The sequence below is a fragment of the Notamacropus eugenii genome, chromosome 3 (assembly GCF_028372415.1).
Source record: "Notamacropus eugenii isolate mMacEug1 chromosome 3, mMacEug1.pri_v2, whole genome shotgun sequence".
Classification (NCBI taxonomy): Eukaryota; Metazoa; Chordata; class Mammalia; order Diprotodontia; family Macropodidae; genus Notamacropus; species Notamacropus eugenii.
The window spans coordinates 191,784,435-191,922,805 of record NC_092874.1 but is presented as its reverse complement, the minus strand read 5'-3'; the positions used below and the strand labels follow the sequence as shown (position 1 = coordinate 191,922,805).

Below are 138,371 nucleotides of genomic sequence, written 5' to 3'. Positions count from 1 at the left end.
GAAGCGAATTACTCCACCCCAAACCCACAGTTCTATCAGGTGCAACACAAATGGTCCTATTACAAAAGCCTCATACTCTCCAATCGGTTGTTCCACGCAGCATTTATTAGTAATAATTTACAAAGTCCTGAAAAGTCATATTCAAATTAACTGCTGGCAAACAATGTACTTAAGCCACGTCATCAGAGTAAGGAGGCCTAACTCTGCCTCAGTTTCTTCATCCGTAAAATTAGCTAGAAAAGGAAATGCCAAAGGACTCTAGTATGCTTGCCAAGATTTGATGCCTGAGAAGCATCTCAACAATTAGAATGAGAGAACTGCTATCTATTCCATACTGCAATTTTCTCCCGCACTTCCAACCCCAGCATAACCTCGGATAGGAACAGAAAGGCTGGCTGACTTTTAATCTTGGATTATGGCCAATGGAAAGACATCCCACCTAGCACTGGAGAGGTCATCCTGGGCATTATTAGTCATCTCCATCTAAGCGCTCTAACTGATGAGAAGCGTTTTCTGACATCAGTTCTGCCCTCTGGCCAAAAAAGCAAATCTCATCCCTCTTCCACATTAGGGTTCTTAAAATACAATAAGTATAAGGTAAGGGGAATTTGGGTTCCTTCCTCCACCTTCCATGTCTTGGAATAGGTTTTAACAAAGTGTTAACTTCCAGTTACTTTATTACAAAATAAGAATACCTCTGAAACAGTCAGAAGAGGAAAGGCTATTTGATGAGCTGAATACTGGCCATGACTCCTGGAAGTTAAACCCTGGAGACTACAGTTTGACAGTTCAGCAGTTAATCAGTTCAGTCCAGGAGACAGGGATGGAAGAAGTATTCTACCCCTTAGAAGAATCACTCTTGGAGGGGTGGAAGAGATTTCTCTCCATCATCCATGGCATCTAGCAGCAGAGTTACTTGTTCAGAAATCAATAACCCCTTTAGCAACTGGAGAAGTAATCCTAGAGGCTTTGAAGCATGGTTGAGGGAGAAGAGACATACATTCATTAGACAGGCTACAGATACAGAGAGATGGTAACTCAAGTAGTTTTGAGGAGAATGACCTCTGATAGCAGAAAAGAGAACCAGTTATAGACTGGAATGAACTAGCACTGGTAATTTCAGAGTCAAGCTGTGGAAAGGAATAGATGCTGAGAGCCCAGCTGAGAGAGACAAATTTAGCAGTCCTCAGGAGGGTTTAGTGAAACCCCCACAAATAGGGAATGGGTATCAGGTCACAGTAATATTGGATTTGTAAGTTTCATTGGCTACTCATGTTCTCTACTTGTGGATTCTAAATCAGAACCCAGTCTTCCCATGGAAACCGTGAATTTGTGAGAGGTTTATGGGGGGAAATTCTGATAGCTACTGTGTCTACTATTGCTATAATCTTAGCGCCTTTGTTTTGAGTGAATTGCATCTCTTGACTGCTTAAAGGGAAGCACACCAGTAAGGGCTCTTGAGCAACAGTTTTAGTATAGATCCAGGGCTATCCCTAGGTACGAGGGTAGGGAATCTGCACCCTTGAGGCCACAGGTGTTCTGTGAGGTTTGGAGACAGTGAAAGGGCTGTACTTGAGGACCTAGAGGACTACATGTGGCCTCAAGGCCACAGGTTCCCCACACTTTCTCCTAGAACCTAGGAGTAGTAGTTGTCTCTCTTGACCAAAAGCAGTTAGATGTCTTAGTGGACGGAGCATTGGGTGGAGAGTCAGGAAAATATGAGTTTAAATTCAGCCTCAGACACTTACTAGCTGTGTGACCCTGGGCAAGTCACTTAACCCTATTTGCCTCAGTTTCCTCATCTGTGAAATGAGCTGGAGAAGGAAATGGTAAACGACTCCAGTATCTTTGCCAAGAAAACCCAAATGGGGTCATGGAGAGTCAGGCACAACTGAACTTCTAACTAAACTGCTAATTTTTGACTAACCCCAGGAGTATGGATATGAGTTTGAAGAGTTAGCCTGGAGTACTGCAAAGCCATCCATTGTCCTGGCATCTTCAAGTGTCTAGGCTAAACATACCCAGTTCCTTCAACCCATGCCCACATGACTTGGATTCAAGGTTCTTCACTTTTTCTGTCATCCTCCTTCAGTATAGGGTGGGCTATGTGCCTAGGCACATCCTAATTTCTCTCTCTCCTCCCACCTCTCAAAAGTAGCTTTTCATTTTAATTTAGTCATCATGATGGAATCCTAATAAAGCTGCCCCCAGTCCCAATATTCTAACTTCCTTATAGTTCCCACTTAACAGTAGACTCACTACCCCTTCCTAGCTACTTCCCCCCGCCCGCTCAATATCCTGACTTCTTCATATAGGCCTCATTGCTCACTAGAACAACAGGTGTGTCCATGAACTCATATTTCTCACAGAACAGCAGATATGTCCACATGATGGGATCCCAGCCACTGCCTCTAACTAGCCACTGCCCTCAGACCCATTCCTCATATTTCTCACAGAAACAGCAGGTGTGTCCATGCACTCAACCACAATCACATCCATCTAGTCTCAGACAGGACCACAATATTCTGCCAATTGGAAAGCAGCACCATCAGAATGCCCGAGCAGGATGTGGACCCCAAAACAATAGAAGGAACTTTCCCTAAGTAGGCACCTGCTCAGTAATAGTAAAGCACTAACTTAAAACTTATGACGTGGAGAGGCTTATTATAGTATCATTATCATACGTAGGTTCCCCCCAATGGGTTTTTTTGTATGCATTGTGGGTAATCATATGCACAGTTCCACTGTGGCTGGGACCCCTCCCCTATTACCTAATACCTTACCAACCCCCTAGGAGAAGAAACTGAGGTTGGTGACCTTGCACAACCCTCCCTCACTCAAATCAAAGTCAACTGCCAGTCATGTCATCATCTTGATGTCATGGTCCTCTTTGAGAACCAAGGACAAATACAACAACACAACCAAACCCCTCCTGCCTTTTTAATATTCATAATTTCTGTTCTGTAACTACATCTTTAATTGTAGTTTAGTTGTAAAAATCCTTGCTATCTCTGAAGTTGCTGGTTCCTCTTGGAACTTAGTCTGCTTCACGAGAGCGTCAATCTCAATTAATGCTTATATTTGTATTAGAGGTGATCTGACTCTGAATTCTTTGAGATGGTTCCACCACAAAACTGCAATAGTTTTTGACCTCCCTGGGTGGATGGAGTTGAAACCTTAACAATGATACACTTTTAGTTTCAAATGGTTAGTCAATATTCAAAGACTACTTTGTACCAGATGCTATGCTGAGTGGGGGGTCTTACTAAAAGAAACAAATGATGGTGCCTGCCCTCAAGGAGTTCACAATCCACTGGGGGAAACAACAAGCAAACAAAAAGGTAGAAATAAGATCTGTACAGGATAATTAGGAAATAATTAAAAGAGGGGGAGGCACTAGAATTAAGAGGGGTTAGGAAAGTTTCCTTATAGAAGATGGGATGTTAGTTGGGACTTAAAAGAAGCCAGGGAAGCCAGTAGTCACAGCTGAGGAGGGAGAGCATTCCAGGCATGGGGAACTACCAGAGAAAATGGAGTGGCTTGTTCCTGGAACAGTCAGGAGGCCAGTGTCACTGGATTGAAGAATACGTGTTAGAGAGTAAAGTGTAAGAAGACGGGAAAGGTAAAAGAGGCTCTGAATGCCAAGAAGAGGGTTTTGTATTTGGTCCTGGAGGCCATAGGGAACCAGTGAAGTTTACTGAGTGGAGGGTGACCTGGTCAGACCTGCACTTTGGAAAGATCACTTTAGTGGCTGAATGGAGGATGAATTGGAACCTGAGGCAGGCAGATCCACCAGAAGGAAATAGTCCAGATGTGAGATGATGAAGGTCTGCACCAGGGTGGTAGCAGTGCTCAGAGAAGGGAGCATATTTGAGTCAATAGGCCTTAATAGCAGATTAGATATGAGAGGGTGAGAGATAATGAAGAGGATAATACCTAGGTTGTAAGTCTGAGAAACTGGGAGGATGATTTTACCTGCTACATTAATATGGAACAAATATAGATCGTTACATTATACATAAGTATTAAACTTAATTTCCTTAAACCTGAGTTCCTTTAGTTTGCTAAATAAAAATAATACACTTCATGAATAAGTATTCAATAGCTTTTTACCTTTAAAGTTAAAAAAAAAACTTTCTGGGTATATCCCTTAAGGAAATGTGCTACATATTCCTATGGGAACACAGTTTTCAGTTTCCCAAGAAATATTAAGAAATAGTCCTCTCTAAACTCTTGGGGATATTGTGGGAGTACACCAAGGAAGTCCCTTAAAGTGAGTGATAGACCCAGGACAAAAAGACCTTTCTTAGGGAAATGGATTAAGGGTGATAACCCAGACTCTTAATTCAGGTCTAGATAAGAATTTGGCGTTTCTCATGGGATTGATCCTAAGGAAGTTGGTATTCTCTCTGCCTCTGATTCAGCTAGATTTTCTATTTAACTCTCTTGGAAGAGCCCCATTGATTCCTCAGTGGCAGTGGCCCAGGAGAAATGGGATCACATTTTAACCTAGACTGTATCTTTTTTCTTGTTAAAGATTCTAATGGTGCCTGGAATCACCTTGGGTCAGTCATGTGAGAGGTCACAGGGGACTATGCTGGTTTAGACATCTTTTTCTTTAAACTAAAAATGACTTGGATGTAATGTTAAATAAAATTGCTTCTCACAAATTTTACTCTAAATAGAGTAGTACTGTGTTAGTATCAATATTTTTCTTCAATACATCTATCCTCTTTTTAAAAGCATGGGTCCTAGAATTGAATATCTACTCCAAATGTGGGCTGAACCAGTTCAGAGTAGGTCAGAGTGTTGTTCAGTCATTTCAGTCATGTCCAACTGTTCATGACCCCATTTGGGGTTTTCTTGGCAAAGATACTGGAGGGGTTTCCCATTTCCTTCTCCAATTCATTTTACAGATGAGGAAACTGAGACAAATAGGGTTAAGTAGTTGCCCAGGGTCTCACAGCTACTAAGTGTCTGAGACTGAACTCGGGAAGATGAGTTTTCCTGACTTCGGTTCTGTCTTCTCTTTATCCACTGTGCCTCCTGGCTGCCCCTAAGTCAGAGTAGTGACCTCTTTATTTTTTTTAAATTTAATTAATTTATTTGGTTTCAGTTTTCAACAATCACTTTCATAGGTTTTAAATTTTTTCCCCTCCTTCCCTGCTTCCTCCCTGAGATGGCATGCAATCTTATATGGGTTCTACATGGTGACCTCTTTATTACTGGTAGCTAATTAACTCGGTTGAAGATTACATTAGCTTTTTTTGCTGTCACATTGTATCACACTATTAATTCTTTGAGCTTTCTATCCAACAAATCCTCTAGATCTTCTTCACACAAACTATTATCTAATCATGACCCTCAATCATCCTGTATTTTGTATCATGAACCTAGAGCTGGAAAGGACTTAAAGTCCATATATAGTCCAATTCCTTCATTTTCTACATAAGGAAACTGAGGCACAGGGAGGTTCAGTGATTTGCCTAAAGTCACATGCTTAATCAACCTCTGAGATGGGATATGAACTCAAGTTTATTGACTCCCAAGTCAATATTCTTTCCTCTATACCATGCTGACTTGTGAAATTGAATTTTTGAATCCAACTGTAATTTATCCTAATTGACTTTTATCTTATTAGAGTTAACTCAATGCTATAGCTTATAAGGGTGTTTTTGGATTGTCATTGTCATAGAGTACATTAACCACTCCTCTTAGCCTTGTGTCAATTACAAATTGATATTGACACTATGTTTTTATCCCAGTAATTAACAAAAAAAAAATTAAGTTGCATAGATTCTTGGGGCATTTTTTTTGGAGACATCCTGCTCAACTGATATTGAATGAGTACTCTTTGAATCTGGGCTTTTGATCAGTTTTAAATAATTTTATTATCATCTATTCCACATTTTTCTTTGTTTCCCACAAGAAGAATATGAGATACTTCATCAAAAGTAAATGATATATTTTAGTAGCTATTTAAAAAGGAAATAAGATTAGTCTGTCATGTCAAAAAAGCAGGAAAAATAAAGTGAAAGAATTATGCTTCAATCTGCACTCAGACCCCATCAATTGTCTTTCTGGAGGTAGATGACATTTTTCATCATAAGTTCTTTGAAATTGTCTTGCATCATTACAATGATCAGAATAGCCAAATTACTCACATTTGACCATCGAACATTCTACTATGGACAATGTTCTCCTGGTTCTGCCCACCTCACTCTGCATCAGATTATATAAGTCTAATCAGGTTTTTCTGAAACCATTCTGTTCATCATTGTTTATAGCACAGCATTACCCCATCACTATCCTATAAGTAGTGCTTATTCTAATCTCCATTTTAAAGAACAGGAAATTGAAAATGACATTGATGGAGGAGACGTTAAAAGAGCAACTCCTTGCAATGAGTTCAAGTTAGCTAAGTGAGATTACATAAAAGACAGGAGAGCTGACTGAGATTCTGTCACTGGTAACTGAAAAAACAAGAAATGTGTCATTAATGCACAAATATCTCAGTTTTCAAAAAAAAGGGAAGAGAGTAGAGTCCAAGTTTTTTGTCATCACAAATAGTTCTGTTAGGAGTCTTTTTGTATAGATTATTGATTTGTTTGTGGATTGTTTTTCCCTGTTTTTCCCCCTGAAAATATCTCTTTATAGTAATGAGAACCCTGAATTAAAGAATACAGTATACACAAATTTGTGCCTTATTACACAAGAAGTGTATCCTCAAACCAGTGGTGGGTGAATGAGTGGGGAGCAGCTCTGAAGTTTCTTTTAATATTTCACAGACTTTTTCAGAAAGGACCCTGAATCCTGGCTTGGTAGTGAAGTTGACTCCCTGGGAATGTATTTAAAACAAGCTGTTCATTCTGTATGTTTTCATAGTGTTATAAATCTCCAAGAGCAGAATTGAAAGAAAATCTGGAGATTTCTCTCTGTCTGTCCCCTAGATGCTACCACCATTTGTGATGATTTTCTACCTTTTGTTTTAAATTTTTGTAATGTACCTTTGTTCTCTCTTCTTTTTGGTTTAATTGCCTATTATTGATTTTAGTTATTGATTATTGATTTTATTAGTCTGGACTAGAGGCTTCAGTCTCACAGAGCCAGAGGCCCCCAGGCAAGCATGATTTCTAATGTACTATTTCCATTTGGCAACAGAAGCCTGCTGTAGAAGCTCTACCCATCTTGCCAGAGAGACTGTGTTATATCACCCAACCCATAATAGGGTAACTCTGGACAAAGTCATACGTTCAGTAGCACCTAGGGCCAGGTAAGAGACCAGCAACTGCTTTTCAAAAACAATGTAATGAGATGCTGCTCTGGAGAAGTGGGGTTTCAGATCCTAACAGTAGCTTGTTCTGGCCACCACTTGGTGCCTGCCAAAGGCTTCACTTAGTCTGATCTTTATGGACATAGACCTCCAGAAACATGAGTCATAGTGTCATAAGGACCCACAGAGAGAGAGTGCCAAATAGCCAGAGTGCTGGCTGGCACATCTCCTGAGGTTATAGTTGATTCTGGGTACCAAACCGAAAAAGATAGATGTGAGGGTGATTCAGTAAATAGAAACCATCAGGATATGCACGTGGGAAATGTGGGTTCTTTAAAACCTACAGAGTCTAACAAGTATCTGGGCTTCTAGATCATGGGGAAGTGTGTCAATAGTTCTGAGAAGGTTGATTCTGGATTTTCTTCCGGTTGATTTCCCCCCATAGAGACCATCACCTAATCTTAGGTCCTCTTGCCACTGTGGCATCATCTGGCCAGGTCAACATTATATCAACAGTGTGGTGGATCTCACCTGAATGCCCTCAGGAGGGGAGACCTTTTTCAAGTCCCTACCTACTACAAAGTGGCAGCATGAGGAAAAATTCAGGTGACCCTAGGAAAGAATAATGAAGGTTAAACTATTTCTGACTAGTCTTAGCCATAGGAAAAGAGATGGAAAAAAAAAACTTGGCAAGTTTGATAACCACATACCACTTACCCTGGGCCTAGGCTGCAGGGTCTACAACACTGACATGATCAGGAATAGTTGTAGAGATAGGTATGAAGACTTTGTTTATCTCTCTGTAGTCTACTAAAAGCTGCCAGGTGCCACCTGCCTTGCTCACAGGTAAGCCAGGGCTGTTTAAGAGGAGACAGTATAATGAAGCTTCCTTCATTGCTAGAGAAAAAATACTTTTCAGTCTCTCCAGGAACTTGATATTTCATGGTATTAACTATATGATAAGAGCTTCCATTTGACCCTACCCACAGTAACACACTTAAAGGTTGCTGAAAAGGCCCCCATAACTGAGCCCATAATACTCCTTCCCTCCATAGACTACCTGCCCAGTGTAGCTTCGCCCTAATGAGTCAGATTGGACAGAGGGTGAAGGGCCCCCCTTAATGTCCTGGTGCTGAACTTTCCTGTACAATTTTACAAGCACTCTTACAGGCTAGCTATCAATGAATTTCTTATCAACCCCATGTTTCAGGAGCTATACCCAAAGCTCCCTCCTGGGGATGGTGTCATCCTCTTTTGCCCAACGGCTCTGAGACTCTTCCTTTCATTCCCAGAATGCCTATTCCCATTGCATGCTCCCCCAGGGCAGGGAGTCGCCCTTCTTCTCTGAGGGACAATAGGATAAGCTTGGAACTTATTTATCAAATTGAGAGTTCCTCAGTCCCCACCCCAAGTCCACTCTCCTCATGACTCTTTGGCAAGAGTCATTAACTCCATTAGATGCTTCTCAACTTTCATAGCAAAGTCACTGAAAGAAGAGATCTCTATCTCTCTGTCTCTCTCTTTTTGGGTCTATGTTTCTTTCACTATATGACTATTATGGAAATGTTTTGTATGACTTCACATGTATAACCTATATTGAATTATTTGCCTTCTCAATGAGGGAGGGATAAGGAGGGAGGGAGGGAGAGAATTTGGAACTCAAAGGTTTAAAAATGAATGTTAAAAAATTGTTTTTACATGTAACTGGGGAAAAGTAAAATAATAAAGAAAAAAGAAAAAAAAGACCTCTTGTCTCTAGCTGCTGAATGACAGGGTCCACTTTACTTTGAGCCTTATGCTGGCATTCCAGTTTTTACAGAATGGTTAACAGTGACCAAGAGATGATGGACTTGGCACTTTTATTACACTCCTGGGCAGCCCCTCCAGCACTCACTGAGCTCATCACACTGCCTGAGAGGTAACCTGTTCCTTGTCCCAGAGAGTGGACCTCCCCACTCCCCAAACATGATCAGGAAGGTTTTTGTTTCTTCCTATGATCTCCCCATCTACCTCCATCTGCGTTTACAGATCTCTTCCTCCAACTCAGTCACAGTATGACCCATGAGGCCATCTAATTTTGTCCCCATTGGTCAAAACTGCACCAAATAGGAGACAGGACTCTAACCCTAGTAAGTTCGATTTGGTGATAAGATGAGGCCCTCTTCGGTCATTGAACATTTACACAAGGATGTGTACTTTGTCCTAACACAGCAAGGATATATGAGGATACAGTGGCACTTAGATTCTCTAGATAGGTTCCCTTCCCCCTTCCCTTTCCTCCATTTGGAAGCTGTGTGTGTCTGGTCAGTAGATCATCAGTGTCATATGTACCCACCAGAAGGTGGCTGGGAATTTTTATGCCACTAAATGACCAGGAATCTGAAACTAATCAGATATCAGGGATGGCTTTGTCTTCTTTTAGGTAAATTCTCCTAATGTTGTGGATGGGAAGAAAGAAATTCTCAGGGAAACTGATCTTTACCACAACCTTGAACGTGAAGTAGCTCTTCCAGGGGTGTCTGTGTTTGAGGCTGGAGGAGCACCACAGGTGTAGATATATATAACTATATACAAAATATATAATGTGAGTGTCTAGATATAACAGATGAGTTTTTTAGTCAGAGGTTGGGAGTGATACAAATGGACAATTAGGCCACACTTAAACTCAGGAAAGTAGGGATTTCTAAGAGGCATGGGTGAAGAGGGAGTGTGTTACAGGTATGGGCCACACAACCTATGAGGAAAAAACATGGAAATGGGAAATGGGATGTTATATGAAAGGATAGCATGAGGACTATTTTGACGGGATTTTGTAGCACTTAAAGAAGAGCACTGTATGATAAGTCTGGAAAGACTGGATTTCAGGTTTGTGTAAGGCCCTACATACCAAAGAGATGAGTCTGTATCTGACCCTAGAGTCAATATAGTGACATGAAAATTCCCCAAGCAGTGGGTGACCATGCCTCAGGAAAATCATTCTGCCAGTTATGGATAGAGGATGAGACTACAGAGAGGAGAGACCTGAGGCAAAGAAATGTCTACAAATGTCCAGCTCATCCAGCTCAGAATGTCCAATAGGAAACTCATAGTGATGTGAGATCAGAACTCAGGCAGATTTTGGGGTCTTCTTCATAGAGATATTTAAATCAACGGTATCTACCTAAAGAGGAATACAGAGAGATAAGAGGAGTCAGGAAAGAGCCTTGGGATACAGGAGAGTCATGATTTGGGTTCTGAATGATGAGTCAACAGAGGAGATTAGGAGAGATCAGTTAGGCAGGAGGAGAACCAAGAGAGAAAACTAGAGAAGAGAGTGTATTCAAGAGAAGGGGATGATTAATACTATTGAACATTATGGAGAGCTCAAGAAGAATGAGAATTGAGAAAACCATTAGCAGATCTGGCAACCAACTGATAAATTTGGAGAGAATTTCTTCAGTGGAGTGATATAGCACCAGGGGCCTCTTATTAGCTGTGTGGGCTGCCAAAAAAGCTACCCCAGATATGTGGTACTCTTCGAACCAGCAAGGAGGAGAGAATCCCATGCCAAGGGGTTTTGGGTCTCAGGTTACAGAAGAATGATCCTGGGAGGCCTCTTTCAAGACATTTAATCAAACAGCATAACAAAAATGACAAAAGATTCCCCAATGTGCATATGTTCATGTACATATGGAAGATCCTCTCTCACTAGTTATTCCAAGCATTGGGGGAAGATCATGCATGCAAAGAACATAAATAATTGAGGAAAAGCATGGATCGTGCACATGGAAGAAACATTAGATTCTGGGGGTAGAGAGTACATACATAGCACATGTATGACGAAGAAGCACATAAAACCAAAACAGCTCATAATTCTAATACTGAGGAGTAGCCACCATCCTCTGGTAACATTATCACCCTACTCTATGCTCTCTTGTAGAGGTCACTTCCTTGCTTTTGCTGAGAGTTCCATTGTGTCTGCTGGTTTGGTGATTACAGAGCCTCTCTCTTCTAACACCTGCTGGGGCTTCAGCTCATCGAGAACATCTTCTGGGTTCGCTAAAGTGGAATCTAGAGAAAGTTGGACCCTCTTTGGTCCTCAGGCTACAATCAAGTCTTTTCTTAAAAGAAAAAAAATCCCTTTGTCTCATTGGTTTATAGGCTCATAGATTCAGAGTTAGAAGGGAACACAGACGTCAATCTTCTCATTTTATAGATGAAGAAATTTGAGGACTAAAGAAGTAAAATAACTTGTCCAAGGTCAAACTGGTAGTAAGTGGCAGAGTGGGAACCAGACCTAGGTCCCATCATTCCAGACTGAACATTCTTTCTCCCATGGAGTGCTGTCTCTAATTTGGTACTAATTTCAAGAGCGTGGTCCCAGAATTCTCTGATTAGGTTATTCCTTATAATTCCCATTATATTTTTGATTGTGTGCATGGGTTCCCAAAACCTATTCTGGGAATCCTACTTCCATAAAATTCCATAGGAAGTAAGTGGAGACTGAAGAATTAAGTCTTATTTCATTAGGGTATTAAACAGAAGCTACATTGAGAAGGTAAGTTCACTTCCCTACCTTTGCCATTCATCTCTCATTGCCAGACTTTGGTGATATATTTTTTGGCCAGTACAAAACCTTATTGATTTCACCTATATTTATTCCATTACAACCTCTAGTTTTCTTAGACATTGAAATACCTAAGGAAAGAAGATAGGAAAATTATGGAATGTTCTTTTTAAAGAAAATCTATGTTTACTTAATATTGTATTTTTCCCAATTACATGTAAAAACCATTTTCAGCATTCATTTAAAAAAATGAGGTCCAAATTTTCTCCCTCCTTCCCCACTCCACCTCATTGAGAAGGCAAGCAATTTGATATGTTATACATGTGCAGTCAGTCATGCAAAACATTTCTATATTAGTCATGTTGTGAAAGAAAAAACAGACCTCCCCCCCAAAACCCCCAAGAAAAATAAAGTAAAAAAGTATGCTTCTATCTATATTCAGGCTCTATCAGCTCTTTTTCTGAAGGTGGATAGCATCTTTCATGACAACTCCTCTGGAATTGTCTTGGATCATTGTATTACTGAGAAAATCTAAGTCATTCATAGTTGATCATCATACAATATTGCTGTTACTATGTGCAACATTCTCCTGATCCTGCTCACTTCACTTTTTATCAGTTCATATGGGTCTTTCCAAGCTTTTCTGAGAGCATCTTGCCCATCATTTCTTATAGCACAATAGTACTTCATCACAATCATATACCACAGCTTATTCAGTCATTCCCTAGTTGATGGGCATCCCCTCAATTTCCAATTCTTTGCTACCACATAAAGAGCTGCTAGAAATATTTTTGTACATATGGGTCCTTTTTCTTTTAATTAAAAAAAATCTCTTTGGGATACAGATCTAGTAGTACTTTTGCTAGGTCATAGGGTATGCACAGTTTGATAACCTTTGGGGCACAGTTCCAAACTGTTGTCCAGAATGGTTGAATTAGTTCACAACTTTACCAATAGTGCATTAGTGTCTCAATTTTGCATATCCCCTCCCATACTTGTCATTTTCCTTTTCTGTCATGTTAGCCAATCTGATAGGTACAGGGTAGTACCTCTGAGTTATTTTAATTTGCATTTCCCTAATCAATAGTGATTTAGAGCATCTATTTATTTGTTTGCTTGTTTCCATTTTCAATAGTCACTTCCATAAGTCTTAAATTTTCTCCCCTTTCCTCCCCTCTCCCTCCCGAGGTGGCATGCAGTCTTATATGGGTTCTACACATACATTCTTGTTAAACACATTTTCACATTAAGTCATGTTGCATAGAAGAATTCAAACAAATGGGAGAAACCATAACAAAAACCAAACCAAACCAAAACATAACACAAGAGAAAATAGTCTGCTTCATTCTGAGTTCCAACTCTATAGTTCTTTCTCTGGATGTGGATGGCATTTTGCATCAAGTCCTTTGGGAATGTTTTAGGTCCTTGTAGTCCTCGCACAGTATGGCTATTACTGAGTATAATGTTCTTCTGCTTCTGCTCATTTCACTCAGCATCAGTTCACATAAATCTTTCCAGGTTTTTCTGAAGTCTGCCTGTTCACCATTTCTTTTAACATAATAGTATTCCATTATATTCATATACCACAACTTGTTCAGCCATTCCCTAACTGATGGGCATTCCCTTGATTTCTAGTTCTTGGCCACCACAAAAAGAACTGCTATAAATATTTTTTGTACATGTGGGACCTTTTCCCATTTTTATGCTCTCTTTGGGATATAGACTTAGAAGGGATATTGTCGAGTCAAAGGGTATGCTCATTTTTATAGCCTTTTTGGCATAGTTCCAAATTACTCTCCAGAATGGTTGGATTAGTAGAGCATTTTTTATATGACTTTAGATAGCTTTGATTTCTTCATCTGAAAACTGTCTGTTCATATCCTTTGACCATTTATCAATTGGGGGAAGGTCTCTTATTTTTATAAATTTGATTGAGTTCTCTATATATTTATGAAATGCCTTTATTAGTGAAACTTACTGTAAATTTTTTTCACATGTTTACTAACTGTATTTCCCTCTATCCTATTTTCCCCTTGTTTATCCAAAACTCTGTCCTCAAAAATATTTTGCTTCTGATTACTGCTTTCCCCAATCTGTACCCCCTTCTATCAGCCCCACCCCTTTTCTTATCCCCTTTCCCTCTTATTAGATAGATAGATCTCTATATTCAACGGGATGTGTATCTTATTCCCTCTTTGAGTCAATTCTGATGAGGGTTAGGTTCAAGTGCTCCCCAAATCTCCCATCTTCCCCTTCACTGTACAAGTTTTTTCACACCTCTTGCATGTGAGATAATTTACCTCATTCCACTGCTCCCTTTTCCTTTCTCCCAGTGCATTCCTCTTTCCCAACACTTAATTTTATTTTTTAGAACTGTGCAGCTATTATGATAAAAGGGATATATGTAGAGGGAACGGGCATAAAGTAAATGATGTCATGTCAAAAATATGATTTAAGTATGAGAAGGGAATGTAATAGGAGGTGTGGAAAGGGGGAAGCAGAAAATGGCAAATTATATCACAGGAAGAAGTACAAAACTGTAGTAGAGGGAAGGAGGGGAGGGAGATGAGCATTGTTTGAGAGGTACTCTCAACTGATTTGTTCAAAGGAGGGAACAATAATCTTAAGTAGATAAGCCTAACTAGCTCTATAGGTAGTAGGAGGGGAAGGGGGAAGAAAGGGGAGGGTGGCTAAAAGGGAGGAAAGAAGCAATAAGAGTAAAGGGGACTAAAAGGGAAGGGGGTCAAAAGAAGGAGGGGAAAGCTGCAGGAGGAGGGGGAGAAAAGTGAATACTATTGAGGAGGGGAAGGGAGATGGGAGAGCTAAAAGCACAAATGGTGGGAAAGAGGTTGGAGGGAAATACACAGATTGTAATCATAACTGTGAATGTGAATGGAATGAACTCTCCCATAAAACGGAGATGGATAGCAGAATGGATTAAAAGCCATAATCCAACAATATGCTGCTTACAAGAAACACATTTGAAATGGGGGGATACACATAGGATAAAGGTCAAAAGATGGAGCAGAATATATTGTGCTTCAGCTCATGTAAGAAAGGCAGGAGTAGCAATCCTAATCTCAGACAAAGCAAAAGCAGAAATAGATCTAATCAAAAGGGATAAGGATGGAAACTATATCCTGCTAAAAGGCACCATAGACAATGAAGCAATATCATTACTAAACATGTATGCTCCAAGTGGTATAGCATCCAGATTCTTAGAGGAGAGGTTGGGGGAGTTGAAGGAAGAAATTGATAGCAAAACTATACTAGTGGGGGACCTCAACCTCCCCCTCTCTGAACTCGATAAATCCAACCTCAAAATAAACAAGAAAGAGGTTAAGGAGGTAAATAAAACTCTGGATAAGGTAGATATGATAGATCTTTGGAGAAAATTAAATGGGAATAGAAAGGAATATACTTTTTTCTCAGCGGTACATGGAACATTTACAAAAATTGACCATGTACTAGGACATAAAAATCTCACAATCCAGTGCAGAAAGGTAGAGATAATCAATGCATCCTTTTCAGATCATAATGCATTAAAAATTACATGTAATAAAAGGCCATGGAAAGAGAAACCAAAAATCAATTGGAAACTAAATAATCTAATCCTAAAGAAGGGTTGGGTTAAAGAAGAAATCATAGAAACAATCAACAATTTCATTCGAGAGAATGACAATAGTGAGACAACATACCAAAACTTATGGGATACTGCAAAAGCAGTTATTAGGGGAAGTTTTATATCTCTGAATGCTTACATAAATAAAATAGAGAAAGAGGAGATCAATGACTTAGGCTTGCAGTTGAAAAAGCTAGAAAAAGAACAAATTGAAAATCCCCAAGTAAATACCAAATTAGAAATACTGAAAACCAAAGGAGAGATTAATAAAATTGAAATTAAGAAAACTATTGAATTAATAAATAAAACCAATAGTTGGTTTTATGAAAAAACTAATAAAATTGATAAACCTTTGGTCAATCTGATTAAAAAAAAGAAAGAAGAAAACCAAATTACTAATATTAAAAATGAAAGGGGTGAACTCACCTCCAATGAGGAGGAAATTAAAACAATAATTAGAAACTACTTTGCCCAACTTTATGCCCACAAATTCGATAATCTAAACGAGATGGATGAATATTTTAAAAAATACAAATTGCCCAGATTAACAGAAGAGGAAGTTGAATACTTAAACAACCCCATCTCAGAAAAAGAAATTGAACAAGCCATCAATGAACTCCCTAGGAAAAAATCTCCAGGGCCAGATGGATTCACAAGTGAATTCTATCAAACATTTAAAGAACAGTTAATTCCAATACTACATACACTATTCTTGAAAATCGGGGAAGAAGGAGTCCTCCCAAATTCTTTCTATGATACAAATATGGTTTTGATACCCAAACCAGGAAGAGACAAAACAGAGAAAGAAAATTATAGACCAATTTCCCTAATGAATATAGATGCAAAAATTTTAAATAAGATTCTAGCAAAATGAATACAGCATCTTATCACGAGATTAATACATTATGATCAGGTAGGATTCATACCAGGACTACAGGGCTGGTTCAATATTAGGAAAACTATTAGCATTATCGATCACATCAACAACAAAGCTAACAAAAACCACATGATTATCTCAATAGATGCAGAAAAAGCTTTTGACAAAATACAACATCCATTCCTACTAAAAACATTGGAGAATGTAGGAATAAAGGGAACTTTCATAAAATAATAAGCAGTATCTATCTAAAACCTTCAGCAAGCATTATATGCAATGGGGATAAGCTAGATGCATTCCCAATAAGATCAGGGGTGAAACAAGGTTGTCCATTATCACCACTATTATTTAATATGGTACTAGAAATGTTAGCTGTAGCAATTAGACAAGATAAAGATATCCAAGGAATTAAAGTAGCCAAAGAAGAAACTAAGTTATCACTCTTTGCAGATGATATGATGATTTACCTAGAGAATCCCAGAGATTCAAGTAAAAAATTACTAGAATTAATAAACAACTTTGGCAAAGTTGCAGGGTACAAAATAAACCCATACAAATCTTCTGCATTCCTATATATTAGCAACAAAGTCCAACAGCAAGAGATAGAAAGAGAAATCCCATTTAAAGTTAGGGTAGACAGTATAAAATACTTAGGAGTCTACCTGCCAAAACAAACCCAGGGATTATATGAACACAATTACAAGACACTTTTTGCACAAATAAAGTCAGATTTAAGTAAGTGGAAAAACATTAGTTGCTCATGGGTAGGCCGGGCTAATATAATAAAAATGACAATTCTACCCAAATTAATATACTTATTTAGTGCCATACCAATTAAACTATCAGACAATTACTTTTTAGAGTTGGACAAAATAATATCAAAATTCATTTGGAAAAACAAAAGGTCCAGAATATCAAAGGGACTAATGAAAAGAAATGCTTGGGAAGGTGGCCTAGTGCTACCAGACCTCAAACTGTACTATAAAGCAGCAATTATCAAAACCACTTGTTATTGGCTAAGAAACAGAGAGGTAGACAAGTGGAATAGACTTGGCACTCAAGATGCAGTAGGCAAGGAATATAGCAACCTTCTGTTTGATAAACCCAAGGACCCCAGCTTCTGGGATAAGAACTCATTGTTTGACAAAAATTGCTGGGAAAACTGGATAACAGTGTGGCGGAAATTAGGCATAGACCCATACCTGACACCGTACACAAGAATAAAGTCCAAATGGGTACATGATTTAGGTATAAAGACTGATACCATGAATAAACTGGAGAAGCAAGGAATAGTGTATTTATCAGATCTATGGAGAAGGGAAGAATTCTTTACTAAAGGAGAGATAGAATGCATTATGAAATGCAAAATGGATAACTTTGATTACATTAAACTGAGAAGTTTTTGCACAACCAAACCCAATGCAACCAAAATCCGGAGGGATGTAGTAAATTGGGAAAGAATTTTTACAGCTAAGCTCGGGGATAAATGCCTCATTTCTAGAATATATAGAGAACTGATCCAAATGTATAATCATACAAGTCATTCCCCAATTGATAAATGGTCAAAGGATATGAACAGGCAATTTTCAGAGGAAGAAATTAAAGCTATCTATAATCATATGAAAAAATGCTCTAAATCACTATTGGTTAGAGAGATGCAAATCAAAACAACTCTGAGATACCACATCACACCTATAAGATTGGCAAACATGACAGAACAAGAAAATGATAAATGCTGGAGAGGATGTGGGAAAGTTGGAACACTAATTCATTGTTGGTGGAGCTGCGAGCGCATCCAACCATTCTGGAGAGCAATTTGGAACTATGCCCAAAGGGCTACAAAAATGTGCATACTCTTTGACCCAGCAATATCGCTACTAGGGCTATATCCCCAAGAGATCATAAAAATGGGAAAGGGTCCCACATGTACAAAAATATTTATAGCAGCACTCTATGTAGTTGCCAAAAACTGGAAGTCAAGGGGATGTCCATCAACTGGGGAATGGCTGAATAAATTATGGTATATGAATGTAATGGAGTACTATTTTGCCATAAGAAATGATGAACAAGAAGACTTCAGAGAGGCCTGGAAGGACTTATATGACCTGATGCTGAGTGAAAGGCGCAGAACCAGGAGAACTTTATACACAGCAACAACCACAGTGTGTGAGAGCTTTTTCTGGTAGACTTAGATTTTTGTAATAACACAAGAACTTCTTACCAAAAAAAAAAAAAAATCCCAATGTAGGATCTCAAGGCAAAATGCCTGCCACACTCAGAGAGAGAAATATGGAAGTCACTCACATATTGTAGCAGATCATGTTTGTGTATGTGTATGTGTTTGTGTATCATGTTCTGATTTGTTATACGATTTTTCATTTATCTTAGTCTGACTACATAGCATGACTATAGTGAAAATATACTCAATAGGAAAGTATATGTAGAATCTATACAGAATTGTATGCAGTTGTGGGGAGGGAGGGGGGTAGTGGGGAGTAGGTGGGGAGGGATAAAATCGCAATTGTATGGCAGTGATTGTTAAACATTACAAAATAAAAAAAAATAGTTTTATGATACTCATTTTGACATTCCTGTTTTCTGTGTTATCACAAGACTTAGAACTTACAAAGTAAAAGCTAGAAATCTATAACTAATATAATGGTTGAGTGTATTATTAGAATTATGACAACTGAGCTCAGTTTTAAATTTATTTTTAATAGCAAATGGTTTATGACTTTGATTTATTATATACTAATGCACATTCCTATGTCTGTGATGTCAACAATTCCAGTTTTGTGAAGAATTCTGTGAAATATTGTGATGGCTGTGCAAATATGCATGGATATAATGCTAATGAGATTAAAGATCTTTCCCATCTATTAGTGGACCTGTTTATTAAGGGGAGTTTGGTTAGGGGAGATTTGTAGGTAGGCCAATAACTTTTGTCAATGAGGCATTGGTTCTCAAGGGCTGTGATGCCCCCTGGCTCTGAAAAGTGTATACATATTCTGAGGTGAGGTTTTGTTTACTCATTGGAAGGGCTTACTCATTGGAAGTGTTTGTCCAGAGTGACTCTGGACAGTTGCTAAGGAGTCCCTGCCCCTCTTTGAAGACCCAGATATCGGTGCTTCTCTCTCTGGTAACTATGTATGTATGTATGGTCAGACAGTTATCTGTCTGTTGATCTGTGATGTATGTATTGCTTGCAGTCAGACAGTTGGAAGCCCTGTCTGTTGATTTTGATTTCTCTGTATTTTCTCTGAAGTTCAAGGTGCTGACTTTTCACCTGGAATTAAGTGAATGGTACATATGCTTGATTAAAGTGATTGTTGGCCCCTCAAAAGTTGCTTTCCTTTCAGAAAAGTAGATCTAAGAAACTGTACAGCAGGCCCTCCTGTGTATGTCGGGGCATACAATGGGCAAGAATGTGTTGTTTTTTCATTCGTTCCTTTCCTTGCTTAGTTATGGCCAAGGCACTTAGTAACCAGAAATCTCTAATAACAAATGTTTTTGACATGATGTACAATTATAACTGATGTTCATAATGACTACTCAAAGGTATGGTAAAATACAGAATGACCTCCTGAATAATCAATTGAGGATTAAATTATGTAGGATAGATTTAATATGAAATATATGTCTTTAAAGTCTAATTCTTTGAAAATGTTAATTTATTCAATTAAAGAAACTTTAAGTATCTACTATCTGAAGAGCATTGTGTTCAGCAGTAGCAATCTTGCTCTTCTTGTTTAGTTGTTTTTTCAGTCATATCTGACTCTTCATGGCCCCTTTGGGAGTTTTCTTGGCAAAGAGACTGGAGTAGTTTGATAGCAAGACAAAGTGAAGAAGTGATGGTTCCTGCCTGCAAGAGACTGATATTCTGCTGCACCACGATATGATATAGATAAGGAAATAAGTTGTTCTAAGGCAGGGTATGAAATGGGGCAAAGAGACATCCAGATGAAGTACTTTAGAAAAATTTGAGGAGAAGTAGGTCACTTTCATCAGGGGAGATGAGAGATGAAATTTTCTTGGAGGAGATGGCTTCTGAAGGATTTCAAAAAGTAGAGATGATAGAGGAGACAAATACCATTTGTAAATGCATGGAGGTGAAAGGGCATAGGTCTAGATCAGACAACAGTCAGTATTCCAATTTGGCCAGAACACAGAATCTGTGACTGGAAGTTAGGTAAAACAAAACTGGAAAAGCAGATTGAAGCCAGATTGTGGGAAGGCCCCAAAGGTCACATTAAGGGCTTTTGTATTTTATTCTGGAGGCAAAGGGAGCCACCAGAGTTTTTCAAACTGGATAATGATCTAATTAGACCCATATATTATAAAATTATTGTAGCAGCTATGTGAAAGGATAATTGGAAAGAGAGCAGAGGTAGAGCGACTCACTAGGATGCTATTGATGTAGTCTAGGTGAGAGGCGATGAGAATCAAAACTAGGATGATAGTGTGTGAGTGTGAAAAACAAGGAAGGATAAGAGAAATTGAAGGTATAATTGCCAGGACTTGGCCTTTGATTGGGGGTATGGGTGTAACGGAGAATGAAGAATCCAAGGGTACACTCACTTTTTGAACCTAGATTGGAAAGGATAGTGGAGAACAGAAATAAGAAATTTGAGAGGATGAGCAGATTTATTGGGGAAAAGAGTGGGTTCAGCTTTGAACATGTGCAGCTGACATGCTGATGTGATATCCAGGTGGAGATATTTAGCACACACTTGGAGGGTTGGGGTTGGATATGGTTTTAATCTGAATAGAAGTGAAAAAAAATGAAGCCCTGAGCCTAGATGGGATTGCCAGGGGAGAGAGCATAGAAAGAGAGCCTAGGACACAGATCCTTGGGGGACACCCTCCTATACAACATAGGGAGAGAACAATGAAGAGGGGAGATGAATGATCTGGGTAGATAAATGGTATATGTATATCCCCACCTCCACTAAAGTTTATTTATTTGCCTCACAAGGACATAAAGGGCAGGGACTATCTTTGACCTCTCTTTATGTCTTAGTCATCATTTTTATTGTTGTCAGAGTCATTCAGTTATGTTCAGCTTTTTGTGACCCCCTATAGCTGTTCATTAAGGTTTTCTTGGCAAAGATACTGGAGTCGTTTGCCATATTCTCCTCCAGATCGTTTTACAGAAGAAACTGAGGCAAACAGCATGATTTTGAATTCAGATCTTCCTGATTCCTAGTGCTCTACCCACTGAGCAACCAGCTAGCACTTAGTACAGTTCCTGTATTAAGTGGGTACTTCATACATTTTTAATGATTGATGGATGGATTGATTGACATACTGCGTTACTTGTCTGAGGTCCCAGCAAGTTCAGAGAGGTTCTTCACTAAGCAGGCCACAGGATGAATGATTTGCTAAGATGCTGAGATGGCGATCTACGTTAGTGGAGGATGTACCCATGTCAACAAAAATGACATTCTTGAAGTAAGAATACATTTTAGCTTTGAAAATTTTTTCAAAACAAGCTTAAACAATTTTTAAAGGTCTCTTTTTTTTCTAAACAACTTGCAGATACTAAAATTAACGCCTGAATATTTTGTAATTGTTACAACTTACTGTCATTGAAATAAATTGTTTTTCATTCAGTAGGTAAGGTTAATAAACAGTACATTTCTTAAGAATCTTTATCTTTAGGAGACAACTCTTAGTTAACCAAAATATCCAATTAACCAGAATATCCTATTCCCCAGTTCTTCTGAATAAACAGAACAGGAATTCACTATACAAAGAAAGATAGATGATTCACTTTGGTTATTGCTAGGTAGAATTGAGTTACATTTTTTTTTAAGGGAAAACAAACCATTCGGAATTCACAATTGATTTATTCATTGAACAACATTTATTTAGCATATACATGAGTATAAATTGACTTGCAGTTATTTTACCCAAATTATTTAATAGGCTCACTGTCTTATAGCTGAAAGAGACCTCAGAGGTCAATTGGTCCAATCCCTACATTTTACATGTAAGGAAACTGAGGTACAGTGAAGTCAAGTAACTCAATCACCATCATGCTTGCTGTCAAGTTGCAAAGCCAAGATTTGAATTTAGGTCCATTTGACTCCGATTCCAGTTCTCACTCCATAGTATCTTATACGGATATGTAACATCGAGTCTCTCAGTTGTTATCAGATAAGAAAAGCAATTGTAGGAAGATCATTTGAATAGTATTGAAATGTTTGCTATATGTCTACAAGAAATTCAGGCCTAAAACCTAGATACAAATGTCTTTTGTACAAAGGGTTAGTTTTTAGAGAGTGAATAATTGACTCTATCATCACTTTCAAAAAAGTGAAATATTATAGAATTTTAATCATACCATTATTAGTATTCTGGAAATCAAATAGCAAAAATGTTTTAGACACTTTTCATAAAATATTCATAATTCAATCAATGTGAATTCTTGCTTACCTTGCCATGCATCTCTATTTTGAGGTTTTCAAATAATTTTTTGCTTTCTAATCCTTATCGTATTCTGTGAAGTTGATAGTGACATATCACTGGTAAGCAACTTGGTTTGAAGGAAAAAGCAGGGAACTTGAAATACGGAGATCTAGGTTCAAATTCTGACTTTGACACTTAGTAGTTGTCAGTAAGCTACTGAACTTCAGGGAATCTGCTTACTTATCCGCAAGACAGGGATATTTTGGCTATTTAACTCCTGGTTTGTTCTGAGAAAGAGATATGAGTTGAAGCATTATGTAATTGCAAATTAGGAGCTCTATTTTACAGGTAGGTGATATGGAGACATATATTTAAACATCTCAGAATAAAATTTTGGTGTAATCTTTTTGGTTCAGTTCTCTCCCCCTCTCCGCATGTTGTATCAGTAAGTATCCCCACATACATAGGGGGACCTGCTACCACAGGTTCTTAGATCTGCTTTCATAAAAGGAAAGCAACTTTCAAGAGATTAACAATCTCTTTAATCAAGCACATGTAGCCTTCCTTTAACCAAGTACATATATCATTCCGTTATTTCAGGGAGTCAGCACCCTGAATTTCAAAGAAAATACAGAGAAAAAGATCAACAGATACAGCTTCCTCTGCCTGATTCAACAGAATTCAACAGACAATCGGACCCCAACTGCCTGATCATAGTTACCAGAGAGGGAAGCATGACATCCGGGTTCTCAAAGCCAGGGAGCTCCTTAGCTACTTTCCAGAGTCCTCCTCTGGCACTCAGACTTTCTTGCAAAAGCTAAGCCCCAAAGTAAAACCTTAACCTCAGAGTATTTATACCTTTTTTAGAGCCAGAAGGCATCCCAAACCTTGAGAACCAGTGCCTCACTAACAAAAACTGTGGGTGTTCCTACAAATCTTCCCTAATCAAACTTCCCTTAATGGACAGGCCCATTAATGGGTGGGGAAGATCTTTAATCATATTAACAAAACAAATACATATACTGTTTCTAGCTAAAGAAACTCTTGTTTCTGTACTTTACTCCTAGTAAAGACTCTTGATTGATAAAGGCAAGATTCAATCAGACACTTTATTATACTAAAAGAAAAACAGCAAAAAATCCTAATTTTACTTGCCATTAGTGTGTGTGCATGTGTATGTACACACATATACATATATACACATATATGCAGTTGTCTGAAACCATGATTATATGCAGTTTGATTTTTAAAAGAAATAGGTCTAGAATTTAACATGGGTACCAACATTATCCTGCTTGTCTATGTCTTCATTTCTCACCGATTGCAATTTGGACTTCACCACATGACCCAGAAAACTCTTCATCTTGGAAAATTATTTTAGCCTTGGGATTCACACCACAGAAGCCCTCTCAGCCCCTACAGCAACTCCTTCTGACTGGATGGCTCCCTTATTCGCATAGAAGATACTAAAAGTAGAAGGGACTCCTCTCATTTTACAGATGAGGAAACTGAGGTCAACAGAGGAAAAGTAATTTGTTCAAGTTATCTAATCAGTAAGTGGCAGAGGCAATGCTAAAATCCAAATCTTTTGACTCTTAAGTTCAAGGTTTTTTCATTATAACATGCCAAACTCACAACCCTATCAAGAGTACAGACTGATCCCTGATCAGAACATGAGCTCCTTGAGGTCAGGGATTATGTTAAACTATTTTTGTAATGTCTGCTCTTATGGGGCGGGGAGGGCAGGTAGAAGGACAACCCTATGCTGTGTGGTTTGCATTCAGAAGAAGAAATGATTTCTGCTTGGCTGTGAGAATGACATGTCAGTGCCATGTACACGATATAAGAGACTCTTCAGTTGGCTACAGACAAAATTGGAGAGAGAGGAGAGAAAGAGACAGACAGAAACAGAGACACAGAGACAGACAGAGGGACAGAGACAGACATAGAAGGAGAGACAGAGGCAAAGATAGAGACACAGAGACACACACAGAGAGGGAGAGACAGAGAGAGAAAGACAGACTGTGAGACAGAAAGAGATTGTGAAAGACAGACAGAAACAGAGAGACAGGGACAGAGACAGACAGAGGAGAGACAGAGATAGAAAGAGAGAGAGAGAGAGAGAGAGAGAGAGAGAGAATGCACAAACTTTTAAGTGGTGGGCTGGATGTTGGACCTGGTATGGACATGCTTGAGAAGCCAACCCCATCAGTTCCTTATCTTCAGGGCTTACAACTCTAGACACAGCTGAGAATGTGCCTCTCCTAGGTGAAATCAATCTCTCTTCAGCTCTCCAGATTCGAGCTGAGATGTCTTTGGCTCCCAGCTGAAGAACTCTTTTGCTTTATGTATTCTTTGGCATATTATAATCTTTAGAATGTCTCCAATATGTTGGCTATTTTTCTTGGATAGGTGGGTATACTCACCATTTGCTATGCATGATGGTCTTTTGTGTAACCATCATTTATTGGTGGTAAGGGGTTGAATTGGAGAATACAGTTTAAGTGCTACCATCACCCTTAAAAGTCATCAGGAAACAGCTTTCTTTCTGAAACCTGACTTGTACTCCTAGACTAGAGACATTTAAGAGATGGTATATAGATATAATGCTAACCTGACACTCCTCTTGCAGACTAAAGGAGAGCTTTCTCAGCATTGGTAATTCTAATTCTGTGCACCTCAACCTCCCCACACCCGCCCATCAGTAAGATAAGATCTGACATCTGTATCCCCAGTGCTTAGCTCAGGGTCTACCACATACTCACTCCTTAATAAATGCTTTTGATTGTAGATTGAGTTCCATGACCAGGGAATTCCCTATTTCATATTGGTCGTAAGGGTAATAGAAGTTTTTAAAGGTTCATTTCAAGCACTACCTCCTTCACAAAGGCTTTTCTGATTCTTTTCCTAACCCCAAGTTGTTAATGATACACCCCAACCTCCTCCTCTGAAATTACTTTATTTATGTGTGCCCTTGGTTTCCTCCCCTATAAAAAATAAGCTTCTTGAGGGAATAGACTGTTTTAATTTTTGTCTTTGTGTCTCTGGCGCCCAGCATGATTCCTAGCATATAGTAGATGGTTAATACATTTTTATCAAATTGAGTTATTCTTCCTTATAATTAGTTACAATTTCCCTGCTATCATGTTAGTCTGTGGTATATACTTCGATATTTTCACTTTGAATAACTTTGATAACTTCGAATACTTTGATAACTGATCTCAAAGAAGTAAAATGTGAAGAATGTTATATATTTTTAAAGTTGTTCCAACTTGGGAATAGCTATTTCTGTTATGGGGCAACTAAGTGGCGCAGTGGATAAGGTGATGGACCTGGAGTCAGGAAGATTCATGTTCCCTGAGACTCTTATTACCTGGGTAGGTCACTTAACCCTGTTTGCCTCAGTTTCCTCATCTGTCAAATGAGCTGGAGAAGTAAATGGGAAACCACTCCAGTATATTTGCCAATAAAATCCCCAACGGGATCACTAAGAGTCAAATGCAACTGAAAAATGTCTGAACAACCACCTCTGTTATCATTGGATTTTTGTTTACAGTTAGAAAACATGCTTTGAGTTTTCTTGGATCTTGTAAAACCTAAATTTTTTTTTCTTTCCAATGTCACCATTAGTGCATCAAAAAAAACATAGCAGCACACAAGATGTAGTTGGACATAAGAACATAAGACAATATCTGGCAAGAAGAAGGAAATATTTTTGAAGGAAGCTAGAAACGGTTGCCTCCCTGCCCATGGTGGGGGAGGGGGAAGAAGGGAGAGGAACACAATAAAATTTTACTGAAAACTATCAAAGACCTTCTTTTGTTTCTTTTCATACAGTTATGTATCCAATTGAATGTCTTCAGAGCTTCTGTACACTGAATTTTGTCATTGTCTCTAATATTTAAAATAGAAGTTTCCTGAACATTTAGCAAATTGTAACCTCATATTTTAAAAAAACTGCACTTATTTTTTTCTTGTTTGTCCAATGTTTACTAGTTACTTGTGGAAACAGAAGATAGTAGAAAAGCCCCCACTGGTGTATGCCACAGTGACTACAATAATGTCACCATACCGCCTCATGCTGTAGTCACTGAGTCAGACTCTCTTTTCAAAAGATTACAAATTATCTATGAAAATCTTTGCCTTAGGATAGAGCTTAGAGAAGTTGCTTACTTAAATAAATTCCAGAGAGATATCACTGACCTTTCCAGTTAAAGCTTTTAAAATTATTATTTTTTATTATAAATTTATTTTTATTATCAATATTATCATTATTGTTCTGGTTAAAGTTTACATTTATGCGTTAATCTGAGTCACTTGAAGTATTGAATGATAAAATCTCCTCTCTGTTCAAGTTAAATTCAACATTACTTGAATTCTAAATTTTTATAGGTGGAATAAATATACCCTTATACAGATACATATATAAATTAAGCTATTATTTTATATATTTTCTTATGAGGGCTTTTTTTCATCAGAAAATTACTTTAGGTAGATCCTTTGTTGGTATATTAAGGGAAGGCATGGATAAAAGTTGCCAAGGAAGGATAGTCATGCATTATTTTTCAGGAAATGACCATTTCTGTGACATGTCAGATCCGATGGTGTATTAAAATGTTTTTGTACTTTTGCATAAAGATACACACAAGGGAGAATTAATAACTAAGGTGAATTTACATTTATCACAGGCATCTCAGGTACTCATTATTATACACCTTCATTGCTGCATGTTTAAACATATAATACTTTTTTTTACATGTCTCTAACCAGAAAAAGAAGACCCCAAGAAATCATGCTGAAAGACTGAAGAATTAATTCTCTGATGCTAATAGTGTTGGAAGTCCTTCATTTCCACTGACGCATGTCTTAATAAATTGGGTGCCCTGACCTTCAGATCTGGTACATAAAACTTAGAAAACAGAATGTACAAATGTTGTTTCTATTTCTATAACGAACAGAACAGCTGGCATAAGAATGTGACACATGATCTTCCTAGAATATAAATGGTAGGTGGGTTCTAAAGGCACACATCTTTTGAGTTCTTTTGGCTCTGAATTTCCCTCCTTACTTCTGGTGAGCAAAGTACTCCTTCATTCATCCCTCTCAATACTTTCCCCAACTCCCTAACCTCCCAATTACTCTATCCTCTTCAGTCCCCAAATCTATGCTTATTCTCTGCCTTTGTCACACAAAGATGGCTACATTGTATTTTATTTTAATATTCATTTAAATTTTTTTTGAGTTCCAAATTTTCCCCCTCCAGTCCCTCCTCCACCCATTGAGAATACAAGCATTATGATGAGATAGTCACATTGTAGATCTCACCATCATCTACAAGTGTTCTACTTAATAAAAAACTCTGACATTCTTGTTGGCTGCCTTGGAAGGTCCCATTGGTTATAAAACAATTATTAGTGGGTACTCCATTTCCATCCTTTTTAAAAGAATCGATATATGTCATCTATGTAGCGCTATTATTAATGATATGTTTCAAATTCTAGAACTCATCTTGATGGGTTTGTATGTTTATTGCTGGACTAGATATTTCCTTGATATTCCTTCATGTGGTTCCTTCAGTCAAAAGATAAGTAAAGGTCTAAAGACCTTTATGAGAGAGTGGAATATCTATGCTTTGTGGCTCCCCATTTTCCTGCTAGCAAGAGTTATTTGGACAGTGCGGATTCAATGGAAAACCTCTCTAGTAGCTTCAAAGTATATTTGCCTTTGGGGGTGAGGGATAGTCTAAATTTCAAGTAGCATTGAGACTATGTAGGTATCTGGGAGAGAAACAATTAATTCTGAGGAGGTTTATTGACTACTGTGAATATGTTTTCTGTTTTCATGGGTTTCTATTATTTGTCTTCTGTATTTTCTGAGAAAGGGAGGAAGGAATAAAATGGCCCTATATATATTGGTAATTTTCATGCATCTATGGGAGCTAGAACCCCTAATTACTTATATTTTTGGAAATCTAAACATGAGATATATTTGAATATTTCTCAAAGTAGAAACACCAACTATATCTGGTTGGGAGGCAAATTAGTCTCTTTGGTCAAGACCTGAGACTAGACTAGTCCATGGAGCTTTGTGGAGACCCTGGTCCAAATATTTCATCTATAAAGTGCTTTATAAATTTTTAAAGCGTTGTGTAAATGTCAGTAATTATTATCTGCCCTTTGTTCTAATGCAATATCTTTGTTTTAGAATCTTTTCTGATTCTGAAATAGCAACTACATATAAATATATGCATTTGTTCTGTGTCTGTTAAAACTGTCAGGACTTCTTTGGGGGCTAATGTTCTAGGAGAATGTGAAGTTTCCAAATCATTGTTGTTTGTCCTTCATATTTGAAGGAAACTGGTGGTATCATGGATGACATCTTGACGTGTGTGTGAACTGGATTTAAGTGAGGCAGAGTTGCACAAAGTTGTCGGCCTTATTCTCTTCTCCTGAGTCATCAAGGTCCAGTGGCAGGACAAAAGTCAAGACCATTTTCGATGACCCAGAATGCAAAGTATGACCTTGACATCTTCCATGTCTGACCAAGCTCTAAGCACTCCACAGCACCTGCATTGGTCATCTTCATGATCATTGGAACAAACTGTTCTCATCCACCCATTCCATGGGGGGTGAGGGTGGGGGGGAAGTCTTCATATTCTTGGAGTAGATGCCCCCCACCCCCAACTCACCAACAGGTTTGAGGCCTGTCAGTTACATTCAATCTGGTTTAGTCTGGTTCACCTGGTTGTAGCCACTGTGCATGCTACAGCTTCTTGGAGCCACAGGTGAGAGTTGAGTGATGGTAGACACCAAAGGTGAATCAGCAGTCCTGAAAAAGGCTGAAAAGGGTAAGCCCTCATACCAGAGTGCCAGTCCTCCTGAACACTCCATGTACTCCAAGTTCTCAGGTCAACCAACATTGGCTCCTTTTATGTCTTTTTCCCAAATTATATTTTCTCAACATAGTTTTTGTTGTACTTCTTTGTATATTGGAAGACATGAATATCAAGACATAATATTTAGTTTATAGGATATTATCTAGGTAGGCTGCCTGGATTAACTTCATTCATTACTTCCAAACATAAAATGATTCTCTTTGCCTGGTGGATCAAATCTCAGATCCTCAATCTGGCATTTGAAGTTACCTTTCAACAAGCCCTGCCTTATCTATTATTCTAGGTTATCTTTTATAATCCCCAACCTGGGTCTTTTAAGTTTCTTTATGATTCCTCCCATAAGTAAGCCATGCTATATAACCCCTTTGCCTTTGTTCAGGCTGCTCACACACCTTGGAACACTCTTTCTCTTTCTCCCTATTAATTCAAATACTATGCTTCCCTCAAAGCTCATCTCTAAGATGAAGACATTCTAGACTAATTGTAGCCTGTAACATTCATTCACTTCTCAGTATTTCTTTTATTCTGAACTATGGCACTTGTAATGAATCATTCTCAAGTTGTTTCATGGATCTTCCTCTATTTGTCTTCCAAAATAAGATTTTTAACAGTAGCAACAATAATAACTAACATTTATATGGTCCCTACTATGTGCCAGACTAAGCACTTTTAATAAGTATTCTCTCATTTAATCCTCACAAAAACCCTGGGAGGTTGCACTTTATTTTCCCCATTTTACAGATAAGAAAACTGAAGCAGATAGAGATAGTGATTTGCCCAGAGTCACAGAACTACACTTATCCCTTCCACATTGCGACTTCCCCCACAGCAGGGCTTTGATGTATCTTGGGTCAGCATAAGAAATTAAATGGGAATTTTTGGGGAATTTTGTAGAAGCCACGACATAGGAAGAGAACGCACAGCCTGTGACCAAATACCCCAGATTTTACAACAAAGTACTGTAAACACCCATAAAAGAAAAAAATTCAGACTTCTTCCCTGGTACAAAGGGAGGGCCAAAAATTTTTTACTTGTATTTTCCAGATCATGGGGGTGCCAGGCTCCTAACCTCTGAAATGTGGAAGGGATAACTGCAAATGTTTGAGAGAGGTAGGATTTGAACTCAGGTCTTACTGACTTCAGGCCCAGTGTTCTATTCCCTGTTTCACCTAACTGCCTAATCGTTTTAATTATTCCCCAAGGTCAGTTATTCTTGTATACCCCACAGTGTACGGCTCTGGACATACAATTAATCCTTAATAAACTGTTGGTGTTTAAGTAAAGAAAAGAATAAGAACAATCTCAGCTATTGACCTATACACATATTTATTCAACAAGATTTTGTTTGTTTTTTTGTTTTTGCTAAACGACAACAACAATCTTTTCTGGGTTAGAAGAGGCTGAAAACCAAAGCTTCTAAGTCTTGTGCTTAGGTGTGGACCTTAAGCATTTCCTTGGTCTCCATCTGTGAAGAGAGGAGAGAAGTAAGAAAACCTTCCCTGAAGTTCCAGAGGAATTAGGTAACTTCCCCAGTTAGACTGGCCTGTCCTAGTAAGAGAAAGCCTTGAGCAGGCTATGGAGGGAAATGTGACTCAACAGAGGTAGTCACCACGTGGATAAATCACTAAAATCAGAGCTGCCTGGTCAGAGTTAGGGGCCCTTTCTCCAGCCAGCTTTATCTGGAAATATGCAATAATTGGTCAGTGTTAATAAAGATAAATATATATATTAAAAAAACATACATGTATAAATAAATAAAAATTTAAAATATATAAAGTTAAAATATTCAATTCAGAGGCCAAGAGATAAATCAGAAACATCTGGGTACATGTTCTTTAGCTTCTTACCTGTGCTGCAGGGGGCGTGGTACTCAGCAACACCCAATTCATCTGAAAGAAACAAAAATGGTGAGGGTCAAAGAGAGGAGTGCTGGGGACTGATGCACATATCTGAAATGCATTAGGTTTCTGTACGTAGTTTGCTTTGTGGTGGGAAAGAGGGATATCATATCAAAACTCCAAGAAAATTGACGTTGCCATATTAGAGAGGAAACAATGGTCTAGTAGCCATTAATCAATGGAAAAAATTAATAATACCTTCCTTTTCTTGGAAGCACCTTGAAACCTTGTTCTAAGTGTGGTTATTTAATTTAAATTTAAGCTACCTGGGAAGGATTCCATTTTCTTAATGAAGCAGCTGGCTGGTATGTGGAGAGAGCACTGGGTCTAGAGTCAAGAAAACCTGAATTCAAATTCTGCTTCAGATATTTACTGGCTACATGACCTTTGGCAAGTCACTTAACTTTGGTTTGTCTATTTCCTCAACTGTAAAATGGGGATAATAATAGCACCAATCTCTCAGGGTTCTTGTGAGGATCTAATGAGACATTATTTGAAGAGTTCACAGTGCCTGGCACATAGCAAACACTATAGAAATGCTAATTAATATTTCTATTATCTTTATGGCTATTATTATCCCATACAGAAACCTGCACCATAGCCAAATCGGCCTAAATGCTGTGCTCAGAACATGCCATCCCTTTGTTCAACCTTGTCTCTAGCCCTTCTATTTATCAAGATCAAATCTCTTCAAGCTGGAAGTTCACTTCACCCTTGGGCACTGAAGTACCCTCCTCTGATGCCACATCTGTTTATTGGCTGGTTCTTTCCAGAAACTTTGTTTTAAAGATGCCACCCGGGGTGGAAACTAGGCATAGACCAATGCCTGACACCGTACACAAGAATAAAATCCAAATGGGTACATGATCTAGATATAAAAATTGATACTATGGTCAAATTCGTGGAGCAAGGAATAGTATATTTATCAGATTTATGGAGAAGGAAAGAATTTTTTGACTAAAGAAGAGATAGAAAGCATTATGAAGTGCAAGATGGATAATTTTGTTTATATTAAACTGAAAAGTTTTTGCACAACCAAACCCAATGCAACCAAAATTCGGAGGGATGTAAAAAACTGGGAAAGAATTTTTACAGATAATCTCGGGGATAAAGACCTCATTTCTAGAATATACACAGAAATGAGTCAAATGTACAAAAATACAAGGTATTCCCCAATTGATAAATGGTCAGAGGATATGAACAGGCAATTTTCAGAGGAAGAAATTAAAGCTATCTATATTCATATGAAAAAATGCTCTAAATCACTTTTGATTAGAGAGATGCAAATCAAAACAACTCTGAGGTACCACATGACACCTATCAGATTGGCAAACATGACAGAACAGGAAGATGATAAATGTTGGAGAGGATATGGGAGAGTTGAAACACTTATACACTGTTGGTGGAGCTGTGAGCTGATCCAGCCATTCTGGAGAGCAATTTGGAACTATGCCCAAAGGGCCACAAAAATGTGTATACCCTTTGACCCATCAATATCACTTCTAGGACTGTATCCCCAAGAGATCATAAAAATAGGAAAGGGTCCCACATGTACAAAAACATTTATAGCAGCTCTCTTTGTAGTGGTCAAAAACTAGATATCAAGGGGATGCCCATCAATTGGGGAATGGCTGAATAAATTATGGTATATGAATATAATAGAATACTATTGTGCCATAAGAAATGATGAACAGGAAGACTTCAGAGAGGCCTGGAAAGACTTATATGATCTGATGCTGAGTGAAAGGAGCAGAACCAGGAGAACTTTGTGCACAGCAATGACTATAGTGGGCAAGAGTTTTTTCTGGTAGACTTGGAACTTCATTGCAATGCAAGGACTTAAAAAAAAATTCCCAATGGTCTTCTAAGGCAAAATGCCTTCCACATCCAGAGAAGAACTATGGAATTCATTCACAGAATGTAGCAGGTCATTTGTGTGTGTGTGTGTGTGTGTGTGCGTGTGTGTGTGTGTGTGTGTACGTATTGCATTTTGGTTTGTTAGATGATTTCTCTCACTCATTTTAATTCTTCAACATAGCATGACTATAGTGAAAATGTATTTAATAGGGAATGTATGTGTAGAACCTATACAAAATTGTATGCTGTCTTGGGGAAGGAGGGGGGAAGGATGGGAAAAAATCTAAGTTATATGGTAGTTATTGTAGAACACTGAAAATAAATAAAATTAATTAATAAAAAAAAACAAATTCCAAAAAAAATAAAATAAAGATGCCACCCAGTCAACCAAGTCTTTTTTCCTCTCTTAGGAGCATTCCTGACTCTCTGGACTTTCTATACAATGCCCCTACGTGGATAGTCCATTCTTTCCCCACCTCCATTTTTCAGCTTTCTTTTATGTGCCTGTATTGATAATGCATTTATCCCCACCCATTAATGGGCCTGCCAATTAAGAGGAGTTTGATTAGGGGGGATTTGTAGAAAGGCTCACACCTTTTGTTAATGAGGCACTGGTTCTCAAAGGCTGTGATGCCCTCTTTCTCTTAAAAATGTATAAATACTCTGAGGTGAGGTTTTACTTTGGGGCTCACTTATTGGAAGTATTTTTGGCCATATGAGACTCTGGGCAGCCATTAAGGAGCCCCCTGGCTTTGAAAACCCAGATGTTGGTGCTTCTCTCTCTGGTAACTAAGTATGTATGGTCAGTTATCTGTCTGTTGATCTGTCAGACAGTTGGAAGCACTGTTAATTTTGATTTCTCTGTATTTTCCCTGAAGTTCAGGGTGCTGACTTTTTCCCCTGAACTAGGTGAATGATATATGTGCTTGATTAAAGTGATTGTTGACCCCTCAAAAGTTGCTTTCTGTTTAGAAAAGCAGATCTAAGAACCTGTGATAGCAGGCCCCTCTGTGTATATCGAGGTCTTTACTATCACAGTGCCTGGCAAATAATAAGCACTTAATAAATGCTTCTTGACAAGACTTATGCCTAGGTTGAACTAAGTTCAGCTAAAATTAACTACAGTATATCCTAGTAATTAAGACTGCAATAGTAAGGGGAGGCAGGTTTAGGCTGGCACCTAGAATGAATGCTCAGGTCTGGTACAAAAGTGATAACAGAGTGGGGTTGTGCAAGTCCATGATCAGGTACACTTGGCATCTCAAGAGGCAGAGAAAATGGGAAATCCAAGGAGAGAGAAAGGTTGGATCTCAGAACTGAGCTAGGATATAGTCATTATGTTCTGCATGGCCCCAGAGAGCAGAAACACCAATGGGTGGAAATTACAGGTGAGAGGATTCTGGCTTGAATAGAAAATAATTTCAAACTATTGATGTTGGATAAAAAGGGAATAAGCTGACTCAGTAAGCAATGAGTTCTTTGTCACTGTAAATATTCAAGCAGAAGTTAGATGAACCTTGTCAGGGATATTCTGGAAATAAAGGAATCTTAATTTATGGCTGCATTATTGTCTTAATTTGTTGGTTACTTTTTCATGCCCACGTGACTAATTTTCATGTCTAGGTTGTAAGCTCCTTGAAGGTGGAAGTAGGTCTTACATTTCAATTCAACAAATATTTTTATCATCATCATCATCATCATCATCATCATCATCATCATCATCATCATCTCATTTTCATCTTTTCCAGCTATTAATAGTCTTGTGCTATTATAATTCCTTCATAGTCAATATTCTATGAACTGTTTTTTACATAGGTGACTAATGTAATTCCTTTTTGTAATTAAGTACAAATATTAAGATGTAAGCTTTGCCATCTTCCTGTTTTGTCATGTTAACCAATCTGACAGCTGTGATGTGGTACCTCAGAGTTGTTTTGATTTGCATCTCTCTACTCAATAGTGATTTAGAGCATTTTTTTCATATGACTATAGATACCTTTAATTTCTTCTTCTGAAAACTCCCTGTTCATATCCTTTAACTATTTATCAATTGGGGAATGACTTGTATTCTTGTACATTTGATTCAGTTCTCTATATATTTTAGAAATGATGCTTTTATCACAGATACTAGTTGCAAAAACTTTCCCACTTTTCTGCTTCCCTCCTAATCTTGGTTACATTGGGTTTGCTTGTGCAAAAATTTTTTTAATTTAATATAATCAAAATTATTCATTTTGTACTTCATAATGTTCTCTGTCTCTTGTTTGGTCAAAAATTTCTCCATTCTCCATAAATCTGACAAATACACTATTCCTTGCTTCCCTAATTTGTTTATAGTATCAATCTTTATACCTAGATCATGTATCCATTTGGACTTTATATTCTTGTGTACAGTGTCAGGCATTGGTCTATGCCCAGTTTCTGCCACACTGTTATCCAGTTTTCCCAACAATTTTTGTCAAACAGTGAGTTCTTATCCCAGAAGCTGGGGTCCTTGGGTTTATCAAACAGTGGATTGCTATATTCATTGACTACTGTGTCTTGAGTACCTAATCTATTCCACTGGTCTACCCCTCTGTTTCTTAGCCTGTACCAAGTGGTTCTGATGATTGCTGCTTTATAATACAATTTGAGATCTGGTAGGGCTAGGCCACTTTCCCTAGCATTGCTTTTCATTAATTCTTTTGACAACTCTGAGATGCCATATCACACCTATCAGATTGGCTAACATGACAAAACAGGAAAATGATAAATGTTGGAGAAGATGCGGGAGAGTTGGAACACTAATTCATTGTTGGTGGAGCTGTGAGTTGATCTAACCATTCTGGAGAGCAATTTGGAACTATGCCCAAAGGGCTACAAAAATGTGCATACCCTTTGACCCAGCAATATCACTTCTGGGACTGTATCCCAAAGAGATCATAAAAATGGGAAAGGGTCTCACATGTACAAAAATATTTATAGCAGCTCTCTTTGTGGTGGCCAAAAACTGGAAATCAAGGGGATGCCCATCAACTGGGGAATGGTGGAACAAGTTGTGGTATATGAATGTAATGGAATACTATTGTGCTATAAGAAATGATGAACAGGAAGACTTAAGAGAGGCCTGGAAGGACCTCTATGAACTGATTGATGCTGAGTGAAAGGAGCTTCATAACCAGGAGAACTTTGTACACTACAACAATCACAGGGTGTGAGGAATTTTTCTGGTAGACTTTGTACTTCATTGCAATGCAAGGACTTAAAAAAATCCCAATGGACTCTTGAGGCAAAATTCCTTCCACATCCAGAGAAAGAACTGTGGAATTGGATCACAGATGGAAACAGACCATTTTCTTTTGTATTATGTTTTGTTTTGTTTTATGGTTTCTCCCATTCATTTTAATTCTTCTATACAACATGTATTTAATAGGAATGTACATGTAGAACCTATATAAGATTGTATGCCGTCTCAGGGAGGGAGTAGGGAGGGAGAGAGAATTGAAGGGGAGGGAGGGAAAAATATCTAAGATATATGGAAGTGGTTGTAGAACACCAAAAATAAATAAAATAATTTAATTTTTTTAAAAAAGATGTAAGTTTTGCCCCCATAGGCTCAGGGAAAGTATCCCTGGCATAGCTACTGGTACAAGATCAGTGGCAAAAAGGACAATAGAGGTGTCAACCTGACTCTGTTCCATGTGGTTTTGATGATAGGACTGGTTTTTTTAAATGCAATTTTCCTCATACACAAAAAATTATTTTTCAAGAAGTGAGAGAGAAATATATTAGGAGGAGAAAGGGAGAAATTGAATGGGGCAAATTATCTCTCATAAAAGAGGCAAGCAAAAGACTCATTAGTGGAGGGATAAAGAGGGGAGGTGAGAGAAAAACATGAAGTCTACTCTCATCACATTCCACTAAAGGAAAGAATAAAATGCACACTCATTTTGGTAGGAAAACCTATCTCACAATACAGGAAAGTGGGGGACAAGGGGACAAGCAGAGTGGGGAGGATGATAGAAGGGAGGGCATGGGGAGGAGAATGCAATTCGAGGTCGACACTCATGGGGAGGGATAGGATCAAAAGAGAATAGAAGTAATGGGGGACAGGATAGGATGGAAGGAAATATAGTTAGTCCTATACAACACAACTATTATGGAAGTCATTTGCAAAACTACACAGATTTGGCCTATATTGAATTGTTTGCCTTCCAAAGGGAAGGGATGGAGAGGGAGGGAGGTAAAGAAGTTGGAACTCAAAGTGTTAGGATCAACTGTAATGTTCTTACCACTAGGAAATAAGAAATACAGGTAAAGGGGTAAAGAAAGCTATCTGGCCCTACAGGACAAAAGAGAAGACGGAGACAAGGGCAGGGAGGGATGATAGAAGAAAGAGTAGATTGGTCACAGGGGCAGTTAGAATGCTTGGGTTTGGGGGGGGAGGGGATAAAAGGGGAGAAAATTTGTAACCCAAAATTTTGTGAAAATGAATGTTAAAAATTAAATAAAAAAAAATTATTTTCCTATGATTTCCTCCAGCCTGATATATATCCTTTGAAAGTTTTTCATGCCATATAGTTAGAAGATTATGAATATTTGGGCTGGCAACATCTATTTAAAATATTGTTTTTAAGTTTTTAATGGATCAGTGTTAAGTCTGGGCAAAACAGTCCAGGCAACTGTTTGTTCTGATAATGGTCTGGTTGTAGGGCTGTTTATAGGCTGAGTTCCAAAGTATTGAGAGGTCAGTCTGTATTTGTACTGTGGGTTTTTGTCATCTACCAATCCATGAAAGATTATAGACTTCTGATGGATGATTTTAGCCACCAGGTCAGGCCTTGCTAGGTATTTTTAGTAGCTGTGAAACTTTTATCACCTGCAGCAATATGTTGCTGAATGGTTTCAGTCATATCCGACTCTCCATGACCCCATTTGGGATTTTCTTGGCAAAGATACTGGAGTGGTTTGCCATTTCCTTCTCTAGTTCATTTTACAAATGAGGAAACTGAGGCAAACAGAGTTAAGTGACTTGCCCAGGGTCATGCTGCTAGTAAGTGTCTGAGGACAGATTTGAATTTAGGAAGATGAGTCATCCTGACTCCAGGCCCCATACTCTAGGTACTATGGCGCCACCTAGCTGTCCTGGAATGTTCCATAGCCTCCTTTATCTCCTTGTATGCTCTACATTTCTCACTAAGTCTGAGCTCCTTCAAAATGAACTTTCAGGAGTTGCTGGTAGCAATGACTTGGTTTCAAATAGTCACATTAAACCCTCTATTTCTCCAGATAAGTCCACATGACTCAGCCATTTGTTCTACTTCAACATATTACTGGCTGAATTCCAAAAGTATTTCTGTAGGTTTGGGGCCTGTGAATCATGCTCTAAGAATATAAATTCTCTTTCTTCCTCTTTGTCAATGTGGAAGTGTTCTTCTTTCTATAGCTGCCTTATGGTGATGGGCCTGCTGTTTTGTTAGTACTGAGGGAGCTAAGTGGTGCAGCAGGTAAGAACACTGGGACTGGGGTCAGGAAGACCCGAGGTTAGGCTTGAGAGTAGAACTATGCTTAGATATATCTGTCTGGTTGTTCCCTAATCCTAGGGGTTAGGGATTGAGGCTGGAAGGAGGGAAACAAAAATTTATTAAGTGCATTTACTAACTAGGTACCAGGTGCTTTACAAATATTATCTCATCCCTGGAAGGCAAATGCTTTTATTATCTCCACTTTGTAGATGAGGAAACTGAGGCAGAGAAAGGTGAAGTGGATTGCCCACTGTCACACAGCTGGTAAATGTCTGAGGCCATATTTGAACTTAGAGCTTCCTAACTCCAGGCCCAGCATTCCAATCACCATGCCACCTAGCTCCCTGACCAGGACTGGGGAGATCCTTTACAAGACTATTGAAATGATCCAGGTGAGAGAGAGCTTTAACTAAGGTAACTGCCACATCAGTAGAGAAAAGACAATGCATGTGAGATATACTGCGGAGGAGGAATCAATAAGACTTGGCCATTTCTTAGATATGAAGGGAGGGGGAGTTAAGAATGATGCTTAGGTCGCCAATGTGGGTGACTGGAAAGACTACAAAGTTATTCCAATTTAAAAGACATTTATTAAGTTCCAGCTATATGTCAAGCAGTGTACTTGGGTAGAGTTTGGAATTCTCCCTACTGCCAATTCACTGCCCTCTTTCTTGCCTTGTGGAGAGAAAGACTTTTCCACTCCCAACCAACCCCATCCTTGCAAGCAGTACCACATCTTTGCACTTAACTATCTTGCGTTTTAACTATCTGGTCTAACTTCTCATATGAGCATATGTGATTTTGAATGCCTAAGATCTATAGAAACTAAGTGCATGATATGTAATATGCTGAATTTATGGCCTGCATTTAACATTATAGTGGTTTAAGATATACAAGGTTCTTTGTTTAGAACAACCCTATGGGGTTGGGAGTACAAGAAGTATTACTATTTTACAGCAGAGAAAATTACATCAGAAAAATCCAGTGACTTGCTCAAGGTCACTAGGAAGTGCCCAAGCCTGACTCCAAGTCTAGCTTCCTTTGCATGAGAATGCTGTCTCTTGGAATTTCTAGTAAAATCATAGGATTCCAGAACTTAGAGCTGGAGGGGACCTCAGAGGTCTCAAATCCAATGTTCTGAGGAAATTGGAGTCCAGAGAGTTGGAAAAAATGGGGAGAATAAAGATGAGCCAAGAAGAAACCAGGAAGTAGTGAGCAGAACCAGAACAATTTATACACCAAAAGTAATATTGTAAGGATGAACAACTTTGAAAGACTTGAGAGATCTGATCAGTGCAGTGACTGACCATGAGTCCAGGGGACTCGTGATTGAATATGCTACTCACCTCCTGACAGAGAACACAGACTGATGTAGACAGTCATCCATCCTCCTGATGGACTCACAGTAGAGATGGAAACATATTTTTTGGGACACAGCCAATGTGTAAATTTGTTTTGTTTAACTTGTTGTGTTTGTAACAGGGGTTTTGTTTTTCTTGTTCTCCCAATTTACGATGGAGGATAGGAAGAGGGGAGAGAGGGAAGAAGGAGAGAAGGCAGATTTTTGTTTGAAAAAAATAAAATAAAATTTAATTCAATAGGCAAAAAAAAAAAAAAGAAAGAAAAAGGAGTGACTGTGGAGGATCAAAGAGGTAGAAAGTTTAGTGTTTTTAGGTCACACTTACTTACCTGTTTCATAGTAATCATAGATTTTCACCACAGCTGGTTTTAGGTCTCTTACTGGAATATCTTGGATCACAGTGAAGGAAAAGGATAATGCTTGATTGGTCATCTAGAAGGGAAAACAGGCATAAGTAACAACCAGTGGAGACTTCCTTCCCCTGCTTTGGGCAAGATCATTCTTCCTCACTCTTCATCTTTTTGGTTGCCTTAACTTGTTTTACAGACAAAAGTGAGAATGAAGAAATGGTAGAGAGCAAAGAGCTACCAAGTTAGGGACCATTGTTGGGTGGAGAGTTCAACTTCAAACTGGTTGAGTATCCTTATATGATCCCACATAAGTGAAAGATAAAATGGGTGATAGAATAGAATTCTAAACTACTATACTTCTTGTAGGTTGTCCTTTTCAATAAATGAGAAATTCCCCAAACCATCTTCTATTGACTAAATAATGATAATAATCGCTAGCACCTATATATGTATGTGTATATATGTGTATGTGTGTGTGTGTAGACACATAGACTTATATACATCGTATCTAAGTGCTAGCGATTATTGTCATTATTTAGTCACAGAGGAGATGTTACAGGTATTGCCTTCAATTTTTTTCTTATTTCCCTAGAACATCTAGAATAGGGTTGATCCATAAACTCTGCTGACTTATTAACCTTACAATGTTCATCTGACAGCAAATCTTGGGATAAAAAAGTGAAAAAGGTCTATCACCTGAATGTTTCCAAATGTCATATATTTGGCATTGTATGAAACGAGACAATAAAGTGATGAGACTGATTTTTATGTTTAGCTTGTGAAATCTGCCTTGTTTGCTTTAAAGTCACATAAAACATCCAGACAGATAGAATGTTTGATTTTTTTCTATGTGAATGTTTTAGAATGGGGAACAAAGTCATACTGACTAACCCCTGTTTACTTCCCTCTTTACTTGGTGCCCTTAAAATGATTCATTTGGCTAAGCAGCCATTGGCCATTCTAGGAAGAGTACCCCAGGAAGAGCTATCACAGGAAAACCACATTTCCTAATTTTGATATAAACCATTTTTCCACAGACCTCAGAGAAGTTTGAAATGTTATAAAAGAGGGGGGAAATAGCCCAGTTTTAACATGGGTTACAGCAGGCCATTCTCATATTAAACTAGAACAGATTTGATGTTTCTTATTTAATGGGATTGTCCATCCTCGAGTAAGGGTGAAAGACTCTCACCTTTTCCACATAAAGCAAGACATGGTTGCTGCTCACTTCCGTCTTGCTCAGGTAACCAGATTTTACAAGCTGAGAAAAGTGAGAGACATCACAAACATTATTAAATACATGAAGTAAGTCCTTAGAGATCAGTGGGGCAAATAGGCAAAGAGTGAGAGCTGCATTCCTAAAACAGGATAGGGAGTCTCAAACGGGTTTTTAGGTAAGGACTGTACTGCAAAAAGAACCAAGATGAGAAAAGATAAAATATGCTTTTCTTTTCTTGTAAACCTCACTGTAATGAGCACAGTGCTGAACACAAACAGTCCTTGAATTGGCTTTTCTGGGCATAGAAGCAACATAGGTCTTGGATTGACAGTGATTTTCACTGGGTTTGGCCAAGGAGGTAGTTTTAGGATGGGTCCACAGATAGCCCTCCTATATAGGGTTTACTGTGCTCTTGATGTACATACCGCCTTCACAGATGGTTTTACAGGGATGAAACCTGACACCATCTTCACATCAATAATCACCATGTTGGAAGCAGGACGACTTCCGTGGTAACTATGGATGCATGGAAGAAAGAAATTAGAATCTACAAATATCTCCCAATCCCTTGGGGTCTAATTCAAATTCTGCTTCCTTCTGAAAGCTTTTCCAAACCACCCTCACACAACAAACTCTTCCTTTTCTGAATTAACAAAAGCTTATGGAAAGAAACACATCCCTTTCCCTCTCAGAAAATTTAAGTTGAAGACTATAAACTGTCATAGTGCAGACTAGGGGCAAAGACAGATTTAATGTAGTCTCATTCTACACAATCTGCACTGTTCACATTTGAGAATATACTGTTCTTCCAATATTTTATTCAATTTTATTCTGATTTACTATTTATTATATCATTATAATTATATTACACATGATCACATAATTATACAGCACATAATTATACAATCTGTATTTTATAATTATAATATCTTGTATTATTTACTGTAAGTTAATTATTTAATTCAATTTTATTTAATTCAAGAGCTTACTTTTTAGGTTTATTGAATTAAATCTCTTTGGCTTAATAAAGGGGTAGAGAACTACAGTTTTCTGAATCAAAAGGTGAAGACAGATGGTTTTACCTGGCATTGAATGAGATCTCGAAAGTTTTATGGGCTTTTGTAGAATCACAGGTTGGGGGAATGGTCTGTACTAACAGATGAAATGGAGATTCCTCTTTCTTCACATGGACGTTGTATTTCAGGGATGTCTGTAGAACATTCAGAACAGGGTCAGTTTCTCTGTATCCCCAGGATATTTATTTCATTATCACCTCCCATCAGCTCTCTTCATGATTTTCCTTCAGAGGAATGAGCATATCTCAAAGGTAAGGCTGACTCTCCCCACCCTACCATCAGGCATCTCACCTTAAGATACACACATCCTCCCCTTTTCACTGTTGCATTGTATTCTCCGGGGACCCCTGGCAATGAGACTTCCTGTAGGAGTAGGCGATTGGCAGAGTCCACTTGAAATTTTTTAGAAAAGCCTCCAGAAGATTGGATAGTCACCTCTGTAGCATTCCCATGCTTATTGTAAGTGGCTGCTCCATATTGGGACAGGGCTTGGAGTGCTACCACTGTGTCCTAGAAGAAATGAATGTGGGAGTCCTCAGTGAGGTAAACATTTGGAGGATGGGATACCAAAGCCCCATGTTGAATGCTGCCAGGATAACTTTAGGGTATCTGCACTACTTAAGCGTCTTCTAAAATACAGGCGTGTAGTCCACCTTTAGAATGAATGTCTCAGAGGATTTTTAAAAATTTATTTGCTTACTTATATTAAGCATTAAAAAAATATGAGAAAGGATATATCTTTTGGTAATCCCTATTTCTCCCCTTCTGCAATTTCACATCCACCTCTTCTCTCATACCCTTATAAATACCCATAAATACTTTGACTCTCTTTTATCCTACAGCTGACATTTTAAAAATCCATAAAATAAAAAAAGTGACCAGGAGGAGGCATAGAAGTAAACAGGATGTTTTTGGCATTTACTGTCATAAAGCTGATTTGTTTCAGGATTGGATTTGTGATTTCACTGGCATAGGGAACTCTTTGTGAGGGAACTCCTCCTACCAATGCAAATCAGTACCTGCGATTTATAGTCTAAGAGACTGACTTGGGTCACTGAAAAGTTCAATGACTTATCCAGAGTCACAGAGCCAACAGGCATCAGAGGTAAGATTTGACCAAGGTCTTCCTGCCTGTGAGAATGGTTCTCTACCCCTGCTGTCTTACTCCAAGTTAATATGTACATTTTACAGGCATATTGCAAATAATTTGGAATCTATGTAAAATATTTTAAATTATATTTATTTGACTTTTTGTTAATGGTTACTGAATTTAGAATAATAATTTTTAAAAAGATGTTGATGGATAAATTAAATGCTATGTCTCCTATTTAGGAGAGAGAACTATGGAATTCTGTCTATGGACCAAATTATAACTTATACTTCACCTAAAATTGTGTTTTTAAAAAACCAATGAATGATGATTGTACTTAGAGAAAACTTACAAGAAGAACAATGTGGATGCTTTTGTGGGGAGTTATGGGGTTGGAATTTGATGGATGGCACTGGTGTCAAACATAAGCTGAAATAGGTCCCTACTGACCTCATATTGGCTTAGAGAATCATCAATTAACATTATATGTGTTGTATTCTATTTTTACTTATTTTGTTAAACATTTCCTAATTATATTTTAATCTGGTTCAGGCTGGACTCAGGAGTTTTGCTGAGCCTATGGGCTATGAGTTGATATCTCTGATTCACTGTCTGTTCCAAACCCTCTCAGAGGAAGACTGGACCTCAATACCTCACGGGAAAAATTGAGGTCATTTACCCAGAGTCCTTCCTTTTCTCTTCTCCTCCTCTCACATCACTTAAGCATCTCCACTCACTCTCTCCTTCTTTACTCCTATCTCAGACAATAAAGCTGACCTCTCCCATCTTCTTGATCCCATTGACTCCCATCTTCTCTAGAAGATAGCAGATTGCCTTCACTATCATTCCCCGCCCCCCCTTCAATCTATCCTAATCTACTGGCTCCTTCCTTGCTGCCTCAAAACATGCTCTTATCTCCCTCATCCTTAAAAAAACCTCATTTACTTCTACCATCTCTGCCAGTTATTGTCCTATATGTCTCCTCCTCTTTGAGGCTCAACTCCTTCATTTCTTCTTTTCTTACTTTCTTTTAAACCCTCCTCAATCTGCCTTTAGATGTCATCATTTACCTGGAACTGCTCTCTCCAAAGTTACCAAGCGTCTTTTAATGGCCAAATCTAATAGTCTTTCCTCAATTAAGCTTTCTGTTTGACCTCTCTGTAGCACTGATCTCCTTCTCTTCCTTAATTACTTTCTCCACTCTCCTGATACTATAATCTGCTGGTTCTCCTATATGTCCAATAGATCTTTCTCAGTCTCCTTTGCCTGGGCCATCTTATTTATATTGTCTCACCTGATTATCTCACAAGCTCCCATAGGTACAATGATAATCTCTACATTGATGACTCTCAGGTCCACCTGAACTATTCCATTGCCAGCTGGATATCTCACATTGTATGTCCCGTAGGCATCTCAAACTCAACAAGTCCAAAAGAGAATTCATTATCTTTCCCCAAAAATTCTCCCCTCTTCAAAATTTTCCATTACTTTTGAGGTTATCACCTTGATTCCTCACTCAAATTCACCCCACATATCCAATCAGTTGCCAAATATTGCATTTCTTTCTCCACATCTTACACACATTACACCTTCTCTCCATTTATACAGCTACCACTCTAGAACACACTTTCATCACCTGTTGCCTGGACTATTATTGCAATAACCTTCCAATTCATATTCCTACCTCAAGGCCTCTCTTAACTCCTCTCCATCTTTTCCTCCACTGTGAAAGTGATATTTCTAAAGTGTAATTCTGACCATGTTCATCTCTCTCTTCTACTCAATAAATCCCAATGACTCCCTCTTACCTCCAAGATCAAAGTCCTTTGTTTGGCATTTATGATTTTTCAAAACCTTGTCCCTTCCTACTTATAGGTCTCTTCAAACCATAACAGACCAATACTGGTAGAAGAGGAATTGTAAAAAGGCCATCTTGTGCCTTTTCATTGGCTGTCCCTCTTACCTAGCATGTTCTCCCTTCTCACCTCTGCCTCTACATTTCTCTGGCTTCTTTCAAGATTCAAGTGAAATCCTATTTTCTTTCTTTCTTTTTGAAGACAATTGGGGTTAAGTGACTTGCCCAGGGTCACACAACTAGTAAGTGTCTGAGGCTAGATTTGAATTCATGAAGATGAGTCTTCCTGATTCCAAGCCTAGCACTCTAACCACTGTGCCACCTACCTGCCCCAAAATCTTATTTTCTGCAGGAGGTTTTTCCCAGTCCTCCAGCTGCTAATATCTTCCTTCTGAGATTGCCTTCCATCTACTCTATATATTTTGAATGTTCACGTATTTACACGTGTCTCTCCCATTGGCATGTGAAAACTTTGAAGTCAAGGACAGGGTTTTTGCCTTTCTTTGTATCTCTATAGCTTAGCACAATGTTTGCCACAGAGTATAGTATGTGACAATTGACTAATTTGATGGTGCCAACCAACCATTTAACAAATATTTATTAAGTACCTACCATGTGCCAGGCACTGTACTATGTAAAAAAATATACATGGTCTTGGCCACTAACTCCTTTTCACAATGACACTTCCTGGGATATATCAGACTCCTATAGCCATAAACATGATTCCAAGAAGGAGAAAAGACACTCAAAATTATGACAAATGGATAATGAAAGTATAAAGGATGTGGCTGTAAAGTATCAGGAATATCCCTATAAAATATAAGGAATGTAGCTCAGAGAAGCCAGTCGGAAAGAGAAAGTTTGAGAAAAAGAGAATGAATGGGAAGGGTCAAACATACAGCCTATCCTAAGCCGAATTTCCATGAAGAATTTGGCTGAATGATAATACAGAAATGTGTTTTGCATGATTGCAAATGATAACCTATATCAAACTGCTTAATGTCTCGGGGAGGTAGGGGGAGAAAAGAATTTGAAACTAAAATTTTTTAAATGAATGTTAAAAACTGTTTTTACATGTAATTGGGAAAAATAAAACATTGTTTAAAAACCTTATAAAGATAATTTGGTTGAGATTCTTGAGTTCTTCTATTAAGGAAGAAGGAATTTTCTTCCTTAGATTCTTCATGACCTGTCATTTCATTCCCCTAGAGGAGAGTCCTCCTATAGGCCCATCCTAGGCCCCATAATCCTGGTGACATGAAACTGTTTTAGTAAGGTGTAAAGAAGTAATTAGATAATAGCATTATGGAATAGGGAGGGGATCACTGTATGGGTCCTGATTAGTTTCCTTTTCAACCCTCAAAACTTTATCACCAAAATGCCAATATAAATAGTTGTATTTCATTCTGTTTCCACCATCTTCCTTCTAATTACTTCTTTCCCTTTTGCTACTTGATTTGGTGGCCATATTTAAGACTGTCCCACACCTGAGTAGAAGAGAATCCCCCATGAGGATTCTGCTGCTTGGCGATCCATTTCACAATGCTAGATGCCATCGATAGGTCCTTAGCAGACAGACTGGGAAGACCAGTGAGGTACGCAAGGAGCACATAGGAAGTCATCTCCACTTCAGCAGAAGGAGCCCGGGAGTGATAGAAGTGGGGTTCTGCTGGCTCCTGGGGTCTCTCTGGACGCTGCCAGTGCACTGAATTGTCTTCAGGGTAAGAATAGAGAGGAAATTGATACCTATAAGTGTTTAATAAGAAGCAACTGTACAATTATGCTAATTAATTCTAGCAGACCCAGAACCACAGTCTAGTTTCAGCTACAGTTGTAATAAGCAGCTCTCATATGTTATTACTTCTTTGTTTTGTGTCCAGACCAGTCATTCTACTAGTGTAGACATCAACTAGTCAGGAACCTTTTCTTCCAGTGCAGATCAGCACCTCCTCTGTAGAAGAGAAAGTTCCTCTGGAAAGGTGCTCATAGATGGTGAAGGGGTGCAGTGGAGAGAGTGCTGGGTCAGGAGTCTGGAAGACCTAAGTTCGAATCTAACCTCAGATACTTAGCTATATGACTTTAGGCAAGTCACTTAACTTCTGTATGTCTCAGTTTCCTCCTTATAAAGGAATTGTAATGAAGAGTTATCCCCATTATAAAGTGGGGATAATATTAGTACCTTCCTTCCAGGGTTGTTGGGAGGATCAAATAAGATATTACAAATATTATTAATATTTACTCAATCAATTAATAATAAATATTATTAGAACAGTGCCTGGTACATAGTAAGCACTATATAAATGCAAGGTGTTAATATCATTATTATGTCTTAGGGAGCTGCCAGAGGTTAACTGACTTACCCAGAGTCACAGAGTCGTTATCTGTCAAAGGCAGAACTTAAAGTCCTTGAGTCTGAAGCCAGCATTTTACCCACTACACTACACTATCTATATTACTCATATGGGCATCAGATACGAATTTAGTAGGATTCAGGAATACAGAAAAAACAATACAGTTAGGGAAAGGAGCTTGTAGCATATAATCTCCTTTTTCAGTATTGCTATGGTAGATGAGGTGGCAACGGGAATGTAAAAACAAAATTTTTTCCATCCTTGCTTACTCCAAAGAGAGTACTGAATCTTAACTACTTACCAGCTTGTCGTAAGGATCAAGGGACATAGCGGATTAAGGAGAGCTTTGCAAAGCATGGGTGCTATGTTTCATTGTTCAGTCATTTCAGTCTTGTCCAATTCTTTCTGATCCCAAACGGAATTATCTTAGCAAAGATACTGGAGTGGTTTGCCATTTCCTTCTCTGTCTCATTTGACAGATGTGGAAACTGTGACAAACAGGGTTAAGTGACTTGCCCATGGTCACATAGCTAGTGTCTGGGGGGAGATGAGCCTTCCTGTGTCTAGGACTGGCACTCTATCTACTGTGCCATCTAGGTGCTATGTATATGTATAATTCTCTCTGTTATTCTGAGCAGCCTTTGTATTCACGATTGTACATTTTACTTAGAAGAGGCAGTGGTAAGGTAAATAGAGAGCTGGCCCCAAGAGTGAGGAAGGACTGGGTTCAAGTCTATTTATGGACATGTGTTGGCTGTGTGACGCTGGATAAGTTACTTATACTCTAGGTACGTCAGGTAACTGTTTCAGCAAAGGTGACAACCTAAATTGGCAGAGGAAGCTTTTTATCAATTCTCTTTATACTGATGCAATTACGTGTCTGGCTGAAATAAAATAAAATGGTCCTAGCATATGAGATTGGGGTAGCGTGATTCCCCTACTGTGTGCCTCCCTACTGTACCAGGTGACACCTCAGAGAAAGTTTTGCTATAAAAACTCTGGTCTTATTATGTGTCATTTCCTGAAGAAAGGCTGAGGGTTTGAACCCAGTAGTCCAGGAGCTCCTTCCTCTTCCCAGTGGGAGCAGGAAATGAATGGAAGAAAAAAGGAAGTATTATGATAAAAGTCCCCAAAAGAGCCTTTCACCTTTCTGCACAGCCTCCTTGTCCAGTGACACTAATATCTCATTCCTTTTGCCTTGATTTCCTGCCAGGGCAAAGGCATAGGCCAACAATGCTTTGGTGTAGACATTGTTCTGGACGGTCCCACTTCGTTGTGCCGTCCAGGCTGTCTCCAGACAGTAAAGTGCATTCCGGACAACAGGGTGCTGTAAGAAAGGATGCAGAAAGACCTTGACATACGTGTTGCTCCAAGGACAAAAACAGGGGAAGGAGTGGGACCGAAGCTTGACACGGGCCACAGAACATAGAGGGTGACTCAAAAAAGAACTGAAAACTTTCAAAAATGTATTGTTTAATAACTAGGTCATATACGAACATGTCAAAACCAATTTGTAAAGGAAGAAAATGAAGAAATGTAAAGGTAGTGATCATTTGGGGCATATCATGTATTCATACATGTTATAGATAAATACATTTTTGAAAATCTTAAATTCTTTTTAAAATGAGCCTGTATTATAGTACCACTTGTTTTCAGCATTTCCATTACCTCTGAGTTTTCTGTGGGCAAAGCTACCAGTTGTCTATCTTTGAATGAACTGTGGCTATGGGGCTGTGCAGACATATGCAATTGGGGGGTAAATCATCTTAACCCATTCCTCTCCCCTCAAATTCTACAATTTTAATGCCCACAGTTCTACCCAAAATGCTGGTATTTTACCCTCCAACAGGGTTGGATGCCATATTGCTGATCATTCATTTTTATAGAGGCAACTGGGCATAATGAAATATCTTAGGGTGATGAGAGATCACATACAGAGACAGAAAGTGGTATCTCCAGCAGAGCAATGGTGATGTAGGCAGACAGTGTCAGTTCATCATCCACCCCACCCTGTAAAGAAGAGACATAGGAACACTTAGCTTTCAGATTTCCCAGAAGATTCCTTCATTCCCTTTAACTGTCACCCCTTCCTCACCTACTGTCCTGTGGAAGATCTTCCTATCTATCTATCGATCTATCTATCTATCTATCTATCTATCTGTCTGTCTGTCTGTCTGTCTGTCTGTCTATCTATCTATCTATCTATTATCTCTATCCATCCATCCATCCATCCATCCATCCATCCATCCATCCATCCATCCATCCATCTACCTATCGTCTCTATCTATCTATCCATCTATCCATCCATCCATCCATCCATCCATCCATCCATCCATCCATCCATCTCCTTACCAGACCCAATGTAACTACAAACCTACATTCATTTCTCTCATGCTGAGTGATGAATGAAAAAAAGCATTTATTTGGTTCTTATGTTTCAAGCCCTATGCTAACTATTGTGGATACAAGTACAAAAAAAGAACAAGGAGAATGACTCCACCCTTGTTGACTATGGCCAACTCCCTCACATTGTATCCCAGCAAGTCCCACGTCCTTCCTTCCCTCACTTATCTATGATAGGACTTCAACCTTCACTTTCCTCTTGTGCCCCAGGGCACGCATTACCTTAAGAGCATTGTTCAGCAGCGAACCTGAGCTTTGGAAACAGCCATTTTCTTTCTGTTTCTGAGACAGCCAGATGAGGGCTTGGTTGATGTGAGTTTCGTCTATGTAGAGATATCGCCGAGACTGTGCAAAAGTCTTGAGCACAAAGGCAGTAAGCCTGCCCAGGGAAAGAAAGAGTAGAGGACTGAAGCCTTTGTCTTGATAAGACAATTCTATACTCTTTTTCTGAGCCTTGGCTCCATATGATCTCAATGCCCACAAGAACCAGCTACTAGTAGAGCTTAGAAGAGGATTTAATGTTCTTAATGTTGGAGTTTTTGCCTCATCCCATCCACAAACCTCCTCTATTAGTCTAAAATTAAACAATTTCAATTTTTAACAATTTATGAAAGATCTACTTTGTGCAGAGGGCTGTGCTGGGGATAGACAAACATAGCAGTCTCTGTCCCACTTTCATTCCACTGGGGAGTACAATGTGTACAGAGAAATAAATAGAGGATCATTTAAGGATGGAAAGGGCATATACAGTTGGAGGGTTAGGGTGGGGGACAGGTGGGAATCACAAAAGAAGGGATGAAGTGAGCTAAGTTTTGAAGGGTGATAAAGTTTCTGAGAGGGACAGAAGAGGAGAGAGTTTTACTGACTTTCCTCTATGTCTAGAACTCTCTCCCTCCTCATATCTGCCTCCTGGCTTCCTTCAAGTCTCAGAGTCTCACTTTCTGTAAGGAGTCCTTCCCAGTCCTCCTTCATCTTAGTGCCTTCCCTCTGAGACAACCCCCAATTTATCCCATACCGTATATTATCTTGTTTATACACAATTGTTTTCATGTTGTCTCCTCCATTAGAAGTGTGAACTCTTTGGGTTCAAGGACTGTTTGGGATTTTTTTGTTGGTTGGGTTTTTGGGGTTTTTTTGCCTTTCTTTGTATCCCTAGTGCTTAGCACATAGCAGGCACTTACTAAAGGCTTGTGGATTTGACTTGACTCCCTGCGATGGGGCAATATCCCAGTTCTGTTTGGCTTCATCTTCCCTCTGATTCATTCTGTGAATTCAACCTCATCTTCCAGGTTCTTTTTCTTATGGATCTAAAGGTCTGAGCTTTTATTTTTTCCAGGCTATTGAGGAAATTTTTGCTGTCTGATTACTGATCTGACAATTCCATTTGATCTTTCTTCATGTATTTCCAGGGTAAAAGAACTACTTCATTTATAGTTCTTGTCATATGGTATAACTGCCTTCAATTATCTACCTACCTCAAAAATTTTAAGCCTCTTTCTCCCTCCCTGTCACCCCCTTACTCCATATCTTTCTATTCGTTTCTCTATCTTTCTACTTCTTTTGTAAAATCATAGACTCCTAGAGTAGAAGGTCCTCAAGGGTGACCCTCCCAAAATGCTTATTTATTTTCCACTTGAAGACCTCTAGTGACAGAGAACTCATTACCTATCAGGGTAGTCCATAGCTTTTCTGGATAGGTCCAATTATTAGGAAATTATGGTAATATTAAATAACATTGATATTATTAAATATTAATAACACATAAAAACAAAACATTTAATTAATAATTAAAATAGTCACCTTAAACTAAATTAATAACCTAATTAATTAAATAATTAATATGATATAGCTATGTTATATAATAAAATATTGAATCTTAATGATAAATATATTAAAATAATAAATTAATTTGAATAATTAAATTAAAATGATTAATAATTAAAATAAATTATTAAAAATATGAAATTGAAATCTTCTTCTTCTATAATTTTTGTCCATTGGTTCTAGCACCATCCTCTTGGGCCAAGCATAATAAATCTAATCCTTCTTTAGTCTTGGTCAAGAACAATTGTCTTAAGACAAATTGCTAGGGTCTTCTCTGTAAGTAACAACTGAAGCTTTTCTAGATTCAGTTCCTAGCATTTCTAGATGACAGACAATGATGCCTAGAGTAGAAGTCCAAACTGTGGCCCAAGGGTCAAATCCTGCACTGTGAGCTAAGAATGTTTTTTCTATTTTTAAATAAAACTATTTTAAAACCTAAAAGTTACTCTGACCTTGAATTTAGCCATAGGGCCATAGTTTCCCAACCCTCACATTAGAGTAATAGTAGAATTTCTCAATCAGAAATTCTTGGGTCTTGCAGTATACTTTATGTCTGAGTAGGAATCCCCTTTAACAGACTCACAGCAGCAGCATTTCAGCCTTTGATTAAAGAACTCCCTTGATGGGAACTCATTACCCTGTCAGGAAGTTCATTTCACTTGTGGACCACCATAGTGCTTAGGAAACTCTTTCCTGATACCAACCTGAAATCTACAGCTCTGTGACATTTATTCATTTATATCTTTTTGGGTGATAGAAAACTGACCTTACTTCTATGTGACAGATCTTCAAATAGTTGAAGACAGTTATCATACCAATCTACCCCAAGTTTCCTATCCTCAAGCATTACTTCACTGCTTCCTTCACCTGATGCTGGTCTGATATGATGTTGAATCCCTTCACCTGTGATCAGAGGAGGTCATTCTCCTCTGAACATGTTCTAGCTTGTATCAATGTGCTTCATAAAACATGGGAGTTCAGGGAGTTCTGACTCCAGATATCAGAAGGCAGGGAAGAATGAAGAGGGACTACATTGGCTTTGCTCTGGATACTCTGCTTCTATTTCTCCAGTTTGAAATTGCATAAGATTTTTATAGCTGACATACCTCATTAGTGATTCATGTTGAACTTGCAATCACTAAATTGGGATCTTTTTCATAGGAATTGTTGTTTAAGAATTTCATTTATTTAATATCTAATTAACAATAACTTAATTATTAATTATTTTTTCCCATCCAATGACTGAGCCTTGTTATCACAGGACCCGGGGTGACAATGCATAGTAAAACATCTTACCAGGTATTACTGTCGCTGTGTTGAAAAGTGCTGTAGGAGCCATCTGCATGCTTATAGTTTAGCTGCCGCTGGTAACCTAAAATAGGATGTTTTATCAAGTTCATCTCATTAGAAATATCTTATGGCAATCCAGGCTCTTTATCAGTGTGGGTCAGGTTAGAGAGGGCACTGAAGTGCATTAGACTAATTCTATTAGACAGATCCCCCAGGAGTGTGGAAGGTTCTAGTTCCAAAAATCTTATGAGATGGCCAAAAAGGGTTGCTATGATACCAGATGTTTTCCAGGGAATTGCTAACTCAAATATATTTGTGAAGGGAAAAGCTAACATCATGGGATACAGTTTCCTCCCCTTTTCTTACCACTTTGAAGGAATCCAATTGCCTTGGATTTGATCTCTGGTGTTAGCTGGTTTGTTTCATTCAAATAATCCAGGACATAAATGTTGGGAGCAAAAAGGGCCATATTCTGCTCCCCGCAGCCATAGGGCATCTTGAGGAGATTTTGTGTGTCTCTCACAGCAGATCCAAGGATGTCACCTATGAAGTAAATGGGATTGAGAAATCAGAGACACTAAATAGGAATATGGATGAAAGACAAATAATTCATCTTTGAAATCACAACTGAAAAAAATGACTTACAAATAGTGAGGAAGTGAAAGTAGAGAGAAATTAGGGAGGGTATGGGTCTAGGGAAAGTTAAGAGTGAGACAAATGAGAGAGATTCATAGTAATGTAGAGCCAGTCCATTATCAATTATGCTGTCAGGGCTGGTGGTAGTTATCCATGGAGAATTTCAGAAAAACTGTAGGTGAGGTGGGAGCAACTTATACCAGTCCTAAACACTTACCAAGAGAATGGGGAAAGAGGTAAATTGGGATTTTCCTAGTCTAGCTCAACATCTTTTTTGCTGATCAGATACAGAATCCCTGATTCTACGTCTTCGTGGTTTATTGGTTGTCTCTGGACTTTATTTTGCTGCTAGTTTAGACCCAGCCCACTCTTCAGACTTCATTGTTCCCATAACAGGCATATTGAACTTCTTGATCAGCAATCTTCATTACCAACACCAACGTGGGTTACCTCTGACTGTCAAGCTCTATTTGTTATTACGGTACTTCTCCCCCAGTCCTACTTTGCACCCACACTCTACACTGCAATGTCTGTACTAAAAATCTCTTCCCTACTCTCCATCACCACAAGAGACCTTTGGTTAGCAACCATTGAAAGCATATAGCTGCATGGGCAGGGCGAGAGAGAAAAGGACAAGTGGGCAAGGGAAAAACGAAGGACTATGGTCATGAATTAACGATTAAATATGCAGTTGAAAGCGATGACTCACTCACCCAAAACTGAGAAATAGGCTCTGGCTGATCCTTCCACAACATTTGGTGGGAGTTTCAGGGTAATTTGTTCAGACAGCTCACCACCTTGGGAAAAAAGCAAATCAGATACAAGGAAGAAAACTCCCTGTTGGCATGTATGTCTCTACCTGGGGAAAACCATGACTGGGGCTATAACAGTGATCATTCATAAGAAGTCTTAAGGATATTGATAGAATTGTAGAATATGAATCTTGGAAGCAGCTTTTTCTCCTACGATTCTATTCTCAGAGGCAGCTAGGTGGTGCAGTCGTAGGGCATTGGACCTGGAGTCAAAAAGATCTGAATTCCAATTCTGCCTCACTGATTAGCTGTGTGACGTCGACCATCATCGGTCTCAGTTTTCTCATCTGTAAAATGAAGATAGCGGTGGCACCGATCTCCCAGGGTTGTTGGAAGGGGAGATAATATGTGCAAAATGTTTGGCAAACTTCAAAGCCCTATACAAAAGCTGGCTGTCATCACCGTTATCATCGCCATCATCATCATCATTATTGGACAAGGCCTTCTCGTGAAGAACCACAAAAAGGAAACATTTCTTTCCTTCCTTCCTTTCTTCCTTTCTCTGCCTTCCTTCCTTCCTTTTTCTTTCTTTCTTTCCTTCCTTCCTTCCTTCCTTTCTCTCTCTCTCCCTGGATATATTCCAAGTACACGAGGAGCCAAATAATGGGATCTGTAACCTAATGTCATGCCCTCTACTCCAGTAAACTCATCAGATTTCATGAGATACACCGGGGCGCCATTTTGATAGGAACCTTTTAAAGATAAAAAAAGAACAGAATTTGAATATTGGCTGATAATAATATTTCTTCCATCACCACGTCAATCTTGCTAAATTTTATGAACTTGAGAGGTAGAAAATGAGTATTTATCTACACGTCACATTTTCTTCAGGCCTTCTCTCCACTATCCGAAGTTTAAAGAACCTCACCCACGAAAGCTAACCACTTTTTAAAAAGAGCAAAAGAAAGGAATCAACATGAGTGTGTCATCTGCGTTAGGAGAGAACACCTACTCTAGGCTTCCCTATCCTGTCATGCTAAATATTCGCCAATGCTCATGTACTTGTTTTAAAATAGAAAACTCTCAAGGAAGTGAGAATTACTGAGTTATTTTGGTCCTTTCCAACTCTTCTTGATTCCATTTGGGGTTTTCTTGGCAGACATACTGGAATGGTTTGTCATTTCTTTCTTCAGCCCATTTTACAAATGGGGAAATGGAGGCAAACAGAATTAAATGACTTGCCCAGGGTCACACAGCTAGTAAACGTCTAAGGCCAGATTTGAACTCAGAAAGAAGTGTCTTCCAGACTCCAGGCCCAACACTCTTTATCAACTGCACCACCTCGCTGCCCAGAATAAAAATAGGAAGGATAGTAGTAACTCATCTTTATAGAATACATTGAAGTCTCCCAATCACTTTTACTACTACAATTCTGTTTAGTCTGTAATGCAAATAGTAATACTATAATTAGGTTTGTTATAAATATGATTATAATTACCTAATATAATTATGTTTACTATTAATAATAGTATATTATGTATTATTATATGTATTGTACATATTTGTCTCATATATTTGTATATATGTTATCCTCCATTTGCATGTAAAATGTTTTATCGGTGAAGAAATTATACTCAGAGATGGCAATGATTTATCCAAGGTCACATAGCTAGTAAAAGTCAGAGCCAAGATTGAAGCATAGATCTCTTGATTCCAAGTCAGCACTTTCCCCAACATTTTGTCATTAACCTTTTAGCTCCTTGTACATTGAATAATATAGTAACACACCTACAGAGGACATAGAGCAAATACTAATGATGCTGACAGTGAAGGTTCTGACAACTCATTCTGCAGAAAAAAGGTTAAGTCCAAACTTGAATCACCTTCCCTTGTGGAATTTTCTCCCCTTGAATAAATAAGATGATGACTTTTTACATTGTCCCACCAAATCAGCACCCTTCTCTCAAGGTCATTGTAATTCAGTTTCTCCTGGGGTCAGTCTATGGCTACTGTCCATCCCATACTATTTTTGTTCTTACCTTTTGGGCAAAGCAAGGAGTTGAAAGCCTCCTCCTTTTCAATCCCTTCAGGCTTTGGGAGGAAAAAAGAAAAATGCAAAAAATGAGAAGGGACTGAGATTTTGGGTGAAGAAAGAATGAAAATAGTAGTATAAAGAAGGGAACTTCTGCTTGCTATGGTACTTATAGGCTGATCAACTTGTTACCGGCTGGTTGTCTCAATGCATTTTTGAGGTTCCCTAATGCTTCCAGGATCAAATACTAAAATCTTCTGCTTAGATTTCTGAGCCCCTTAAACCTGGCCCCTTCCTACCTGTAATGGTAAGGGAATTTGAAGATTTTCCCTGCCCCTTAATAAGTTCATGTGGTCTGCTTTGAGCTGTGGGCCAGCTCGTAGCCTGAGTCACATGAAGTTGATGGTGAAAGGAGCTTGGTGAAAGGGTGGAGCAGGAAGAAAGAGTGAGGTGGAGCTGAGAGGGAGAGCAGGTAGAGCAGAGCAGTTAGCATAAGTGAGAGAGGGAGTGATTTTGCCTAAGGGAGCTTGTTTGTGGGGAGATCTGATGAGGAGGGAAAGCTTGGGGATGGCCATGCTCCCTGCACTGACAATGTGTATAAACTTTGTTGTTACCATGGTAGAACTGACTTTCTGGTACCTGAGTAAATATTTTGGTTTTTGTCTTTGAGGAAGAGAGTTTATATTTTGCGAATTTACCCTGGAAATACACCTGCATATCCATAGTGGCTGCTGTGGATATTGTATTGGCATTACACTACCTTTCTAGTCTTCTTACACCTCGCACCTCCCAGCCCATCCCCACATGCTCTGAGGTCCAGGGACACTGGCCTCCTTGCTGCTCCTCAGACAAGATGTTCCATCTCCTGACCAGGTATTTTCATTGGCTGTCCTCCATCCCAGGAATGCTCTCCCTTATCATCTCTGCTCCCTAACTTTCCTGGCTTCCTTTAAGTCATCACCAGAATCCTGCTTTTTACAAGAAGCTATCTCAGTCCTTAATCTTAATTTCTTCCATCTGAGACTCTGCCCAATTTATCCTGTATAGATCTTATTTATACATCGTCGTTTTCATGTTGTCTCCTTTCTCCCTCCCCACTCCTTACACTGTAACCTCTTTGAAAGTAGGAATTGTCTTTGCCTTTCCTGTATTCTCAGTGCTTGGTATATAGTAGGCATTCAATAAATGTTTACTGACTGACTGAATAAATGCTCCTTCTCCAATTTGGGAAGTAGTATCAAAAAAGGTTCCATTCTTTCTATCATTTTGTTAGCTCTGAGCAAAGAAGAAGAAAGGGAAGGAAGAAAGAGAAGAGGAAAAATATGGCTAAATAATGGATAAGTGGACAAAGAAAATGAATAAGCTCTAAATAAACCTGGATAAATGTTTAGTGTGTGAAAAAGAATAATAACTTAAAGGGAAGAAATAAACAGGCTGTTTGTTCACTATTGCGAAATTTCTCTCATGAGTTTTTTTCCCTCGTGCCATGTGCTGGTAAATTAGAAATAGCATTCTGGGGTAGAGATCATCAAGACACACAAGATCATAGAATTTCAGAATTGGGACGGAGCTCAGAGTTCACTCTGTCCAAACTATATCTGACCAATAGTCCCTTCTGCAACATTTCCATAAAGGGATCAACCAGTCTTTTACTTCGTAATCAACAAGATGGCACAGTGGTTTGAGTGTGGGACCTGGAGTCAGGAAGATCTAAGTTCGAATCTACCTTTATGTGAGCCTAGGCAAGTCACTCAACTTCTCTCAGCCTCCTCATCTGTAAAATGGGGATAATTATAGCCCCTACTTCCCTAGGTTTGTGAGGATCAAATGAAATTGCCTTTGTAAAGCACTTTGTAAACCTTCATGTGCAAAGTACATACTATCTACTATTATTACTGGAAGACCTTTAGTGCAGAAGAACCCACTATCTCCTGAGGCAGTTCATTCTCCTCTGGGATAGCTCCAATTATTAACTATTCTACCACACACACACGCACACACACACACACACACACACACACACACATCAATCCTAAATTATCTCTGCATTTTCCCCATTTGTTCCTGGTTTTCCCCTTTGGGGCCAAGCAGGATAAATCTCATCACTCTTTAACATGATAACCCTTCAAATAAACCTTTCAAATATTTGAATTTGGCTATCATGTCTCACTGTGGTCATCCCTTCTGTAGGTTAAACACTGCCTGTTCCTCATATCATAATGGTCTTGAGGGTCTTTACTATAACCTATGGCCACCATCCCTTTTGCCAGTATTACTACTTAAATTTGATTAGCAGATTGGTATTTTGGGGGCAGGGGGGAATGGGGAAGTGAGGCAATCAGGGTTAAGCCCAGGATCACACAGCTAGTAAGTGTCAAATATTTGAGGCTGGATTTGAACTCAGGTCCTCCTGACTCCAGGGCTGATTCTGTCTTCACTGTGCCCCCTAGCTGCTCCTGATTAGCAGAATGAACATAGTACTCCAATTCTAGTGTGTCAGGATAAAGCACTGATCATCTCTCTCAATCTGGACCCCATTCCTCTCTTACCAAAGTAGACAGTGTTTAAATGACTTACCCAGCCATGTATTTAATAAGTATCTGAGACTGGTTTTGAACTTGTGTTCCTGCACCTAGCTGCCCCAGTCCAAAACCTAAGGCTTTAAAAAATCTTTACCAACTCTGTAGATGAGGGAAAATTTTTTTTTAAGGAAAATATTCTATTACACTGTTTGGAAAATCTTACTTATCAATGTTGCTTGAACCTAGCTTGATATGACTAGAAATTAGCTGACTTCAGAGATATTCCCAGGGAAGCCAGATGGTTTCAGGGAATGCTTGCATCCCACCCAGGCTTTGGGTCCACCCAATGCTTGTGTTTGGGGTTCCCCAAATTTGAATGGCTGTGCTTAACTCAATGGATTCAGTTGTCTGGGAAATGCCCTCCATACAAAATAGCTTAACTGCCATATGCTGTTCCTAAGGGTACTCTTCTTAGAAGCCCTATATAATGTAAACCTTGCAGAGGCTGGGGAAAGAACTTTGTTCCAGTTTTCTTCCTTTACCGAATTACCAAATAAATTCCTTTCTAAAACTATTTCAGATCTTGGGATTCATTCCCATGACTAACAATTATGGTGAGCCATGGTGGGATCTCCCTGGCTGCCTAGAGTAAACTTGAAGTCTCTTCAACACCATGGAAGTTGAGGAAGTATTTAATTAGGTGTGCTTTCCTTTGAAGTAAAAATAATAATGTACATTTTGGAGGGAAAAAGTATCAGACTTCTTAGGTTATTCTTATCTATGAAGTTCCTTGGGACTTTCTACTTGGTCAGTCATAAGATCTTATCAACTTTGTGAGAGAAACTATGGACAGTGAAGCAGGATGCGCGTATGATCTGACTGTTCTCCATCTAAATTTGTGGTTAACTTCATATCCTAAGCAACTAGATAAATGGACTCTGAGGCTTGCCATCTCCTTGCCAATAGTTATATATTCATATATAAGATTAGGTCTGTAATGTATCTCATTCTCTCAGTATGATAGAAAGGTAATATATGTCCTCAAAAGAAAGAGAATCAGATAAGAGGTAAATTATTAAAGTTTCAATGGAATGGTAGGTTTCACTTTGAGAAATCAACAAGATTAGACTGTTTTCTCTAAGAACTAGGATAATAAATATATGAATCGCTTCCAAATGTTTCTAATGGGATATACAGGTTTTGAGCATATCTTGGTAATAAGTTCTCAAAATTAGATTCAGGATTTTACATGTAAAATTGAATTAATAATTATAAATAAAATTTTAAATAATAGTTTTTCTGGTTTTAGAGTCTCTGCCTGATAATATTAAGACAGAAGAACTCATTTTTAAAGTTAGGCCCTCATAGATACTTTTTAATATTCTTCTGTCAGTCTATTGAAGGAATTGTTCATATCATGGAATGGGGTTCAGGTAAAGATAGATCAAGTGGTAGAGGGCCACTGAAATTCTCTGAACTTTCAGGTGAATTATGGGTAGCTAATTTGTCATTCTTCTTAAATGTCTGTTCTTAGTAGCATAAGTTCCATAAGGTTTGAGCTAGTATTTACCACATGAACTAAGTATTAGAAAACCAAATTTAGGAGACTGCACTAAATTGTGTTAAGTCCTTGTTCCTGGCAGATTTTAGGAAAATTGGCTAGGAAATCTCTGCAAGTGACTTAGAATCAGAGAAGCAGATCTGAAGGAACCCCCTCCAGAGCTGCCCTGAGAATAAATAAGGTCTATTCCAGAATTTCTAAGGAAAGATATTTCCAGGAACTAGATAATTACACATGACAGCCAGGACTCAAGATGAAATATGCTGATTAAATGACATTGGGAGTGGGTTACAAGTAGACTTTATGTTATTTGATGATCATTTGGCTTTGATGTTTCATGGCATATTAATGTTTGCCTGCAAGAAAGGTATGTCCAAATTCCTTTTATTTATTCTTTAGGAACCAGGACCATTCTTCCTGAACTTTTTGGCCAACTGAAAGTCTGTTTTCTACTTATATTAACCATATCTAATCAAAACTTGACTTATGGAATCATAAATGAACTGTTTGACATTCCTCCTGTAGAAGCCAAATGGAAGTTTGAGCTTCCTAAAGTGATCTTGTTACTTGTCAGCAACCTAGTCAACTGTGTAAGGAAGCATTTTCCTAACATGGAGTTTTTGTGGTTGTCTTGGTGACATATAAATCTCCCCTCTCAATCAATCCATTCTGAACCCTCCAAATGGAGGGTTAATTTGTAATCTGACTTAGTTTACTTATATTTAATGAGGTTTTTCTCCTAAAAGGGTGCTGGAGACCATGATTCCATTCAGCTAAGTTTGTTTGACTTTTATGACACTGAAGGAAATATGGGATTATGATTTTTGTGATACTTGGCCACGGTATACTTGTTTCTCGGTGTAAATTTAAGCACTCTGATTTACAACCCTTGAGCCCTGATCCCTCTAACTATGAGATATTGGGAAAAGTTTGTCATCAGTCTGGCCCCTACCCCTCCTTAATGGAATTCTATCAAGCTCTAGATGAGACAGGTAGTGAGGAACACAATATTTGGAATGTGTCAACAGGTGAGGAGAGCAAAAAGATAGGAGTGTTTTTGAGGTGTGGAGAATAGTGTGGAAAAATGTATGGAAACAGGGCTTGACCATGTATGATGAGTAATGCAGTTTACAAGCTAAATAGAAGGTAGGATACTGCCAGATGGTGGAAGTTCTTAAGTGCTAGGCTAAAGAATTTGAATTTCACTCACACAAATTTAAACAGAAATGACATGACCAGATCTCTATATTTGGGAAGATTAATCTAGGAGAGAATCTATTGCAATAATTCAGGTGGGCATCATAAAAGCTTGTTCTAGAAATGTGGTTGTGAAAAAAGAGAAAAGGAGACATTTCCTATAATGAATGAATGAATATCAAAGATGCTGTGACAGACAGAACTTGACAACCAACTGGATGGGGGAGGCAAGCTCTGAAAGAGAGAGAAAGAGAGTGCAAAGATAATATGCCTTGTTTTGTTTTCAAGTCCTTAAAGCTGATTAGTGGCTGAGCTAATTAGAGCTGAGACTCAAATCATTGTCTCTTCTTACTTAGAGTAAGTGCATTAGCAGGGGATTTGTGGTTATCTTGATGCTTTCCCCAGGATGTAGCATAACTCATGGGAATATGCTACTGACATACCTCGACTAACAAATCTTTGATGACTGTATCCTTCCTTCCACTTTCAGGAACCGTAACCTTCTCATTATGACACAGTTCTTGGGATTCTACTGCCTCTGCACTTGTAACGAAAGTAATCCTTCCTTTAAAAAAAAAAAAGTGACAAATAGAGATGAGCATGTTTCTCTATCACCCCGTATCCTCTATTTCCCACAGTTCTCTGCCTTGGGATCAGTTTCCAAAGCATGCTGAGACCCCAGAATACATTAATATTATTGTTAGTAACACCAACAATTCTCTCTGTCCAAGGACACAGGTTGGTAGGTAAAGCAAGTACTTTAATTCCATTTTACAAATGATAAAACTGAGGCTGAGTGGTAAAGGGATTTGCCTGTCCTAATTGCTGGTCCTGGGGTATGGAGCTGGTCTCTGGATTTTAAGTCTTGTCAGTATATTCCTCTGTCTCTAAAAAGAATAATAATTTCCATTTCTATAGCACTTATGGTTTGGAAAGAACTGTCCTCACAACTATCTTAGGAAATGGGTAGTGCAATTATTATAATTTCCATTTTATAAGCAAGGGGAATAAGGCCTAGTGAGGTTAAATGACTTACCCAGTCACTAAAATTTTATATTTGCATACATAGGCACACAGGTAGAATGTGGTTTTCTCCTTTATTTTTTTGAAATAAATTTTATCACCTTTTTGTTTTTACATCACCTACATTTCCATTTTATCCTTTTCCCTTTCTCCTATACCTTGAGAGCCCCCTTTACAACAAAGAATTTTTAAAAAGGAAAAAAATAGTTCAGCAAAACTAATCAAATATTTTTAAAGTGTGACGGTATATGCAGTATTCCACACCCATAAGCCACTGCTCTTCAAAGAAGTGGAGGGAAGTAAGTACCACCTCATTCTTCTTCTTTGGGGCCAAGAGCAGTCATAATAATTCCATAGCATTCCATTCTGAATGTTCTTCTGTTTTTTTTGAACAAATCATATAAAATTTTGAAATTTAGTGATTTCTAAAATTTAGAGGCCTATTATGATGATGTATAAATAATTAGCCTGGGTATAAATTTTCTCTTTATTTCATGATGTGGGGAAAGCAAGAGTTATGAAGTAACCAATATTGGAGGTCAAATGACATTAAATCCCACCCAGTGCAACCTAACAAGTAGAATGAAAAGATGGTGGAAAATCAGTTATATAGAATATGGGGAAGACAAGGTAAGAACCAGGGGCAGGGGTTCCATAGATTCTCATCATCCCAAAAGCAGAGACTGGTTTCTCCTTTGCTGGATCCATCCCCAGATCATATCCTCTACCCCTACATGTCCCTCAAGATCTATGCTAGCCTCTCTTCTGCCTCTACATTACTTCACTAGGTGATCTTATCAGCTCCCATGGGTTTAATTATCATTTCTAAGCTTGATGATTTATAAATCTACCTATCTTGCCCCCACCTCTCTGCTGACCTGTATTCCCCAACTGTTTTTCCAACATCTGTCATAAACTCAATTAGCCTAAAGGCCCAGATTCTCCAGTCGTCCTGATGAATATCTGACCACTGGATGCCGATGGCTCTGGAGGAAAAAGTGAGGTGGTAACTTTGCATAGCCCTCCCTCACTCAAATCAAATTCAATTCCAAGTCATGTCATCGTGTCCCTGATGCCATGATCCTCTTTGAGAACGAAGGACAAACATATAAGCTTTCTTTATCTTTCCCTCTAAACCTATCCCTGTGGTGCAAAGGATAGTGCCAGGCCTGCAGTCAAGAAGGCTCATCTTCCTGAGTTCAAATGTGCCCTCAGACACTTACTAGCTGTGTGACTCTGAACAAGTCACTTAACTGTTTACCTCAGTTTCCTCATCTGTAAAATGAACTGAAAAGGAAATGGCAAGCTACTCCAGTATATTTGCCAAGAAAACCCCAAAAATGGAGTCACAAAGAGTTGACTGAACAACAACAAACCCTCCCTTCTTTCTTTTCTCCTTTGTCCCTACCTCCTTCCTTCCCTATTACTGTAGAGAGCAACACCACCAGTCTCTCAGGCTCAAAACTTAGGGGTCATCCTGGATTCCTCACTAGCTCTCATTTTCCATATCCAGACTGGAATATGGATTTCACCTTTGTAACATATCTCAAATACACCCCCTACCCTCCTCTGACACTGCCACCCCTCTACGGCAGGCCCTCATCACTTCATACCTGGACTATTACAATAGCTGCAGCTGGGTCTGCCTGCCTTAAGTCTCTCCCCACTCCAATCCACCCTCCATTCAGCCCCTAAGGTGATTTTCCTAAAGTGCAGGTCTGACCATGTCATCCTTCTACTCAAGAAACTCCAGTGACTCCCTGTGGCCTCCAGGAACAAATACAAAATGCTCTGTTTGGCATTCATAAGGTAGCCCCCTCTACTTTTCCAGTCTTCTCAGACTTTATTCTTCAACACGTACTCTTTGATCTGGTGACATTGGTCTCCTGGCTGTTCTCCACTCTCAGCTCCAGGCATTTTCTTTGGCTATTCCCCATGACTGGAAGACCCTCCCTCCTCAGCTATCTGCTGATTTCCCTGGCTTCCTTTAAATTTCAACCAAAATCTCAACTTTTAAAGGAAGCCTTTCCCAACCTCTCTTAATTTTAGTGCCTTTTCTCTATTAATTATTTATTATTTATCCTGTATCTAGCTTGTTTGCATATATTTGTTTACATGTTGTATTCTCCCTGTTAGATTGTGGGCCCCTTGAGGGCAGGGACTATCTTTTGGCTCCTTTTGTATCCCCAGTGCTTAGCACAATGCCTAGAACATAGTAGGTACTTAATAAATGTGGATGGATTGATTCAAGAAGGTTGAATCACTTACCTAATGATTTGGGGGTCACAGCCCATGAGAACGTTAGTTTCCGATTTCCACAGACACATGGAAACGTGTCACCTTTTTCCTTGGAAATAGCTGAGAATGCAGAAGAGTTGCTCAGCTGCACTTTAACCTGACAACCACAGTAGGGTGGATAGAGAGAAGAAATCAGTAATTTAAAAAAATAGACTTTTAGGTCTAGGCTAAATGAAAAGGTCTGTGGGGATCAGAGTTGGAGAGATAAGAGTCTGAGGGATTAGTTGGGTTTTAGAATTCACAGGACTGCAGAGAGTATAAATAAATGAATTAAGAGAAATAATTTGTTCCTCTTCTGTCTCTTGGGACTTCACCATCATGCTCCAACTGTATACATACCCTAGACTTTCCTCCACTCTTATGGCCCCTTTTCTTACTCTCTTCTGGGTGAGTTCTTCCCAAAACTTATATTTTGAGGAGAGGTCCCAGGTCAGCCATCCTTCATTCTTTTCTCAGCTTTGCTTCTGATGCTCCAGATTTTATCACCCTTCTGTGACCTGGGCACCTTCCCACTGCCTTTTTCAGCTCTATTTTAGAATATAAGCTCTATAATCTATCTATCTATCTATCTATCTATCTATCTATCTATCTATCTATCTATCTATCTATCTATCTGTCTATCTGTCCATCCATCTATCTGTCTGCCTGTCCATCTGTTTATCTATCCATCCATCTCTCTGTCTATCCATCCATCTATCTATCTATCCCTCTCTGTCTGTCTATCCATCTGTCTATCCATTGATCGATCTATCTGTCTCTCTGGGTGTCTATCCATCCATCTGTCTGTCTGTCTGTCTATCTATCTATCTGTCTATCTATCCCTTTCTCTGTTTGTCTATCCATCCACTTATCTATCTATCTATCTATCTATCTATCTATCTATCTATCTATCTATCTATCTATCTACCTATTCTCTATATAAATTCTAAATTGAGGACAAAGTCTGTCTTCCTTTCCATTTGTATTTGTATCCCCAGTGCCTAGAACAGTGCCTGGCTTATAATAAGCCCCTACTAAATACTCACTGACTGAATGAATGAATTAGGCAAGCTGCTTTACTCAGGTAAATTTAAATTGCAGGAAAATTATAAAATACCATATTAAGATATCATGAATTTTGCGCTGGTAAAACATGAGAAATTGTATTTCAGGAAATTAGAATTAAAGAAGTTTAAGGTCAGTGGTTCAGAAACAAGCTCTAACTTGAGCCTTGAGAGGCAGAGTTATCTCTCTAAGACTAAAAGTTGCAGAACAGATACTGATATGCATTGGTGGAGGGATTTCCCTCATTTGACATTCCCTATACAACAGTGAATTTGATTTTTAAAAATAACACATTGTTTTTAAAATAACATTTACATAGCACCTTAAACTTTGCAAAGCACTTTACATATATTATCTCATTAGATTCTTACAACAACACTATGAAGTGGGTCCCATAATTATCTCCATTTTACAGGTAAGGAAACTGAGGCTGAGAGAGGACATGAATTGCATAGGGCCACATAGCTAGTAAATGCCTGAATTAGAATTTGCAATCAGGTCTTCCTAATATGGAAATATGTTTTGCATGTATATGTATAATGGATACCCCATTGTTTCCTTTCTCCATGAGTGGGGGAGGAGCTGGAGGGAAAGAGAATGCAGAACTTAAAATTTTAAAAGAATAAATGCTAAAAAGTATAGAAGTATATAAGTCGATAAGTCGCTAAAAAGTATATAAATCGATAATAAAAGTGTGTGTGGGGGAAACTAGGCCTTTCTGATTCCAAGTTCAGTAGTCCACCCAACATACTATCTAGCTGCCAAAATTCTGTATCCCTCTGGGCATCTTTATCAAAATGATAGCCCTCATAAAAATATAGTCCTCAATGCATCTCATTTCCCCTGCATCTATTTAGGAGAATAAAAGCAACCTGAGGAGATATTATATGAGCGACTAGGTAAATAAAGCACTGAATCTAAAGTCAGGAAGACCTGAGTTCATATCCTGCCTCAGAAACTTACTCTGTATGTGACCCTGGGCAATTCACACAGTTAGTAAAGCAAACAGAGAAATAAATAGATGAAAAATAGATACATGCTGTTTGCCTCAGTTTCCCTATCTGTAAAATGGGTGTAATAATAGCGCTTACTTCCCAGGGTTGTTGTGAGGAGAGAGTGAGATGTATGTAAAGTGCTTTGTGAAGCATAAGGCTAGTATCATATGAATACCAGCTATTATTAGAAGCAAGCACTGTCGGGAGTAGGTTAAGTAATAGGAAGGCAAGGTAGAAGGTAGAAGGTAGGAGAGATAGGATAAAAGAAATATACACAAACATAAAAACAAGATTAGGAGTAGAATCTCTTCAGAAAAATATATGTGTATATATATATGTGTGTGTGTGTGTGTGTTTATATCTATAATATATGTATATGTATATATGTATATATCAATGCCTACATATAAATATATCCATATTCAATTGTAGCCGTGGAGTGGTGAGTATGGAGAGTAAGGGGGTAAAAAGGACAAAGTAAAAAGTGTACAGCAGACAACGAAAGAAAACCTACAAGGAAGCAAAGATGGACAGCTTTCAACTTAATGCACAGTATTTAATATATAGGCTTTCTTGAATTGAGAAGTTATTACTATATATTCAGAATCCTCTCCTACGTTCTGCCGTGCACATGATGTTTTTTCTTTTTTCCTTTATACTTAGGTTTATAATGTTTCTTTTTCTTTTCTTATTATACATTTAAGTTTTAGTATTTGTCTAAAAATTTTAGAACAAAGTCATTAAACAACAATCAAATAAGCACTGTCAATGACAAACCCAAAGGAGAGGGCATCCCTGATTGGGCCCGTGTGGCTAGAGTAGGGAGAATGGTAACTCCTGCCTGCAGAGAAAACTTAGGACTTCACTCTTTGCCTTTTTATACAGATTTTATTAGAGATTAGGCAAAAAGGCAGAGAACCTTTAAAGCTTCTCCTTTGATTTTCCAGTGACACAAAGGCAGTCGTCTGTCAACATTAAGGGGCAATAAGGAACAAGGGAGAGGCAGAGGGGCACACCAAGAGCTCCTGGCTGAGAACATTCAGTAAATGCATCCTCAGAAGGTCTTAACTAGAGCAACTATTTGGGACTGTAGAATATTCCGGAGATACGTACATTTACAGAGGGTTTGGGGTTTAACGTTTGCCCATTTAAGAGTATATGCTTTGTTTTCCTTTTGGGTTATTGTGACTATGGGGCCTTCCAGTGGGGGGCTGGTGTGAGGATACTAGGTGGTACAGAGAAAGTTTCCCAAAATATATCCATCCATGTCCTTCATGATTTGACCATCTCTGACCAAAGTCATAAACATTTAGCCACTTATCAGTATTTTGGGAATCACATATGCACCACCACACTGACGCATGCGTAGGAAAGCAAAAGCATGGAAGATCACAACTTGTACACTCCAATGAGAAGTATTGAGACCCAGGGTTAAGTGGTGATTGGTCTAGGCTGTTGTTCATTCCCTCCCCTTCCTCCATTTGCCCTCGTGTGGGGAAGTTTCTTACCCGGATGCATTGAGCCATATAGTTGAAGACAGTAGCCTTGAGGGTAAAGGCCTCTCCACGAATCACCGAGTAGGGTAAGGTGAGGGAAACAAAGAAAGGCTTAAAAGCGATGAGGGAGGCTGTCGGGGAGATGCCAAGCCCAGTATTTTCTGACAGGCAGAAGGCTCCAGCCTTCCATTTAGTGATGGTATCAGGGACTTGCACTACCAATTCGGCCTCACCTGCTGAACTAGAGAGAGAGTGCAATGAAAACAGGAAGCAGCTGGTTATTAGGTTGGTGAACCAGGGCTTGAGGTAGAAAAACAAGAGAAATTTAAGTTTACACCTTTTCCTCTATTTCTGACCATATTGCCTAGTCCTTACAACTGGAAACCTAACTTTGTGATTAATGATCATCCTTAAACTCTGGAAAATATGGTCCTGCCAAAGGAAATATCTACAGATGATCACCGCACTAGCATGTCTTGAGGTACCTGACTCTATACTTGCTCTCAGCCTGGCAGTCACAGCAGAGCCCCTGAATTGTGTGGAGCTCTGCAAAATTAGGTCAGATGTGGTTACTGGCTAGCAGAGACATAACTAGCAGTTTTCACACCCAGGACAAATCAAGCCAGGATAACTGGTAAGCCCGGATAAGAACAACGTACTTTTCAATTGATTTTTTAAAATGTAACTGAGCAAGAGCTAGGAGAACTTCCTCATTGGAGAGAATGCTGAAAATATCTTACCTGGGATGTGGCTCCTGGATCCAGAGGGAGAGATGGGTACTCTCTGCTACTTCCTTAATTATTTACTTAATTATTCTTGCTAATTAGGTATTAAGTACAGGCTTTGTTTTGCTTTCCTACACTTCTGAACACCCAGAGCTATCCAAGTCCTCTAAATATCAACCACGTTCTCTAGTTATGGCTCTGGTCCCCATGTCTATTTTCTGGGAGTCCATGGCACCAAATTAAATCAGAAATGCTTATCTTGAAGATTGGTAGACTAATGAGTCTGTGCAGTGCTTAGCTTAGATTTGTCCTGAAGAGAACCAGGAACTGAGGACAACTGTCAGTGAATTAAAAATCTAGAAGAATCAAAGTGCTTCACCTGAAAGAAATAAAGTAAAAATGAAACTACTTACTTTGATGGTACCAAGTCCCAGATCCAGGTCTCAGGGAAATACTGTCTCACAGTTTCAGCGGGGATGCTTTGTTCTTCCATAGTTCGAGACTCTATGTGAAATGCTGGTCCAGGTGACAGTCTTGCCATACCTGCAGCAGGCACTACAAAAATAAAATTTTAAAATTCTTGACTAAATACTTATTTAATGACTAACTATGTACTACTAAGTATAATGGGTGCCAAATATTGTGTGAAACACAAGAATGGATCACATAAGATTTATACAAGGCGCTCTCTTCAAGGACCTATAAGGGGAAAGGAAAATGACATGATAGTTATAATATAAATATATGATATAATGTGTGATATATAATACATATATGTGATAAGAGATACAAAATAAAGTGGATCCCAGGGTCATAGATATAAAGCTAGGAGGGACTTTAGAGGATATGTAGTCCAGCGTCCTTGAGGAGAATGAGCCCTGGGCGTGAAATGATTTACCTGAGATCATACAGGCAGCAAATATTGGAGGCAAGATTTAAATTTGGGAATGAAAGGGAAGTACCTTACTCTACTCAGCAGAGTCATAAAGGTTTCATGGAGGCAGTAACAGATAAGTTGAAATTTGAAGGACATTTGGAGAACTTTATAATCCATAGGGAAGCCCTCACTGATTAACCATGACAGTGGCAAACACTTTTGGCAAGCATATTTCTCCCTGTTTAATGCCTTGATTGATTTTAATTATCAGAGGAGAATTGAACAGTTATTTCTCTCTTGTTGTAGCTTTCCAAGAATCTTGAGTATTTTTGATTTTTGCATGAAAAGCACCTTGCTCTAAGAACTCATTAGAGAAGCATTATGCTTTAACAAATTAAATGCTTTTTAAAATAGTAAATTAACAATATATGCAATTTTTAATAAAAATTTTATACTGTCCATACTCTTCAGTAGATTGTGTGATGACTAAGTGGTATTCTGCTATGGAATGTTGCATGTGGAAGTCTGTTTTTCCATTATTATTCCTATCCAGGGCACCCTCACTTTGCCTGATAAAAATTTCATATAGTTGAAAAAATTTTAATTTATTATAATTATAAATTCTAAGTTTTATTATTTTTATTTTAGAGAAAGCAAGTTTTATATAGATGAGATACAGTTTTTCAGTCACCTTCTATTTAGAAGATATGGAAGACAATAATAACATCTGAGATTTTTTTCCCCCCACATCTTTGATATTTTTCCCTTCTTCAGATTCCTTCTGAATCAATCCCTCAATGCCCTAAGAATCATATTGCTTCCAGGAAAAAAATCTCTTCTATGCTGTTTAATACATCCGTTGTATTAAATCTTTATTCTTTATCACGTTATTTCTGTCTCCTCAATAAGCAAATCTATGGTGTTAGAGTACAAGTACTATAGTCCTTCTATCCTTGATGGTGAAAAGACATTTTACAGATCTTTTCCATTGTTCTTCTTTTGTTGTCTTCCTTCCACTTTCACCTTCAAACACCCTTAAGATGATTTTCCTTAGATCTTCCACCAGGTAATCCTTATTAAAATGATTTTGCCCTTACTTAAGTGACACAATAGATTGAGTTCTAGGCCTGAAGTCAGGAAGAGTCATCTTCCTAAATCAAAATCTGATCTCAGACACTTACTAGCTATGTGACCTGGAGCAAGTCAGTCGTTTAACCCTGTTTGTTTCAGTTCCTCGTCTGTAAAATGAACTGGAAAAGGAAATGGCAAACCACTCTTTCCCAAGAAAACCCCAAATGGTGTCAGGAAGAGTTAGTCATGACTGAAACAACTCAGCAACAACAAACTTCTTTCTATTTTTAAAAAAGTAATACTATGCATAATTTTATACCATTTTTCTCTGTAAGAGCTTACAAATAGTTTATATTCTAAGCCTGTGCGACTCTTGGCTGCCCCATCTCTCTGCTTGCCACATTAGCCAAGTGTTTGTTGATTAAAATGCTTTTCAGTCCCTTTTGGAGTCTTTGTTAGAGTTATTGATTCTATGATGATTAAAGTTTTGTATGAAATTAATTATTGTCATCAATGTCTATATCTCTTTTGTTCATCCTTATCCCAATTTTTCTTTAGCATCAATAACTCATTTAAATAGATCAAGATGAAATTGTTTTAATTGCATGCTCTCTTACACCACCTTAAACTGCAACATTTTAAGGAAATCTAACTTTTTAGTGCTTACAACAATACCATGTATTTTTGTTATTTTTATCCTTCTAACTTTTTACTCATTTTGATCTTTGCACTAGCAAGTTTGTGGTTTCATTCTATAGCATCTGCAAGATAATGATTTAGGAATGACTATCATATCAGTAGTGAATCATTTACTATCTGCTAAAATGTAATTAAGTTTATTTTTTGGTATGATGTTCTTTATTGCTTGCCATGTATCATGCCTTCTGATTCTTTTCTCCAAGAAAGTATGCATGATGCATAGGAATGAGGCAAGTTTTTGTCCTCTCTCTTTCCTGATCTATATTTTCCAGCATATTTTCATCCATCATGGACCGTAGTTATTATATATCAAGGTCTATGTTAATTTAATTTGAAATTTCTTAACATATTCTTGGAATACATTTTCTGTTTCTTAATTACCTACAACAGATGTGTGCACATCTCATATTTATTTTCATGGAACTCTTTTTGAAAATACTTAGCATGAGTACATACATTCCATGAAATTATGTTTTTTTTTTGCCTTTAGACACTCAACTGTATCAGTTTTTTTATTTGCCTCCAAAGAAACTCAAAATCAACCATTTAGCTTAAACTTCCTTCTTTTTTCAGGCTTCATTTATATTGAAAATATCAAAATTGATATGATTCGGCTCCTCTAGTAATATTTTCATTCCCTGGTCATTAGACAAGGATTTCACATTTTGAGTTTCAACAATTAAATGCAAGTTTATAGAAAACTTGATGATGTATAAATCCTACTACCTTTTGTCCTCCTTTCTTTCATTTTCCCTCTGTCACTGTAGAAGCAAAAAAGGGTCACACCTTTTGAACTCGAGATATTTTGTATTTTTCTTTTTTTTTGAGTGACAGAATTTGATTGTGCCACAGACAGAAAGAAGGAACAGATTTAGAGGGAAGGATATAAGTTGATTTTGGACAGGCTACATTTGAGAAATCCAGAAGAAAATATTTTATCAGTAGTTGAAGGTATAGGTCTGGACCTCAGAAGAGTGTCTAGAACCGGTGATAGATTTGGTGCTTTTCTGCGTAAGGATGGTAACCGAACCCATGCCAGTGAATGGGATTGCCAATGAAAGGAGTAGAGAGGGACATTAAGGTTCAGGAAAGAGGAAGAGGGACTAAGAGAAGAGTAGCTAGAGAGTAGAAAAAAAATTAGAAGAGTATTGTGCCTCTAAATCCAAGAGAGGAGAGAGAATCCATGGAGGGTGGGAGATGTGAAAATGGAAGGGTGTCAACAATGGCAAAAACTAAAGCGAGGTCAAAGAGCATTGGATCTGGAAATTAGGGGACAGTTCACAGGTTTTTTTTTTTTTTTTTTTTTTTCACACTCAAATTGATACTTTATTAGGAATAATGATTCATGTTTACATAGTACTTCAAGGTTTACAGAGTGCTTTTCCCAAAATAGTCTTGTCAGGTAGGTAGCACAAGTATTTTTTTTTTTTTTTTTTTTTTTTTTTTTTTTTTTAGTTCACAGGTTTTAAGAGACTATTTTCAACAGAATAATGTGAGTAGAAACTTGGTTGCTATGGTTTGAGGGTAGTGGATAGTAACAAGATGAAGAAATTAGGTAGAGACAATTTTTTCAAGTTTAGTGATGAAGGGGAAGATAGAGATGGGCTGGATAAGACAGGAAGATAATGAAAAGAAGACTCTTTCTAGTGTATGGGGTGGTTCAAATTCAGAAATCTTTAGGGCTGGCCACAAATAATAAAGGCAAGAATTTGAAATATAGGATTGAGACGACTGAAATAAAGGTTGATGTCTAAAACAGCTCTATCTAACAGGTTTTACTCATTTTTCTTTCCTCCTTCAATTAATTTGCATGTGTAAATCTTAGATAGTTTATTTGAGAGGACTCATATGTAAATCAGGGGTACCTTAAGGGATTAGGAAGACCTGCTCATATAGGTAGATCTATAGGTAGATGGCAAGAAGTTGATGGAAAGAGAAAGATCACTGGTACAAAGTCTTTGAAGAGGTGGGAGGCAAGGAGATCAAAGGCATGAGCAAGAGGATTGGCCTTGTAAAGGAATAGGTGTAGCTGTTATGTGTTTAGAGGAAAGAGAGTGAATGATGATGAGAATTTGTAAGGAAAGAAGAAGGCTGACCTCAAACTTCTTAGTGAAGAGACAAGGCTACCTGCTATAAAGTGCTGGACATGGTATCAAGAGGGGCCAAGTTCAAATCCTACCCTAGACACTTACTAGCTTGGACAACTTGGACAAGTCACTTAAGTCTCAGTTTCCCTATCTATAAAATAGGAATAATATCTGCTATAAGTGGGTAACAGGAGAATTATTGAGGGGTGATCAGAGAGAAGAAAAAGTCTGGAATAGTGGGAAAACAGTAAAACATCTGGGGAATGAGATAGGGAGAAAATGAATATGTGAGAAAGTTTTCAAACAACCAGGGTACCCTATAAAGGATGAAATCATTCTGAATTTCCTCACCAGGATCAGCACCTCAGCATTGCCAGGGTTTCACAGCATGAAGAACAAGATCATAGGATCATATATTAGAGGCTAGAAGGGACTCTTGAGGACATCTATCCCAACTCTGTCACTTTAGAGATAAAGAAAGTGACACAGAAGAGTTAAGTGATTTTTTTCCCAAGGTTACATGCAGATAGTAAGTGGTACAACCAGAATTCAAACTCACGTGTTCTGACTCCATGTCTAGATTTCTTTCTACTATCCTATGATATAGTCATTATCCTTCCTGGAGAAATCGTTGATACGGGCAGATTCACATTCTCTCTCTCTCTCCCTGTCTGCCAAATGCAGGCACTGGGGGAACTTTGAAAAGTAGAAGAGGTGGTAGAAAATAAAGTTCTTTCTTAGTAATAGGGAACTTGGAACCAGTCATCTCACAGAGAGCCAACGGCCAGGCAAATGTAGAGAGATGACTAGAATTCAGTGACAAGTAGAAACAATTCAGAAACAAGTAGAAAATTAGTCAAAGTAAGACCAATTATATAATTAATCTAATTATGTAAATGTAATTATGACATAATTATATAATTCAGCTAATTATATGTCTCATTATACATTAGTTTAATTATATAAATTTTATATTAGGTGCTTATGCCTGGTATTTGACTTGTATGCTTGTGTCTGCTTCTAAATAAATTAAATTATTAAAAAATTTAAATTAAATAAATTCAACTCTCTCCTCTCTCTTAAGGACAAAGATAGCCCAGAAACCAGGGAAATATACGCAGCTAACTGGAGATCAAAAGGAAGGTAAAAAAAAGTGGGTCAATCTAATTAGATTAAAGGATTCGGTCTTAGGTTCTTGGGTCTGCTTACGCCTGTTAAATAAATAACTCCTTACATGCTGCTGCTTTGCCCTGACAATTAGAAAGGAAGAAAGCAAGCTTTAGGGTGCCAGGAAATAGTAGAGAATCGCAACATTGGAAAAGACCTCAGAGAAGATCTAGCTGAATTCATACCTGACTGAGAACCCCCTTGATGGCATTCCCAACAAGTGGTCATCCAGCCTTTAGAGCACAAATTCTGGTTTTATGTTCTATGTCCTGTGAGTCAATGATGAGAGGATAAACCAAGTCATTTTATCTCCAACCTACTGGAAGAGTATTGGAAAGCATGGAGCTAGAGTCAAAAGACCTGTGTTCAAATCCCAGCTCTTCGACTTACTGCTTTCATGATCTTAGGCAAAGTCATTTCACCTGTTTTAGTCTCAGTTCCTCATACATAAAATGAGGAGATTTAGGTCACATTAAAAAAATGTGACGCAAAAAGCCCCTATGATCTTCCTACCAATGGCAACCTAAGAGTAGTAGGGAGAAGGAGATAGCCATTTAAGAAGAACAAACAACAGAGCAACTGAGGAAATAAGAAATTTTTGAGTGTTTTTTTAGGAATTTTCTGCCTTTGCCTTTCCTGTTCTACGCTGCATATTTACATGATCATTAATGGTGAAACAGAGCCGTTGAAACTGAACAGGACAAAGTCAACATGATATTAAATGAATATAATTCAACAAATAGTGGAAGGTGGTAATTTTCACCTCGTTCTTTTCCAAAGAGGAAAAGGAAATCTTCAATGGTAGTAGAGCAAGGAGTATGGAGTGCAGGGGGGGGGGGGGAGGAATAGTGGTAGTGCATGATGGGGGAGGTGGGTAAGTGTGAAGTCACTATGCCAAAATATCTGTTTTAGATGATTAAAAAAAGTGTAAAACCCCTAATAAAAAGCTTTCAATAAATAATCAGGAAATGTGATTATAGTGAAAAAAAAAAAGCAATGAACTTAAAGTCAAAAGAGTTGAATTCTGTTTGGGTGCTAACACATCCTTTGCTGTCATGGGAAAGTCACTTAGCTTTTGCCTTTCTGAGGGGCATCTCATCCATAAGGTGAGCATGATAATACACGTGCTGCTTACTTTTCAGGGCTGTTGTTAGCACAAGGCTTTATAAACTAGAAAACACTATATCAAGTCATTATTATTTCTACTAATCAAAATTTGAGCTACATATAATCTTCTAAATTTGTCTTTATTACTTGTTAAAGTATATTTATCTTGTGTCCCCATCTTAATGTGAGATCCTCCCAGTCTAGGATCACACTATAACTTTGTATTCCGCACTGTATCTAGTACAGGTATACCTTAATAAATGCTGCTTATTCAGTGAATAATGAATAGTTGGTCAAATCGATGGAGAGAACATGATTTTTGTCTCATTTCTTTTCTTGGTACCGTCTTCATTTATTTTCTTTTCTTTGTCTTTTAAGCTTCTTTGCAGGTCATGCTTTCCTTTGCACGCATGCCTATTTAGTAAGCAGCCAGAAGGTGCAGTGGATAAAGTACTGAATTAAGAAAGCATCAGGACAGCCTGAGTTCAAATCCAGTCTCAGGTATTAGCTATGTGACCTTGACAAGTCACTTAAGCCTCAGTTTCCTTATCTGGAAAATAGGGGTAATAATAGCTTCTTCCCAGGATTATTATGAGAATTAAATGATGTAACATTTGTAATATATTTTGAAAATCTCAAAGTTCTATGTAAATGTTAGCTTTTATTCCTGGTAGACTGTATGACCCAGAACAAATGACTTAACTTCCCAGAGCCCTAGTTTTCTCCTCTGTACAATGATGGTTTTAGATGTATGGTTTTTTGAGGTTCCTTCCAACTCTAGAACTATAAGATCCCATGATATTCTTGGAAGAATGATGAAATAGAAAAATTTGCTCAACACTTACCTTCCCTGATCACATTCAAAATCATTTTCTATCATATTTTTGAACCAATGTTAGAAAAACGGCTCTACATGATATATGACATATTTTCTTCAACTTAAAACAAAAGATATTTTGGTGTCTTACTTGGGTATGCTGAATATGCCATAACAGGTGGGTGATGGAATGCACATAAATTGGGCTTCTGGACCTTTGCATTAGTAAATACCTTCAAGCCCATATCCTGGAAAGAAAGTTGGAAGTGCATCAATTCACAAACATTATTGACATCCTTTAAATTTATTTTGGTAGTAACTGTTATGGCTGATGTTTCTCTCTTGTGTTTGTTTCTTCTAATGCTAATAAGTGTGGAGACTCAGAGCTTTGCAACTCAGGCAGAATTGTAAGGAAATGTTGGCTCAAAAGTAACGAATAAGCCACAGAGGTAGAGTGTCCAAGCCCTATCTCCTTCACAGTCACAAAGAGGTCAGTGTTCCCTTGAAGGAGCCTAGTGATTGCCCTGAACAACAGGAAGGATCAGGAGCAGAGTGCAAGCATCACCAGTAACATAGGAAGGTTATGACCCATAGACGCCATAGGGGCGGAGTTACTCAGTAGGCCAGATCGTTCAAAAATATATTCAAAACTTGACTCAACCTCAGTAAACAGAAAAACAAAAACCTTCAAAATGCTGAGAGGGACCTAGCATAAATAAATGACCATTATCTAGGGGATAAGATCCTTTGGGGATATTTCCTCCCTTTGCCAGGGGAGGCAAAGCCTTCTAATCCCACCTAAGTAGCAACAGGAAGGGCTGAACTAACCCAGTTCAATTAGTTCAGAATTCTAATTTTGAAAGGCTAAAGAGACAAATGTGGTATAGGGAACAGACATGGGGTTACCTGTCAGAATACTTGTAATAGACAGTTTAAACTTTGCTCTTTATCTTTTGCATAATAACTCCTACCCTTCAAGAAATTTATAACCAAGTATGTGAATAGGAAAAATAGACTTTACTTTTAGGAAGTTATAGGCATCTTCTTCATCACTACTAAATACGGGGGAGTAGGTTATTCCATTAATGAGGATATTATTGGAAGGAACACATGCTCCCACATCTTCATCTTGCATATTTAGGTCCCCGGGGAATCCAGTAAGGTCCTTCACAGGTAGGCGATCATATATCTATGTTCCCAGAAAAAGAAAAGAGAAAGGGATTTCTTGTGATTCTCTGTGTTAATTTATAGAGGAAACGTCAGTGATGCAGTCTCCACTCTCCTCTTCCAAGTGATCCAGGAAAACCACCATAATGAATGGCAATCATGTCGAGGAATGTTCCAGCCTCAGACACTTAGCTGTGTGACCCCAAGCAAGTCACTTAATCGCTAATACCTCAGTTTCCTCAATTGCAAAAATAATAACAGTCCCTACCTCCCAGGGTTGTTAACATGTGTAAAGTGCTCAGTATAGGCATTATAGAAATGTTATTATCATTTTTTTCTTGTTACTATTCTTTCATCAGCATTAAGCTTTCCTGGGTCAATGTTAATGCGGTCGTTCAGTTGTATCCAACTCTTAATGACCCGGTGTGGGGTTTTGTTGGCAAGAATACTAGAGTGGTTTGCCATTTCCTTCTCCAGCTCATTTTACAAATGAAAAACTGAGGCAAACAGAATTAAGTGACTTGCCCAGAGTCACACAACTAGTAAAGTGACTGAGCCCAGATTTGAACTCAGGAAGATGAGTTTGCCTGATTCCAAACCCAGTGCTCTATCCACTGTACTACCTAGCTGCCCCTACTTGGGTCGGTAGAAAGATTAAAAACAGCAGGAGCCAAGTGCCATAGAAAACTCTGCTAAGGGGTCCAAATTTACATGCTAGAAGCTAGACTGTATAGGAAAGAAGTTACCCAGCAGCCAATCAAATAACAGATCTTCTTAAATGTGTGTCCTACTATATTCAAGGATGGGTGTAAGACATCACAGGGAAATATAAATATGTATGAAATACTCCCTGACCTCAAAATTTAGCAGGAAGAAACAATGAATTTTCTCAATGCCATTTTTAGGGACCCATGTCCTCCTCAAATAACCTTTATGTCACATGGGTAAGAACATGTACCCTATTTTCACTACACTGTAGGCAGCAGCATTGTGTAGCAGAAAGATCATTGGGTTTGGAATCAAGGGACCAAGGGTCCAATCACAGCTTTATTACTTACTAAACTGTGCAGCTCTAGGAAAACATCTTAACCATTCTCAATCTTAACCAATTTCCCCATCCATAAAAGCAAAATTGTTCTACCCACTTCATTGTTATGTGAATTAAGCAAAGGAACAGTGTACTTGTAAATCAGAAAGTCCTCCATAAATATCATTCTTTCTCATTAACATAAACACACATGTAATCCCCATCGAGGTGAAGTAGAGCAGTGCTTTCCAAAGCATGAATTATTCGAGGAACATAATTAGTGAAAGATGCATCCGTGGAAGAGGGATTATTTGGCTGACCTGATGCAACTGCACTCAGAAGGATTCACTGCAAGATTTATAAGAGTTAATAGGAGTACTACCTTGCCTTGGAAGGAGATATGGCAAACAGAAGAGTCAACCAAAAGAGTTGTGATGCAACACATCCAGCAGTAGCTTCCAAGCAGACATTTCACCTGGATCCCCCAGTGCCATTTATCAAGGGTTTATTTCATTTAATTGGTGCCATATTCCTCTACTAGAATAAAATCTCCATAAGATTGAGCCTAATTTTTGCATCTTTTCTCAGTACCTGTACTTGGCAAGTACTTCATATCTTTTCACATTTGTTGACATCCTCTAAAGGGGGAAGGGACATATTTGAAAATCATATGTATACACACACACATACAAATACATACATATACATATAGATAGATCCCTCAAACACCCTGATCTCCCAGTTCCTCATTCCACTTTTCATTCCCATGACCTTCATTGTACTAAATATCCTTCAGTGTTCCAGTGAATTTCACTGAGGAACTCCATTCCTCTTCCTCTATTCCACCTCAGTTACACACTGAGATGATCATCCTGAAGTATTCAATTTCCTATGCTCATGGATTCTGAAATTAACTTCTCTGATCATAATATTTCATGAATATATCTTTCCCTCTGTCTTATGACCCCTTACTGCATTCTTTGTTCTCACCATCACCTTGAGTCCATCTACTCCTAAATTCTTTTCCTGACTATCACCTCAGCATGGCTACACTTGTTTTCTTTCTCTCTCTAGATAGACCCATTGGTTAGCCATGAGGTGAATCAGTTTATTCAACACTGTCCTTTCCAATCAAGTCCCTGGCTCCCTTATTCTATCACTGATCAAGTCTTGCCAAAATCCAGTCTTGTGTTCCTCCCAATCATCTGGGACTTTGCTGTTATTCATGTACTATGAATGAAGATGGAGAAAATCAGGAAACTATGCTGATTTATGTTACATAATCTTAACTGGACTCTCTTTGAAGCAAGGTGATCCATTGATACCTCCCTAATTGGTCTGCTATCCCATTCACCACAGCAGCTGTTCCAAACCTTTTCATCTCTCTCAATGCTCCCACAACATCTCACTCCTCATTTTAGCGGCAGACCTGGCCTCATAATTTTATATAAAAATTGAGGTCATTCACTGTGAGTTCCCCTCTTCCTCATCTCTCATCATTTAGGCATCTTCCCCTCCTTTCTCCTCCTTCACTCTTATCTCACATAAAGAGGTACCCCTCTTCTTGCCAAGGCCAGCCCTCCATAGGCACCATTAATCCCATAACTTCTCATCTTTTCCAGCAGGTTACTCTCACTATCATTGCCACTTTCTTTCATATCTTCAATCTATCCTTATTGACTAGCTCCTTTCCTAATGTATACAAGTATATCCATGTCTCCCTTGATTCTACCATCCCTGCTAGTTATCGTCATATTTTTCTTCTCTCCTTCATGGCTAAACTTTTTGAGAAAGGCATCTATAATCAGTGCTTCTCCTTCCTCTCTTCTCACAGTATTTTAAATCCTCTTCATTATCAAACTAAAACTATCCTCTCCAAAGTCACCAATTATCTCTGAATTGCTAAATCTAATGTCTATCTCAGTCCTTATCCTCCTTGACCTCTTCTTTTGACCCTGTTGATCACTGTCTTCTAGATGCTCTCTCCCCTCTAGGTTTTCAGGACACTGCTCTCTCCTAGTTCTCCTACCTTTTTGACCACTCCTTCTAAGTCTTCTTCTTTGGATAGTCCTCTAAGTCATGCCCACTAAACATGGATCTGTCCAAGGTCATCTCCGCTTCTCTTACTACACCATCTCATTCAGGTGATATCATCAGTTTCTATGAGTTCAATTATCATCTTTATGCATTCGTTGACTTGATAGGGTGTAAGTAGTGAGTAGGAAGGATGAGTTAAAGATGATTCCAAGGTTTTGAGGATCTGTGACTGGAAGGACAGGGAAGTTCAGAGGAAAGAAAGTCTTAGGAGGGAAGATGAGTTTACTTTTGGACATTGAGTTGATCATGAAGGACACCAAAGTGACAATATCCTGTGGGCAGATGGAGATGTGGGACTGAAGTTCATCAAAGAGATGTTAGTGCCAGATACATAGATTCAAAAATTATTTTCATAAAGATCAGTAGTAGGAGAGAAGATCAATAAGGGAGAGAGCATAGAGAAAACAGAAGAGATAAGAGGGTTGACCACAGAGCTTAAGGAAACAGAGGAGGAGGATGGACCTGTGATGGAAACTGAACAAAGGTCAGACAGATAAGAGGAGAACCAAGAGAGAGTATTGTCACACAAGTCAAAACCAAAAAGAGAACTCAGCAGGATGGATTGGGCAACAGTGTCACATGCTACTCAAAAGTCAAGGCCACTTGGTTTAGAAATTAAGAGGGTAAGGGTAACATTTAGTAAAGTAGTTTCAGTAGAATGTCAGATCACAAAGCATTGAAAAATGAATGTGGAGTGAGGAAATCAAAGCAGAGTGTAGATTAATTTTTCTATCCCAAATTGAGGTGGAGGGGATAGGATTTAAGGGACTAATACAGTAAAGGAAGAGTTTTTTTTTTTTTTAATACAGGAGAGATCTGAACATGTCTATAGGTAGTGAGAAGGAACAAATAGATAAGAAGACATTGAAGAAGAGTCCAGTCATTTACCTCTTTAGTGCTTGACCTACCTTCCAGTGGTTACCTGAAACAGCTAAATGGCAAAGTAGAGAGAGTGCTACTATCTACAAAAAGACTAGGGTTCAAATCTAGCCTTCAGACTCTTACTAATTGTGTGACCCTGGGAAAGTCACTGAACCTCTGCCTTTTACATATGAGTCTCCTCATATGTAAAAAGGGGATAAAAATAGCATTTAACCCCCAGCATTGTGAGAATGAAATAAAATATTATTTGTAAAGTGCTTTACATAAGGCTAGCTACTATTATTACCTCTTCAATGAGATATACTTCGTCCTGGAACTTAAGAATCTTCACAACCTACTTCTAACCTTCCTTCGTAGTCTTGTTTTATATTAGTCCCCCTTATGCACTGTACATTCCAACCAAAATGGAATTCTAAGTTTTCTCACATATGCTTCTTTAACTCGATTTGTGGACACTCTCTGTGGCTGGAATGGACTCCCTCCTTATCACTGCTTTCTGGAATCCTTCCCTTGCATCAAGGCTCAGCTTAGGTGCCACTCCTTCAGTGAAGTACAAGAAATTGGATTAAGGGAATTCATGGAAAGGTTACCCTTTGCAAAAGCCATCTTAAACTCTGACATAAAAAGAAATAAAGACAGGTGAGTATAAATGTACAATGGTTTGGAGTTGTTGAAGAGGGAAATGAAGGAGCTTTAAATAGATAGTCTCAATCATCTTAGCAAAAAAGGAAGAAAAGTTATCTGCTGAATGATGGTGGTAAATCATGGGGAGGGCAAGGCAGTATAGGATTCAAGGGTCCTCTAAATCTGGTTTAAATTTTAGCTATACAAGTCATTTAACCTTCTTTTCTTTAACTTTCAATTTCACTAAAAATTTCACTTATTTTTTCACAACCATTTGCTGCCTCTGACCCATTAAATGTGTACCTATCAAAAAGTGTCTGGACAGCCTTCCTTTTGTGGAAGAGCACTATATTTTTTCAGGGATTTTTGTTACTCAAAATTGAATTATTCAGGTAATGGTAATTACCACTGAGGAAAGTCTTTTCTCCTTATGTTTGTTGTTGTTGTTCAGTTGTGTCTGACTTCGTGATCCCATTTGGGGTTTTCTTGGCCAATATACTGGAATGGTTTCCCATTTCCTTCTCCATATCATTTCACAGGTGAGAATACTGGGGCAAACAGGCTTAAGTAACTTACCCAGGGTCACACAGCTAGTAAGTATCTGGGGTCAGATTTGAACTCTGGAAGAAGAGTCTTTCTGACTCCAAACTCAGCATTCTATCCACTGTGCCACCTAGCTGCCCCTTCTTGTAAGACCCCACAACTGTCTGTGTTAAAAGGTAGGTTTTTCTTCTGTAACTATCTCACAGATTATGGAGAGGGCTTTTCTTAACCTTCATTAGGATAATTCTTTTGCTAAGGAAAGAGTGAGACTCATCAGCAACCATGTATTTAACCATACAGATGACCTCCATATCTATATATCCACCCTTCATCTCTCTCTTGAGCTCATGCCCTCCAGTTTTTTGACATCTCCATCTCAGTGTCCCATGAGAATCTCAACCATCATATCCAAAACAGAACTCATTCATTGTCTTTCCCCCAAACTCATCTGTCCCCTTGGCTTCTCTGTTTATGCCTTCCTGATCAGCTCTTAATGTTACATGACTTCTCCTTGGTCTATTCTTATGGTTATGCAAAACTTACTTTCATCAGGTGTTTTGAATCTATTTGGTATTATCTGTGCTTGAAATGTGATGTTAAATAATATCCATAACCTCTAAATGAGCAACTGAAATAAGAGATTGCTAACTATTTCTTATCCATATAATGATGACTTCTTTATGATAAGAGGGATGAGTTAGAACTTACCAGTCTAGGAGAAAGTTCCTCTTCAGGATGCAAGAGAAGGACACTCTCATCCACTGCACGCAGAGCACAGAGGGATTGAGAAGAAGCTTTCACCGTCAGATGGGTTTTCCAGGATGGAAGGCTTTTTGCTGATGAAAAACTTAAATTCACCTGTAAAGAAAAGGGCAGAGGTCAACTGAACAGCTTTCCTACTAAGTCAGTCCTGGGATCTCTCTTCTCTCTTGTCCTCTTCACATTCAAAACACACACAACTCAGCATGGCTTCACCACAGTGGAAAGAGTCCTGGACATCCTTTGAGCCTCTTTTCTTCATCCAACTTGAATGAATATCTGATCTATAGCAGTCAATTCATATTCTTCAGATATAACAATCTTCTTTTTAATTAATTCTCAAAGACCCTCCCCACTTCACCTCTAATCTGCCACCTAATCATTATTTTTAATACATCAAACACTCATTCTTTTTTGTGGTAACTTGAAATTTTTTTAAAATATTCTTTAAATATTCTTTTTAAAATTTTGAATTCCAAACTCTCCCAAATCCCCCCTCCAGTCCCTCTTTCACCCATTGAGAAATAATCCATTGTACCTGTGAAGTCATGCAAAACATTTCCATATTAGCCATGTTGCCAAAAAAAAAAAGCAACAAACATAAAGAAAGTGAAAAAAATGCTTTAATCTGTCCTCAGAGTTCATTAGTTTTGGGAACTGATAACATTTTTCATCAACAGTCATGTTTGGCTTGTTTTTTATTTTTGGAGGCAATTGGAGTTAAAACTTGCCCAGGGTCACACATAGTTAGCAAATGTCTGAGACAGAATTTGACCTCAGGTACTCCTGGCTCCAGCGTCAGTGCTCTAGCGACTGTGCCACCTACCTCCCCCAATCATGCATTATGAATGCACTTATTAAATACCTACTATGAGCAGGATACTGCGCTATATAATGGGACATACACAAAGATAAAGATACAAAGCATAGTCCATATCCTCAAAGACCTTTTGATCTAGTGATTCAGTACATCACTGCATATTTCTTGGATTTGGTATAAGACCTTCCATCCAACACTCCCTACAACTTATCACAAAGGAAAGGAGCAGAAGAGTCACAAAACTGGGTTACATTATGAGAGGTAGTGAGAATTAATAGAATTAGGAGATCTGAGTTCTAATACTGACTCTTCCAACAACTTGGCATGTGACCACTGGCAAATTCAGATTAAACAAACTGGTATGCACTGCATCATACACAGTATGTATAGTGGGTACAGAGCTAGTCTCAAAGATAGGAAGACCTGAGTTTGGTCCTCACTGTAATACATATTTGCTGTGTGAACTTTGGGCAAGTCACTTGAACTCACGGTCCTCTTGGCAACTTCCTAAGACTTTAAGTTGTAGAAAAGATGCTGACCTGTGTTGGTAAAGAAGGTTTCTTCACCTGGAAGATCTCTATCAATGAAATCACAGATCCAGTCACTATCCTAGTTACAAGGCATTATGGTGGTTGCTGAGACACACAAATAAATAGGATGTGGCTCCTACTTTCAAATGGTTCACAAACATTTTTGAGGAGGCCAGGTGTGGCTTTATAGATGATATCCAATGTCCCTGTCAACCCTAGGTTCATTTGCATAAAGAGAATATAAATTTGGATGGAATATGGCAAAGACTGTCAGTTTTCCCCAAGTTTTCTCATGCATTGTGGAGGCCTGATGGAACTTCATCCCATCCAACTGTGCATCCAGGCCATCTTGCCATTTTCCTGACACCAATGCCCTGCTTCTCCTTTCTGGGATAAATAAACTCAACATCAGACATCCTATATCCCCAGGAAGTGAATTTGTTCATCATTGGAACTCTTATCCTGGGTCTGAGACATCTTGATTGATGATTGAGTGAGTATAAATTTACCTAACCCTCTAAATCTAGCTGGCTCCAGAACCAGGCCACCTTGTCATCTGCTCTGCCTCCCACAGGTTTTACTGCCCCCTCTCTTCTCAACTTTCTCTACTTTCCACCTCTAGGTCTAGACCTAATAATGGAATTAAAATTCCACTTCTCGAAAAGGCATGTCAACTGCCTGTGTTATGGATCAACTCATTTCCTTTCAATTTCCTAACCCAAATGCCCTCCCTAGTCCCCATTCAACTATGTGTGCTATCTTCTCTTATTAGAAAGTGAGGGTAGGAACTGTTTCCTTATTTTTAAAATGTCTGTTCCCAGCATTTAGCACAGAATAGGTTCTTAGTCCATTGCAAATTCTAAATAAATGTTTTTTTTTTCATTCATTCATTCAAGGTAATTTACTTAGCTGGGTTCAAAGTAGCAATGTGAATGAAGGGAATTGAAAAAAGAGATTAAAAGGAATATACCTATTTATTGTTATCTATAGGATTTGCATTCTGCACCCTCAGGTAGAGAAAAGGGAAAAGCAATTCACTCTCCCTAACTCAGAAAGGAAAGGTAGCTAGCCAGCAGTGGATCCTGCAACAGGCCTGGAGTCAGGAAGACCTGACTCAAATCTGGCTTACCAGCTATATGACCCTGGGCAAGTTACTTAACCCTGTTTGCCTTAGTTTCCTCCTTGTAAAATTATCCGGAGAAGGAAATGGTAAACCACTCCAATAGATCAGCCAAGAAACCCCAAATGGGGTCACAAAGAATGGGTCACAACTGAAATGACCAAACAGCAACAAACTTGGCAATGAATAAGGCCTGGAGACCTTCTTTAAGATGTAGGAGGAAAAAAGTCACAGTCGCCTCGGTGGCCCCTTTTGAGTGTTAGCTATTGGATTAAAGACCAAACGGAAAATGTGTTGACTTGCTGCAAGGAATGCATCTCCAAATGATTTTACCCTTCCACAGAAGCAACAGCAGTTGCAGTGACAACAGTAAGGTCACAGCAGCTTCAGTAGAGGGCAGCTAAAAGGCTGCAAGGCTGAGAGGTAGAGAATAGTACCTTTAAGAGGTGACACTTAAAAAAAAAGGTGGAGCTTCAACAGATGAGAACTGCAAAGAAGGTGGAGTGAAAGAAAGTTGCTAGGGAGTTCCAAGAACCATGGGGAGTGAAGTCAGTGACAGTAATGGAAGCCGGAGTGCTGCTACAAGACAGAATTTGGGGAACTCAGGCAGCATTTCTATTCATGATGCAAAGCACACAGCTCTGAGACCCAAATCCTTTCTCACTTCTCAGTTTGAATTTTTCTGGAATTTGGTCATTTCCATAGACATATCAATCTTTGGAGATTATACTCATTTATGTACGGGAGCTGAGAATAATTCTAATGCGTAGTTTTTCTATTTTTTACTTTGTCATTTTTAAAAAATTTATTGCCTCAGTTAAACACTTGCTATTTGATTTGTGGCTCTCACTTGATGTATTGGTGATTAAACATTGGATGGGAATTTTAACCATGCAGTTCCCCTTCCAGTTCACCTTGAACCCAAGTCATGCGTGACTACAGAGTTGAGTGGGATACCTTTTATAGATACTTGTATTATTCTATGACATAAATTACCCACCTTGTTGGCAAAACAGTTTTCAATGGAAAACTTCCTAGAATCAGCAACAACTTCCCCATTCTGTAAAATGGTATAGAAGAGTACTCGAGCAATGGGAGCGATGTCTGAGTTCACAGGCATGCTAATGGAAAATGTCCCTTTCACTGTTGAATAAAGAGAGTGAAAAAAATAATAGTTAGGGGTCAAGAGACTGTCCCCAAAGCATGGCAGCTTTGGACAACGTCTTCATCTTTAGGGCATCGGGAAACCTATCATTTTATTGTTGTTCAGCCATTTTTTCAGTCTTGCCTGAATCTGTTGTGACCCCATTTGGGGTTTTCTTGGCAAGGATACTGGAGTGGTTTGCCATTTTTTTCTCCAGCTCATTTTACATGAAGAAACTAAGACAAATAGGGTTAAGTGACTTACCCAAGGTCACACTGCTAATAAGTATTTGAGGTCAGATTTGAATTCATAGAGATGAATCTTCTTGACTCCAAGTCTAGCCCTCTATCCACTATGACACCTAGTACTCTAGCTTATTGTTTAACTAATGTTCATTGTAATCAAATGTTGAAATCCATCCAGATCTCTATGCAGAGAAGGGGACCCATGCATTTTCCACCTAATTTGAACTTTAGATATCCTAAAGTGAAATAGAATGTTGTCATTAGAGGCAGAGAGCTGTAGTGGAAAGTGACTTGAAATCAGAAAATCTGGGTTCTGGTTTGGATTCCACCATTTACTTGTGATACGATGTTTAGCAAGCTACATGTTCTCTTAGTTCTTCATCCGTAAAATAGGGATAATCTTGTTCTGTCTGTCCCCAGAATTGTTATGAGGATCACATCAGAGAATGTCAATACTTAAAAGCTATCTCCATAAAGGTAAGCTGTGATGATGATTGCATTGTACTGTAAGAAGACCACTCTTCATCATTATTCCACTGAAACCTCAGACTTGATCTCAGTCTCTAGAGGAACCATGATCTAATCAGTGTGGGTACTTCTTCCACCCACGCAGGCCACAACCCTGCCAGAACTTAGCCTCTGAGACTTATGGCCAAAATAATTCACCACCCTGTAGCCAAACTGGTGAAGAACCTGACCAAGCTTGGCTAGGCTGAGCTTCAGTTTGTTCCTAATCCATTCTTGAAGCCTTTCCAGCTTGGTTCCTAACCATGAATCTCTACTAGGTTGTACTTCTTTTGTTGAAGGTTGTACTCTTTCAAGAACCTAGGCTTACACATACCACAACAGGGCAACAGGAGTTGACTTTTGTGCAGACCTCAGGCTAGTAGAAGGGAAAATTGTGAGAAAAAACCTAGTATTTTACTATGATTTTGAATCCAGTGATGAAACTTTAATATGATGTAGAGCTTCTAAGATTTCTCTAAACACTATGATCTGAAAGCTACTTCAGGTCATTAGTTGAACATTCAATAAACGTCAACACAAGCGTTCCAAATGGCAACTTATGTAGACACTTGGGGAAGTGGCCTTAAACTTTGAAAATTAGATAATAGTAGCACCAGGAAAGGGTAATAATAGATTGATCTTTTAATCATCCATTTGGTGACTTAAGCAGATGCCAAATTGGGTTGAGTGGAATCAAAGGCCTTTCCAACAAAGACAATCCAGGGACTTAAGTTAATCACATGAAAGACAGTGCGATAGTACTTAAGAATTGGAAATCATATAAAAGCGGAGCCAGTCTGAGAGACCTTTTTTCTGGTACTCTCTCCCATCACTAGTATTCAGCGTGACATCACTAACAAATGTCTCCCATTGTGGTCTCCTATCACTGGGGCCCTACTCTTTTGCCTTGCCTAAAGGCATCAATATTAATAATTCACATTGATGTAGAATTCAAAGTTTGAAAAAAAATCCAAAGTTTGCCAAGAACTTTCTTAACATCAATTCTGAGACGTTTTTAAAAGATGAGGATACTGAGACTTACAGAGGTTAAGAGAATTAAACAGAGTCACAAAGATGGGCTGGAGCTAAGACTCAAAATTGGGTGCTTTCCACTACAATAGAGGCCAGACATAAACTCTGCCTGGTTAAAGTGGGACATTTCCAAGGAATGGTGTCTAGACTGCAGGGGTAGGGAACCAGCAGCCTCGAGGCCACATGTGGCCCTCTAGGTCCTCAAGTGTAGCTGTTTGACTGAATCTAAACAAAATGAACATTTTGGGACATTTGGATTCAGTCAAAGGGTCACACTTGAGGACTTAGAGGGCCACATGTGACTTCAAGGCCGCAGGTTCTCTGCCCCTGAAGAGTCCAAAAGTAAGGCTAAAAATGAACTATCTGGTTACCTAAACAAAGGAGGCCCTGGCCGAGGTCCTTGTCACTGAACACTGATGACCCATGTTCTTTAGAGAATGGTAAAAGAAGGATTTGGTATTTCCTTGTCTTGTCTTCTTGAGCAGAGTCCTTAGTTTATTGATTAGATGATCCTCCTTAGGTAACATCATTAATGACATACAATCCTAATCCATCATAACCTAGTTGTTATTGGCATTCAATAATGCATGTTGTGGGGTGAAGAACTTGATATTATTCACTAGCATTGTGATCACCATCATTCTCAGACAAACAATATTACATGAAAAGTCTGGAACGGGGCAATAAAGAATGTACATGATCAGAAACGGAAACAGTGGATGTTCAGAACTGTGCTCTAAATCTCGTCTTCCCTACACAGCCCAAGGCTGTTAAGCCTGGGACAAAGCAAAACTTTTAAACTATAGTTAGCCCTTTCACATCATGGGGGTTAGGGGTGCTCGAGATCTGGAAAATCCATATAAAATTTTTTGACTCTCCCTTCATACAAGAGAAGTCTGAATTATTATGGTATTAAAAAATAAAATATGTTGATATTATACAATAATATGCATATATTTTTATGCATTTCTGAGTTTATAAACTTTTTCTGTGCTGTCTGCTACCCTTCATGTGTCATCTGTGGCTTCTGCAAAAATTCCATTTTATTTCTCATGCTGACCTGTGATATAGTGACACTGCAATAGAGAAAGTCACAATGTGGAAGAGATAACAGGAGAAGCACTTTTTGTCGTTTTTAACTACACAAGGGGAGTTGGGAATTCTCTCTTTGTATGTAAAAATGTATGTCCCAAGGGCTGTGAAGGATTACAAAATGGCTGGAAGAAATCAAGCTGGGAATACTCACTGTCTCTTGCCTCCACAGGCAGTACATGGGTCCCTGTATCAACGATAAATCCCTTGGCCATTATCTGTAGAAAGAAAAAACATTTCCTTTGCCACCATTTTAATTTTAAATCCATCTCTCATTTGACACCTGTTGCTAAGGCCAGTTGTCAAGGAAAAGGAAAAAAGGAAAAGAATGAGAAAGGAAAATGGTAAAGCTCAAAGTGTTAGGCAATTCCTAAACTTTGTGTGTTGATCAGAGTTCTGGTTCCCGTTCTCACCAGATAATAGAAGGTGAGCTCCTTCAGTTCCTTCAGGACTTGTCCATTCAGGAGGTAGTGCACCAGGATCTCCTGGTTTTGGCCACAGGTCAAGGTGTCAAATAAAGGTTCAATGTAGACATAGCTCTTACTTGAAGAGAAAACATGCTTTACAGGATGGTGTGCTGAGTGGTGGTAGGCCGTTCTCCACATGTATCCATAGCAATGGGTCCCTTCTTTGTATTTGGCCTAAGGAAACAGAAGGGAAAGGGAGAGTGTTGGATTATTTGTGACAACGTTCCAAAGCATAAAATTGAACGGGACAACTCTTTTACCCTGTTGTTGAATAGCTAGAAATATTGTGCTCCCAAGCCAAAATTTGAGAGAAGTCCATTTCTCGTATAGCCACTATATATGTGTGTGTGTGCGTGTGTGTGTGTGTGTGTGTGTGTACACACATATAATACAGGGCTACTTACCTCTAGAGACAAAAAGAAGAGTCCACCAACAGATATATCTTCGCTTGCTCTGACTCTAGGTTTCTGTGCACTGCTTATAACTCTCAACAAGGTGAATGCTGCCATTAGAATTTTGAATATTCAATCTTTATCAAGAGGGTGCCTCCTTTTAAGTTTAGAGGGCTTGTCCAAAATAGGTATTATTTGTAAATCTACACCTCACTCTTGCCAAGAGCTCTTTGCTTAGTCCTACTTCCCAAATAGTAGAGGTCCATTAAACAGGTGGATAATAAACTAAATCCTTAATTCAATTATTGCTGTTCTAGATAACAGGCTTCCTATTTGAGTGGCCCCATGGTTGCTAATGTAATGACATCTGTAGAGGGTTTGTGGGGTTTGGAGACTTTCCACCCCCCACCATCTCTGAGGCAAAGAAATAGAATATTATTTGGGAGTGGGACGGTACTAAAAGGAGAATTTGGAAAAAGAGGAGGAGAGGACACTGTAAAAGAGAGATCACAGCAGTCATCATCCCTCCATGGCTCCTGCAGCTTTGTAGAGTCCCTGAATTTCTGGGGAAAGTCTCATGCTCTCCTTAATTTCACTTCAATCCCAAACCATGAGTTATTTCCTTGCCTCGGGAGATGATGGGGTGGGGGAAAGAGAGGGACTCCAAATCCCTATACTTTCCCCCTCTAGAGGAGACAGTAGACTAACATCATTACTGGTTATAGGGGCATACCTTTCATACTTACTGTGAGACTGATGGAGGGAGAAGTGAAGTTGGTGGTGTCAAATGAGAATTGCACCAGGCCTTGTGCATTAGTGGTGTAGTTTTTGGTGAAGCCTTGGGTAGATTCCATTACAGAGATAAAGATGAGCTCATTTGGTATGGGTTCATCCTTCCCATTCACTAGAAGAACCTGAGGAATCAAAGCTGTGATTAGTCCTATGCAGAGTGTCCAGAACAGACACAAATTCATCCTCACTTTCCTGCCACAGATCAAATACCCTGTATCTATTCTGGTACTGACTCAGAATCAGTCACTTTGGCTGGCCGAGCTGTCTATAGGTAAAAATTTTACTGCCTGGTAGCAAAATATAGGCAACTATGATGGCAATCAAATTTTTGTTTTATTCAAAGTGCCTCTAATTGAATAATGTGATTGGGGAGGATCTTTCCCAAACATTGATGGGCTTGCCCGTTGTGGGAAGCTTGATTAGGGGAGTTGTTTTGTAGGAGGGTCCCAAATACCTTTTGCTTTTTCTATTGAGGCACTGGGTCAGAGGGTTATGCCCTCTGGCTCTAAAAAGTATATAAATACAATGAGGGTGAGGTTTTTCCTTGTGATTTAGTCTTTATAACAAGGTTTAAGTGCAAGACAAGGACTCTGGGAAGCCAGTAAGGAGTCCCCCTCCCCCCACCTTTGAGAATCCAAAGGTCATGCTTCCCTCTCTGGTAACTATGGTCAGAGAGCTGTACTTGTCTGTTGAATTATGGTCAGGCAGAGAGAGCCATGTCTGTTGGTTTTTAATTTCTCTGTATTTTCTTTGAAGTTTAGGGTGCTGACTCCTTTAAACTAGGTGAATAATATATGTGCTTGGTTAAAGGAATGATACATATGCTTAATTAAAGTGATTGTCAACCCCTCAAAAGTTGCCTTTCCTTTTATGAATGCGGATCTAAGAACCTGTGATAGCAGACCCCTCATGTATGTTGGGGTGCTTACTGATAGAGCAACTAAAACACATTAAGTTATTTTCACTTTATGTATCTAGAATAAAAATTACTCCATTCCCAAACCATGTTGTACAAATCATTATAGAAGACTTTAATTGAGTTGTGCTAGATCTTATAATAATTAAAAACTGGTAATATTCAAAGACACTCTTTTTGTCCACTTAAAGCATTTAAAATGTATTTGTTAAAGAGAGAAATGTAAAAAATGTAGTCATGAAAATCAAATTATGTTCAAACTAATCTAACATGTGCCATTATCTTGAGGTAAAACCACTTATCCATTATGATCTCCATGGGAAGCCAGAGAGAGATTGAAGGTGGTGGCAAGCAGGACGATAGAAAATGTATGACAATTACTGACCCCCACCTAATTGGTTAATGGAGAAAGATTATATATGAAGTATCAGAACTGGAAGGAAGGACGTTGCACCATATCTATCTAGCTGTTGGCAATATCAGCAGTTGGGCTAGTAGCAAATGGAAAGAAGGACGTTCCGATGTTTGTAATACTTTGAAATTTTTGTTAAGATTTTGTTAGAAGGGAAAGGAATCAGGAGAATATTTCTTGATGGTTTTGATAAAAAAAAAAAACAACATAGGATGTTGAAGTTGTAAGAGATATGAGAAATCATCTAGCCCATTCTCCTCATTTTCAAATGAGGAAACCGAGACCCAAATGATTATTAAGAAACTTCCCCAAGTCATACAATTAGTTAGTAGAACTTCTGGAGCTCACATCCAGATCTCCTGTATGTTGGAGTTACTCTACCTGCCCGAAGAAAGGGAGTCCACGCCTATAGTGTGAATCCGTATTCACAAACATGACTTTGCTTATAATGTCCGTGATCTCACAGGATCCAGTTCCATTCAATTCTATTTCTAAAACAGAAGTATACAAGAAGTGATCCCTCTGGGAAAAGAACTTTTTCTTGAAATCAAGATGTTCTATCCACATTTCCCCAACCTTGTAGTCATTGCTTATTATGTCCCACATTTATATGACATACAAACCTGTCCCTTCCTCCGTGATCTTGGCAATCACATTAAGGTTCATCAAAAGCTCATTTTTCTTCAATTGGAAAATCTTGGTTTTTACTTTTTGGGAGGTACAACCTAAACCATCTAGCTGAAAGTAAAGAAAATAAAAGAAAGATAAAGATGCTTGAAATGTCCTATTAGGTCAGACTAATAATCATACTAAGCCTGTCCCTGGCAGAAAGAACTAGCAAGCATGGTTTGTTAACATAGCTGTAAATTTATCATAGAAATGTAAGTGGCTAGAGATTTTGGGCAAGCCCAGCTGCTCAAAATGTCCTCCCCCTAGGTCTGTAAGGACACGGCTGTCAGATATTTATTGGATTTTTTATCATACTCTCCCAGCTGCCAAAATACTTTCCTCAGGCCCTGGACCTCTCTTTCTCAAGAGCCTTCAGGGACTCCCTATTGTCTCTAACACAAAATACAAACTCTCCAGTCCAGAGATTAAAGCATTCTACAAGCATTCTATATTCTACCCCAATTGGGTTACAAGTTATTTCCTAAATTCCGTATTCTACCTCTTGCCTCCATGCATTTGCACAAGCTATCCTTCATGCTTGGAATGCCATCTCCTCACTACTTCTCAGAATCTTTCTTTCTTCAAGGCTTAGTTCAGCTGTCATCTTCTCCATGAAGTTTACTTTCTCCAAGGATTTACAAATCACACACACACACACACACACACACACACACTCACTTATTAATGCTCTCTTCCTGCACAAACTACCTTATTTGTTCACACATTGCATTCAATCAACCAACATTTATTAAGTACCTGGGTTCACTCAACAGACTTGAAGAAATGAATTTTCACTTTTGCCTTTACATCCCAAGCACGTAGCACAATGTCTTGGAGGAAAGCTAGAATGCTCAACTGTTGAACTTGAAGTCAGGGAGAATTCAGGCACTTACTAGCTGTGATCCTGGGCAAATCAAATAATTCCTCTCCACCTCTCTTTCCTCATTTACCAAATGAAGGGTTACAGTTGGAATTCCTTTCAACACTAAATCTATTATACTATTATCTTGTTGCCTGTTTAGTGAATTAAATTAACACCTATTAGCTTCCTAATAAAAACACCATCTTTTTCTTACCGGTGTGCTGAATTCCTCACAGATGCTCTCTGATTCTTTGCCATAGCAAGGGGAATACTGTGCGAACTTCCTGCATATACTCACACTTGCCAGACCTGAAACAGGTTCCCCATAAGTATATCTGTTACCAGAAAGGAAATACAAAGAATAAATCCATTAGTAGTAGAAACAGAGGTTCCTGGTCCCAATTTCTGTTTTATCTCTATTTTCTATCCCTAGGGAGCCAAAGCAAGTTTACTCAGCTTCTCTGGAAATCTTTTTATCTTTCCATCTCATACTAAATGGAACTTTGGTTCAATGAAGCAAACTAACCTGACTAACTCTCTGATCTCTATAATAAGAAAGAATACTACCTATGCACAAAAATAAGGGCAATGGATGAAGACAATGGAAGAGTAGATGGCTAATAAGTTGTTATAGGTAACTATACTGAAGGTCATTTAATAATTAGTAATAAATATGAATTTGCCTTGCTCTTGTGAATAGTTAAATTTATAACGAATGATGGCTTTTTATTTGTAACTTATTATTTTATTTATATCTTAACATTTATTTTCTTTTCTTTTTATACATTTTATTTATTTATTATTTTATCTATTGTATATTTAAAGAAATGCATTCCAATGAACTCTTTGAGACCCAGTCTTTCCTCTGTCTCTGCTTTCCCAGTCCTTCCATCTCTGCTTTCTTTGGTTTCTTCCATATTTTTTCTTTGATTTGTTCTTTAGTGATATTCATTCTATTTAGGGGATGTTAACTCTCCCCAAGCCCTTTTTGATCTCTGTCTGCCCAATACCTAATTCCTTGCTTTGATTTCTCTCTGGCTTCCCTCTTCAAAGACCATCATGTCTATGGTAAGTGGTCAGTTAACCTGGCCAGAGAATTCTCTGGCTATTATTGAGACAGAACTGGAGATGGGGTCTTCTTGTGACCTTGGAACCTCAAAAAAAATAATTTCTTTACTTTATCTATGACTTCTGCTACCAGTAGTCTGCTTGTGGCTGTCACTGTCAAGATCACCCCTCCACTTTGACGTGGAAAGGTAGTCAACTTCTAGGGGGCAAGAGATGGAGAAGTGGCAGGAAAAAGCTGTGTAGGACAGGAAATGGCTTGGACTCACTAGCAACTCATCCTGGTATTGAGAGAAACCATGCAAAATTTTCTGTTCTGTTAGAAATTCCTTTTGCCGAGATCTAAACCACAGAAGAAAACAGGACCTACTCACCGTCCACAGACTGACACTGTAAATTCTTCATCCAAGATTGTGATTTTATCTGGCACCTTGACCTGCACCTCAAACTTGGGCAGTACTGTTGGGAAAATATGGAAAGCATGACGATCTAACCCATTGTTAGCAGGCCCATCGTTTTTGTTCGAACCTTTCTGCAAGAGTGCCTGAGATAATATCTTAACAGGCAACGGGATGTCCCCAAGAGTCTGATTTATTCACAGATGTCAACTCGAGCCGTTAGAGATCTAACTAATGAAATGTCTTGGACTGATTCTAACAGCTCCAGCAGGAAACTAAATAACTCTACTTAAAAGAGGAGAATTTGTAAGTTCACAGAGAATGAAGTGGGTTTCAAATAGAGGAGTTGTTAGGAAATACCATCTCCTCAGGACAAGAGCAAAAGAAGAGAAAATTCTCAGTGTTGTTGAGTTGGTTTGAAATGTGGAATTGAGGAGGACCTGTTGGCTCCAGTTTTTTCAGAGATATGAAGTTCCTTCTGAGAAGGAAGGGAGCAGGGTTTGAGGAGAGAAGAGAAACTTGAGAACAATTGCTGTAGGGAATATATGAGAGAGTTGAGTAAGAAAGAATAAAAAGATTGGAGGGCCGAAGTGAAGGCCCCATTGCCATTGGATAAACTTGTTGTAGACCCAGTCAGCACAGTTGTGCAGTTTTCTCCAGTGGCTTTCAGCAGAAGGCAAGCAAGAGCACAGAAGGCAGATGAGGGCTAAGGGTAAATCAAGACCATCAAAATAAAGACCATGCATTATTTATGTATTTCTCCTAGCACAGTGCTCTATACAGAGTAAGCACTTAATAAATAGGTCTTAAATGAATGTTTTGCTATGGAATATCACCATATTCACACAATATTAGTTCACACCCTGGAATGAAATATAGTCAATTTGCCTTCCAGTCCATCCTAGCCTGTGGGAAATGGAGAGAATCTAATTGACCTAAAATCCTCGGATCGAGATGACAACATCCATACCAAATTCTTCCACCTTAAAGGAGTGTTCTCTCTTTGTTCCAAGTTCCTTCTGTACCACCACTTTGTAGGAGCCATGGAGGGGTTCCGATGAGAGGACGAACGAGAGCTGCTGGAGGCCCCCATTTAAGTGGAGATTCTGCCACTGCATAATCCGATTTCTTTGGGGGTCCTATAAGAAGAAAAGACTATAATGGTATCCAAAGGAACAAGACAGAGGAGAAGGAGTAGAAATATGAGGACTTCTTGATGATTCAAAGTAGTTTGAAGGGTCTTTAGCCCTACTTTCTTGTAAGGGGGGAAAGGAAGCAATGAGCTGCAACATATTGAAACTCTAGAAATAGGAAGAACTTTGGGATGAAGGTTTCTCATACTAGCTCATATTTCTGAGAAACCATGGGAAGGTCCCTGTATGTACTGATCACCATGGGATTGAAATGCCTTGTTCTACTTACCTCAACGTACACCAGTGGAAACTAGAAGAGAAAAAGAAAACAAAGCAAAAGAAACATGAATCCAAAATTGTTTCTTAAGACAGAAAATTTAGACAAATCTACAAACATAATGTGGTTATATCTGCTGTAGAATGCATTCTGGGTAGAAGCTTCTCAGAACTATTATTATGGGTATGCATACACACCGACAAATGCTTATGGTGCAAACAGGTGGTACCACAGTGCACAGAGCACTGGACTTGGAGTCAAGAAGACCTGAGTTCAAATGTGACCTCAGACACTTACTAGCTAGTTACTTAAGCTCTGTTTGCCTTGGTTTCTTCATCTGTAAAATAGGGATAATAATAGCACATATCTTCTCAGGGTTGTTTGGAGGATCAATGGAGATAATATTTGCAAAGCATCTGGCATAATGCCTGGCACATGGTAGGCACTATAAAAAAATTAGCTATGATGATGACAAAGATGACACCTATGCATTCTCATTCATTTAGGATTTGAGATTTCCTAACACTAAGTGAGTGATTATAATCCTCTTGTCAAGGTCATCACCATGCTACACCCTTTTACAAACAGGGAGACAGGCTCTTGAAGACCTCTTTGTCACTGATTCTAAAGAATGACAACATCCTTAACTCCTCTTATGAGGAAGTACACCCTCTGGCTTTATCCAATGTTCAACCTCTCATCAAGAGGATTTATTTACCTTGCTCTCTACTCTAAATATCGGATGTTACTCTTGTTGGAATGAAATTTGATTAGCCAAACCAATTGCTCAATCTGGTTCTCCTGGAGGAGAAGATAACCGACTAGGGTGAACAAAAGAAGGGTAATTCACCGTAGACTTAGTAAATTCAAGGTTGGCAAGGTTGAAAGCCACTCATCTGGATCATAGATTTAGAGCTAGAAGGCACTTTAGTGGTCATATAGTCCAACTCTCTCATTTTATGAATGAGGAAACTGAGGTACAGGGAGATGAAATGCCTTGTCCTAAATGACACACTGGTGAAGCTAGGACTTAACCTCAGGTTTTTGATTCCACATCCAGCACTGTTACCCCTGTATCACACCACTTCTCTTGTTTCCCACGAGGGTTCCTAGAAGGCTATTTATATAGCAGTTACTTAATAAGGAAAGGAATTTCCTCCTCCTCTTCTCCCTTGATAATGATTCATATTGGAAATCCTATCCTGAGATGGGACCAGAAGTCACTGCTGTTATTCTCAGGCTTCCTTCCCACCCCCCTACTCCCAGAAGCATGCCCCTCACCTTTACGGTCCCATAACAGGGGTGACTTATTAGGGTAACTCACCATCTCATTCAGGGGGTGAAAATTTCCATCCACAGAGACAACACGAAAATGAACTGAAACAAAGAAATATCAACTATGAGGCCCAAAGTCCCTATTCTAATCACCTTAGACAGTGATGTATGAGGCCAAGAGGCAAAGAAAACTGCCATTGTCACTAGGAAAATAATGAGGATGAGGCTCACCCTTTCTTGGAGTTATCTTTGACCCTCGCAACCTTCATACCTGTTTGTCCTGGCTTGTAGATTGGCTTGTCTGTCTGGACAAAGACCAGACTCTCTGGGTTCTTCACCAGTACTGTCTTCCGTTTACTGAAGGTGTGTGTTGGACCCTTCACCTGCACAGTGAAGAATCCCACCTCCGAGACTGTTGATAATCTTGGGATCTGAGAAATGCAAATGTTTTTCATAACTTACACAGCTCATTTATACTCTGGAGACCTCATCCCTCAATATAAACTGGTCTTCTCTCTTGGTTTCACTAGAGGAGGTTGGTGAGGGGTATGGACTATTTTTTCCCTTTTCACCAATTTTGCTGAGACTTAATTCACCATATATCTTCCTTCTGTATATACCTGGTTATTTTTGTGAACTTCTGTACTCTGTGTCTCTCCATTGTCTACCAAATAAAGTACAACATTCTTAACTTGCAATCCACAATAACATGGTGTTTAATTTCATTACTGCCCAGCCTTTTGTAACTCTTAATAAATGTTTATTGACTGACCAACTGACTGTTCCCCTGCCAACCCTAAAGACCACATTCAGGAAACTGGACTACTAAGTCATCTCCAGATATTTCCCACCTTCAAGCATTTGCTTACACATTAGGTCTCTCAATTTTTAGAGCTTGCACCTATGGACACCACTAAGCATGTATCCCTCACATCCACTCCCTTAGTGAGATCATTCCTTCTCTCCTTGGTTCAACAGATGTATTGTGTTGCCTTCCCAGCCCAAAAGCTCCCTTGCTGTTGTGTTTTCTCAGGTCTATTCTAATCAGTAGAACATCCGCAATTTCCACTTGTGGCTTTGCTTTGATAAAGGGGTTTATTGGATGATGATCTTTCCTGTGGCCAGTACTTGGTGGGAAGGAATCAAGTTGGCCAATGTAAGATAAAGAGTACCCTTCTTTTTAAGAGTAATCAAAGAAATAAATGGCTTTCATTCTGACCCTATCATATCCCAGGACTAGAGATGTTTGAAGGGTTGCAGAGAGATAAAATTCTAGTCCTCTTGGAGATAGGAGAGATTGCCCTGCCTCACAGTTCTTAGATCCCGCCTGTTCCCTCCTACCTCCACCAGCCAGGCTGCTGCTAGGAGAGAGATGGCCTTTCTCCTACTTTCTATAAGGTTGGACTAGATCTCATCCATGAATTACATAATATATATATATGTATGTATGTATGTATACATGTATGTATGTATGTATACATGTATATATGTATGTATATACACATACATACACACCTCATATATATGCATACATGTGGACATATATGTGTATATATCCATATATACATAATATTTGTATTATATATTACCCATATATAACAATGTATGTAATACATATTATATATACATATAATGTGTGTATATGCATATATGTACATATAACATATATGTGTGTGTATTTATATACATACATAGATATATCAGACAGCCCTTGTTCCCACACCTCATAGTCTACATTTTTAAGGTACAGATTACATTCACATATCACTATTTGCTTAGCTATTTCTCAGTCTACAGGGCATCTACTTACTTTGTCCCTAGTTTCTTTGTTACAACAAATCGTGTTGCTGTGAATATTTTGTCATATATAAGATCTTACTTTCTATCTTTTGATTCTTTGGGGTACATACCTACCAGTGAGATCTGAGCATTAACATTTTAGCCACTTTCTAAGCATAATTTTAAAATGCTTACCAGAGTGATCATACCAGTTCACGGTTCTTCTTTGGGGCCAAGCTTGGTCACCATAATTATTACACAGTGTTTAGTTTGGGATGTTTTGTTCTTTCCCCTTGGACTTTTATCTTATGCTTATTATGAGCACCTCAAGGGGAGGTAAGCGAATGTTTCATGTTCATGAGCACATGATATAGCTAACTCTTTCAACTAGTTTCTTTGTCCTTCCAAAAAGAACCTGTGAGCCACTCTCCTGTTTCTCTGAAACTTCCCTATCTTCTATTTTGATTATAGCAAAAATGAGATGCTTCAATTCTTCCAGTGGTATTTGGATTCATTGATCATTGGGCAAGGATCTCACCAAATCAGAAGCAATAGTGAAATTAGTATTAATAGATATTCTAAAAACTATAATTCTTCGTCCTCTCTGACCTCCTTTTCAACATTCTCTACTAAAGGAGTGGAAGGGTACTGCCCCTGCAGACCATTTTATGGTTTTCTTTGTAACCTGGTTTCTTTCATCTCCTGCTGACACCTCTTTGGCACAGGTCCTCTTCCTCTTAAGCTTAAGTTAACATTACAATCGCCAGCTGGTTGTGCCCCTAGACTCAAATTTTTCCTCACTCAAATCCATCCTTCTAGATGAACTTGCTAAAGTGCAGGTCTGACCATGTCACTCCCTCCCCACATTCTATAAATTCCAGTGGCTCCTTATTATCTCCAGGATTAAATAGAAAATCTTTTTTGGCTTTTAAAGCCTTTCATAACCCTCACCCCCTCCTACTACACGTACTCTGTGATCTGGTGACAGAGGCTTCTTTGCTATTCCTAACAAGACACTCCATCTCCAGGTATTTTTACTGGCTATCCCCCTTGCCTGGAATTCTCTCCCTCATTATCTCTCCTTCCTGACTTTCCTAACTTCCTTCAAGTCTCATCAACAATCCTTCCTTCTAAAAGAAGTTTCTATGCTGATCCCGCATAAGACTAATGCCTGCTCTTTGCAAGCATCTGCAGTTTATTCTATATACATCTTTGAGGCTACCATGAGGCATTTGTAAAGTGCTGAATGTGGTTTCTGGCACATAAGAGGCTCCGTATAGATGACAGCCGTCATCATTATTGTTGCCTGCATGTTACCTCCTTTGAGCATTTGAGATCCTTGAGAGCAGAGACTTTTTTTTTTGCCTTTTGCTGTATCCCCTGGTGCTTAGCACAATGTCTGGCACACAGCAAGCACTTAATTAATGCTTGTCGAGTAGGGTACAATAGCCAAATAAGTCATCCCATAATAGGATGAGCTCACTCATGATGAGCAACTGTACTTAGACTGGCCTTCAGAAAACACATTTTCCGTCACTGGGATAAAGTCTTGGCAGCATGGTAGAACCTGTCAGAAGTTTGGCTCTGTTGAAAGAGTCTTCAGGAGTCTAGAGTCACTTCCCTATCATGACGAGTTGGTAGAATAGGACTTTTTAGAGGTGTGTGTGTGTGTGTGTGTGTGTGTGTGTGTGTGTATGCATTTAAACATAAAATCATGGATTAAAGCTGGAAAGGACCTTATAGATAACATTATGACCCTTTCATTTTATGGATGAATGAATTGAACCCCAGGAGGCTTAAATTAAATTCCCAAGGTCATACAACTGCTAAGTAGCAGAACCAGAATTCAAACCCATGTCTTCTGACTCCAGAGCCAGTAAGCCTTCAGGTGCATTACACAACTACAATACTATACAGTCTCCTCCTGTCTTTTTCTCTCTCTCCCTCCCTTTCTCTCCTTTTCTTTCTCCTTCTCTCTCTCTCTCTTTCTCTCTCTCTCTCTTCCTCCCCTTCCCTCTCTCTCTCCCTCCTTGATATATACAAAGGTTTCAACATTCCTATTAACAGTGTAGTCTGAGAGAGCCTTGCCGGTTTAGCTGCCTCTGTGAAGAGCTGCCCTGCCCCCTACACACACACACATACAGAACCAGAGAAATGAGCCACAGAGTAAGGAGGGGAGGCTGGCAGAGCAAAGTCTGGGGGAGATCCCCCTCCTACCCCGGAAATGAGGTTGCTGCCCTGGAGTTTTAATGACCCATCACTTTACAACAGAAGAGGGGCTGGAGTCAGAGGCATGTGACAGGATTAGAGACATTATCTTCCCATTTGGGCTTCTGGTTGCTATCAGGCAGGAACATGGAGGAGAGGACATCACAGCCAGTGTTACCCAAAGTTGGTAAAAGCTACCAACGACTATAAAAAGTTCCATCCTCAAGCTTGAAGAGCCAGAAGGGGAAGTTGTATTTCTTCCTGGATTTCTTTATCCCTGAGATTCAGATGGAGTGAAAGCCATTTCTTTCCATTCCTTTGTATGAGACATGGGTTTAAGTGCTCAGAAACTTTTCTCATCTACACTGAAGGTCAGAGAAAGAGAAAAAAGCAAGTATGGCAGGAGGGTACAATCAGTTGTGACTATCTCTATTTTAGTGGAAGAGTTTTTGCCTATTTTTTCATTTTGTTCTATATATATGTTCTATGTATAAGACAAATTTGCTGTGATTGTATATTATGCATCAAAATCTATGGTTCCTGAGGCAAGAGACGTGGGAGAGTGATTTACCCAAAAGAAGTGAAGATCAAGGCAAAATATAAGTGCAGTAAATGGCATATGTTAAAATTTTATCAGTATGCCCCCTATGAAGTAGACTCTGGATAGCCAGGGTAAGCCACTAAAGGGTCAAAGGCAAGGGCAGTGCTTCCATGACAGAAGGAATAGCTTTGACATGCATTCATGCTCACTCTCCAGTGGCCATTAGGGAATCTGGAACTTCATAAAAAATATTTATATTGTGCAGCTGATAGGGAGCAGCTGCAGATGTGAGAGACAAGTACAGAGAGAGCACTACTTGGTGGCTAGCTAAGATGTTCAGACCCCAATTTCTGCCTGTGTCAGCACATACGAGTCAAGGGTCCAAGCTAATACAGATGTGTATGTCACATGTGTCTTTCACACCAGGTGCTAGCAAACCATTTTCTTAAATTTGAAACTGCTAGGCAAATTAGCTGCATCTTACTTTGGGGAGAACAAGAGCTAACTTTCTGATTCATGGAACTTTTGTGGGAGATCAGTGACAGATACAGTATCAACTATCAGTGATTAGCAATGAAGTTGGACTTCTGGACAGGTGTGTGTTTTTCCTACACCATTTCATAGCTAAGAACACCATGCAGTTCTGTCCATTCTTCCAAGGCATTCCTTGTGAAAAGAAAACAAGATCGTTGACCCCTCCAGAAGGAGCAGTCCCCATTCATTATAGAAGCCAAGCCCAGGGCACTGCAGTAAATTAGACAGGATCGGATTACTGGTACTCACAGTGAAAGGTAGGCAGAAGAATGTCTGTTTCTCATCCACCTGATGACTGAATATGTTACTGCCATTAAGCCTGTTGAAATCCAACGTAGCACTTGCAGTCACTGTCTCATTCAAGTGGCTCAGAAAGAGACACAATTTCTCAGTGATCGTAGTATGAAGCAGGGAGGGAACTAACACCATGTACTGACTAGAAAGAGAAAAAGTCCCACTGGTCATTGCCGGATCTGAGCCACCGGCATAACTGTGTTTCCCCCATGATCATCGCTAACACCAACAGCTATGAAGGATATCTGGTCCAAAGAGCTGGACTGATAGCTGTGAAATCCTACAATGAATTGTTTTCCTTCTCCATCACCCTCAGTCAGGGGAATAATATCCTAGGCAAAGTTGGCTTCAGGGTTAATGATATTTCACAGACTTCCCAAACATCTGAATTAACACCTACATTTATATGCACATAAAAATCCAGTGTTATTTTTTTCACTTTACATATCTTACCAACCAGGAAAGCTGTTAACTAACTTGAGAGTAATCTTGACTGAAAGTCAGGAAGTTTTGAGTTCGAATCCCAACACGACCCTTATTGCGTGACACAAGGAAAGTCAAAATCTCTCTCAGTGCCAATTTCCTCATCCGTAAAATGGGACTGTTTATATCTATACCACTTACCTCACAAGAATGTTGTGAAGGATGGATGCAACAACACAATGAAAGTGCTGTTCAGATGCCAGTTGTTAATGAACCATGTAAAATTTTATTTGGTTTAATAATTCAAATCATATACATATATACATATATTTCTAGGAATATATCTATTGCATAAAACAAAGTATGTATAGCCCCAGTGCTATTGCTACTCTTTATGTTATAAACATTTGCACTTGTACAATACAAAAATTCTTTGCATCATTTTGGGCCCCTGCCCACAAATATGGTACCCCAGGCTACTTTCTGTTTTGTCAGATTCATAGTTTATATGAGATCATAGGGGAATAACAACTTAAACTCATGTAGCACTTAAAGGTTTATAAAGTGCTTTCCTCACAATAATGTGATATTGTTTGTCCCATTTTACACATAAGAAAATTGAGATTTAGCTTACATAGCTGTCCCATGGCAAAGTTGGGACTACAGTAGGGGTGGGGAACCTGTGGCTTGGAGGCCATATGTGGTCTTCTAGGTCCTTGGGTGTGGTCTTTTAACTGAGTTCAAGTTTTACAGAACAAATCCTATTATTAAGGGGATTTGTTCTGGGAAGTTTGGATTCAGTGAAAGGGCCACTTGAGGACCTAGAGGGCTGCATGTTGCCTTGAGGCCTCAGGTTCCCCACCTCTGGACTAGAATATTATGGAGAAAGGTTCTTCATATTAGTGGTGGAGAAGAGAAAAAACACAGACCAATTTGCTATCCCTGTCAAGTTCCCTTAGATTTATCTAAAAGCAAAGATTGTTTCTTCCTTGGTTCACTGACAAGGGGAATAGCTGTTTGAAAAGGCGAAAAGAGAGGCTTTCAAGATGGTTAATGTGCGAAAAGACGAACAAGGTAAGAATGATATCATCTCTCTGAACAAAGTCAAAACTAGGTCAGATATAACGGTCTACTAACTAGACAATGAATTAAAAGTAACACGTTTAAATCAACATCTAGGTGGTATAGGGAATAAGTTAGGAGACTAGTTAGAAACTCCTGAGTTTGAATCTTGCCTCAGATACTGTCTGATTTTATGACGAGATTGCTATGAGGATCTGGTGAATGTGTGTGTATTCATATATTTGTATATACATATAGAGTGCATCATCAACCTTAAAATTCTATATGTGTTAGTTATTAACTTCTTAAAAATAATTTAGTGTCTTCTTCCTATCTTCAAGGCATCTCAAACTCATGTGGGACTGCAGTCCACTGAATGGGGATTCTGATCACACCTTTCCTTGGTGATGGTGAGATAGAGGTCTGGAGTTCTTTGGGTACCTAAATAGTCATCATTATTTCCCTTTTATAGAAGCTGGGGGTGTTGAGGAGAATATAGGGAAAGGACAGATGGGGGAGCAGCTGAAGAACCAGGCTCAGAGGTCAGCAACTTGCTTTCAAGACAAGATGGAAGATAAAAATAGAAGCTACCTCCATGAATATTCCAACGAATAGCAGGGATTCTTAATATTGTAATATTTTCAAGGTACTAACTTTGCAACTTTCCCCACATTTGCTATTTTCTAACTCCTGTCCCAGTGTGAAGAACTCTCAAAAGAATTTTGGTTGTTCCTGGGACAAGATCAGGGGAAGCTGCATCTTCATTTGCATTTGTCATCCATGTAAAAAAAAAATGGGTAGACTACAGATGATAACTGCTGCTGGGAAAAAGGAATATGGCTACCAGTTGGGGCCTGGTCAAGAGGGAAAAGGAGAATGAAAGGCCTAAGTTTGGGAAGTGACAAGAATTAACAATGGCTAGAGGCCATGTTGATTGCTTGCCCTTCCACCTTCCCCTTCCTAGTCTAGCTGCCCAGTCCCTTTATGTTACCAGCAACACCATCCCACCCACACCTTACACTCCCAGGAAAGCAGACAATTCTCCCCAAAATATGGCTTCTAATCTACTCCTATCAAAATTCCCATTTTCTTGTTTTCTCAATCTCAGCAACTGTGCCAAAAAGCAATTTTCTATTGAGTATTAAGAACTGATCATGATTTACTATATAACCCCTTGGGGAGGAAATTTTTGTCAAAATGCATATATGTGTGATTGAGGGGGCACTTGGAGGGTCAGTATCTTAAGTCCAAAGGAATGAATTTCTAAAGATAGAATGACTAACCAAAATCCTTTTGAGAGTTCTTCACAACTGGGAGAGGGGTTAGGCTAGTGGGGAGGTACTTGGGAGGCAGTGAGTTTTCCTGACTCTTTTAAGTCACCCCAAGCCTTTCCCTAGATATTTTTCCCATGTCTAAGTTTGGTCCTGGTAAAAGGAAGCGATTTTTAAAAAGTGAGAAGAATAGATAATCAAAAGAAAAGAGACAGAAGGGTCAGAGGTGCAAATACAAATGAAAAGCTAAAAAAACAAAGAAGAGATTTGGAGAGCAAGCCTATTAGGGAAAAAGGAAACGCTAAAGGTGGGGGGAGGGCTGGGGTGTGGCTTCCTGGTTCCCCATCAGGCTTGTTCTTTTCTTTGTAAAGATCTAGTTTTCTCGGAAAACTTACGGTTCTCCATTGATTCCAGTGACCGAGGCGAGGAGCCACAGGGCAAGGCCCAGTTGAGGCAACCGGTCTTTCCCCATGGTGTTGGGAAGGGGAAGACAGGGAGACCAGACTGACTCGTTGCCTCGTCCTTGCTCTGTGAACTGTTCCTAAAGAGGCTGGGTTTTATGCTTCTGCTTTCTGCAAACAAGTAGCCCTGCCCACACAACCCAGATTCTCACAAAAGGTCACTGCTCTCTGTGCTTGCTACATCGCAGCCAAGTCTAATTTTTGGTAAATTTGGGGCCTGCTTTTGAGATAACATCTACACTGGAAATCGAGCCAACTTCTTTTGGTCTGACTATAAAATTTTAATAGTTCCCAGAACTATTCTGAGGGCAGACCTTGGTTAGAGGGGGCACTGTCATTACACCCAAACATCTCCCTTCCCACTAGGCACAGTATCAAAAATGTTAGTTGGCAGATATGCTATAGTGGTTTGCCATTTCCTTCTCCAGCTCATTTTGCAGATGAACTGAGGCAAGTAGGGGGAAAGTGACTTGCCCAGGATCATATGCCTAAGACGTGTCTGAGGTCACATTTGAACTCAGGAAGACGAGCTTTCCTGACTCCAGGCCCAGCAATCTAACCAATGTGCCACCTTACTGCCCCAAAGGGCCCTTTTAAGAAATAAAAGCTATTTCTCAGCTAATCCTCAATAAGATTAAATGTGAATTGGTTGAGATCAAGGCTCTGGGAGGATATTGGTATACAAAACCAGATTACTATAAGGGGTAGATGTGGTTGGAGATTAAGATGAAGGACAGATGAAGGGTATCCAATATAAATTGCATTACTTCATAATTTTACCCAGAGCTGGAACTAATTGTCCCTATTACCTTCCATATCAAGGAAAAAGCCCTTTCTCGCATCTTCACCAAGTCCTTTAAACTCTTAATCCTAGCTTATGGATCACTGCATTTGCAATGACCTGAAATTCAACTCTGGGCCGTGTCCACCCCCATACACACCAAGTCATTTCACCAAGTCCCTCTCCTCCTCTGGAGCAGAAAAGACAAGATAAGGAAAAGAACCTTGAACTAGGAGGCACCTATAAAATGGAAGACCTGCTTAAAGTTGGGTTGAAGATCAGTGATTTAAAATATGGAGAGAGACTTTGAAAAACATTTATGAATGTTTGAATAATAATGAAAGGCATAATTATTATTTGTAATGGAAAAACAGGGTAAGCAGGGTGAAAACAAGGTAAAAAAATGGAAAAACAACTGAACATCTGCTCAAAGTTTCAGCACAGTCTACTAATATAATAACTAATTGTATGTATATATACATATAATCATATTATAACATATAACAGAATAATACATAATAGCCTTTACATAGGCTAGGTTGAAAGTTTGCAAAGCACTTTACAAATATCTCATAACATCTTCACAGCAAACCTGGGAGGGAGGTGTTATTATTAGCCCCATTTTACATATGAGGAATCTGAGGCAGACAGAAGTTAAGTGACTTGCTCAAGGTCATAAGTTAGTAAGTACTTGAGGTAGAATATGAACTCAGGTCTTTTTGATTTCTGGTCCAGTTGTCTGTCTGTTCTCCACCTTAAGCCACACTAGATCTGTGAGTATTCAGTGACAAGAAGAAGAAAGAAAGAAATGGAGAAAGGAAGTAATGCAAAAGAAAGGAGGGAGGAGGACAAGAGCCAAGGAAAGATGTGGAAAGAATCAGAAAGCATATATTACAGATTTCAAACCAATTGAGAAGCATACAGTAGGCCAACCATAAGTGAATTTTATAGAGGAAATACCCACTCTTTTCATGCAGTTTGGCAGGTACTGAAACCGATTTCCCCTCATCCTTAATCCATTATCTTTTTTAAATGTCCTTTCTAAAGTAATGGCTGGATTATACATTTCACCACTTGTCTTCCAAAAGAACAAGGCTTGAAGGCTACGTGTAATTCTGTGAGTACAGATGATGAGGAACATTTCTGCTGGTTACATATTAATCATCTTCCAGATCATTTACTGGATATGACCAGACCTATTCTGTAAGCAGATACTCTGTTTCACCTAGGTACAGACTGCCTCTCATTAGTCAAAATTCACATGACTTAAATCTACATGGAGCCTTATGGTCCTCAGGAGCTCGAGGTAATCTCCTTCTAGATCAACCTATTGTATTTGTATCTTGTAGTACCTGGCACAGTGGCTCATCCATAGGAGAGATTTCCTAAATCTTGCTTGCTTGATTATAAATGCTCATTTTCGATTTTTCATTGGAAAGTGACCTGATAAGAAATTAAAGATATTTATAATCATATGAAAAAATGCTCTAAATCACTTTTGATTAGAGAGATGCAAATCATAACAACTCTGAGATACCACATCACACCTGTCAGATTGGCAAACATGACAGAACAGGAAGATGATAAATGTTGGAGAGGATGTGGGAGAGTTGGTTGGTTGGTGGAGCTGTGAGCTGACCCAACCATTCTGGAGAGCAATTTGGAACTATGCCCAAAAGGCTACAAAAATGTGCATACCCTTTGATCCAGCAATATCACTTCTAGGACTGTATCCCCATGAGATCATAAAAATGGGAAAGGGTCCCACATATACAAAAATATTTATAGGAGCTCTCTTTGTGGTGGCCAAAAACTAGATATCAAGGGGATGCCCATCAATTGGGGAACGGCTAAATAAATTACGGTATATGAATGTAACAGAATACTATTGCGCCATAAGAAATGATGAACAGGAAGACTTCAGAGGGGTCTGGAAAGACTTATATGATCTGATGCTGAGTGAAAGGAGCAGAACCAGGAGAACTTTGTGCACAGCAACGACCACAGTATGGGGGACTTTTTTCTGGTAAACTTGAAACTTTGAAGCAATGCAAGGACTTAAAAAAAAATTCCCAATGATCTTCTAAGGCAAAATGCCTTCTACATCCAGAGAAAGAACTATGGAATTCAATCGCAGAATATAGCACATCATTTTTTTTTTTATTTATCACGTTTTGGTTTGTCATATGATTTCTCCCATTCATTATAATTCTTCTACACAGCATGACTATAGCGAAAATGTATTTAATAGGAATGTATATGTAGATCCTATATAAAATTGTATGCCATCTCAGGGAGGGAGGGAGAGGGAGGGGAAAAATATGAATTATATGGTAGTGATTGCAGAACACTAAAAATAAATAAAATTAATATTTAAAAAAAAGTGACCTGATATAAAAATATTTAAAAACTGATTTCTCCAGCAATTGCCATCTAAACACTACTGATTCCTACATACATTTGTTCTTCAGTCATTTCTCAGTTGTGTCTGACTCTTTGTGTGGTTTTCCATTTCCTTCTCCATCACATTTTACACATAAGGAAACTGAGGCAAACAGGGTTAGGTGACTTAAGTACCTGAGGACAAATTTGAACTCAGGAAGGTGAGTCTTCCTGACTCCAAGCTGGGCACTTCATCCACTGTGCCACCTAAATGCCCTGTGTACATGCATATATATACATACATGCCAATATATTTTAAACAGTTCTTCAATAAATTTCACCCTCTTTTTATGTGGACATTGTCTCCAGTATTTAAGATCACTGCATATGCATGCCTTCCTGTCCCTGGTAACTCACATGTTCTTCTATTAGTTTGCAAACCCCAAACAAGCTGGGTTTCCTTTTGGATCCTCTTGACGTTCTGAGGGTATCACTGGAGCGCTTGCTTATGTGTTCAACCTTTCTTCTCTTTTCTCCTTTAATCACCTATTTCTTTGATGATGTCCTTCACTGTGTTTCTGCTGGATAATTCCTTGTTTGGAAAGGGCCAGTTTACTCATGTTCATCCTGCAAATACACTTTCACTGCCCTCTAAGTGACCCTCAGGTTTGATTCTTTGGAAACCTTATGACTCACAGCTAGTCATAGGACACCTAGCGAAGGGTATTGTTTAAAAGATGGGCCTCTGTTTTAGAGAGAAGTTTGAGGTCATTTCTTAAAGACAATTGACATAAGTCACCTGCTCCAGGGGAGCATCTGGAGGACTTTACTTCCTTCTTCAACTTGAACTTGTTTTCCTCCATGACAGAGGATGGCACCTTTGGAGATAGTCTATTTTCCTTACTTTGCTTGATATGAATAATCCCAGGATCCTCAAACAAGTCACCTCAAAGGCATTTCAAGATGAAACCAAAAGGAAGACAATGAAGATAAAATATGGAAAAGATCTGGAAAGATGTTTATGTCATATTCTTTTTCATCATCAAGAACAATGGAACATATAGACTCAAACATCAGAGTTCCGATTGTTCTTTTGAGAAAGTAGGATGTAAGCTCCTTGAGAAGGGGTTGTTTAATTCTTTTTCTTTGTATACCTAGCACCTGGCATATTGGGATCATGGATCTGAAACTGAAAGGATATTGGGATCACAGATCTGAAACTGAAAGGGAAACCTACAAGACATTTTTTCCAAATAGGGAAACTAAGGCTGAAAAAGGTCAAGTGACTTACATGAATAGTAAGTGGCAGAGTTGGGATTTGAACTCAAGTTCTTTCTGTGGTACCAAATTAAAGTCAAAATGGCACTGAAGGATGAAAAAAGCGGTTTGATTAAACCAAGTAGACAAAGAGAAGGTTCACACCGGAGTCAATGCAATTTTTAGGAATTGGTTCTCAGGTTTCCTAAAGGAGGGGAAAAACAGAGGTATTTAAATGCATGGGAAAAAATGTTTAGGTTTTATTACCAAAAAAGGAAACCAAGAGAACATCAATAACTGCCAACCCACATACCTACTTTTCTTTATTTTTTTAATATCTATTTTAATGAGGGTGTTAGGAGAGAAAGGGAAATTTTTGTAACTAATAACCCACAAAACCACCACATGATTGGCAGAAGGATTAGGAAAGTGGCATTATACAATGCTACTATGATTATTGTTTGTCTGTTTAAAAAATTTATTTAATTCAAAGAGCAACATGATGATTCAAAAGCTTTTCTCCATCAAGGTGTCTCCTATGTTGTTGAGTCCAGCTCTCATGAACCCATTTGGGGTTTTCTTGGCAAAGATACTAGAGCGGCTTGCCATTTCTTTCTTCAGTTCATTGTATAGATGAAGCAACTGAGGCAATCAGGGTTAAGTGACTTACTCAGGGTTACACAGCTAGTGTCTCAGACTGGATTGGAACTCAGGTTCTCCTGACTCCAGGTCTGGCACTCTGTCCACCGCACCACTTAGCTGTCCAACTCTAATGTTCAAATTATACAAATTCCTTGAAAGATAACCTTGTTTGATGACCTTTTGATTATTCTAGAAAACAGAAATGAATTGTTTTTTGGTAGCACAATGAGACCATCTAATCCAACTGTCTCATTTTATAGATTAGGAAATGACTGAGATCAAGTAAGGTTAAGTGACTTGTTCAGGGTCTCAGATAGTAAGTGTCTGAGAGGAGATTTGAACCCAGAGTTTCTGACTCGTTAGCGTTCCTCCTTCCCCTCCTCTTCCCCCTCTTTTTCCTTCCTTCCCTTTTTTTTTTTTCATTTTTACTAACTCACATCTTCATAGATAATTCCCAGGTGGCTGTTCTTCTAGAAGGTTCTTCTTGTTCTTAAAGAAAGACTGAACTGTTTGTTCTTATTCTCTTATCAGATAAGGAGGTGAATGCAGCAAATATTCTTGTAGAATCATAGTGTCCTAGAATTTGGAAGGAATATTAGAGGTCATCTAGACCAGTGGTGTCAAACTTTCTTCTCTTTCCTTTCCTTCCCTTTTCCTTCCTTCCTTTTCTTCCCTTCATTCTTCCTTTCCCCAGTGAGGAAGCTCCCTCTACCTAGACAGAATGTTGTCATTTTGAAAATTATAGTGTAAAAGATTTACATATGGTATTGAGATTTTAAGTAACTTGTCTCTGGTCACACAGCCAGCCCACGCCAGGGTAAGATTTGAACACAAATCTTACTGAGTTCAAGCCTGACTCTCCATTCACTACACCATGCTGCCCCCTCATCTTATCTATAAAATGAGAAAACAAGTCTAGATCAAGGATATCAAACACAAGGCTGTATGCCATTGTAGACTGAGTCAGACTAAAATGTAACTGGTTAATATTTAGCAAAATAAATAAAAATACAGTACAATATAGATAATATTAATATGTGACTTACTAAGTCAGGGATCCTTATAATGGTCCCTATTTTTCTTTGAGTTTGATATTGGTGAAGATGGTCTAGATGAACTTTATTCTTTCCAGTTCTAGAACACCATGATACTATGTAAATATCCCCTAGATTCATTTCCTGATTCTTATCTGATAATATAAGAACAAACAATTCAGTGTCTCCTTAAGAACTGGAAAAACATCTTAGAAGAACATATACTGGGAATTATGATCTATGAGGTGGCAGCAACAAAGATCCTAATATGAAAAATCTCTTGACTCTTGAAATCCAGAGAGGTTTATAACAGACTATGGTCTTTCATTTGTTTTGGTTTGTAAAACAAACACAACAAATTAAACAAACTGTGGCATTGTGTGGAAACATTTTCATTGCTACAGATGAAAATCAATTGTATTTACCTTTCTTTGATCAGGGCCTTCAAAACTTGCCAAATTATCTAAAATTCCCTTTCTACACAACCTTATTAGATGTATAAATTTTCATAATGTGTTGGTTAAAAAAAAACAAAACAGGCATTTGGATAGTTTAAACAAATGTTCCAAAAATCCTAGTAAAACTAAAATTTTCAGACATGTTTACAGTATAGATAAATGATAACATCTAATTCTAAGAAGAGAAACGTTTGCAAAGCATTGAGCAACTCTAAGTGGGAGTAAAACAGCCCGTGTACCAGAAAGGGCACTGCACAGGGAGTCAGTGCCTGCCCTGCCTCTAAGTGTATCACACCGGATATGTCACTTATCTGATATATCAGATATATCAGATGTATCAGATATATATCACTTAATCTGAATAGGGCTCATTTTTATTAGTGATATAAAAGGGAATGACAAGATGATCTCTAAGTTTGTATCAATTTTCAAAGTCTACAATTCTTCAGCAAATGCAATATTATGTAGTGGTTTTCTTTTTGCTGATTGTTCTTCCTTCTCTAAAAAAGAATAGGAAATGGGTACAAGATTTCATTTGAGTGGTTGGCAGGCTTAATAAAAATATCTAAATAAAAGCATTAGGAATGCATGAAATAACTTAGAATAGTAGTTGGGAAGCCTTCAGAAAGAAAGGGACACCCTGATAAAATACACCAATAAATAACAGAACAAAGCCATGAGGGAGAAAAAACAGAGCATACACAAGATGTCTACAACCAAAAACTGACTTAGAAAACAGGATATGAATGATCAGTCTCCCAGAAAATTACTTAAAATTATGCAATGAAACAAAAAATCTGAGTGCCATATTTCAACAAATTATCAAAGAAAATTGCCTAGAAGATCCTGAAGCAGAAGGCAGATGGGCAGAATCTATAGGTCCATATCAAAGAGAAACTTCAGATAAAACATTGTGAACTCTAAATCCCAGAATTCCCAGGTCAAAAAAATATTTCAAACAGCTAGGAAGTGAGAAAGCACATACAAAGGAAACTAACTAAATAAGGACTTAATTATCTTCAACAAGCATAAATTGAAGCCATTATAATATCATATGTTAGAAGGAAAGGAAAAGGACTGTGTGCTCAAGAGTTAGTTATCCTGCAAAGTTGAACATGATTTAAAGGGAATTTTAAAAAGAACTTTTAGCAGAATCAATTACTTTCAGACATTGTCCTTGAGAAAATCAGAGCAGGATAGAACCTTCCAAAGACACATGCAACTGACAAAATAAATTTAATAAAGGGCAACCAATTGGAACAACTAAGAAGTAATAAATCAGTACTTGGACAACGAAAAAAGAGAGGGAAACTATTGTCCTGCCAGAGTTGCAGCAGCTAAAAGTCAGTGAGGGTAAAAAGAAACCAACTAAAATTAATAAACAAAAAGTCGTAATAGAGGAGAAAGAGGAAGAACATAATATTTTTGATCATTGGAAAAACACAGGAAAAGATTATTCATTGATAAGCTGGAGGGTATCCAGAAGAGGGCTACCACAATGTGGCAGACTTTGAGTCTATATCATGTGAGTACCCAGGTGAAGAAAATGGAGATGTTTAGCCTGGAGAAGGGAAACTTAGGGGAGAAAGGATATAGGTGTTCGAAGGATTGTGTCATGGAGAAGAGATTGGTCTTATTTGTATTTGGCTACAGAAGGCATGAACAAGGAGTGGAAATTGCAAAGAAAGGAAGGAAGGAAGGAAGGAAGGAAGGAAGGAAGGAAGGAAGGAAGGAAGGAAGACAGGAAGACAGGAAGGAAGGAAGAGAAAGAAAGGAAAGAAGAAAGAGAAAGAAAGGAAGGAAAGAAGGAAGGAAGAGAAAGAAAGGAAGGAAGAAAGAGAAAGAAAGGAAGGAAAGAAGAGAAAGAAAGAAAGGAAGGAAGGAAGGAAAACAGGAAGACAGGAAGGAAGGAAGGAAAAGAAAGAAAAGGAAGGAAGAAAGAGAAAGAAAGGAAGAAAGAGAAAGAAAGGAAGGAAGAAAGAGAAAGAAAGGAAGGAAGAAAGAGAAAGAAAGGAAGGAAGAAAGAGAAAGAAAGGAAGGAAGAAAGAGAAAGAAAGGAAGGAAAGAAGGAAGGAAGAGAAAGAAAGGAAGGAAGAAAGAGAAAGAAAGGAAGGAAAGAAGAGAAAGAAAGAAAGAAAGAAAGAAAGAAAGAAAGGAAGGAAGGAAGGAAGGAAGGAAGGAAGGAAGGAAGGAAGGAAGGAAAGAAGGAAGGAAGGAAGGAAGACAGGAAGACAGGAAGGAAGGAAGGAAAAGAAAGAAAAGGAAAAGGAAAAAAGAAAACTTGGGGTTGATGTCAGGAAAAATTCCTGGCAACTTGAGAACTGTCCAAAAGTGGGATGCTTCTCAAAATGGTGAATTACCATTTATTGGAGGTCTTCAAGCAGAGTCTGGAGGACCACTTCTCGGGTGTGTTATATTGGGGGTGTCAGGTATGGATTGGACTAGATGGGGATGAAATGACATGATTATTCAAACTTAGAGGTGGGGAGTATGTTGGGTGAGGAGATCTCAGGAACTTAATCCTTTTCTGGGCTAGGCCAGGAGAGGTTTTTAAGAATAACAACACCAACAACAGTAAGATTAGAATGGCAGAAAAAAGGGAAGGAGTGGGGTTGATCAGGGATAGGGTGAGATGGGTTTGAGAGGCAGAGTTGGAAAGAAAGTGAGGGCAGAATACAAAAAGAAAAAAGGGCAAAAATCAGGAATTTAAGTGTGGACTGTGAGAGGAAGGGGTTGGGAAAGAAAATTGGGATTGGATTGACATTCGAAAAAATGGAAGTATTTATTAAACACTTACTTTGATCACTGTGCTAAGTACTGGGGGGTACAAATAGAAAAGCAAGATACTCCCTGCTTTCAGGGAGTTCATACTCTAATGGAGCAAAAATACAGATGGAAGGTTTCAGCTGCAAATCAGATGGAAAAGTCTCATCATCTTAGGGTGAAAAAATAAATGAGATGGTAACACTTCTTCTTAAGTGTCATGTCCACTGATAAAATTGTATCAGCTTCTGTGTTGAACTATTGGACAGGGCCAAGGACTTCAGTGGCAAGAACTTTCCTTTCTTGGTCTTTTGGAGATGTGACTGTAGCATCTACAGGAGCAGTGGCAGTCTATATCTCCATTAGAGTTGCTTCCCAGGGCAATGGATAAGTGGCTGGACTGGAGGCAATGCTACTTTTACTGCTCTTGGGTGTAGGGACTGAGAACAGATCAGGGTTAGAGTGGTGGTTTGACTTGCCTGGCTCATGCTGCCTGTCTGTCCCTTGGGCTGTCTTGCAGCTTCAGCTAGACTAGCTTGCCTGTCCTGTATTTGGCAGCTGGCAGACAGTACCAAATAAAAATACTGAATGCTAGTTTCATTCTTCCTCCTCCCCTCTTACCCCCCTCTTTTTCTTTAAAGAAAAGGGGGCAAGGAAGGAGATTAAGATATAGCAAGTGATTAAGTATAATTGACATAATAATATAAGGGATTATAGAAAGATTTGATAAAGGAAAAAATTAATGTAGCTCCAGGTTTCATCCTGGATCATCTGCATAAGATTCTTGTTATTGGTGGACAGGTAGGTGACATGGTGGATAGCATGCTGGGCTTGGAGTCAGGAAGACTCATCTTCCTGAGTTCAAATCTGGCTTCAGACGCTATCTAACTCCATGACTTTGGGCAAGTCATTTAACTCTCATTGCCTCAGTTTCCTCATCTGTAAAAGGAGTGGAGAAGGAAATGGCAAACCACTCCATTTCCTTTGTCAAGAAAACACTAAATGGAGGCATGAAAAGTTGGACACAACTGAAAACAATGAACAACACAACCACAACAGCTTCTCATCAGGGAAGATGATAGCAGTGCTGCATATACCTACGTAAAGCATAGAGTTGATTCCAGAACTTGGGAAAGAAAGGCCTTCTTGTTTCCTGCTTTGAGAGAATACATATGCAGTTCCAGACTTTCTTTAAGCAGAAACCTAAAGAGAAAGAGAACAGATTGTGGAAGGCACATATGTATAGTCCCTCACCATGTCACTGATTTCCAACTTGCGTCACTAGAGACTTAAGGGAATTTCCTGTTGGGTGAAATTGAGGCCTCTCTCAATAGAGCTGAAATATCTTGCTCCCAGGAGAAGAGATTATTTACTTCTCTGATTTCTGTTTCCTAACTGCTTGGATAAATGGATTTATTCATTATTTGTGATGATCTTTTGTGTAAATAGTATTTCTTGGAAAGGAATACAAACTGAATATTTGAATATAAGCTACACCCCCTTCTTTAAAGGATAGTGACCAGAAGAGTATTTTGTACCTCAAAATCCTTTCCCCAAGACTAACAATATTTAGAGGAGCAGATAGATATAATTTTAGCCCAATCCACCCTCACAAAGGAGAGCAAAGTGGCCAGACTCACAGCCCCTTCTTCAGCTCCCCTCCAGGCAAGAATCAACGTCTGTCTTGGAAAGAAGTGGACAATATTCCAGAGACATCTATTCATGCCTTCTCATAAGCCATATTCAACTGTGCTACACCAGGGTAGAGAAACCACTGCTTCATGCCTTGTGTTAGAAATTGGGATCTGTGGCTAATATGACAGAAAAGGAAAACGATAAATGTTGAAGAAAATGTGGGGAAATTGGGACAATAATGCATTGTTCATGGAGTTGTGAACTGATCCAACCAGTCTGGAGAGTAATTTGGAACTATGTTCAAAAAAGTAATCAAACTAAACATACCCTTTGATCTACCTACGAGGTCTGTATCCCACAGAGATCATTAAAAAAGAAAAAAGGACCCACATATATTAAAATATTTACAGCAGCTCTTTGTGGAGGCAAAGAATTGGAAATTGAGGGAATGCCCATCAATTGGGGAATGACTGAACAAGTTGTGGTATATGAATGTAATGGAATACTACTGTGCTATAAGAAATAATGAGCAGGATAGTTTCAGAAAAACCTGGAAAGACTTACATAAACTGATCAAAGTAAAGTAAGCAGAACCAGGAGAACATTGTACACAGTAATATACACACTGTGTGATGATCAGCAATGATTGACTTAGCTCTTCTCAGCAATACAATGATTAGAAGACAATTCCAAAAGATTCATGACAGAAAACGCCCTCCATGTGCAGGGAAAGAACTATGGAGTCTGAATGCAGATGAAGCAGACTATTTTCACTTGTTTTTTGTTCTTCATGGTTTTTCCCTTTTGTTCTTTTTCTTCCTCCACAACATGACTAATGATGAAATATGTTGAACATGATTGTCCATGTATAACCTATATCAGATTGCTTGCTATCTTAGGGAGGGGGAAAGGGAAAAATTTGGCACTCAAAATCTTATAAAAAATGAATGCCAAAAACTATCTTTACATGTAATTGCAAAAAAATAAAATACTTTTTACTTAAAAAAAGAAGAAAAAAATTGGAATCTGTTACTGAAATGTTACGAAATGAGGCAGCTTGGTAGTTCGGTGGACAGATTGCTGGGTCTGAAGTCAGGAAAACCTGAGTTCAAATCCAGACTCAGATAGTTACTAGCTGTGTGACCCTGGATAAGTCAGTTAACTTCTGTTTGTCTTAATCCATTGGAGAAGGAAATGGCAAACTACTCCAGTAAACCACTATGGACAGTATTGGCATGCTATCAACCACGGAGTTGTGAAGAGTCAGACATGACTGGACAGCTGAACAGCAGTAACATAAGCCATACATGAGCACATACACACATACACACATATGTATACGTAACATGTACATAAACACACACATATATACCCCTTACCCCAAGAATAATAATCATAACTGTGAGTGTAAATGGAATAAACTAATTCACAAAATGAATAAAGGTGACAAAATTGATTAGAAAGTAAAACCCAACAATTTGTTTACAAGAAGCACACTTAAAAGATAAAGATCCATATCGAGATAAAATAAAGGATGAAGTAGAATTTATCGTGCCTCATCTGAATCCAGAAATGCTAGAGCAGCGTTCTTGATCTCAGACAACAGTAAAAATAATAAAGGTTATACAAGACAAGCAAGGAAACTATGTTACGTTTAAAGGATTCGTAATAATGAAACATTCAATGTGTGAATGTGTGTATATGTGTGTGACTATATATTGCTATGTGTATATATATATATATATATATATATATATATATATATATAATGTTTCTTGAATGGCATAATGTGAAAGGACTTATAGGAAATACCAACCAGATTACAGCAAGACTTAGATAATAAGACAGTAATTACAAAGGATTTAAATATGAATTTCTCAGATTTGGTTCTAACTTACAAACAGGAAAAAAGTTATGGTTCTGAATAGACTGTTTTTAAAAACTGGATGTGATAAACCTTTAGCAATTATTGAATGGCATCTAAGGACTATATCTAGTTTTCAAAATGTATGGCACTCATACAAAAAATTAACAATATGCTAGCATTAAAAGAATGCTTTATCTCCATTATGAATCTGGAAGTGGCAATGGAGAGCCAGGAGTATTCCAACTCCACCTCAACCAGTGAGCTGAAGGAAATGAGTAAAAATGCAGCCAAGACTGGAAAGGGTGGCCGAGGAGGCTGTGCCCTCAGAGGGGAACCAGATTTCAGTAATAGCTAAAAAATGGAAGGAATAGGAAAGGAAAATATATAGGATCAAAGGAATTTTGTTGGTTATGGAACAGGCATTCCAGAGGGCACAGCTGAATAAGTAGATTATGTTTGGTTGAAACTTTAGGATGGGAGGGTTGAAGGAATAGGAATAAGGAATCAGGTGGTAGGGTCGAGATGGGGACCTATAGAGGTTCAGAACCACTAGTGTATATATGTGTGTGTATGTATACCTGTATGTGTATGTATGTATATGTGTATGTATATATGTGTGCACATATACATGTATGTATATGCACACATATTTGTGTATGTATGTATGTATGTTATGACTGGGTGTAAGAAAGTTCATTATTGAGAGGAAAGTACCACTCATTTTCCCAAAGCAGGCAGATGACCCAGCTGGATATAAATGTAGCAGATGATGGAAAGCACATGTTCAGAGGACCACGTTGCCCATTTCACTTCTCTTCTTCCTTCTTAAGGCTGGAGATTAGACAGAAAATGATGCAACAAGAGATTGAAGTCCAACCTGTACAGCAGGCCAAGAAAGGCTACTTCCCATTACTTTCCTCTTCCTCTTCCCGCTGGGGACAGAAGAAACAGGAGATGAAAGACCTAAGGTAGGTTCTTTGATAGGTGGGAAAACAAATAGTGGCCATTTACCTTAATGGATTTCACACAAAAAATGACCACCACCTGTACAAAGAATGAATCAGAAAATGACATTTCCAGCAAGAGAAACATTGTGTAGCAGCAACCTTTCCCCAAATTGAGAGGAACCCCTGTTCACATAAGAAGATTGTACTGAACACAACAGCAATGCCTTTCTTGCCTAGAATTTCATCTCTGGTACGGAGACAACTCAGAGAGCTTGAATCCAAACTTCACAGAACACATCTCCTTAATAAAAGGATTTGTTCTGTAAAACTTGGACTCAGTCAAAAGGTTGCACTCAAGAACCTAGAAGGCCACATGTGGCCTTGAGGCCGCAGGTTCCTCACCCCTGATCTAGCCCCTTCACCAAGTTCAGGTTCAGGGAGTTAGACATAGAGCTATAAGGAAGCTGAGGATCATCCCATACCATCAGCCAGCTCAGATACAAAGGAAGAAAGACAAGAAAAGTCACGAAAGATCTAGTCCCATTCAACCTGTGAGAACACTAACTTACAAATTACAGGTAAACTAGGAGAAGTGGTTACACCTGCAGTCAGCTGAGAATACTAAGACTGCTCAGATAACCTCTACTTTGTACATCATTACATATGTCTATTTGTCACACACACTCTGTGTGAATATTCCATCTTTGGGATATGCTTCTATTTTATTATTATATTCTTATGCTTATCTATTCATGTATTTATGTCTTTAGAGTAGTAAATCTTAAGAAGCTATGTAAACGCTAGCCATTAGTAATAGCAACATAGCAAAAGTTACCTGGTAGCTGTGTGCTCCTTCCTGCTGTTTATTTGTGAGTATGCTAATGCTGAGGCTTTGGTTTATTCCTCCATAGGTCTATTGATATTTTGATTGCTTGCTTATGCATTATGGGTATGTAGGTACTCCTAGGAGAGGAGAAGAGAGGAAACAGGGTTTCTGTCTTGGTCCATACAGAGTTTTTCCAACTACATGGCATTCCACCCCCACCCCCCTGGGATCAAATAGAAGTCATCCTCTCATTTTCCCTTTTTTGTTTGTTTATTTTGTTTGGAGGGGGAAAGCAAGGCACTCAGGGTTAAGTGACTTATCCCAGTTCACACAACTAGTAAGTGCCAAGTGTCTGAGGCCACTTGCACTCAAGTCCCCCTGACTCCAGGGCATCACCTATCCTCCCCTTTTCAAGAAAAAACTAAATCGACTTGGTTCCTGTAAACTGTTCTGAGCCTTTCAGGACTGGAGTATGTCATCTCCTTCCTGTTCCACTAGAGGTCCCCTCTGTGTTTTGGGTACATACCTACTATACACAACAAATAAGCAATTGCTTTTCAAAAGTGTGTTGGCCTTAACATGTACAAAAATATTTATAGCAGCTCTTTTTGTGGTGGCCAAGAACTGAAAATCAAGGGGATGCCCCTCAGTTGGGGAATGGCTGAACAAGTTGTAGTATATGAATGTAATGGAATACTATTGTGCTGTAAGAAATGATGAGCAGGCAGACCTCAGAAAAACCTGAGAAGACTTACCTAAACTGATGCTGAGTGAAGTGAGTAGAGCCAAGAGAACATTATACATAGTAACAGTCACAGTGTGCAAGGACTGTTTTTGATGGACTTAGCCCTTCACATCAATGCAAGGTGCTAAAACATTTCCAAAGGACTCATGATGAATCCACATCCAGAGAAAGAACTATGGAGTCTGAATGCAGAATGAAGCAGACTATTGTCTCCTTTGTTATGCTTTGTTTTTCTCATGGTTTCTCCCATACATTTTAATTCTTCTATGCAACATGACTTATGTGAAAATGTGTTTCATAGGAATGCATGTGTAGAACCCATACAAGATTGCATGCTGTCTTGGGGAGGGAGGGAGGAGTGAAGGGGAGAAAATTTGGAATTTATGGAAGTGATTGTTGAAACCTGAAAACAAATAAATTAATAAATTTGGGGGAAAAAAATGTGTGGTCCTTTAGGGGAAGTAGGAGCTCCAGAAGCCTAAGAGGCACTTATTGTGACTTCTTGGTGCCTACCTAAGGCTCCACTAAGCCTGGTCTTTAAGAACAGAACTTAGCAGAGTGGCTAGCACACAGTAAGCACTTAATAAATGTGTACTGATTATTGAACATAGATTTTCAGAAACATGGGTCTGCTGGCCTGCAAGAGACTGCTGAATAGCCTGCTCTTCCAAGGATGTAACCTATTCTAGATCTAGCTTGAAAAAAACAAACTTGAGGGTGAATCAGTAAATGATGACCTTCAGGACCCAGGTGGGAAAAGTGGATTCTCCAAAATCCTGATCGTCTCTGGGCTTCATTCTTAGATGGCAGGGAAGTGAGTATCTGTAGCTTGTTCTCTAGACTATGCCTTGAGTCCTCTGGGTTTTCCTGCCCACCATATTACCCAAAACTGATGAGGGAGGCTGGACCTCGGATTTTCTTAAGGTTAATTTTCCCACCCTTTGTCTCTCAAACCATTTGATCTAGGGCCTCTGCCACTGTAGCCTCATCTGGCTGTATAGTGGTATATACTTCATTGCCCTCAGGAAGGAAGGCCTCTTTCAGGTCTCTGCCCAGCATAATGTAGCAGTGTGAGAGAGTTCAGGTAACTCTGGGGATGGATGGTGAAGGTATAGTGCACTCCTTCCCAGGTACAAAAAGACGGCTGTTGACGAGTCTCAGTCATAGCACTAGAGAAAAAAAAAAAAGCATTGTAAACAGCCCTATACCACTCACCCTGAGCCTGAGTTACCTAGTTCACAACACTGATGAGATCAGAAACATTTGTAGTGAAGTAAAAGAACAACTGTTCAGCTCTCTCCAATTCACCAGAGGCTCCCAGGTTCCATATGCCTTCTTTACTGGCAACACAGGGTTGTAGTAAAGGGAGCTGGCATAACTAATTATCCCATAACTAATCATCTCCATCACTAAAGAGAAAACATCTTTCACCACAATGGGAACCCAATATAGGGGATGGTTCAGCTAACTCTAAGGACTTCCATCTGACCCTACTCTCCAGAAGATGAATACCTATCTTCCTCAACTCCTCAGTATCTCTCATCACCACCCCTCATATCTAATCTGTTGCCAAAGCCTTTTGATTGCACCTTTGCAACATCTCTTACATACTTTCTCTTCTTTTCTCTGATACTGCCATCACTCATAGCAGGCCATCATCACCTCACACCTGGATTACTGCAATAGCCTGCTGGTGAGTCAGCCTGCCTCGAGTCTCTCCCATCTCTAATTCATCTTCCATTCAACCACCAAAGTGATTTTTCTGAAACTCACATCTGACTATGTCACCTCCATTTTCAAAATTCCAGTAGCTCCCTGTCATTTACAAGATCAAATACAAAATCTTCTCTTTGGTGTTCTTTATAACCTAGCCCCTCACCCCCTTACTTTTCCAGTCTTTCTACACGTTACTCCTTACCACATACTCCACAATCCAGTGACACTGGCCTCCAGGCTGTTCTATAAAGAAGATACTCCATCTCTCAGCTCCAGTCATTTTCTCTGCCTGTCCCCCATGCCTGGAATTCTTTCCTTCTTCATCCCTGCCTTCTGGCTTCCTTCAAGTCACAAATAAAATCCCCACCTTCTACAGGAAGCCTTTCCTCATTCCTCTTAATCCTAGTGCCTTCTCTCTACTAAAGATTTCCTATTTATCCTATATGTAACTTGTTCATAAATATTTGTTTGCTTGTTGCCTCCTTCATTAGATTGAAAGATCCTTGAGGTTGTCTTTGGCTTTTCTTTATATCCTCAGATACTTTAGGATAGTATCTGATACTTTTTAGGTACTCAGTGACTGACTGAGAGGTAGCTAAAAGGGTCTACACAGATGTTGACTCCTGAGCACATTCTCTCCATGGTCTGCCCTCTGTAACTTCCCCAGGATAATCTAAATGGAGGACTGGGCTTTGGTGGATGCTTCAGGCTTGAGTATGGCTGAAAGAAAGGCCTCTAGAGTCCCGGTACTGCTGAATTTCTCTATATTTTACTAGATTCTCTATGAGCTGGGCATCAATTGCTTTCTTTTCAACCCCATACTTCAGGAACTACATCCAAAGTCCTTTCCTGGGAATGGTATCATTTCCCTCTGCCCACTTACCAAGGCAGCAGGCTCTCTAACTCATCTTTATTCTCAAAGTGTCTATTTGTATTGAGAGCAGAACTTGCCCAAGCCACAAATATTTTGAACTGCTGCTCAAACTTCACCAGTTGATCAGCTCACATATACATGGTTATGTGGGTGTAGACCCATAGCTGAAGTCCAAAGCCTGGTAGGATCCATCCAGAAGACAGAATCTAATGGGCCCTGAGGCAGGTTGGCTATAGAATGTGGCAGGCTGGTCATAGAATGTGGCAGGCTGGTCATAGAATGTGGCAGGCTTTGGGGAAGGGGAACTGCATAAATCTAATATTGATATATCTCCATTTCCTTTAGGACCTTTGCCTCATTCCTTGCATATCTCCACTGAAGAACTAGTGTAATAAAAATTCATCTTTCTGGGACCTAAAAAGAGAATTCTGGAGGCTCTAATAAGTTTAGCTGATCCAAGTTAAGTCCCTGAAGAACTCCTCAAATCTATGGAATTCAGCTTCAGAGAACATTTCAGCTTTGCTCCATTAGACCATACCCTCAGGGGTCCTTGCTCTAGGGACTTCAGGATTCTCTCTGATCTCATGCAACCACCCCAACTCCTAGGTGGAGATATGCTCACTTCCTGCTCCCTTAGGCCAAAGAGTCACCCTGCTTCCTAGGACTCAGAGCCCCACCTCTTCCCCTCTTTCTAGCATACATACCAGCTAGACACTATGGAATGAATCCACCCCCAAGGCTGAATCCTTATAGAAGAATGACTTTCTTGAATTAATTCCTACTACTACACCACCACACCCTCCTAATCCAAGTGCTTCCCCAGGCTATCATTGTTCAAATCCTGTTCGCTTTTGCCCATAAGTAACAAACTAGCTTCCATCTTAAATTTAAGGCAGGGAAGTATGAGAAAAAGAAATGTACTTGGAATGGGAGGAAGGGAGAGGAAGAATGAGGGAAATTATCTCACTTAAATTAGGAAGGAAGGAAACACTTGAACTCTCCTCTCATCTAAACTGGTTCAGTAGGGAAGAATTTACATACACATACAGTAGGATACAAAAATTACTCTTATCCAACAGGGAAGTTGAAAGAGGAAAGATTTAAGAGAAAGAGGGGAAGGGATAAGAAAGAGTGTAGACTAACAGAACAGAAAAGTGAATTACTTAAATAACCCTATCTTAGAAAAAGAAATTGAGCAAGCCATAAATAAGTTCACTAAGAAAAAACCCCAGGACCTGATAAATTTACAGTTGAATTCCACCACATATTCAAAGAATAATATCATACAAACTGTTTGAAAAAATAGGTAAGGGAGTCCTACCAAATTCCCTCTGTGACACAAATACAGTTTTCACATTTAAATCAAGAAGAAAAAAAGAGAAAATGAAAACTGCAGACAAATTTCCCTAATAAATATTGATGCAAAAAAATTGTAAATAAAATACTAGCAAAATACTAGCAAAGAGATTACAGAAATAAACCATGAAGAACAGATTTATACTGCAACTGCAGGGCTGGTTCAATATTAGGAAAATTATAAGCATAATTGATCATAGCAATATTGAAACCATCAAAAATTTTATAACTATTTCAATTTACATAGAAAAAGCTTTTGACAAAATACAACATCCATCCTATTAAAAACACTAGAAAGCATAGGAATAAATGGACCCTTTCTTTTGTTTTATTCTTACTAATTTATTTTAATTATCAACTTTCACAATATTTTGAGTTCCAAATTTTCTCCCCATCTCTCCCCTCTCTCCCACCCCAACATGTATTCTGGTTATCCTTTCTCCTCATCTACCCTCCCTTCTATCACCCTTCCCCACTCTTCTCTTATCCCCTTCCTTGATATTTTCCTGTAGGGCAAGATAGATTTCTATAACCCATAGCCTCTATATCTTATTTCCCAGTTGCATGTAAAAACAATTTTTAACAATTGTTTTTAAAACTTTGAGTTCCACATTCTCTCTTTTCTTCCCTCCCCACTCACTCCCATTGAGAAGGCAAGCAATTCCATATAGGTTATACATGTGTAGTCATGTAAACATTTCCATAACAGTCATATTGTGAAGGATTAACTATATTTCCCTCCAATTTATCCTGCCCTGCTCCCTTTATTCTATTCTCTCTTCTGACCCTTGCCCTCCTCAAAAGTGTTTGCTTCTGACTATCCCCTCCTCCTATTTGCCCTCTCTTCTATCATCTCCCCCTCTCTCATCTCCTTCTCCCCTACTTTCCTGTAGGGTAAGATAGATTTTCATACCCAACTGAGTGTGCATGTTATTCCCTCCTTAAGCCAAATCCAATGAGAGTAAGGTTCACTCATTCCCTCTCACCTTCCCCTTCTTCCCCTTCAATGTAAAAGTTTTTTCTTTTATGTGAGATAATTACCCCCATTCTACCTCTCCCTTTTCCTTCTCCCAGTACATTCCTCTCTCACCCCTTAATTTTATTTTTTAGATATCATCCCTTCATCTTCAACTCACTCCTCAACTACCCTAGTACTGAGAAAATGGGCCTTTTCTTAAAATTTTAAGTTGCATCTATCTAAAATCAAGAACAAACATTATTTGTGATGGGGGAAATCTAGAAGCTGTCCCAATAAGATCAGGAAAGAAGCAAGGATGTCAATTATCACCATTACTATTTGATATCATACTAGAAAAAAAAAAAGGAAATAGGTTGTTCTGTGATGATCACAGTAATTGCTGACCAGATTCTTGCCTGAGTCCTCCTTAAGAGGCTGATCCTTCACCTAGAAGATTGCCATCTACCTGAAAGCCAGTGTGGCTTCAGAAAGGGCTGAGGAATGGTCAATATGGTGTTTGCTGCCTGACAAATCCAGTAAAAATGCCCCGAGCAGAACAGAGGTCTATATACAACATTTATTGATCTAATGAAAGTCTTTGATATTGTCAGTCATGAGAGTTTATGGAAAATGAAAGCAAAATTTGGTTGCCTGGAGAAGGTCATCAGGACTGTATGTCAGGTTCATGACAACATGCTTGCCTGGGTTCTGGATAATGGAGGATACTCTCATACTTTCCCAGTCACTAATGGAGCGAAGCAGGGCTGTGTGCTTGCTTCCATGCTTTTTAGTGTGATTTTTTCAGCAATGTTGTCGGATACCTTCAACAAGGATAAAAATAGCATCAAGGTCAGCTGCTACACTGATGGTAAATTTTCTAACCTGAAAAGGCAACAAGCCAAGACTAAAGTGGAAGGAGAGTTGATGCAAGACTTTCTGTTCACAGATGATTGTGCACTCAATGCAGCCTCTGAGGCTGGGATGCAACAAAGTATGGATTGAGTCTCTGCTGGTTGGCCTAACAACTTTTGGCCTAATAGTTAACACCAAGAAAACAAAGATTCTATACCAGCGAGCACCACACCATCCATAAGTGGAATCACCAGTTATAGAAAATGGAGAAATTTTGAATGCTGTAAATAAGTTCACTTACCTTGGCAGTATACTTACCAGGAATGTACACATTGATAATGAGGTTGATGCATGTGTTATCAGAGTTAGCTCAGTGTTTGAGCTCTGAAGTTTGAGGCTCTGAAGTTAAGCGTGGGAGAGAAGAGGTATTAGGCTGCCTTCCAAACTGAAGGTCAAAGAGCTGTTATACTGACTTCATTGTTGTATGCCTGAAACGTGGACAGAATACCAGTGCCATGCCAGGAAAGTGAATGACTTCCATTTTAATTGTTTTAGGAAGATCTGAAGATCACTTGATAAGATAAGAAAGGACACTAAAGTCCTTTCTTGAGCTGAAATGCCAAGCATTCAAGCTGTACTGCAGAGAGCACAATGTGGGCTGGCCATATTGTTGAAATGCCAAAAGTACATTTACCAAAAAGACCATTTTAAAGAAAACTTACACACGAGGCCAGTGCTCACATGAACATCAGAAGAGATCTTTCTGAAGAATTTGGGGATTGTGAAACATGGGAGACAGTGGCACAGGAACAGCATGACATGCCTGTATCAAAGAAGGTACTTTATGAGCAAAGCCCAATTGAAATAGCTCAAAAGAAACACGAGATTAGCACATTTAGAGACACTTCCACTTCAAATGTTCATAGGACTATTTGTGCCTGATCTGTGGTAGTCTTCCAAGCTTGTATTGGAATGATCAGCCATAGTTGGACACATTGCACCTTGACCCCAACATAACGATGTCATTTTGATCTATAATAATGACGTGAAAAAGAAAATGAAGTAACAAGTAAAGAAAACTATTGCTTTTTGTAGATGCTACAATGGTATCCTTAGAGAACACGAGAGAGTAAACTAAAAAAAGTAGTTGAAACCATTAATAACATTAGAAAAGTTGCAGAACATAAAATAAACATAAGCACACACACACGTAAATCATTAGTATTGCTATATATTACCAACAAAACCCAACAGGAAGAAGTAGAAAGAGAAATTTCATTTAACATAACTACAGACTATATTAAATACCTGGTATTCTATTTGTCAAGACACACAGAGGAAACACAATTACAAAACACTCTTCATGCAAATAAAGAAAGATCTAAATAATTAGAGAAATATTAATTGCACCTAGGTAAGCCAAGCCAATATAATAAAATAACAATACTACCTAAGTTAGCTTACTTATTCAGTACTACCATATCATCGCTGTTTGTCTTTATCAACCAAACTATTAAAGAATTACTTTAAAGAGTCAGAAAAAAATAATACAAAATTCATCTGGAGGAAAAAAGGTTAAGAATATCAAGAAAATTTTTGAAAAAAAATGTGAAGGGAGCTGAGAGTACCAGATCTCAAACAATGCTACAAAGCTGTAATTATTAAAACAATTGGTGCTAGTACCTTCCTTACCTCCATGTGCAAAGTTGTTTGCATGTTGTCTCTTCCATTAAACTATGAACTCCTTAAGAACAGGGATTTTAAAATACCTTTCTGTGTATCGCCATCACTTAGCACAATGCCTGGCACATAGTAGGTACTTAAATAAATGATTATTGCCATATTATCATTGACGTTGATTTGGTTTTCTTACTTCTACTTTCATTCTCTCTTCTCATGACTTCAATCTCACTTGAATGCAGTAGAATTAAACTTCTGGCTCCAGAACTTCTGGGCTGGAGATGATGTGGTGGGTTACTTCTAATGACCTGTCCATCCTCCCACCTCCAATCAGGAGAGATTCCTTCACTCACATGGTCATCAGCTCCATTAGCTGCCCTTTGGCTTTCATTGCATGGTCCCTAAATTCTGAGAATTCTGTCTCTAGTTAATGCATATTTTTAGTCAGTTCACTTTCATTCTGGTTATGCTGGCAGGCCAACTTCTGCAGGATGATCATCAACAACCTGGGAATTCTGGTTCTCAATTTCTTTATTTTCCTAAACAATCTCCTCCAAAACCCACTGAGTGAGCAGAAAAGCCTAATCCCTGTTCCACTGAGAGGACTCTTCGTATACAATTAGAAGGGTTCTAGTAACCTAGGGTCATGTAGTATATCTAACCACTCGATCACTTGATTATTCTAATAACTTTTGAAAGTTATTAATGGTTTCAATGAATGGTTTTAATTGACTCTCTAGGGTTCTTGAAGTAAACCATTACATTATTTGTAAAAAGTGATAGTTTCTAGTAATTTCCTTTATTTCTCCTTTATTTATTATAAATGCTATTTTTTCATTTTATAATGAGTAAAAGATGCATAGTTACCCAGAAACTAAAAGCAATATATTAAGATGTCCAGTAGGCATCTTAAATTCAATATGTCCAGAACAGAACTCATTAGCTTTCCCCCTAAGCCCTCCCTCTCCTCTCCACCATTACTATTACTATAAAGGGCAACACCATCCTCCCAGTCCCTCAGGCTCACAACCTAGGAATCATTTTCCATTCCTCACTATTTTTCACTCCCCTATATGCAACCTGTTGCCCAAGGCCTGTTGATTTTATCTTTGCAACATCTTTCAAATTCATGCCCTCTTCTCTCTTCTGACACTGCCACAACCCTGGTGAAGGCCCTCATCACCTCACACCTGGATTATTGCAGTAACCTGAAGGTGGGTCTGCCTGCTTCAAGTCTTTCACCACTCTAATCCAATCAGCCACTAAAGTGACTTCCCTAAAGTTCAGGTCAGATCTTGTCAATTTTGTGCCCTGCCCTGACCTGATAAATTCCAGTGGCTTCCTAATGCCTCTAGGACCAAATACAAAATGCTCTATTTAGTATTCAAAGTCCTTCATATTCTAGCACCCTCCTACCTTTCAAATCCTCTTACACATAACACCCCAACAAGTATTCTTTTATCCAGAGACACTGACTTCCAGGCTGTTCCATGAACAAGATACTCCATCTCTCCCTCAGGGAATTTTCTCTGGCTGTCCCCCATGCTTGGAATGCTCTCCTTTGTCTGCTCTTACTACTGACCTCCATGGCTTCCTTTAAGTCCCAACTAAAATTCCACTATCTCTAGGAGGGCTTCTCCAACCCCTCAATTCCAATGTCTTGCCTCTGTTAATTATTTTCTATTTATCCTGCACGTAGCCTGTTTCATATGCATTTGTTTACAGGTTGCCTTCCCCAAGAGATTGTAAGTTTCTTGAAGACAAGGACCATCTTTTGCCTTTTCTGTATCCCCAGTTCTTAGCACAGGGCCTGGCTCTTAGTAGGTGCTTAATAAATGCTGATTGATTATTAAATAATGATTGAATCAAAGAATCAAGAAAAAAACGATAACAAATATATTTTGAAACAATGAATGATCCTAATAGCACCTATCAAAATCTATGGGATATAGCCAAAGCAATGCTAGGGGATAAATTTATAGTACAGAGGACCTGTAATAATGAGAGAAAATAAGAAAATAAATGCATAAAGCCTAAATTTAAAGAAAATAGAAAATAAAATAAAGGACAAAAAGTCAAAAAAGAGAAATAATAATTAAGAATAGATCTAAGAAAGGGGAAGTGATGTGGCCCAATGAATAGAGCACCAGCCCTATAATCAGGAGGACCTGAGTTCAAATTTGCCCTCATATACATATGAGCTCTTTGATCATGTTAAGTCAGTTAACTCTGATTGCCTCAAAAAAGAAAAAAAGGTCTAAGAAAAAGACCTAAAGAACAATTCAAATAATCAATGGCTGAGGGTTTTTTTAAAAAACCAATGACATTCACAAACCATTATCAAGTTATCCCCAAAGAATAGAGAGAAACACATACACACACTCCAAAATTATATATGAAAAGGGACAGATCAAAACAAGAAGTTGAGAATATCATCTGGGAATATTGCAGCTATAGAATAACAAATTTGAGGACTGAAAATAATTTTAAACTAATTTAAAAATATAAATTGGACACTAATCATACTAGAGGAATCAATACTATAAAACATCAATGATTTATTTACTTCCACACCTCAATGAATTCATGTTATCATTCACGTGGAGTACTCCATCCATTGACACGGATCTCAAATTCACATTCACCTTGGGTATTACGGGTCCATGTCCTCCCAAAAACATGCCACACAAGGTCCCCATCACACAAAATGTCTTCTTTTACATGCTTTTCACATTTCACGTGTAACTCTATAGCACCCAGACAGCCTATCTATTGTTCCTTGTTCTTTATGTATGATCAGTCCACTTTTCTGATTATATTTTTCCAATGTAATATCTTTGTTTTATCCCTAGCAAGATGTGCTATGGCCTACTTGTTTCCACCAGATGTTTCCCCATTGGTTGCTTTACAAAACTTTTAGCAATGCAAAGCAATCATCAAAACAAGGCCAAAAATTGCCTAGACATCATCTCAGCCAATAACATCCCAGTCTCCTAGCCATCTATAGAGGCATGGCACCTGAGGGCAAAATCACCTTTGAATAGAAATCTACTTCCAAAGCTTCATTGAGAAGGATAGTGGAAGATAATAAGCAGATCTCTTAAGGCAAAGAATAGTAAGGTAAGAATGATAGACCTGTCATAAGGAAGACCTGAGTTCAAAAACTGCACATTGTACATTTACTGTGTGAACCTGGGAAAGTCACTTAATCCCACTCAGACTCAAGTACTTCATCTGTAAAATGGGGCAGCTAGATGGCACAGTGGAAAGTGTGTGGGGCCTGGAGTCAGGAAGACCTGAATTCAACTCCTGCCTCAGACACTGACTAGCTGTGTGACCCTGGGCAAGTCACTTAACCCTGTTTGCCTCAGTTTCTTCATCTCTAAAATGAGATGGAGAAGGAAATGGCAAACCACTCCAGTATCACTGACAAGAAAACCCAAATGGGGCCATGAAGCGTTGGATGGGACTGAAAAAAAACTGAACAAGAAAATGGGAATAATGATAGTAATTTACCTCACAGGCTTCTTGTGAGGATCAAAGTTACATAAGTAATTGTTGGTGTTCAGTCATGTACAATCCTTTGTGACTCCATGGACTATAGCATGTCAATGGGGTTTCTTGGCAAAGGTACTAGAGTGATTTGCCATTTTCTTCTCCAGTGGATTAAGGCAGAGGTTAAGTGACTTGCCCAGGGTCACACAACTAGTAAGTGTGCAAGGCAGGACTTGAACTCAGGTCTTCTTGACTCCAGGCCCAGCACTCTATCCACTGAGGGACATTAACATATGTAAGGCACTTTATAGATCTTAAAGTGCTCTACAAATGATAATTATCTTTGTTATTGTTCTTATCATCATCTACTGAAAACTTGAGTTGAGACCCAGCTAGGTCAGATGGTTCCTGGAAAATTCTCTTCTACTATACACGTGTAATATCTAGTTACAGTAATTAGATCATTTTAAAGTGAGGGACAATATGGTTCTCTCCTATGCTGCTTCAGGGAATTAGAAGTAAAATTACAATTGTTCTGAGCCCTCAATTAGGAGCAATAATTTCCAATACTTAGGTAGAGGATGGCTCTCTGCCTTAATTTACATTCATATTTCTCTCTAGGTAATCCCTGACTTCTTAGTGGTTGCCCTTTTTCATCATTTCAGAATATCTTGCCATTTTTATTTCCACTTTCCAGTGGCGTACAATTGCCCCCTGACAGTCCATACACCTAACTTCCTTTCTCTCCTGCTTTCCAAGATGGTGGATCCCCACTTGCTAAGTTCCAGTTCTAGTGGGCATCAGCATTTGTTCCATATGCAGATCAGGGAAGATTTGCTTCTCTGAATGTAGTGAACATTTCAAACCTATCCTAGCTACAAGCTCTGTCCTTCTGATCTATCTCTAAGGGATGCCTAGGAAAAGCACCATTAAAATGAGTACAAAACAATCACCCCAACAGTAATTATAATAGTATTTGTAAAGCACTTCAAGGTTTGCAAAGCACTTTACGTGTTATCTCCTTTGACCTTTGCAACAATACTATGAGGACTGTCGTAATTTTCCTCATTTTATAGATGAGGAAACTGAGATTAAACTAGATTAAGTGACATGCCCAGTGTCACAAAGTTAGTAGTAAAAAAGTGTGCCTGGTACCACGTAAAAGCTGAGGATATAAATACAAGCAAACAAACAAAAAAGGTGATCCCTCCCTTCAAGGAGCTTATATTCTAATGGGGAACACACAACATATAAAAGGAAGCTAAAAAGAGTTAGAGAGATGGAGATACTTGGCCTGATACTGCCCTGATTTTGAAGTAGAAAATCAGGAACAAAGTCATGAGGTAAATGAAGACAGGCCAGCCTAGGCCTCTTCACAAAATGCAGTCATGATGATGGCACCAAAAGGAGAAAGAAGGGCAGACCCTGAAGGGGGATGTGCCAGGATCTGAATTCAGGCTGACTTCGTGTCCAGCATTACCTATCCAAGGCCAACTAGCCTGCCAAAGTACAGGCTTACCTCCAAGATACTATGGGTTTGGTTGTAGTCACCACAATAAAGTAAATATTTCACTAAAATGAGTAACAAATATTTTGGTTTGCCAGTGCATGGAATAGCTATGTTTACACAATACTGTAGTCTTCTAAGTGTGCCATAGTTTTATGTCTAAAAAAAGTACATATCTTAATTTTAAAAAATACTTTATTGCTAAAAAATGCTAACTATCATCTGAACCTTCAGCAAGTTGTAATCTTTTTATTGGTGGAGGATCTTGCCCTTAATGTTCATGGCTGCTGACTCATCAGGTTGGTGGTTGCTGAAGAATGGGGTGGTTGTGGCAATTTCTTTAAATAAGACAATGAAGTTTGCTTTATTGATTGCCTCTTCCTTTCACTTGGACACTAAGAGGCCATTATAGGGTTATTGATTAGCTCAATTTCAATATTGTTATATCTCAGAAAATAGGGAGGCCCAAGGAGAGGGAGAGAGAGAGAGGAAAAGGGTCAGTGGAGCAGTCAGAACACACACAACACTTATCAATTAAGGTGCATCTTATATGAGCATGGTTCATGGACCCCAAAAACAATTAAAATAGCAACATCAAAGGTGATTGATCACAGATCATCATAACAGATAGGATAACAATGAGTCTGAAATGTGAGAATTACCAATGACACAGAGACACGATGTGAGCACATACTGTTGGGAAAATGACACCAATAGATTTGCTTCATGCAAGATTGTCACAAACCTTTAATTTGCAAAAGACAAAAACAAACAAATAAAACCCACCAGAATGTCTTTGAAGTTCAATAAAGTGAAGCACAGTAAAATGAGATATAACAGTCAATACTTAATTGACCTATAACTTTGTCTTGAAAGTATTTCATTCACCCAAGACCAATATCCCTTCTAGAATTTTAAGAATTATTGTGGCTTAAAAATTCAACCAGTTGATGAGTCCTTCCCAACTTAAACAAGTTTTCAGGAAATAGTCAGACAGACAGATAGATAGATAGACAGACAGACAGACAGACAGACAGACAGACAGACAGACAGACAGACAGATAGATAGATAGATAGATAGATAGATAGATAGATAGACAGATAGATAGATAGACAGACATAGATATGGATACAGTTTTGGTTGTTGTCCTTTGTTCTCAAAGAGGACCAAGTTAACATCACTATATTGGGGTAAAGGTATAGTGTGTCTGACTGTGGCTGATCAGACCAATATGAGCACAGAAGGCACAGGTTGGGTCTACATGAACATTTAGAGTGGAGTTATCTCTAAATTTGCTCATCTCACATTTCTTTTAAGCTACTACAATTCTTCTTTGCTCATAGAGTAATGCACCTTCTTTGATGTGGGAATGCCATGGTGGGAGGTTCTGGGCCAATGTCACCCAACTGATTCTAAAGTCTCACAACTGATTCTAAAATTTTTCAGAGAGACCTCGAGAGTGTCCTTATATCTCATCTTCTGACCTCCTCCATGTAAGTACTTCCCTTGAGGAAATTCTCCATAAAACAGTCTTTTAGGCAAACATGTTTGGTTTTTGAACAACGTGGCCAGCCCATCAGAGTTGTGCTCTCTTCAGTAAAGTTTGAATGCTTGGCCGTTTAGCTCAAGAAAGGACGTCAGTGTCTGGTACCTTATCTCGCCAGGTGATCAGAATCTTCCTAAGATAATTCAAATGGAAGTGGTTCAGTTTCCTGGCATGATACTGGTATATTGTTCAGATTTAGCAGGCATACAACAATGAGATCAGAGCAACATTTGACCTTTAGTTTGATAGGCAGCCTAATACTTCCTCTCTCCCACACTTTCCTTCAGAGCCTCCCAACACTAGACCACCTCTGGCAACACATGCATCAACCTCATTTTCAATGTGTACATTCCTGGTTACTGCCGAGATGAGTGGCATTTACAGCATTTAAAATTTCTCCATTTTCTGTAACTGGTGGTTTC

General features: G+C 38.7%; 1 protein-coding gene across 1 annotated transcript; it reads right to left on the bottom strand.

Moving 5' to 3' along the window:
• Window positions 1-30,931: 30,931 nt before the first annotated feature.
• Window positions 30,932-108,720, bottom strand: A2M (alpha-2-macroglobulin). Its single transcript, XM_072653680.1, has 36 exons — window positions 108,562-108,720; window positions 105,366-105,552; window positions 100,326-100,485; window positions 100,104-100,156; window positions 98,792-98,812; window positions 98,340-98,508; window positions 97,346-97,430; window positions 96,121-96,241; window positions 94,999-95,113; window positions 94,757-94,866; window positions 93,002-93,169; window positions 91,810-92,037; window positions 91,551-91,614; window positions 88,377-88,519; window positions 84,856-85,005; window positions 78,829-78,996; window positions 77,959-78,055; window positions 70,396-70,537; window positions 69,270-69,498; window positions 65,693-65,819; window positions 62,845-62,966; window positions 57,129-57,180; window positions 55,051-55,134; window positions 54,068-54,244; window positions 53,708-53,783; window positions 50,810-50,966; window positions 50,120-50,194; window positions 49,331-49,511; window positions 47,321-47,547; window positions 43,180-43,398; window positions 42,895-43,022; window positions 42,238-42,328; window positions 41,786-41,854; window positions 40,573-40,675; window positions 31,472-31,513; window positions 30,932-31,089 (listed from the first exon to the last, which is right to left on the bottom strand). Exons 1-36 carry the CDS (start codon window positions 108,636-108,638, stop codon window positions 31,067-31,069), a joined length of 4,440 nt encoding a protein of 1,479 aa, XP_072509781.1. The 5' UTR covers window positions 108,639-108,720; the 3' UTR covers window positions 30,932-31,066.
• Between the last annotated feature and the right edge of the window lie 29,651 nt (window positions 108,721-138,371).

Coding starts and splice junctions, on each gene's coding strand:
- A2M (XM_072653680.1), bottom strand. CDS start 108,638: ATGGGGAAAGACCGGTTGCCTCAACTGGGCCTTGCCCTGTGGCTCCTC. Junction 97,431..98,339: donor CTTTAAGGTGGAAGAATTTG/GTATGGATGTTG, acceptor TTTTCCCAACAG/TACTGCCCAAGTTTGAGGTG. Junction 31,090..31,471: donor CCACGCCCCCTGCAGCACAG/GTAAGAAGCTAA, acceptor CTCTCTTCACAG/ATGGAGACCAAGGAAATGCT.